Source organism: Lontra canadensis, unplaced genomic scaffold (assembly GCF_010015895.1).
Source record: "Lontra canadensis isolate GAN:19392208 unplaced genomic scaffold, GSC_riverotter_1.0 scaffold29, whole genome shotgun sequence".
NCBI lineage: Eukaryota > Metazoa > Chordata > Mammalia > Carnivora > Mustelidae > Lontra > Lontra canadensis.
In genome coordinates, this window is record NW_022631023.1 from 15,290,462 (window position 1) to 15,434,640 (window position 144,179).

General features: G+C 36.9%; 2 protein-coding genes across 5 annotated transcripts; one reads left to right on the plus strand and one right to left on the minus strand.

Annotated features, from left to right (window-relative positions):
* The first annotated feature begins 8,882 nt into the window (after positions 1–8,882).
* On the plus strand, positions 8,883–76,284 carry LTN1 (listerin E3 ubiquitin protein ligase 1). 2 transcript variants are annotated; one of them, XM_032865482.1, is made up of 30 exons: positions 8,883–9,073; positions 15,178–15,381; positions 15,852–15,950; positions 16,462–16,692; positions 18,550–18,602; positions 19,435–19,615; positions 27,438–27,611; positions 28,186–28,376; positions 29,324–29,459; positions 30,557–31,366; positions 31,960–32,001; positions 34,419–34,608; positions 35,096–35,335; positions 36,136–36,289; positions 37,297–37,441; positions 37,904–38,090; positions 39,629–39,788; positions 41,713–41,817; positions 45,536–45,678; positions 58,740–58,875; positions 59,079–59,223; positions 60,307–60,520; positions 60,964–61,201; positions 61,513–61,587; positions 63,670–63,856; positions 70,144–70,315; positions 71,383–71,603; positions 73,136–73,330; positions 74,203–74,370; positions 74,945–76,284. In XM_032865482.1, the coding sequence occupies exons 1-30, from the start codon at positions 9,032–9,034 to the stop codon at positions 75,005–75,007; spliced, it is 5,301 nt and encodes a 1,766-aa protein (XP_032721373.1). In that variant the 5' UTR covers positions 8,883–9,031; the 3' UTR covers positions 75,008–76,284. The 2 variants fall into 2 exon arrangements, with proteins under 2 accessions (XP_032721373.1, XP_032721372.1); XM_032865481.1 differs by having other exon boundaries at positions 8,931–9,073; positions 60,967–61,201.
* Positions 76,285–113,769: 37,485 nt separating this feature from the next.
* Positions 113,770–127,205, minus strand: N6AMT1 (N-6 adenine-specific DNA methyltransferase 1). 3 transcript variants are annotated; one of them, XM_032865483.1, is made up of 6 exons: positions 127,051–127,205; positions 124,992–125,078; positions 124,152–124,242; positions 119,041–119,124; positions 115,177–115,318; positions 113,770–114,118 (listed from the first exon to the last, which is right to left on the minus strand). In XM_032865483.1, the coding sequence occupies exons 1-6, from the start codon at positions 127,182–127,184 to the stop codon at positions 114,012–114,014; spliced, it is 645 nt and encodes a 214-aa protein (XP_032721374.1). In that variant the 5' UTR covers positions 127,185–127,205; the 3' UTR covers positions 113,770–114,011. The 3 variants fall into 3 exon arrangements, with proteins under 3 accessions (XP_032721374.1, XP_032721377.1, XP_032721376.1); XM_032865486.1 differs by lacking the exon at positions 127,051–127,205 and adding an exon at positions 126,840–126,881; XM_032865485.1 differs by lacking the exon at positions 119,041–119,124.
* Between the last annotated feature and the right edge of the window lie 16,974 nt (positions 127,206–144,179).

Consider the following 144,179-nt stretch of genomic DNA (forward strand, 5'->3'; position numbering starts at 1 on the left):
AGAGAGAGAGAGAGAGCATGAGAGAAAGTATATGAGCAGAGGGAGGGGCAGAGGGAGAAGTAGAAGCAGAGTCTGCTGAGCACCAATGCAGAACTTAAAACTCATCCACTTGGACACATGAAAAGACAGGTTGAAATGAGGGTTCAAATGAAAGTAAAGGCGAAAGTACTCATCAAGTTTGCGCTGCAATTCAGAGTCTTGATGAGAAGATTCAGCCCCACGTTGGCTGCCAGAATGATGTGGTTTGGAGTGGTGGAGTTCAGAGCCCATGGTCAAGAGAGATTTCTTGAGACAACTTTGTGCGAAATGGTGGCTTTGTTAAAACACAGAGATAGGACCCCTGGGCAGAAAGAGCGGCACTGGGGTTGTGAGGAGTGACTCATTATATAAGATTTTTCTGTCCTATGGAGAGGACGTTGATGTTAGGACTCCAGGAAATTGAGTCTATAGGTTTCTGGAGGTTGCTTTTTTTTTTTTTTTTTGTAAATCATTAAGACAGTTGCAAACTGATGGAGACTCATGTCCTACATGACTGTGATCTCTTTCAGTTAACCACTTGTTTTTTCCTTTCCTTTGTTCTTAGGCAGCCAGGAGCTCCTGAGGAACGTCACACATATGGCCACCCCCCTCCACCCCCCCGGGGGGGGGTTGCAATTTTTGTGCAGCAGTCGTGTGCTTTGCCTTTAGCTTGCCTTTTGCTCCCTAATCAATGAGATTATAACCTTTTTGGGTTTTGTTTCGTTCTGTTTTTGTTTTTGTTTTGCAATCAACAAAGCTACTATGAGCAACCTTTACATCTTCCTGTTTGATTTCCAAAAGTAGAAATTCACTCTTAAACGCTCTGGATGTCTCTTGTCAAATTGCACTTATGAAGGGTTAAGAAATGCAAATTGCAATTCTTCTGAATATTCCTTTTCTCTAGATTTTCATCATCATTATTATTATTTTGTCATTTTTTTAGATGAAAAATCTACATTTTATGTTATCTTCATTTGACTTTAATGTGGGTCAATCATACATCCTTTGTGGTAAATGCCTATTTATGCTTTACTTATTTTTACTTAAATGGGCAGCCTTAAAATATTTATTTGTAAGCATTTTTTTTAATAGCAAGCATATTAGCCCCTAGTTAATGTTGCAGACTTTCCTATTTGTTTTTCCTGAAATAGAGGGAAAAAAAAAAACATTTTAATTTAATGTATTTAGATCCATCAATAGTTTTCTTTATGGTTTTCCTTTTTTGGAGTATCACCTGGGAAGGCTTTCTGTTGGTTAAAAACCTTAGGAGTTTTCCCAGCTATAATCTGAGAGGCCACACCTCCCCCATCCGCTGGGAGGGCAGGGAGAGAAGGAAGAGGCATACCACTCCAGGGTACTAGGTGGCATATGGTTTTTGTTTGTTTTGTTTCATTTTACAGGAACATCACTGGGGGGCAAATAAAGATGTCTTTGAAATAAGATGTTTTTTAGCCTTAGCTTTAAGCTGTTTTCTCTTAGAGTTGAAATATCCCCAGAGTCCTTGTTATTCCGTAGAAGGAAAATAAGAAATCCTTTTCTCCTAACATCTTATAAAGGTTCTTCTGGTCAGTCCAGTTTGCCGACTTAAGTCACTTACCCATCCATGGACCAAGCGGACTTCCCAACTTCTGTGTTTTGGACTGATTGGATGCTGTGTCCTGGAACTAAAAATGGTTTTCTCTCTCCTAGAATTATGAGTATAGATGTATACTTAAACAATATTTGTCCACTGAGTGGCAAAACTGAAGGGAGTCATCTTTGGTGGAAATTTATTTATTGTGCAACTTAAGAATACTCTAATCTTTTTGACTATTTGCCTTTTGATCTCAAAACTTGGATTTTTGTTGCTTCAGGGAGGTAGTCATATTTCCTTGTTGCCTTTTTAAGCCATGTTATGGTAATTTGAAATACATTTTCAACAACTTTCTGTTAAAGAATGATAATATATTTTTGGTAGAATAATAGAAAAAATATTTTTTTAAGGAATTTTTTTATTTTTTTAAAGGAATAATCAAGTGAGTACAAAAATAGAAGATGCCTGGGTGCCTGGGGGACTCAGCCAGTTAGGCATCTGCCTTCTGCTTGGGTCATGATCTCAGGGTCCTGGAGTCAAGCCCAGCATCAGGCTCCTTGCCCAGCGGGAAACCTGATTCTCTCTGCCTGCTTCTCCCCTGATTGTGCTCTCTCTCTGTCAAATAAATACATAAAATATTTTTTTTAAATTTACTTAGTATGATTTTTACTCTGTGTGTTGGCCATGAAAATAATGCAATGAGAGTAAATCCACTATTTCAGAGTTACAAAACATAAAACCAAAGACCAATAATCAAGAAAGTCCCCTATCTAAAATTTATTAATTGTATAATCAGAATGTTTAATAACTCTTACCCAGGTAAACAAATAATTGGGATATACAATATCAAAGTATTATATTCTTAACTTTTTAATGGTTTTTTTAGGCTTAATTTAGATACACACTGAGGGTTTTATCATCTTTTTAGATTTTAATAATTTTTTTTTCAAATATTCATCCCAACCTGTGTTGAACCTTTGGTATTATAAACAGTTTTATTTATTTTTTTTTTTAAGATTTTATTTATTTATTTGGCAGACAGAGATAAGAAGTAGGCAGAGAGGCAGGCAGGGAGAGAGGAGGAAGCAGGCTCCCTGCCAAGCAGAGAGCCCGATACGGGGCTCGATCCCAAGACACCAGGATCATGAGCTGAGCCGAAGGCAGAGGCTTTAACCCACTGAGCCACCCAGGCGCCCCTTATAAACAGTTTTAGAAGAAATGGAGCTTTCTCCCATTAGCCCATCTTACTTCCACACCAGGTTTTGTGACACACTAATTACCTTAAAGCTTGAGGCATTGACCGCTGGTAGGCAGCGGTTCGATAAACAAAGGGAACACACATAGAAGGCTTCCTTGGGTGGCAACAAGATGAATGAATCCCCACACCAGCCCACCAAATCTTAAAAGTTTATAAAAAGAAGTTTTAACTAGGTTCAGTTACATATTTGTATGTAACATCACATCATTATGTCACGCCTGGGTCCTTGGATCAGTCTCTAGGAGCAAGAATGGTAAATGGAACCCACATTTCAAGTGGGGGCAGATGGGTGGTGAGGAGGCCCCCACCTCAGTGCCTGGGTCCAGCACATGGTTCAACCAGCAGTTGTTTTTTTCTCTCTTTTTTTTAAAAGATTTTCTTTATTTATGATAGAGAGAGATAGGGAGAGAGGTAAGACAAGCACAGGCGAGCTGGAGAGGGAGAAGCAGGTTCCCCACTGAGCAGGGAACCCTGTATGGGGCTCCATCCCAGGACCCTGGGATCATGACCCAAGCCAAAGGCAGATGCTTAATGACTGAGTCACCCAGGCTCTCCAAACAGCTGTTCTTTCTTTTCCATGACCTTCCCCAACACTTTCCCTACTCCAGGATAATTGTAAAACATACCTACTTACATAACCTTGTAATTTCATTTCTTTTAAAAATCTTGTGAAAAGAGTACCTGGCTGGCTCAGTCATTAGAACATCTGGCTTGATCTCGGGGTTGTGAATTCAAGCCCCATGTTGGTGCAGTGATTACTTTTTTAAAAAATCTTGTGAAAATGACATGCAACATTCATCCTATTTATCTATGAATATTTACTTTGTACAAAAGGCAAAAAGAAAAAAAATGCACAGTCATAGTCTTACAACTCTGTTTAAGAAATAAAACTTTACCAGTGTAGTTGAACTCTGCTTCAGTGCTTTTCTTATTACAACAATCCTTGGTAGATTAACTCCTACCCAGAAAGTATTTATCACTCCCATAAATTTCTTTGTACTTTTATGACATATGTGTCTATCTCTTTGCAACATCTTATGGCTTCATTTTTTTATTAACATATAATGTATTATTTGTTTCAGGGGCACAGGTCTGTGAATCATCAGTCTTACACAGTTAACAACATTCATCATATGTCCAATGTCCATAACCCAGTCACCCCATCCCTCCCACCCCACCCCCCTCCAGCAACCCTCAGTTTGTTTCCTGAGGTTAAGAGTCTCTTATGGTTTGTCTCCCTCTCTGGTTTCATCTTGTTTCATTTTTCCCTCTGTTCCCATATGATCCTCTGTCTTGTTTCTCAGATTCCTCATATCAGTGAGATCCTATGATAATTGTCTTTCTCTGATTGACTTATTTCACTTAGCATGATACCCACTAGTTGCATCCGCATTGTTGCAAATGCCAAGATTTTGGGGGTTTTGATGGCTGCATACTATTCCATTATATATATTGGGAAATATTATATATATTACATTACATATATATAATTACTATATATATAATATATGTTATATATTATTTATATATTTATATATTATATACGCTATCTATATTTTATATATTTATATTTTATTTATATTATATATTTATATATATGTAAAAATATAGAAAATATCTTATATATAAAATATCTTCTTTATCCATTCATCTGTTGATGGACATCTAGGCTCTTTCCATAGTTTGGCTATTGTGGACATTGCTGCTATAAACATTTGGGTGCACATGTCCCTTCAGATCACTACATTTGTATCTCTGGGGTAAATACCCAGTAGTGCAATTGCTGGGTCATAGGGTAGCTTTATTTTCAACTTTCTGCGGAACCTCCATGCTGTTGTCCAGAGTGGCTGCTCCAGCTTGCATTCCCACCAGCTGTGTAGGAGGGATTCCCTTTCTCTGCATCCTTGCCAACACTTGTCATTTCCTAACTTGTTAATTTTAGCCATTCTCTCTGGTGTGAGGGGGTATCTTAATGTGGTTTTGATTTGTATTTCCCTGATGCCGAGTGATGTGGAGCACTTTTTCATGTGTCTGTTGGCCATTTGGATGTCTTCTTTGCTGAAATGTCTGTTCATGTCTTCTGCCCATTTCTTGATTGGATTATTTGTTCTTTGGGTGTTGAGTTTGATAAGTTCTTTATAGATTTTGGATACTAGCCCTTTATCTGATATGTCATTTGCAAATATCTTCTCCGATTCTGTCAGTTGTCTTTTGGTTTTGTAGACTGTTTCCTTTGCTGTGCAAAAGCTTTTTATCTTGATGAAGTCCCAGTAGTTCATTTTGCCCTTGTTTCCCTTGTCTTTGGCAATGTTTCTAGGAAGAAGTTGCTATGGCTGAGGTTGAAGAGGTTGCTGCCAGTGTTCTCCTCAAGGATTTTGATGGATTCCTTTCCCACATTGAGGCATTTCATCAATTTGGAGTCTATTTTTGTGTATGGTGTAAGGAAATGGTCCAGTTTCATTCTTCTGCATGTGACTGTCCAATTTTCCATCACCATTTGTTGAATTTTTTTTTCCATGGGACATTCTTTCCTGCATTGTCAAAGATAGTTGGCCATAGAGTTGAGGGTCCATTTCTGGACTCTCTATTCTGTTCCATCGATCTATGTGTCTGTTTTTGTGCCAGTACCATACTGTCTTGATGATGACAGCTTTGTAATAGAGCTTGAAGTCAGGTATCGTGATGCCACCAATTTAGGCTTTCTTTTTCAACATTTCTTTGGCCATTCAGGGTTTTTTACAGTTCCATATAAATTTTAGGATTATTTTTTCCATTTCTTTGAAAAAAGTTGATGGTATTTTGATAGGGATTGCATTAAATGTGTAGTTCGCCCTAGGTACCATAGACATTTTCACAATATTTGTTCTTCCAATCCATGAGCATGGAACGTTTTTCCATTTCTTTGTGTCTTCCTCAATTTCTTTCATTAGTACTCTATTGTTTTCTGAGTACAGATTCTTTGTCTCTTTGGTTAGATTTATTCCTTGGTATCGTATGGTTTTGGGTGTAATTGTAAATGGTATGGACTCCCTAATTTCTCTTTTTTCTGTCTCGTTATTGGTGTATAGAAATGTAATTGGTTTCTGTGCATTGATTTTATATCCTGACACTTTACTGAATTCCTGTATGAGTTCTAGCAATTTTGGAGTGGAGTCTTTTGGGTCTTCCACATAAAATATCATATCATCTACAAAGAGTGATAGTTTGACTTCTTCTTTGCTGATTCAGATGCCTTTACTTCTTTTTGTTGTCTGATTGCTGAGGCTAGGGCTTCTAGTACTATGCTAAATAGCTGTGGTGATAGTGAACAGCCCTGCCGTGTTCCTGACCTTAGGGGAAAAGCTCTCAGTTTTTCCCCATTCGCTGTGGGTTTTTCATAGATGGCTTTGATGATATTGAGGTATGTACCCTCTATTACTACACTTTGAAGATTTTGATCAAGAAAGGTTGCTGTACTTTGTCGAATGCTTTTTCAACATCTACTGAGAGTATCATATGGCTCTTGTTCCTTCTTTTATTAATGTATTGTATCACATTGATTGATTTGCAGATGTTGAACCAACCTTGCAGCCCAGGAATAAATCCCACTTGGTAGTGGTGAATCATCCTTTTAATCTACTGTTGGATCCTATTGGCTTATGGTTTTCATTTTTAATGCTCAGTCATCAGCAATTCATTTTAGAGTGCTGCATGAAATAGGTATTTAAATTATTTTCTCAAAAAATAACCAGTTATTCCAATGATATTTGTTGGACAATCCATGTTCTTCAAATGTTTGAGATGCTACTCTTGCCAGAGCCTGAAGGTGGGCTTCTGGATGTGCCTTTCTGTTTCACTATTTATTCCTGAACAACGTGTTCTGGATGGTTATGGCAATATCTCCCATTTTAAAGTTTAAGATGAATCATTTTTTTCTGTTTGCTTTTCAAAATATTTGTAGCTATTCTTCATGTGTATCCTTTCAAGTGAGATTTTGAGATCCTTTTGTGATACTTAAAAACAAACTCTTGGGGCACGTGGGTGGCTCAGCCAGTTAAGCCTCTGTCTTTGGCTCAGGGCATGATCCTGGAGTCCCCAGATGGAGCCCCACATCCAGGGTCAGCCAGCTTCTCCCTCTTCCTCTGCCCCTCATGCTCTCTCACTTTCTCTCAGATAAATAAATAAAATCTTTAAAAACTCTTACTAGGAATTCGACTGGGAATACATTAGGTCTACATGCATAGTTTTCGAGATTGACACCTTTTAACTTTTGTCATTTTTTTTCATCAACTATTCATGACTCTGATTAAAGTTTTGTAGCTTTTAATCTCTTGGCATGCATTTATATACTATTAATTTTTTAAAGTATTTTGGATTTAATAATTATCTCCAATTAGATATTTTATTATTTTTTTAAAAAGGTTTTATTTATTTGACAAAGAGACATCGAGAGAGGGAACACAAGCAGGGAATGGGAGAGGGAGAAGCAGGTTTCCCTCAGAGTGGGAAGCCAGATGCAGGACTTGATCCCAGGACCCCAGGATCATGACCTGAGCCAAAGGCAGACACTTAACGACTGAGCCATCCAAGGGCCCCTGAAATAATTCCTTTTCATGTTACAAAGCCATCAACTTTATAGATTACAGGTGTATTTGTTTCATTTTGCTTTTCTTTTTTGAGGAGAGTCTTAAAATTTTTGATTTATTTTTATGGCTAAAATCATGTGAAATATTTACATGTTTCTGAATTCCAGTCTACACAATAAGCTATATTCAGAGAAGTCTAGAGCTCAGAAGAGGTGTCCCATGGAGCTAGGAATCAAACCTCTGAGGGGCCTGTTCCTACCTGGGTCCTCAGTTACTGGTATCCCTGAGGTGCACAGTAAGGGTGGTTGATTATTGGAAAAGAGATGCAGAGTGAAACCAACTGCCACGTAACCGAATTGATGCTGCCTGGGCAAAGCGCCACTGCTGGGATGACGCTAAGGGAATGGAGCAAGTGGCTTCTCCTTCTTGTCTCAGTCTCCTTCTAGTCCCCACTATGGATGGAACCTAACAGGGCCAGTTGAATAAAGGAGAAACAGTTGGCAGAGTCTCAGTATCACGGATTTGAGTATAAAGTGGTGAGTATGTGGACATGAGAGACAATAAGTAGCAATGTGTGCTTATGTTTCTCTAGTGTCATTGAGAATCAAAATCACTTAGTACAAAATCACTTAGATCTTTACATTTCAAATTATTAGACTTTTCTAAAAATCGCACTTAACAATTTTGATATGAAAAGGCGGGGATTTAGAGAATATCGCCTAGGGCACTACTTCTCAAATTTTAACACCACCTGGGAATCTTGTTAAAAATGCCGAATCTGGGGTGCCTGGGTGGCTCAGTCCGTTACGTTTTTGATTCTTGGTCTCAGCTACCCGCCCCCTCCAAGCAAGGAGCCCCCCCTTTTTTTTAGGGAGCCCACTTTTTAAAAATGCAGAATCTGATTCAATAGTCCTAAGGTGGACTTGACAGTCTGCATTTAAAAAAATATATATATATCTATTTGAGAGAGGGAGAGCGCGCACAAGGAGGAGAGGTTAAGGGGAAGGGTGAGAGAACATGAAGCCCACTCTTGCTGTGTGCACAGAGCACAGAGCCAGAGACGGGCTTCAATTCCAAGATGCCCAGATCAGAACCTGAGCTGAAATCAAGAGTATCTTAACCAACTGCGCCATCCAGGGGCCCCTCTGCATTTCTAATACACGCCCAGGTGATTAGAATGATTGCATTTTGCGTCAACCATTTCCCTGTTTTCCACAGCCACTACCGTGTCATTCTTCCGCTACCTTTACGTGAAAATGGCCATAGTACGGATCATCCTAATTTCCTACCCGCTAAGAGAGGAACAAATCCGGTCCCCTGAAAGCGGGAAAAGACAGGATTTGAAGCTTCAGGGCTCATGCTTGGCCTCTTATTGGGCACTGATGACGTAACTCATAAAGGCGGGGCTCCAGTTGTGACGTTTCCGGCGGCGGATGGTGAAGGACGCGGCGGGAGGCGGGAGCGGAAGTGGAGCGGTGGGAGGGCGGGGTGGGTGGCGGAAGGGGAGGGCGGGAAGTCGCTCTAGTCGGCCCTTTTCCGGCGACGGGGGCCGGAAGTTGTGGCCCGGCCGTGTCAACCAGGGGGCTGCGGGCTGAGAGTGCGGGTAAGACTGCGACCATGGGCGGGAAGAACAAGCAGCGGACCAAGGGAAACCTGAGGGTGAGTGCGGAGGGGCTCGGCGGACTGGGGAGTCCTCATTTCGCAGCGACTGTCTGTACCACGCGCGCGTCCAGAGGGCGTGTGGAGCGCGGCTGTAGGGAGGCGTGTGTTTGCGTGTCGAGTGTGACCTCTCTGTTGTGTGTTCGTCCCCACGAACGGGGTGAGTTGTCTGTGAGCAGATTGGGGATCTGTGAGAGAAAAAATGTTCCATACCAGACAGTTCCGTGGAGCTGTCTCCACCCGAGCACACATTCTACAATTTCCATTAAGGAATGGTTCAGTATCCGTTTCAATGGGAAGGTTACCTGGCCCGGCTAGCGGGGGTGGGGGTGGCTGGCACTGGGAACAAGGGAGTTGGGTAGAAAGCATTTAAAGTGAGCCTCGTGTGCAGGGCATTTCGGATCATGTCGCTCTGTTGCTCAAAAATCTGCTGGGGCTCCCCAGATTCCTCGGGGTAAAGGCCAGATCCCTAAACGATGGTAAACGTGGTACGTGGTCACCCTCTGGCCCCTTCCTTTCTCTGGCACCATCTTCAGCTTCCTCCTCGCTGGCTCCATCCAGCCACACTGACTTACTCACCGAGCCTTGACCTTGCCTGGCAGGCTCCCTAACGCTCTTTGTTAGACGGCTACAAATTTTGCCTGGGACACCCCGGTGAGGTCTGTCATGATCGCCGTATTTTAAAGTATAGCCCTCCTTCCACTCCCTGTGCTCCTTTCCTGCTTTATTTTACTCTTTTGTTCTTAGGACTTCTTACATACTGTGTAACTTACTAAGTCTGTCTTCATTTACTGTCTTGCTTCACTGGGATGTATTATGAAGGCAGGTGTTTTATGAAGGCTATTGTCCTAGGAGCCTAGAACAAGGATTAGTGTCTAGTAGAAGCTCACCAAATACTCTGTTTTTTAAAAGATTTTATTTACTTGTTTATTTGAGAGAGAGAGAGAGAGAGGCCACACGTAGGGAGAGGGAAATGCAGGCTCCCCACTGAGCAGGGAGCCCACCGTGGGGGGGGCACTCTGTCCCAGGACCCTGGTATCATGACCAGAGCTGAAGGTAGAGCCTTACCGACTGAGCCACCCCGGTGCCCCTAAATACTTGTTTAAAGAAGACCCAAAAGTAGATTAAACTTATGATTAGGGACATTATAATAATGTATTTTTACAGTATTAATCTTGTTTTGGCACAGTTCAATGTTATGAGAAAGCATTTTTCCTGTTTCTGATCAAATTCTAGTGATCTCAGTACAACATTTTGTTAGATCTGTCACTTAACCGGTTTTTGGCCTATAGTACTAACTGTAATAATAGTAACTTGCCTTGTGCCGGTACTGTGTTAAGCACTTTACTTGCATTCTCAGTTAAGTTTAATTTTCTTATTTAAACAATTTTTTAAAAAAATTTAAAATATTCCAAATATAAGGATAAGTTGCAAAAATATTAGACTGACAAGCCATATATATATTTTTAAAGATTTTATTTATTTATTTGACAGAGAGAGATCACGAGTAGGCAGAGAGGCAGGCAGAGAGAGAGGAGGAAGCCGGCTCCCCGTTGAGCAGAGAGTCCAATGTGGGGCTTGATCCCAGGACCCTGAGATCATGACCTGAGCTGAAGGCAGAGGCTTTAACCCATTGAGTCACCCAGGGGCCCCAGCCATGTTTTTTACCTAGATCCATCGATTGTTAAATATTTTGGTCACATTTGTTTTCTTTCTCTAAATATATGCATTTTGCTGAACCATATGAGAATTAATTGCATCTATCTTGACATTTAACTGCTGAGTCCTTCAACACATATATTTGAAACAAAGGCAATTCTTTTTCATAACCATGAGCAGTTACAACATGCATAAAATTTAACCTCATTGTACTGCTGTCTAATAATATGTAACATTGTATTCAGATTTCTGTAGTCATCTCAGCAATGTTCTGTATAACTTGTTTTTAGATAGAGCATTTTTAAAAACACCCAGGATACAATGAAGGATTGAGTGATTCCATTCATTTAACCATTTAGCTCTAGGTAGTTTTCCTTTGGGGTTTTTTTTTTTTTCTTTTCTTTTTCTTTTGAGGGCAGTTCTTTTATGATGGACAATTTGGAAAAGTCTAGGGCACTTTTGCTTAATTTAGAATTGTCTGATTGTTCCTTATGGGGAGATTCAGGGTAAACAGTTTTGGATAGGAATGCTTCATAGATGGTATATCATCATCAGTGCATCAGGGTGCACATGCTGCTTGTTTGTTTCCATTTTTGGTGTTGTTTAATCACTTGGTTAAGTTGATGTCCATCATAAAGGTATCTTTTTCTGTCGGCTATTAACAAATAACATGGGGAGTGGTATTTTGAGACTGGGAGTAATTTTTTTTCTCACAAACTTTACCTAATGGTTTTAGCATCCTTTGGCGATCCTTGCTGGAATCAGTTTTAATGGTTTAAACATTTACATTTAATTTTGACAATCCAAGTAATGACTTAGTTACTATTTTCTCATTTTAAAGTTGATGGTACTAGGGCACCTGGGTGGCTCAGTTGGTAGGCATCTGCCTTCGGCTCAGATCATGATCTCAGGATTCTGGGATCCAAGCCCCACTTCGGGCTCCCTGCTCCACAGAAAACCTATTCTCCTTCTCCTGACTGCCCCCGGCCTGTGTTCCCTCTCTGTGTGTCTCTCTCTGTCAAAAAATAAATAAATAAAATCTTAAAAAAAAAAAAAAGATGGTGGTACTAAGGCTTAGAGAAAGGGCGAGTTGCTAAGTTGAGATTTTAATTTAAGAATGGCATTCTTGGGTGGCTCAGTGGGTTAAGCCTCTGCCTTCAGCTCAGGTCATGGTCTCAGGGTCCTTGGATCAAGGCCCACATCAGGCTCTCTGCTCAGCAGGGAGCCTGCTTCCCCCTCTCCCTCTCCCCCCCCACCCCTGCCTCTCTGTCTACTTGTGACCTCTCTGTCAAATGAATAAATAAAATCTTAAAAAAAATTAAAAAGAATGGCATTCTTTCATTCAACAGAAGACTTTGAGTACTGAATGCCATGTACTCAAAGATCATAGATGTTTCTTATTTTTGATTTATTTGTTGATAGACATATAAGTAAGCAAATGATTATAATGTATTAAAGAATTATGATATATAGGTATGAGTAGAAAGAAGATGGGAGAACAGAAAAAGAATGGTAATTGACCTGAAAGAGGCAAGCAGTGAAAACAAGAGTGTGTTTTAAGGATGAGTAGGAGCTTGTCAGGCAGTGAAAAGGAAGAAAAGGTTTTCAGGTGGAGAGAAAAGATGACACAAAGATAAGATTGTGAAAGGCATAGCATATTCAGAAAACTGAATTGGGACTGGAGCACAAGTGGTGGTAGCAAAATTGGGAGAAGAGAGGGGGAACTGTGACAAGGGAAGAAGAGTGTCAGAAGATAAGCCTGGGGAAAGCTAAGGCCAGATGGGGAAAGACCTTGCAAGTCTTCCTGAGTTTGGCCTTTGAACTGTAGACTTAGGATTGCTACCTCTACTACTTCGAGAGGACAGGCACAAAAGAATGTAGGTGTAGTATAAGAAAATTAACTTCCAGAAATAGAATCAAGGTTCTTATTCTTGAACTGTGGGTATAAGCATTTAACATGCAGTAGAGGAAGTAACAAGAAACAGTAACTATATTTTATTTATTTATTTATTTTAAAAAGATTTTATTTATTTATTTGACAGACAGAGATCACAAGTAGGCAGAGAGGCAGGCAGAGAGAGGGGGGAAGCAGGCTCCCCGCTGAGCAGAGAGCCCGATGCGGGGCTCGATCCCAGGACCCTGGGATCATGACCTGAGCCAAAGGCAGAGGCTTTAACCCACTGAGCCACCCAAGCACCCCCAGTAACTGTATTTTAAACTCAAAGTAGACATTGAATTAAAGATACAATTAGTATATTTTTGAAATAATTTGTTACTTTAAAACTGGAAGTTGGAAATCTGATACCTTTTCTTCAGCTTGGATATTTCAGGTTAGTTCAGAATTCAGCCTTGACTCTTTTAGCTTTTTTTTTTTTTTTTTTTTTTTAAATACACTTCAGGCCCAGCATGGAGTCCAGTGCGGGGCTTGAACTCATGACCCTGAGATCAATACCTGAGCTGAGATCAAGAGTGGGATGCTTGACCAACTGAGCCACCCAGGCATCCCTTGACTCCTTTTTTTTTAGCATTAATTTTTATACTATTTCATTATTCTACTTTATAATGAAACTTTACAAATGATATAGATAAAATTCTGAAGTCCTGATGTTATCATATTTAGTTTTCTGAATTGTATTATAGTTCACTAACTTCCACTATAGCTGTTTATCCTTATACCAGTATGGAGAAAGGTGAACTGAATAATGTTAGTTCATTTTAAGAAAGTTCTAAAATAGATAACCTTTTTTGAAGTCAGTTTTAAATGCTACTGTTTTGAAAAAAAAATTAATTCAGGTTATCATTTTCATTTCTGGTTACTCATTTCAGTTTAGAAAATAGTCCAGATTATTTCTTGACAGATGAGTTTTCCAAACACAATTTTGCTAGATTTGAGCAAATTGAGTCACACGTTTAGGTAGCTCTTTCAACCATTCTTAGAAAGAAATCAGAAATAGGTGAATTAATTAATTGATTAAGTAATTAAAGGAAGAGGTGAATTTAAATAGATTGTAATGTCATCCTGGAGAATGAACTGAGGCATTTTCTTTCTTTCTTTTTTTAAAATATTTTATTTATTTATTTGACAGAGAGATCACAAGTGGGCAGTGAGGCAGGCAGAGAGAGAGGGGGAAAGCAGGCTCCCCGCTGAGCAGAGAGCCCCATGTGGTACTCAATTCCAGGACCCTGAGACCATGACCTGAGCCGAAGGCAGAGGTTTAACCCACTGAGCCACCCAGGCGCCCCTCCTTTTTTTTTTTTTAAGGTTTTATTTAAAATCTTAAAGAGAATGCATGTGAGCAGGGGGAAGGCTAGAGGGAGAGAGAGAGACTCTCAAGCTGACTCCACGCCAAACATAGAGTCCAATTCAGGACTCAGTCTCACAACACCTGAAATCATGACCTGAGCTGAAACCAAATAGTCGGAGGCTTAACCAACTGAGCCACCCAGGGCGTCCCAGAGGTATTTTTCTATTAGATGACAATGAATATGTTACATTCTTTCAGCAGTTTAAATGCATATATATATATTTTTGTTTGTTTGTTTGTTAAAACCAGCTCCTTAACTTTTTGTACTAGAAAGCTACTATATTGAGTATCCATCTAACAAAGTACTGACTATGGTTCAAAGGAGTGTATCTTATATGCTGACCATTGAATTGATTTTATGTCCATAGTAATGTAATTTGTATACATTATAGCTCAAAGAAGTTAGGGTAACTCTGTGTATGTGGAAATGAGTGTGCCTACCTTCAAGGAGCTCCTAATCTTAGAAACAGCCGTCATTAGACTTGTCCCATGGTAGTGGTTTAATAAATATTTGTTGAATGGATGAATGAAAAGATGTAAGTCACGTGTGAATTAATTTTATATCATTACATAGTACACATGTGTGTTTATATATTTAATTTGGAAATTAAAAATTTTATGAAATAGTATTTATTCTTACCAAATGTGATGCATTTTGTGTTTTAAAGTTTTATTCTATTTTTTTGGAAATGATACCGTGAGCCACTAATGAATTGTATCTAATTTAACCAACATTGTTCTGATGTTTAGCAGACCAGGAAATAGCACTAGGGTCATTATTGATAGGTTCTTGGTGATGGGAACATTGCAGTAGATGAAATCTTAGGCTAGGAAATAAGTTCTCAAGTAAGGGTGCCTACGTGGTTCAGTTGGTTAAGCATCTGCCTTTGGCTTAGGTCGTGATTGATTCCAGGGTCCTGGGATCCAGTCCCATGTCAGGCTTATTTGCTTCTCCCTCTTCCTCTCCCCACACTTGTGCTCTCACTCTCTCACTCTCTGAAACAAATAAATAAAATCTTTTTAAAAAAGTTATCAAAGAAAAGCTTGTTCCTCTCTGAGAATTGTCAAGGACAAGAACACAAAGTTAAATTTTGAATGCTTCCTGTACTCTGACTTTTTTTCTCCCAACTTTCTTATCAGCCTTCAAACAGTGGCCGAGCTGCAGAACTGCTTGCCAAAGAACAGGGGACGGTGCCTGGATTTATTGGTTTTGGAACATCTCAGAGTGACCTAGGCTATGTTCCTGCTATTCAAGGAGCTGAAGAAATTGACAGTCTTGTAGATTCTGATTTCCGAATGGTGCTGCGGAAACTTTCTAAGAAAGATGTCACGACAAAATTAAAAGCAAGTTTTATGTTTTTCATAAAAATGATCAAGAAAATCCTTTTGTTAAAACAAAATGTCATTGGTATACTTTATGTAAAGAAAAATGAGCAATCATTTATCACTAATAAGTTCTTTTACAGTTGTACTTTTTTCTGACACACAGACGTAAGCTTAGTTTTTACCTTTTACCTTTTTACCAGAATTCCATTTTGGAATTCTGGGTGTATGGTTTTCCCATCACAGAACGTAATTTTGACCGTATAATATTAAATGGAGTTTTTTATTTGTATACATTTTATTTTAAAAAAAAAAAAAGAAAAGTTTCTGTGCTGTGAAGGAACTCTTCAGATTAGTCCCATATGGCATAAACAGAAGCAGTGTATTCTCCTGTTGCATAAAATAGACTAAGCTTCTGGAACAGAATAAATATAATCAATAGCCAATATTGTGTCTGTTGGTCCTTAGTAATGTTGCTAATTTATTTTTAGGCTATGCAGGAATTTGGAACCATGTGTACAGAGAGAGACACAGAAATTGTGAAAGGAGTCCTTCCCTACTGGCCAAGAATTTTCTGCAAAATTTCACTTGTAAGTATTCAAAAACTAGGTTGGTTTGTTTGTTTTGTTATAGTTTTTGATTGAAGTCAGGGGGACTGTTAAATTTATATGATTCATTTTTGGTGAAAATTATAAAATGTTATGTCAGTATTATACAGATTGGATCATGTTAGTTGTATAAAGTATATTGGGAGTCTGATTTCAGAAATTAGGTAATTACTAGAGAATTACCTAGATACTTTCTAGTCATAGTAAAATTTGACAGTTTAATTTCTTTGCACGTTTGCTGCAAAAGAGTGAGTGTGACTTGCTCAGTATTCAATGCCTAATCTTGAGTCTATCTTGAATAGTTTTTATCTCATGCAGGAAGGGGATAAGGAAAAATTAATCAAATTTCCACAATTTTTAAACTTAATAATTTTAGTTTAGCACTGCCCGTAAGTGAATTCTTATTAATGGGTCATCATAGCATATCCAGAAATGTCTGTATTTGTATTTTTATGGGCTAGCGCTATTTTAAACTATATTGTATTTTCAATAGGACCATGATCGCCGGGTTCGAGAAGCCACACAGCAGGCTTTTGAAAAACTTATTCTTAAAGTGAAGAAACACTTGGCTCCTTACTTAAAAAGTTTAATGGGCTATTGGCTAATGGCTCAGTGTGATACTTACACACCAGCTGCATCTGCAGCAAAAGATGCCTTTGAAGCAGCTTTCCCTCCAAGCAAGCAACCTGAAGCCATAGCATTTTGTAAGGATGAAATTACTAGTGTAAGTTCTTAGAACTGTTCTCTATTTTTTTTTCCTCAGTTATTTAAGGGATATAAGGCATATTATAATGACAACTCTTTTATGTGGCCTTGTGAAGGAATAAGTAAGTGAAATATTCCTAATGGAAGAGGACCTTTTAAAAATGGTGTTTAACAAAATTGACCATTTTTTATTTTTAACATAAGTAACATTTTGGATTGAATCTTTATAAATTATTTAAATGTTTCATCTTTAATTTATAAATCTTAGTCGTAGTACTTTAAAGATTTTGGTTTATGCTTTATGTTACAAAATCTGAAGAAAGAACTTCTAAAAAATAAATCTAAGTTTATTTTTCCTCACATTTCTATATCAGTACATGTATACAGATCTACTTCATTCTTTTTTTTTGGCTTTCTGATATGGATGTACAATGGTTTATTTAATTCCTTTTATATTAATAAACATTTGAGGTTTTCCCTCAGTTTTTTATTATAACAAATACTGCTTCAGTGAACAATCCTTGAATAGATCTCTTCATACCATGTGGGAGTGATGGAATTTATAGTAACCATATGTTGGGTCAAAGGATAAGAACATGTAAAATTTTTGTAGATAGTGATAAATTGCCCTTCAGAAGACCATAAAAATAGCCTTAAATATCTTTCCACCTAACACCTCTCCTACATACACATGTGTGTTCTGTTTCCGTGTTTAAGTTCTTGGTTCTTCCATTCTTTATTTTTCAGGTTTACCAAGTTTGTTTTTCTAGGGACAGGGTTTGTAGCTTTAATCATATTCTCAAAGGGAGTTCTCTAACCCAAGAATCATTGGTTTATTTAAAATATCAAAGTGATAAATGTTGCGAGAGTGAAGTGTGATGAGTTGGAACACTAAGGGTTTTAAGAAAATGGATTTTGAGATAACTGATTTGGCTGTTCATAGTTTTTCATTTGGTGGATTTTTTGTTCTTGGTTTTATTATTATGGATGAATATGTGGATTATTTCCTCCATTATTCTCCCTTTACTTGGTTATGTATACAGATACTGAGTTTGAACTTTCCCAAGTTCAAAACCAATTTTGTCCAGAAGAGTTAGGCGAATGAAGACCAAAATGTCAGATTTATAGGTATTACATTATACTGTCCATAAGAACATAGGTTCTGAGTCATACCATTGGGTATGCACCATTAGTTTTGCATGTGACCTTGGGCAAGTTTCTGTGCCTTCATTTTTTCATCTAATAAAGTGGAAATTTTACCTTATTGTATAATTGTGAGGATTAATTTAATTAATGGATGAAATGTGTTCGAAGCAATACTGAACATGTGGAAAAGCTAACTAAATGTTACCTGTTGTTATTGCTGATAAAAGGGGTATTAGAACAGTAGGTTCCCTAGTCTGCACCCTGGAAGTAGGCAGACTTACCCACTTTGAGTGGAACCTTAGACTTTTCTCCCTGATGAAGCAGAGCACAACATGTGGTCTCCTCTATGAGCTGGGAGGCACTCAAAAAGGGGGGAGAAGAAAACAACCTATTTTCTCTCCCAAACTTGTTCATCGGGAATTCAACTGCTGTGTAGAAGAGGAATGGAGGAGCAAGAGACCAGGAATATTTAAGGGAAAATTCCTCTTGACAGGTACTGGAGATATTCAGGAGAAGTACCCTCTCCCTTTTACCCCCAAAGCAGTCAAACTTGGGGATTGATAGGGAAAGAAAAATAAGTAAAGTTCAAATCTTTTAGTTTTGCTCCTTAATTTGCTACTTTTTTGGGATGGGGTAAACGCTTTAAGGTCAGATAAGGTTTATGCTTGGACTCTTCACCATTGACAGTTCAATAAAATCTCAAGTCTATGGAATTTTCACCCCTCCATAGGTGCTGCAGGATCATCTTATAAAAGAAACACCTGATACACTCAGTGACCCACAGTAAGTTACGCTCTCTCTATGTAACTCATGTTAAGGATTTCTTTTGCTCATAAATAATAAGATGACCGTTTCAAGGTCACATTTTTTAAAAAAGGGTTTGTAAAAGTAGAGCTGGAAATACTCAATATAATGCTATATGTCAGGTGCTGTTTTAAGTGTTTTTATTTGCAAGTTGTCCTGTTATTTAATTGGAATTATCTGTTGTAAATTCACTCATTGTAGTAATTACTTCGGAGAGTCCTTCAGTGGATGGGGCTGTCCATTCACTGTGGCCAGGAATTCCAGTGGTGAAATCCTCATAGTTTTCCCGTTGTAAATTAATTGGAATTATCTGGAAGTTATGTGTCTTATTCTTTTACAAAGAAATATTTTTATATTTTTCCCACATTTACCTTTTGATAGTCCTAGCAGGAATCATTTTAAGGTCTGGTTAAAATAGTGAAGAACTATGGATAGTTCTGTTTAAAGAGTAGTAAAATGTCCCATTTACTTTTATGTATTAATAAACTCTTAGAAGTTCATAATGGGAAGTAATCTTAGATGCACTGATACCTGTTTCCTAGAATCATTTTGCTACTGAGAGCAGTATATTTGCAGTTTTTTTCAAGCCACAGCTTTTAATCTACTTTGACCTTGTATTAGTTGAAAATATGTGATTAAAATTGTTTATGTTTGTATTTTAAGGGAGGAAGGTTGGCACAGGGAGATAGAATGTAGAAATAAAGCAACTTCAATAGCTGTTTAATGATAAAACATTTTAAATAGAAGTGCCAAATATGTAGTATGGCTTATTCTCAATCCTTATATATATTTATTTTCTTTTCACATCAAGAACGGTTCCAGAGGAAGAAAGAGAAGCTAAATTCTATCGGGTTGTAACTTGTTCCTTATTGGCATTAAAAAAACTGCTTTGCCTGTTACCTGATAATGAGCTTGATTCTCTGGAGGAGAAATTTAAGTCTCTTTTATCACAGAATAAGTTTTGGAAGTATGGAAAACACAGTATACCTCAGGTATCTTAATCTTTTATTGTAAGCATTGCTGTGATACCTTTTTTCCACTTTGATATTGTTTATATTTTTGCTTTATGCATATTATTTGTGTTTAAAACTCTGAACACATCTTCGTGGTTGGACAGAATTCCTCTTTTACTGCAATATTATTGCATGTTCCCTTTTTTTTTTTTTTAATATTTTTTTTTTTAAGATTTTATTTGTCAGAGAGAGAGGGAGAGCGAGCGAGCACAGGCAGACAGAATGGCAGGCAGAGGCAGAGGGAGAAGCAGGCTCCCTGCCGAGCAAGGAGCCCGATGTGGGACTCGATCCCAGGACGCCGGGATCATGACCTGAGCCGAAGGCAGCTGCCCAACCAACTGAGCCACCCAGGCGTCCCTGCATGTTCACTTTTTTATTTAGTTATTTAGACCTCAAATTCTGAGTTATATTATACTCCTCTGTTCATGGCGCTTCAAAATTGTTTTGTGTGAGGCTCTTCTAACTTAATGCATTTTTTTCTCTTTTGTCTCTGCTTCCCTCTCCATCCTCCCCTTCTACCACCTAACCATTTTAAATGTGCATAGTGTATGTCCTTTTGTATATAAAGTTGGTGCTTGTTATTCATGGTAATTAGGTTATATGAAGAACCTACGAACATTGAATTTGTGAATACTGAAGCATTGCTCTTAGGGGAAATACAAGATTAGATGCCTGCGAGTCTTTGGTCTCATCGTTTTTCTCAGTTGGTCAACATATAACCTTGTTTAATGTATGTTTAAAAACATCTTAATATATATGGCTTACTCATTAACATTAAACTCATGTACGCTAGCACTAGAAGTCCCACGTGAATGAAGCTTATCTAACACGAATTTTATCTGTTAGGCGCATCACAGCCTTTTTGCTTGTATTTTTAATTCACATAAATGGTATTATATTTCATTCCATTTATTTTTTACTTAGTAGTTCTTTTTTTAAAGATTTTACTTATTTATTTGACAGAGAAGACAGCGAGAGAGGGAATGCAAGCAGGGGGAGTGGGAGAGGGAGAAGTAGTTGGGAACCCCGATGTGGGTCTCCATCCCAGAACCCTGGGATCACGACCTGAGCCGAAGGCAGACACTTAATGACTGGGCCACCCAGGCACCCCTTACTTAGTACTTCTTAAGTACTGGGTGGCTCAGTTGGTTAAGTGTCTTAACTGTTGATTTTGGCTCAGGTCATGATCTTAGGGTCATGAGATTGAACCTTTTGTTGGGCTCAACTCTAAGCATGGAGCTTGCTTAAGATTCTCTGTCTCTCCAAAAAAAAAAAAAAAAAAAAAAAAGGAAAGAGTACTAAAATACTTTAAATCTATCATGTTCTTATATGTATATTTGGTCTGTGCCTTCTAACTACTATGTAGTATTCAGAAATTTGCATCCCTTCCATTTTACGCGCACTGTATTCTCTCAGTGGTGGAGACCCTGATTGCCTCCAACTCCCTGCCCTCACAAACAGTGCAGCAGTGAACATCCTCATATACCTTCAGATCTGCAAGGATTTCTTTTTCTGAAATTCTCTTAACTTCTGAATTGCTGAATCAAAGGGTATATGCATACTTATTTTTTTAAGTGATGCCAGATTGTTCACCTGAATATTAGTCTCAACTGTCATTGCATGATGAGTCCTATATATTTCCTTATATTCTAGCCAGAACTGAGCATCATTCAGCCCCCAAATTTTTATCTCTCTAACAGGAGTTCAAATGATAGTTGTAATTACTCTGCTGACTGGTGACTTTTAGCATCTTTACATAAACTTTTAAAATTTTTGTGTTTCTTCTGTAAACTACTTGTGTATATCTTTCTCCTCTTTCTTTTGAAGTTTTCTTATTTTACAAGAGTTCTTTGTATATCCTAAATACTTCTGTCGTTTTTAGGCATTGCAAGTAATCTACCATTCTGTCACCTTTCTTAGGTCGTCTTTATTTATTATTTATTAATTTTAAAATATTTATTTTTTTATTTATTTGAGAGAGACAGCAAGCACAAGCAGGGGGAGAGGCTGAGGGAGAGGGAAAAGCAGACTTCCCACTGAATGGGGAGCCTGATACAGGGCTTGATCCTGGGGTCCTGGGATCATGATATGAGCCAAAGGTAGCCAATTAACTGACTGAGCCACCCAGGTTACCCTCCTATGTCCTCTTTAGAAAGAAATTGTGGTTTTCCTGTAATCAAAGTCACTGATTTTGGCATATAAAGGCCTTTTCCACTTTAAGCCATAAAAACTATTTTTAATACTTATATCTTTTATAGTACTTTTACTTCTCATATGAAGTCTTTAATCCATTAATAATCTACCTTTTTATACAGTGTTAAGTAGAGATCTAGTTAGTTACCTTTCTCCTCATGTATAATGAGCCAGTTTTCCCAACATTACCTAGTAAACTGTTCATTCTTTTCCAACAAATTTATGGTCCTGCCATTGTGGTACATTAAATTTCTACATGTTCATAGGTATATCTCTAGGAACATAACATACCTATATGTTCATAGGTATATCTCTAAGGACCTTATCTTCTGGTCCATTAGTTTTTGTTTTTGTTTTTTTTTTTTTTATGCCAGTACCAGAAGTTTGCATCCATTCCATTTTAATATGACATGTTAACATGACATTATGATATATCCTAATACTACGTGGTCAGGTGAATCACTTTTTTTTAATCCTTGTCTTCAGGATTGACCAAGTTGTTTTAGAACTTTATTCTTTTAGGGCACCTGGCTGGCTCAGTCAGTACAGCTTATGACTCTTGGTCTCAGGGTCACAAGTTCAAGTACCATGTTGAGGTTAGAGGTTGCTTAAAAAAGACAAAACAAAACAAAACCACTTCATTCTTCTATATAAATTTCAGTAAATTTATTGAATTCCTCACTGGAATATTGATTGGGCTTGTAGTGAATGATTTGGAGAGGCTTGCTCTCTGTTGCTCTCTTTATGATGAATCTGGTGTATCTCTCAAATTATTCATGGATTTAAAAAACATTCTAGAATATATTTATTTAAGATTTTATTTATGTATTTTAGAGAAAGAGCAAGCAAGGAGAGTTGGGGAGGAACAAAGGGAGAGGAAGACAGAGAATCTGAAGCTGAGCATGAAGCCCACACCGGGGCTCCATCTCATGACCCTTAGGTCATGACCTAAGCCAAAGTCCAACGCCACCCAGGCTCCCCTCCTAGAATAATTTTTAAACCAACTTTATTGTGGTATAGTTTAATCATAGTAAAATGGGGCTATTTTAGGCAGAGAGTTTGATAAGTTTTGACAAATGTATATACCCATCTACATGTACATATCCATATAAATGCTATAATCAAGATATAAAACATTAAAAAAAAAGATAAAATGTTGTGTCATCCTCCCCGTAACTCTAGGCAACCAATGATCTGCTTTCTGTTAGAACAGATTAGTCTTTGTGAGTTTTCATATAAGTGGAGCCAAACATTATTCTTTGGCTTCTTTTGCTCAGTATAATGCTTTAAGATTCATTCATTGTTGTTGCATGTATCAGTAGTCCATTCCTTTTTATTGCTTAGTTTCATGTAGTCTTTGTATGGACATGGGTTTTCATTTTTCTTGGGCAAGGAAAGAAATCAGTGGTTGATAAGGTACATATATGTTAAATTTGTAGGAAGTTTCCAAATTGTTGACCGAAGTGATTGTATACACTTTCATCAGTAGTGTGTGAGATCTTTAGTTGCTCCATTTCCTTATTGCAATATTGTCAGTTGTTTTAATTTAAGCCATCCTCATGGATGTGGGATCAGGGATTAGTAAACTGTATATATAGCTCATGTGTCAAAATCCTGCACATCTATTTTTGTAAATAGTACTCTGTATTGTCTTTGGCTGCTTTCATGCAAGTAGAGCAGAGTTAAGTAGCTGGGAGAGAGACTAGATGGTTTACAAAGCCTAACCTGTTTCCTGTCTGGCTTCTTTTCTTTTTTTTTTTTTTTTTTTTTTTTTTTGATTTTTTATTTATTTGACAGAGAGAGGGAACACAAGCAGGGGGAGTGGGAGAGAGAGAAGCAGGTCTCTCACCCAGCAGGGAGCAGATGTGGGCGTTGGTCCCAGGACTCTGGGATCATGACCCTAGCTGAAGGCTGAACTCAACAACTGAACCAGAACTGGTGCCCTTACTGTCTGGCTCTTTAAAGAAAATGTTTACTGACTCTGGGATAGAGATTTTTCATTGTGATTTTAATTTGTGTTTTACTGATGGCTGTTGATGTTGAACATCTTTTAATGTGTTTCTTGGCTATTTGTGTATCTTTTTTGAGGTGTTTGTTTCAACCTTTCTCTCACTTTTTAATTTTTTTATTTCTAAAGTTTCTATTGGCTATTTTTTTTTTTTTTTAAGAGAGTGCACATACAAGCAAGTAGTGGGGTGAGGGGCAGAAAGGGAGGGGGAGAGAGGGAATCCCAGTCTCTATGCCCAGCACGGAGCGGACATGGGGCTCCATCTCATGACCCTGAGATCATGACCTGAGCCAAAATCAAGAGTCAGACACTTAACTGACTGAGCCACCCAGGCACCCGATTTAAAAAAAAAAAAATTTATTTTAAAAATTTTAAAGTAAGCTTCACACCCAACATGGGGCTTGAACTCAAACCTGAGATCAAGAGTGCATGCTCTACCAACTGAGCCAGCCAGGCACTCCTCTTTTACCCGTGTTAAAACTGAGTTTTTGGTTTTTATTTTTGAGTTGTGAATGTGCTTTATGTGTTGTGGATGCAAACATTTTTTGTCAGATAAAGAATCATGAATGTTTTCTTCTAGTCTGTGGCTTAATTTCTCATTTTCTTGATTTTTTAGAGAGTAGGTTTTTAATTTTTATGAAGTCCAATTTATCATTTTTTTCTTTTATGATTCTTGCTTTTGATTTCTTATCTAAAATCTTTGCCTACCCCACGGTTGCAAAGATTTCTCTATTTTATTCTAGAAATTTTATAGTTTAGATTCATTTAGAATTAATTTTTGTGTGTCACATAATGGTGAGAATCAAATTAATTTTTTAAAAGATTTTATTTATTTGAGCGAGCGAGAGAGAGAGAGAGAGAGAGCATGAGGAGGCAAGAGAGGGAGAGGGAGAAACAGATTCCCCACTGAGGGAGCCTGATGTAGGGCTCAATCCCATGACCCTGGGATCATGATCGGAACCACCCACATCCCTATGTTAACTTTTTACATAGAATTATCCTGAAAGTTGAAAGACTGTCTTTTTTTTTTTTTTTTAAGATTTTATTTATTTATTTGACAGAGATCACAAGTAGGCAGCGAGGCCAGCAGAGAGAGAGAGGAAGAAGCAGGCTCCCCGCGGAGCAGAGAGCCCCATGTGGGGTCCGATCCCAGAACCCTGGGATCATGACCTGAGCCGAAGGCAGAGGCTTTAACCCACTAAGCCACCCAGGTGCCCCTGAAAGACTGTCTTATCCTTATTCTGGCACCTTTGTAAAAATTCAGTTGACCATATATCTTGGATCTTAATTTTAGACTATTCTGTTCCATTTACCTATATGTTTATCCTTACACCAATACCACACACTCTTGATTATTGTTATTTTGTAATACGTTTAGAAACCCTCCAACTTTTTTTTCTTTTTTTCAAAAATTTTTAGGCTATGTTAGGCCCTTTTCATCCTAAAATAATATTTTATAATGTGTTCTGTTCTGAACAAGTTTATAGTTTTTGGTGCTATTGTGAAATATGGGATGTTTTTATTACATTTTTATTACATTTTTGTATTTTGTTTGTACTGATATAGGTATTTTATACTTTTGTATGTTAATTTTATGTTCAGCAACTCTCTCACACTCTTGTTAGTTCTAATAGCCAGTGTTCAGATCTTTCTGAATATTTTTCATAGCCTGTTATTTTGCTATGACTGTAGTTACTTATTTGGGTTACTTTCCAATTCTTTTTTTTCCCTTGTCTCTTTGTATTAATTAGGTCCTCTAGTTGAATAGAAGTGATAGCTGGCATGCGTTTCTTGTTTCTAACTTTAATGAAATAGTTGTAGACTCTTAATATTTTGAGTATGATGCTTTCTCTAGATTTTATAAGGTTTAAAATGTCCTTTTTATTCTTAATTTGCTGAGTAGTTCTGTCATAAATTAATGATCAGATTTCCTTGATTGCTTTTTCTGATATGTTTAAATGATCATATAATTTTCTAGCCTAGCATTTAAGAGAGAAACTTAGTCATGCTGTATATTTATCTTTTTAAATACACTGCTAATATTGATTTGGTAATATTTTATATAAAATATGCAGAAATAAAAAAGTACTTTATGGGGTTAAGTATATATGTATGTGTATTTTTCTAATCCTGGAAAATATTATTATTATACTTTGAATCTTCATTTAGATTTACTACATATTTGTTGCTTTGTTTGCTCTTTATTCCTTTTTTCATCTCTTACCTTCCATCTGGGATCACCTGCCTTATATATAGAACATGTATGTAGAACACAAGAACATGTCTTGTGTTGGTCTCCCAATGATGAAATCATTTTCTTTCCTCTATCATATGTTTTTATTTTACTTTCATTCTTTTTTTTTTAAGGTTTTATTTTCTCAAGTAATCTCCACGAAATGTGGGGCTCAAACCTACAACCCCGAGATCAAGAGTCATGCTTTACCAACTGAACCAGCTATGTCCCTCTCACTGACATAAATTTTTACTGGGTACAGGATTAAATACAGGCAATTGTTTTTTGTTGAAGATATTCCACTGTATTCTGACTTAATATTGTTGCTATTGAAGTTAGATGTCAGTCTTACAGTCCTTCCTTTGAAGGTAGTTTGTCTTTTTCCTTTGGCCACTTTCAGGGTTTACTCTTTGTTTTGTTTTTGTTTTTGCTTTTGTTTTTTTGTAGTTGCACCATTATGTGTCTTGTGGCTTTTTTTTTTTTTTTTTTTTTTTTTAATGTATCCTGCTTGGGATTTTTTGGATTTCTTGAGTTGTAGATTGGTGTATTTCATTGGCTCTACAGAATGCTCAGCTATTAACCTCTTCAGATATTTCCGTTGCTTCATTCTCTCCTCTCGCTTTGGGATGCTGATTTAATATATATTAAACCTTCTTTATCCTCTGTTTCTTTTGTTGTCCTTGCTGTTTTTCATCTTTTTTCTCTTTCCATGCTACTTGGTGGATAATTTCTTTTGCTCTTTATTTCTCATTATCTGTTCTTAAACTGTGAATTGAGTTCTAATCTATCATTTATCTATATTTCTTTCTGCCTGTTTATTTCTAGTTTAGAAATTTTGCTTCATTCTTTTTCACATTTGCTGTGCTTTTTCTGAGATCCTTTTTCCTTTCAGATTTCTTTAAACCTTTGTTTCTTTAAATATAATAAAAATTGTTGATAAGGAATTTATAACTGATAATTCTAAGATTTAAAGTCTCAGATCTCTGTGTCATCTTTTGTTTCTATTGATAGGGGCTCATGGTTTCTTTTTGTTTGTTTGGATGTATTTAACTTTGTTCAGCCTCGTAGCCTTGTGCATCAATAAATAATATGAGGCCCCAGCTGAAGGCCTCAGTCACTGGAGAGGATCTGTGTTTGCTTCAGCCAAAGAAATAGAAGGTTGAATTCTTTCTGCCTTCCCTTTTATGTGGTAGTTTCTAATGTCTTTTCAGCCCCCATACTCTGTGGAAGACTTTAAAATGTTTTTTGTAGTTTAGTTTTATTAATGAGAGGGCTAGTATGAATAAACTATCAGCTATTAAGTAAAAAATTTCGTTGTAGGTCTGTTAGGCTTTGATTTAATCCAGCTTTTCATTTTTTTGTTTTAGATCCGCTCAGCTTATTTTGAGTTAGTTTCTGCTTTGTGCCAGCGTATTCCACAGTTGATGAAAGAGGAAGCATCTAAAGTGAGCCCATCTGTTCTACTTAGCATTGATGACAGTGACCCCATTGTGTGCCCAGCTCTCTGGGAAGCTGTACTTTATACACTTACAACTATTGAGGTATGTAACAGAGGTACATTTAATACATCGGGGAGTATTTGTTGTCTTAGAAGTTTGTATTTTAGAAGCCTTAGATATGTGTGAGAGAGAGCCTATCGAATTATACTATCTAAAACTTACTGGGAAAAAAATGCTTTCTTAGAAATAAAATACTTAATCCGAAACTTGGTATAAATCTTTAAACTGACTATAAAATGGCATTGAGTTTTTATTGTACTTTTTTGTTTAGCCAGTATCAATTATTCTTTAAACCTTATGTGGTCCAGTCAACTCAGTATATCTGAATCTTATATTTAAGATTGAATACTGCTGCCCGTTTTATAGAACAGCTTTTATAGAAGTCATTTAAGTTAATTATTTCTGATCAGTTATGTCCTGAGCATGTGGGATATATGATTTCTATATGTAATAAATTTATTAAAGTTTCTGAGTTTTAGTTTAAATTTAGTTTTAGTGTTGAGAGATTTTAGCCTAAGGAGAATACATGATTAATACTTCTGAGAGCCTGTATGTCTCCTAATTGGGAAAACTATTCTATGATCTCTAATTATTACTATAATCTTTCCTTTGTTAGGACTGTTGGCTTCATGTAAATGCAAAAAAAAGTGTGTTTCCGAAGCTGTCAGCTGTGGTCCGTGAGGGTGGTCGCGGTCTGGCTACTGTCATATATCCTTATCTTTTGCCATTTATCAGCAAACTTCCTCAAACCATTACAGATCCAAAGTTGGATTTCTTCAAAAATTTCCTCACCTCTGTTGTTGCAGGGTAAGAAGTTTAAATTTCTTGATCGTTAAAACAAGAGATTTTTCTTGTTTGCATACATGGATAGGATGACATACTCATTATTGTCTTATTTAAATTTTCTCCATATTGTTTTGCTCTTCATTAAACACTTTTATTAAAGTTTTCAGAGAATTACAATTGGAATGCTTTTCTTGGGTACTTTCAAGGCTTCAGTGGTAATACACAGTAGAAAGTGTAATGAATATTGTGAGACCTTAGATGGACATAGACCATTTTTAAAATGTCATTTTTTGGTATGTTGATAAATACAAATGCCCTAATGGAAAAAAATGAACCTCTGAAGAATTAGTAAGTTCCATAAACTTAAATATGATAGCTATTTAAAGTCATAATTAAAAAAAAAATTTCACGGGCGCCTGGGTGGCTCAGTGGGTTAAGCCGCTGCCTTCGGCTCAGGTCATGATCTCAGAGTCCTGGGATTGAGCCCCACATCGGGCTCTCTGCTCAGCCGGGAGCCTGCTTCCTCCTCTCTCTCTGCCTACCTCTCTGCCTGCTTGTGATCTCTCTCTGTCAAATAAATAAATAAAATCTTTAAAAAAAAAAAATTTCACTGTACTTGTTGAACTTAATAAAAGATACTCAGTTTTATCTAATAAAATATACTCAGTTTTTTTTAATGATTACAAAATTATTTTTTAAAACATTATTATCTTTAAGTCCTGTCTTTAAAATTTGGAGGTGGATTTGTTCCTGAATAGAAAATAGTTGTGTATTCTCTTTTGTTGATGTATTTGAAATTGTGCTTTTTTCACACTTCAAGTTCTTACTGTTCTTAGTTTTCATTTTAAAAATTTTACTGTAAAAAATTCTCTTCTTTTGGTATGATCCATGTCTTTATTTTGGTGTTTCTGAGTTGCTTATTTTCTTTCTTGTGAAAGAATGAGCCAAAGTTATTTATTATTTTTTAGGCTATCAACAGAAAGAATAAAAACCAGCTTTTCAGAATGCTCAGCAGTAATATCAGCTTTTTTTGAATGCTTACGTTTCATCATGCAGCAAAACTTAGGTGAAGAAGAAATTGAAGAGATGCTCGTCAATGACCAGGTACTTACAAATGTAAAAATCATCAGTGCCTTTGCACATTGACTTATAAAATTAAGCTCATTGTATCTTGTCATTTTATTAATTAGTCTTCATATAGATTTCATTTTTATAATTTACAAATTAAGTAATGTGTATTTCTGACCAGCTAAATAAAAATTCTATGTTGTTGGTTGCCAGAATAATACCATAATTTCTAAGTACTAATTAGTCTCTGGATGTGCAAACCCTGTTTTGTAGAGTTGTAACACAAAACATAATTACAAAGTTGTTATTTGTGGGCTTTTATATTATATGTAAATTATACAATGATTTGTTACTTCTAAAATATTTGACTTATTTTGTGAAAAATTGTGCTTGGCTTTTAGAACCAGTGATGAAAGCAAGTTCTGGAATATGGTTCCTTATGTTAGGAAATTAATGAAGTTATATAAGCATAGATCCTGGTTGATATCTCACTTAACTACTCTTTGTAATTTAAGAAAATTCTGAATTCTATTGGTCCTATATGTCTTTCATATTGATTTAGAAAAAAGTAAAAAACTTGAATAAGTTCAGAAAATGTGAAGAAAACTGTATTATTTGTTAATAACCAATAATTTTGGTTAATTATATCATAAAAAGAATAATTTAGGGGGAATGCAGTGAAATCTTTAACCTTTTTGTATGATATGAAAATGACCTTCAAGTTGACTCCTCAGAGTTTTGAGGGGGAAAAAAAATCAACATTTTTTGGTTATTAAATATGGAATTTTATAGTGTTTTACAAATACCTTGTTTTTTTTGTTTTTCATTTTTCTCCTTTCCTTTTTTTTTTTTTTTAATTTTGAGAGAGAGAGAGCAAGCAAGCAAGCAAACGAGAAGAGGGGCAGAGGGAAAGGTATAGAGAGGATCTTAAGCAGGTTTCATGCCCAGCTCAGCCTGACTCTGGACTTGATCTCAAGACCCTGAGATCATGACCTGTGCCAAAATCAAGAGTTGGAAGCTTAAGGACCTCCCCGCCCTTGTTTATTTCATTTCATTTATTTTTTTACAAATACCTTGTTTAAATTTTATTTCTCCTGAAAACGGAACTTTTCCATTTCTACCTTCTCTTTTAGTTGATTCCTTTTATTGATGCAGTTCTCAAAGACGCAAGATTGCAAGATGGGCAGCTGTTTAACCATTTAGCAGAAACGTTAAGTTCCTGGGAAGCCAAAGCAGATGTGGAAAAAGATGATAAAAAAGCTCACAGTTTGGACAAAGTGCTGCTAAATTTTTGGGAAAGACTATCAGAGATCTGTGTGGAGAAAATCAATGAGCCAGAAGCTGATGTGAAATCAGTGTCAGGTGTATCTAACCTGCTACAGGTCCTTCAGAAGCCAAAGAGCTCGCTGAAGTCGAATAAAAAAAAAGTTGGTAAGGTTAGATTTGCTGATGAGCTGCCTGAAAGTAATAAGGAGAATGAAAAATGTGTTTCCTCAGAAGGTGAGAACAGTGAAGGCTCTGAATTAATGACTGAACCTTCTCTCACTCATAATTGTTCAGAGCTTATATCGCCGCTAAGGAAGAAACCTTTGGAAGACTTGGTCTGTAAACTAGCAATGATGAGTTTTAATTATGTCAATGAGCAAAAGTCAGAGCAACATCTAAGGTTCCTTTCTATTCTGCTCAGCTCTTTCTCTTCAACCCAAGTATTTAAAATGCTGTTAGGTGATGAAAAACAGAGTACTGTCAAAGCCAAACCTCTTGAAATAGCCAGACTTGCACAAAAAAATCCTGCAGTGCAGTTTTTATACCAGAAACTGATTGGTTGGCTAAATGAAGATCCAAGGAAGGATGCTGGTTTCTTGGTGGACATTTTGTACAGTGCCCTCCATTGCTGTGACAATAATATGGAAAGAAAATATATCTTGGATGATCTCATTGAGGTATTATTGTTATCTATCTCTTTATTTTCTTTTTTTTTAAAGATTTTATTATTTGACAGACAGATCACAAGTAGGCAGAGAGGCAGGCAGAGAGAGAGAGGAGGAAGTAGGCTCCCTGCTGAGCAGAGAGGCCGATGCGGGGCTGGATCCCAGGACCCTGAGACCATGACCTGAGCCGAAGGCAGGGGCTTCAACCCACTGAGCCACCCAGGCGCCCCTGTCTATCTCTTTAAACTGTAATGGTTTATATTGCCACAGTAATTATAGATAAGTAGAATGAGACCCACATGGAGGTTATTCTTGGGTGGTTTCTTGGGTGTGAATATCTATTTAAAGAAGAGCAATTTATTCTTTCCGATTTTAGTATATGTGCTGCCAAAGCAAGCACAAGCAATGTATTCTTGATTGTGATGGGGAAGTGTGTGAGACCAGTATGTGTTCAGTAAGTATGGTAAGTTGATGAATGCTTGGTAATAAAAGGCAGAGGTTTTTAGTCTACTTTTTAAAGTTGAAGTTGCTAAAAAAAGTTTTTAATTTTGTAGTGATTACATGGTGACTTCATTCCTTCTAGCAGATTATTTCTCCTCTTTCAGGGGGATCTGAAGTGGAATTCTATTCTTCAGGTCATCGAAAAGGTATCTTAGGGATTTTTTTTTTCTCCTTTTTTTGTATTTATGGGTATAGAAAAATTAAAACCAGTCATATTCACATGCTGTTAGAGAACTTCCTTCTTATTGTACCTTTCTTCCCACTATTGGGAAAGCTTTTGTTTGTTGCCTTTCTGTAGTATTATTTTTCTGGTTAGGAGTATCCACAAAGAGGGACTAGACTCTGGAAAATCCAGTGTTTCTCCCCTAACAGATAACAAAGGGAGAGTTAAACATTTGATTACCTTTAAATTAAGACTATAGATTTTACCCTTAATCTAGTTAACGTTTTCTTCTATAGACATGGATTGAGTGGTTTTAGCTTTGGCTAGAATACCTCAGGAAATTGAGTTTGTCCCACTTTGGAATACTATACAGGTAAATTAAGATCTTGTAGGCTTTGTCTGATTTCCACTTGACTAAATAAGAAAATTAGTGATAAAAATAATGAAAAGAAATTAAGGAACCTAAGCAATTTAGAAGTTTTAGAAATGGCTTAAGTGTTTTATACTAATGAACATGTAATGACATAATACTTCCAACCATAGAAATGTTTAGACTAGTTAAATAAAATTTTTTATTTTAGCATTTTTTATTATTTTTAAATTTTATACAGATAACTTTTTAATTTACAGGTTTTTTTTCTCTATCTTTATTTTAATTATGGTAAAAGCCCCATAACAAAACTTGCCATCTTAACTATTTCTGAGTTTACAGTTCAGTGGTGTCAACTATATTCATAGTATTGTGAACCAGTCTCCAGAATCTATCTTGGAAAACTGAAACTCTGTGCCCACTAAATAGTGACTTTCTATTTCCCCCAGTAGTTTCTTTTTACAAAATAAGTACAGAATATTAATTTACTGCTTTTCAATGAGAGATATAACTTATCAGAGAGCATTTGCATTAGTTTATCCAGTACCTTCTCTCTCGAAAGGCAGGGTATATGAAAAGCCAAATTATCAGAAAACTACTTGGTAAGTCTAGAATCAGAGCAAAAGGAGTTGGTAATTTGATAAGAGAAGACCATTTCCAACCTACGAATGCACTTGGCAGGTAGTTCAAATACTCATATCCATTTGGAAGACTATCCCTGCCTGACTACCTGGTCTCTTCAGCCCTTAAAGCTGGTCAGTTTCTTTCTGTGGATTTGTTAAAACATTAAGTATTGTACTTCATGTCTTGCTAACTTGAGAGACATTTAGAAGTTTACTTCCTGGATTCTATAAAATAGATCAGTTTTATTTAGTAAACTGTTTTAGCAAAGCCAATGTTATAGCTCTCTAGACTCTAGTTTTTCTTTTTGTGCAACTTTATACTTTATGATCAGAGTTATAAAGTCAGCTTCTTTAAACACAAACCTGGATTTTATAACCGGAAAAGGACTTTAGAGATTTTCTAGGTTAATCTTCATTTCTAAAATGAGGAAAGAGGCCCAGATTGGTTAAGAGATTTGTTCAAGGTCATAAAGCCAGAATAGTGGTAAAGCTTGGGCTAAAATAAAAGTTCTGGTTACCTAAGTTTCTTAAATAAGAGGATTAACAGTTTTTTAGGCACTACCCAATCCGCACTTGGATTTTTTTTTTCCAGATTGCTTTGAAATGAGCCAAGTTGCAAATTCCTTTCTTGTCAGCCCTAAAGCAAAAGAAGCTCTGGAAACATGGATCAGCATGCTTTTGGGGGTGGATTTACAGTTTGTTTTTTTCTCTTGTTTCCCCACTCCATGAAAATAAACCAGTTGCTGTTAGATATCTGGCCTCAGTTACTATTGCAGAGAATAAGGGGAAATAAGAAGGCCCATTGTTCATAATGAAGTAGCTTACCACCATTAAATAATAGTTGTTCTTTAATTTTAGTAAAATTAATGAACAAAAATTTAAAATATAGAGCATTTTAAAACCTGTCTTTAAAGTTCATCCATTCATTATTCATTGAACATATCTGCAGTGTTGATAGCAGGTATCAAAGAAGTTTAAGACAGTCTCTACTCTCAAGGAACTTACAATCCCATTGGAAACAAGACATACACAGATGAAACATTATAAATAATAATACAATCCAGTAAGTGCTTTAGAAATTCCGAGAAAAGCAGTGATGAGCATGGACTAGAGTGGATGGGGGAGATTTCGTAAAGCAGGTGGGCTTTGTTACAATTCTGAGAGAATGGATGGGATTTTGATAAGTAGAGGGGAAATATTTGTGGTTGGGAAGATAGCATGAGTAAAGCATGAAAGTGTATGTAAGCAAGGCCTAGTGGGGAACAGGGACAATACCAGCTTTCTTAGAACTTGAGGAAGAGTGGGGGGCCATGATGATGAAGGGAGGTAATATAGTACAAGTAATATTTTAGGCAGATATATTTTTTGATCTTCCTTCTAATCTTTGCTTTGATTTTATGGTTTTAGGCATGTTCTAGTTCAGATAAACATGCTTTAGTAACTCCTTGGCTAAAAGGAGAAATCCTTGGAGAGAAGTTGACAACCTTGGCAGATCACCTTTGTAGTAAGGACTTGGAATCCTCAGGATCTTCTGACTCTTACTTCTCAGAAAGATGGGCTCTTCTAAGCTTGGTATTATCCCAACATGTTAAAAATGGTAGGCAAAAATATGGCTTTTGTTTTTTAGTAGGGAATAAATCTTTCACTTTTGGGGAGGGGTTCCATGTTGCCAAGTTTGCTTGTAATTGATTGAAAATAACAAGACTTCATTCAGATATGTTAATCTTATAAGCACCCTAAATGTTTATTAATCTTTCTAGCATGACTTGGAAGACATTGTAATACTTTCAGTTTTATATTCTAAAGGGTTTTGAATAGCAAAGCTGTTCAGTAATTTTGTAGAGCATTGCTTTTTTTCTTTTTACTTAATTAAAAATTTTTTTTTTTTTTACATGAGGGCTTTTATGTGTGAGAGATCAGATTGATTTGTTGGTATAATTTCTTTCGTCTACTACATTTTTTTTAATACACAGAAAGATTTAATATTTTTTAAATTTTTAAAATATTTTTAAATATTTTTATATTAATATTATAATTTAATATTTTTAAAAATTTTTTGTCTGTGTGAACTTTTTTTCCTCTAGATTACTTGATTGGAGAAGTATATGTGGAGAGAATTATTGTTAAACTTCATGAAACTTTATCCAAAGGAAAGGAATTGTCAGAAGCTGAAAATAATGACTTGTCAGTGTCATTTATATGTGATGTGGCCTATAACTATTTCAGCTCAGCAAAAGGATGCTTGCTAATGCCATCATCTGAAGACTTATTATTAACTCTCTTTCAGTTATGTGCTCAGAGCAAAGAAAAAACACATTTGCCAGGTAATAGCCTACTGCTCAAATGTTTTGTTGGGAATCTCCGGCTCTGACCTTCATAGTGTAAGTGCCCAGGCTTTATTAATTGAATCATAATGTACTTGAAAGTTGAAAGCATTTTGAGGAAAGGGGTACAAATCTTAAACACTTTCAGCTTCAGAAACCAAGTTAAAGATGAATGTAGACATTATGTCTAAATTCTTTCTTGATACCAAAGATACAGTTTTAGAAGGGGTCATGATAGATGAGTTAGAATCTTAGCCTCTTTACTGAGTGGCTGTGGTTTGGCAAGTTGCTTAATTTCTTGATGTCTCAAACTCCACACTCATTAAGGGGGAGGTATAAATATGTCTTTCTCTTCTTCACTGTTGGTAGATATCAAAAAGAAATTGAAATTGCCTTTTTAAGGACTATATTAGCTTATATATTAATTGAGACTTACTTATGAAAGGAATGTTAAAAAATACTACTATTGTTACCCCTCCTCCCACACCCTTTTATACTAACTTCTCTATTTGGAAAAGGTGTAATATTTTCACAGCTCCAAAAGAAGAGTGCTCTTGTAAATAAGTTCAGAGAGGAAGAAAGCTAACTTTAAATATCTTAACTTTTATTTACATGGCATGAGCTACCTTGTATTATTGCAGATTTATGACATAATTATTTTGTTTTGGCAAAATTTTATGTTTTCCTTTTTTAGCAGTATCTTTAAAATCTCAAGTCTGCACTGAGTTATTTCAGACATTTTGTACTGATGATAGTTGCTTCACAGGGATTACAAATTACTGTTGACATCTTGATTTTAGACTTTCTTGTCTGTAAACTGAAAAATACTTGGCTCTCTGGTGTGAATTTATTGATCCACCAAACTGGCAATATGCATAAACAGAGTACCTTCCTGTGTTTGTCTGCGCTGTGGCTGAAGAACCAAGTTCAGTCTTCATCTTTGGATATCAAAAGGTAATTAATGTCTTTTATGCTCAGTTGCTCATTTGCTCTCCCTTTAATGTCTGATCACTGTCTTGAAATAAGAGCCCATGATTAATATGAGTGAATATGAGAAACAATTTGCTATATAAGAAATCTATAGGACTTGGGGCGCCTGGGTGGCTCAGTCTGTTGAGCCTCTGCCTTCAGCTCAGGTCATGATCCCAGGGTCCTGGGATCGAGCCCCGCATCGGGCTCCCTGCTCAGCAGGAAGCCTGCTTCTCCCTCTCACACTCCCTTTGTTTGTGTTCCCTCTCTTCCTGTGTCTGTCAAATAAATAAATAAAATCTTAAAAAAAAAATCTGTAGGACTCTAAGAGAAGATCCAGACAAAAAGATTTTTCCAAAAGGAATTTGTTTTAATGATCATTCATTTAAACTCCCTTAGTTGAAGAGTGATTTGTTTTAGAATATCTGCTGGACTCCAGATTTATGCTCAGTGATGTGATGGTGGTGCCATCCTGTTTCTTGTGGGCTGGTGTGGATTGTAACAATGACCTCTCATGGCCACCACACATAGTGATTATTCTTCTTTATTTTGGGGGGCCTTGTAGCCACTGTTTTAAGGTGTTGAAGAGCAAATATATTTCACAACTTGTGCCTAAATCCGTATGTAAAAGTAAAAGACCAAGAGAATGCTTCCAGAGGCTGTTAGGGTTAGGTCATATATTTTTCTGAACATCATGGTTTTGTTCATATAGTAAGGTATCTGTATTTCAGAAATACCTGATCTGAAATAAGTCAAGGCCCCTTCATTCTGAGGTAGAAGCAACACTCAATTTCAAATCATAAATAATGGATTAAATCCACAGTTTTGCTGTGTGTATGTTGAATTTAGGGTAGAGGAGTTGCTTAGCTTCATTTTTTACTAGGCTTTCATTCAGGTAAGTTGTTAACCTGCCACAGGGTATTTAATGTACCAGGGTGTTCAAGTTAGTCATAGCATAACCATAATAGCTACGTTGTTTGCATTATTTTCAGTCTTCAAGTCCTCTTGTCTGCTGTTGATGACTTGCTAAATGCACTTTTAGAAAGTGAGGATACTAATCTTCTGGGAGTATATATTGGAAGTGTAATGCCAAGCAACAGTGAATGGGAAAAGATGAGACAGTCTCTTCCTATACAGGTATGTTTAAGATTGAACTGTGCTTGTCTTATTCTGAAGTTTGGACTTCGTGCAGGCTTGGACATTTTTATTTTGTTCTGGGGGAAAGAAAAAGTAAACAAACTGTCTTCTTTTGGGGGGAGGAGAAAAAAAGGTGAAATGAGTATATTGCTTTGCCTTTACATCTCTGAATGCTCATATATTGGATGTTTGTTTGTAAGACAGTGGCACTTGCTGTGGTACAGGTGAATTAAAGGAGTCTTAAATACACATGTTGATAATTTCCTAAAGTAAAACCCAAACTTGTAGACTTCTGTGATTTTGCTAATAAACTAGTAATAACTTCACTTTTGAAGTTACTCTAATAACATTTTGAAGATACTCTAATAATTTCATTTTTGTTCCCTGTCTTAATTGTATAGGTAGTAAATAATTTAGAATATCTAATGATTTTGTATATAATTTAATGTATTCTTTTTACAGTGGTTGCATAGACCTCTTTTAGAAGGAAGATTGAGTTTGAATTATGAGTGTTTCAAAACAGATTTTAAAGAACAAGATACAAAGAAACTTCCCAGCCATTTGTGTACTTCAGCATTATTGAGCAAAATGGTATTAGTTGCACTGAAAAAGGAAATAGTCCTAGAAAATAATGAGCTTGAGAAAATAAGTAAGTATATATGAGCATTCAGATATAATAGAAATGTTTTGAAATAATAATAATTTTGAAAGAATTTTGATTAACCTGCAATTTAGATAAGAATCTTCCATTCCTATTAGCTGTTTTAGTGATTAAAAACTTGAGGTTACTTGAGTGATGAGTGGTAAATCGCAAATTGGATGGAAACATACTGAAATCTTGCTATAATCTTGTTAGCTGTAGAGCAGAATTTGGTATAATATTAGTTACTGAAGCTGGTAAGACAGATAGATCCTATGGCATATATCCTTAAAGAAAGTGGTTAAGTGAGTCTAGTATTTCATCAAGGATTCTGAATTTTCAGTTTTTGAACCACTTTATCTTTGTGTTCATAGGGATATGTGTGTATCTATATACACACACACACACCACACACACACACACACACACACACACATTTTTTTTTCCCCTGGCAAATAGAGGTTCAAATGTTGAATTCCAAGGGGATTTTGGACTTCAAAAAATTCCCCCATTCCAGGAAATGGTGTAGAATTGTAGGAAGCAATGTGACCTATACAGAATGGTATTAAAGGTACAGAGGATTTGCATAATTTCTCAGTCTTGTTTGTAAGCCTTCAGCTATAGTGTAGTTACTAGTAGAAGAGAACATATGTCCTGGGGAAGAAAGCTGCTCCACAGGCAGTTAAGGGCAAGGAGTTTAGTACAGTTTCCATTGCCCACAGAGTGAATCTATACAAAATAGAACTGGAAATTGTAGTAATGATCTTTGTAATACTTGTTCTTGTTAACTGTGTTACTAATGACAAACTGACAACATTATGTATTTAATCTCCTTATCAACCCTATCAGATTTTATTACTGTTGTTTTTCTCACCTTGTTGTTTTCTTATCTTGAGTTGATTAAAGTTACTTAGCTTGTAAGGGAGAGGATTAGATTTTGAACCAGGTGTCAAGTCTTCTGACTCCAAAATCTATACGTGGCTTTATAAGAGAGAGTTGTGACTAATTATGTAATCTACTATGATATGCTAGGTTTTGTGATAGGTACTGGTCGTTGAATTCTCACAGCACTCCCTGTGGCAGATTTTCATACTCTAATTGATAACTATATGTACAGCTCATTTGAATCCAGACCAGTCAGTCTGTTGCGGAGATCCCCACCCTATTTACTATATCATGGTATTTCCCATTTCTTAACATTGGCTTGACCTTCTCATTTCAGGTGTTGGGTTCCTTAGTTGTTTTTTCCTGTAAGTAACTTGTTAACACTTGTGGCAAAAATAGTAGGAAGATTCTTCCAGTGTTTCTGGTAACTTAGGCTTGTCGCATTCTTAACTAATCAGAAGAGGGACCAAGTAAGATTTGGGAGGAGACTCATATTTTGTATCGCATATTCTCAGAATTCATTATCATAAAACATCTCAAAGCAGATTTAAAAATCAGTTTTTAGACTGATGGACATAGCAGTATTAGAAAATGGGACAGAGAGGTGAAAATGATCAAAGGCCTCTTCACAGAACACTCTTGATGTGTCGTCCCTTCTATAGTTGCAGAACTGCTCTATTCGCTGCAGTGGTATGAGGAATTAGACAATCCACCTGTTTTTCTAACTGGATTTTGTGAAATGCTTCAAAAGATGAATATTACATATGATAACTTATGTGGACTTGGTAATACTTCTGGCCTTTTACAGCTGTTATTTAACAGGTAAGAATTTCTTTTAACTTCCATTTTTATATGATTATTTTACTCATTTTTGGCTTTGTTTCTGTAAAATGTAAGCTCACCTCATGCTAATTGTTCAGTCAGAGGATTGATCTAAATTAAACTCAATTCTTTTTTTTTTTTTTTAAAGATTTTATTTATATATTTGAGGCAGAGAGAAAGCACAAGCAGGGGGAGGGACAGAAGGAGAGGGAGAAGCAGACTCCCTGCTGAGCAGAGAGCCTGACTCCGGGCTAGATCCTGGGGTCCCGGGATCATAACTTGAGCCAAACGAAGGCAGGCACTTTACCAACTAAAACACCCAGGTGCCCTACATTAAACCGAATTCTTTTTTTTTTTTTTAAAGATTTTGTTTATTTATTTGACAGACAGAGATCACAAGTAGGCAGAGAGGCAGGCAGAGAGAGAGAGAGAGAGAGAGAAGAGGAAGCAGGCTCCCTGTGGAGCCGACAGCCCGATGTGGGGCATGATCCCAGAACCCTGGGATCATGACCTGAGCCGAAGGCAGAGGCTTTAACCTATTGAGCCACCCAGGCGCCCCATTAAACCCAATTCTTAATGATAAATACTTTGTGGATTCAAGTTCTCGATTTACTCATTGAGATATTTGAACTTTGCCTGTGTCCTTAAATCCATAAATACATTCAAGTATGGGACAGATGACAATGAAGGAAACAGAAGCCTTGTAGAAGTTGTTTTGGTATCTGTGATCCATCCTTCCACTACTCTCAAATCTAAGCTTTTACTTTGCATGTTGTTACAGATGTGTCTTTTTTTTTTTTTCTAAGATTTTATTTATTTATTTGACAGAGATCACAAGTAGGCAGAGAGGCAGACAGAGGAGGGGAAGCAGGCTCCCTGCTGAGCAGAGAGCCTGATGCGGGGCTTGATCCCAGGAGCCACCCAGGTACCCCCCAGATGTGTCTTAAGATTATAACCACGGGGGCACCTGGGTGGCTTAGTGGGTTAAGCATCTGCCTTCAGCTCAGGTCATTACCCCAGGGTCCTGGGATCGAGCTTCATATCAAGCTTCCTTCTCAGCAGCGAGTCTGCTTCTCCCCTCCTTCCTGCCCATGCTCTCACTATCTGTTTCTCTCTTAAATAAACAAATAAAATATAAAAAAAAATTACAACCGCAAAACTTTCTCACCTAGTTGAGGAAGTAGGTATTACAGTAATCATATTGGTTCTAGTAGTTAGTATTTAGCCTGTTGAAATTACTGTGTTGAACTGCTTCTCTTTGTTTTTCACTAGCCAATAGTGTTTTGTTTTTTTTTTTTTAAAGATTTTATTTATTTATTTGACAGACAGAGATCACAAGTAGGCAGAGAGGTAGGCAGAGAGAGAGAGAGGAGGAAGCAGGCTCCCCGCGGAGCAGAGAGCCTGATGTGGGGCTCGATCCCAGGACTCTGGGATCATGACCTGAGCCGAAGGCAGAGGCTTTAACCCACTGAGCCACCCAGGCGCCCCGCCAATAGTGTTTTGAGTATGCTATAGTTTCAGGGGTCCCAGGCTGAGCACATCTTTCTCTGCAATCTCAATCCATGTACTTGACACTTAGAACTTTTGCCGGCTGATAGTAATACCTTGGTTCTTCAGCATTAACCAGCCTTGGTGTCCTGTGGAATATGTCCTTTTCCGAGCTGCAGACTCTGGTGCTCAAGCCTAATCTCCTCTATTGGGATTCGAAGGGCTTTGGGATGAGAGCTCAGTACCAGTTGTAAAGGAGTGTTGGAAGCCTAAGTCTCCTAGTCCATTCAGTAATGACCATTGTTTTGGGGCAAAAGCCCTATGTGAATTGATACCCTCACGAGATAATTTACTTAATTCTATAAAGGAATCAGGCAAACATTCTTTAAAAATCTTAAACACTATGAAAATGGATTTTTTCCTTTTTCTTTTTTAGATCCATGGAAAATGGCACCCTTTGGTCCCTCATTATTGCTAAGTTGATCCTTTCCCGAAGTGTTTCATCGGATGAAGTAAAACGGCATTACAGGAGAAAAGAAGGGTATTCTTACTTAAAATGTTTGTACTCTGTAGTTTGTTGTATTTGGTTACCTTCGCAACCCCAACTAATGAATAATCTCTAATCAATCAAGGAAACAAGGTTTAAGAAATGAAATTAAATGAAAGGAAATGAGAATTAGACTTTCTTAAAAGATTTTATTTGTTTATTTGAGGGGGGAGAGAGAGAGAGAGTGAGCGAGCATACACAGAGGGAGAGGGAGAAGCAGACTCTGTGCTCAGCAGGGGACCCGATGTGGAGCTTGATCCCAGGACCCTGGGATCATGACCTGAGCAGAAGGCAGAGGATTAACCAACTGAGCCACTCAGGTGGCCATCCCGTCGCCGCCCCCTGCTCCCTGCCACTACTGAGTCACCGAGGCACCCTGAGAATTAAAGACTTTAAAAGAATTTCAGTTTTAGGGTTGGGACACACTTTATTTTAAATATTTTTAACTTTATAGTATTTTGTTATGGAATTTTATACTTGGTTTAAAAAGCATTTTGTTAACTTCTTCTCTTTTCCCCAGAAATCTTTTTGGTAGAAATCTTTCTTTTTCCCCTCCCTAATATCCTTCTTCTATTACTTTATTTGCTATTTGGAAGTGATAAGAAAAATTACTTTCTCTTCTCTTAAATAAAGATCATCCTATTGAAAAAACACTATAGAAATGCAATAAATGTATTCTTAAAAAATAGATTATGGCATTGGACATACTAGAGATCTAGAGTTGGTCATATTAGAGAAGCTGAACACTCAAACACTTAGTTAAAATTTACCAAGAGGCATTTTGAATTTTCTGATTTACCAGGAATTCTGAAATGATATGTATATGTTCTGGTACAGTAGAATTATAAACTAAATTTATATTTTTTTGTATTTAAAAATGTTTTAAACTTATTATTTTGAAGTAGTTATGGATTTACATGCAGTTGAAAGAAATGATACAAAGAGATTCCATATACCGTTCATTCCGTTTCCGTCAGTGGTACCATTTTGCATAACTTTAATACAATTTTACAACCAGGAAGATGGCATCCATACAATCCATTGACTAAGTTTACATGTACTCATTTGTTTGTCTATGTGTTCTGTGTAATTCACATGCCTGACCACTACCACAGTCTTAGAGATAGAACAGCTTTATTATAAGGATCCCTTGTGTTACCCTTTGATAATCAGTGCCACCTCTCTTCCTCCCATTTTCATCTCCAGCAACAAGCAATCTGTTCTTCTCTTTATCATTTAGGAAAGTTACATAAATGAAATCACATAACATATGATCTTTTGATACTGGCTTTTTTATTTAGCATAATTTAATTTTTTCTGATTATAAAAGTAATAGGGAATTTACTAGAGAATTATTAGAACTAATGACTAATGATGGATTTATACTTGACAGAAAAATCCTAAACTATTCTATTCAATAGTAATTAAAAATGGCATAGGAAAAACGAGAGTCTATTCACAATGACAACAAAACTGTACCTAGAAATAAATTTACAAAAAAAATACAATATAAAACTTTAGTAAAGATTACAAAAGAAGGTGGGAAGATAAATTATAAAAATGGTTGTATCAATCTCTAATTGCAGTGCAATCTCAATAAAAATTCCAGCAATATTTTTTGAGAAACTTGACAAACTATCTTTGAAGAAAAAATGCTCAAGAATTGATAGGGGGAGAAAAAATGGTAGGAAATTTCTGAAAAAGTAAAAAGGACTTGCCCTACCAATAAAATAATTAAGTAGTATTAAATTAGTGAATAGATAAGTCATTAGATCAAGATAGAGAGTCCAGAAACTAATCCACACAGATATGAGGATTTAGTTTTTGATGCAGGTGGCCTTTCAAATTAGAGGTGTGAGTCAATAATACATGATGTTAGGAATACTGGATATGTTTGAAAAAAATAGCGAGGTGCCCCTCTCTTACGTTAAAACACAAAGATGAAGTCCAGGTGAGAGCTAAATGTAAAGAACAGATCTATATAAAAGTATCAAGGGAAAATAAGAGACTCTGTATAATCTTATGGGTAAGATCTTAAGCAAAGCACAAAAACCCAGAATCTGTAAAACAAGTGATAGATATTTTTGTAAAAATGAAAACTTCTAGCAACATAAGTACCCATCAACAGATGAATGGATAAACAAAAAATGGGGTACACACAAACAATGGAATATTATTCAGCCTTTAAAAGGAAGGAAATTCTGACACATCTTAAAACATGGATAAACCGTGAGGACATTTATGCTAAGTGGAGTAAACCAGGCCTAAATGACAAATATTATATGATTCCTTTTATGTGAGATACCTAGAGTAGTCAAATTCATAGAGACAGCAGGTGAAATTGTGGTTGCCAGGAACCGAGGAGAAGGAAAGTGGGGAGTTCTTGTTTAGTGAAAATTTAGTATAAAACTTAGCAGATACCAATTTTGTGAACTGAAAGGACTTCCAGAGATTGGTTGCACAGCATTGTTAATGTACCTAACACTACTGAGCTTACACTTAAAATAGTTAATTTGGTAAAAAATTTGGTAAATTAATGTGTATTTTACCCATAAGTAAAATTTTTTAGAAAAAGAAAACTTCTGTATGACAAAAGTGCAGTAAACAAAGGTTAAAGGACAAGTGACAAAATGGGAAAAAACATTTATAAATTAACAAAAACTTAATATCCATAATATACAAATAGCTTCTATTAGTCAGTAAAACCATCCAAATTAAAAAATGTATCAAAGACTTTAACAGGTAATTCATATATTAAATAGTCAAATAGTCAATGGTCATTTCATTGGTGAAATGTGAAATATGAAAGGATTTACGATAGTAATAATGATAGAAATATGAATTAAAAGAAGCACATTTTATCTGTCATCTTGCTAGAAATTAAGAAGATCCATTAAGTGTGCAGTCACACTTGTTTTGGTGACAGTATAAACTAATTATGCTTTTTAGGAAAGCAATTTGAAATTATCAAAATATAAGACATACATATCCTTTGCTCTTGTAATTTCTACTTCTAGGAATCTAGCCTAAATAGTATTTTGTTTGCGCATATGCAGAATAATACCTTGCTCACAGACATTTATTGCAACTTTATTTGTAAGGGCAAAATTTGGGAAAAAAAATCAATGTCCACTACTAGGGGCAATAGTTAAGTTACGATAGTATGGGATATTTTTCTTTTTGTTCTTAATTTAGTTACGTAGCTTTAAAATAGAAAGTAATTTATATTATATATTCTGATATAGAAAGTTCTAAAATGTAAGTGGCAAGTATATTTAGAGCTAACAGTATATTTAGAGTGATCTCATTATATGAATAAAATTCAAGTATATATATGCACATATATAAATATCAACTCCTAGAAAGGACACAACTGGTACTGTTTAAATGAATCTGTTGACTTTTAAGGAGAACATAATCACCATATATTGTTCTATAATTTAAAAAATTATACATGGGGGTGAAGTTATATATGCTTATGTTAAAAATTTAGAAGCCTGTAAAAAAGAGAAAAAAGCAGCAGAAAATATCCACAATTCCATCATCCAGAACCAACAGCTGTCAATCTCATCATTGTTTCCTTTTTTTCCCATAGACTTATTTTATATAGTGGCATTATTAGTCTTTTTGAATATTCTGAAGGAGAAGGAATTTTCTGAAACCACTGCATGTTTTGGATAAATATAACTCATATTTCCTTTTCTTTAAACAGTTTTTTCCCACTAACGGAAGGTAATATGCATACCATTCAAAGTCTCTGTCCATTTTTGTCAAAAGAAGACAAGAAAGAATTCATTGCTCAATGTATACCTCCCCTTTTGGCCTGGACTAAGGAAGATCTTTGCAGTACTAATGGTTAGTGCTTGATAATAAATATTTCTTTAATTACTGCTTGAGATAAAAGAAGTGTTTCTTAATATCTAAATCCAAATCTAGCAGAGATTAATTGAATTGCAGCTGATTTATTCCTAGTTCATACTTTTGCTACTTAACAAGTTGACAGTCAATAGGATGAGTGTCATTGTAGACTGTTAACCATTTTGTAGTACAGAAATGCTACAGACTTAAGGGAAGATTAAAACAGATATCCTTTCATTGTTTATTTATCCATAACATTTTTAGCTATGCTTAATTTCTCCCTTGTCAACCAATGATTGAACATCTAAAGGTAACAGAGAGATAGCTTTTGTTTTATTTTTAGCTTTTTTGGGCCCTCTGTACTCTTATTAGTTCATTTGTTTATTAATTTAATAAACACTTACTGAATATGGCTCTTTGGCAGTTCCTTTTGTAAAGAGGACAGATATTAGGTTATATCGTGATACCGATGTATCAGAAACACGTCCTGCTTTGTGTGTCAAAGCAGCAGAACAGGAGTTCCCCACTCTGCGTTGTGGCATCAATAGTGATTTCATAAAGAAGAATTTAACTGGGTGATGAAGGATGGTTTTCCATATGGATGTAGTTGGGAACAGGCATTTGAGGTACACAGAAACATGAAAGAGTGTATAGAGTTCAGTTTGGCTGGCATTTGAGGTAGAAAAGGTTGGGGACAAAGGGTGTAAGAAGCACAAGTATCTGGATTTTGGACTTTAAAGGGTAGGCAGTAAGGAGCTATTGGCTCAAATTAAGAGCCTACTAGGAGAGTAGTGGTACTGTCTCATTAGAAAGATTATTTTGATAACTGTGACAGGTGGATGTGAGGGAAGAGAGATTGCGGTAGAAGACAGGAAGCTATTAGAATGTCTTTATTTTTTTAATGTTTATTTTATTTATTTTTTAGAGGGGTGAGGGGCAGAGGGAGAGAGAGAATCTTAAGCAGGCTTCATGCCCTGCGTGGCAATACTCATCTCCAAACCCTGAGATCATGACCTGAGCTGAAATCAAAGAGTTAGAATGACTCTTAATTGACTGAGCCACCAGGTGCCCCTGGGATAATTTTAATGAGAGATAAACAGAACTTAAATCAAGGCATAGATGAAAGAGAGGGGCTGGAAATGAAAGAGATTAAGGAAATAGAATTGGTGGGGGTCTGTGATTCTATTTCTGAATTGGGTAGAAGGAAGTAGGGAAGGGGTAAACAGGGAGCCAGTGTTAAATTAAGCTGGCTGTGGAGTATTACTCAAAATGGAGATTGTCTGTCGACTAGATGGAAATAGTGTTTTCAAAGCCCAGGTCATATAGGTGGTAGCATAATCTGTAAATGAGGATGAGCTTGTCCAGGGAGAGTGAAGAGTGAGAAGAATATCAAAGGAACACCAGTACATAGATATATGGGTTATGTGGGTGAGGGGAGACGTGAGAATAAGGACTAAAGATAAAAGCAGAGGAGGAAGTTTTAGGTAGTATTCATCACCTGTGTTAAATGCCGCAGAAGGTCAAGGAAAATTCAGGACTGGAAAGTGTCCATTAACTTTGGGGTTATTGGAATGAAGAGTAGTGAGGAAGTGGAGGCAGATAGTTTGTTCTAAGTGTTCAGTGAAAATGGATGTAGAAAGAAGGTGAGAACTGGAAATGAATTGAAGGTCAGAGGGAAAATCAGTGTTGCAGGGAAGAAGGAGTAGAAGATAGAGAAACTGATGATAGCTCCCACTGAGATGAGAGGGATGGGATCTACTTAGAAGATACTAACCTTTTGTAGGTGGAGTGACTTTCTTCTAGGAGAAGTTAGGAGACATGTAGGATGGATGCAGATGTGAATAAAGAGAGGGTAGGGAACTCGATGTATTCCTTACTAATAAGCTTTGTGTCTCTTTGGGCTAGGTCATTTCATGAGTGAAAACTGGATTGCAGATTTTAAGAAGGATAGTGAAACTTTGAAAACTGGATTGCAGATTTTAAGAAGGATAGTGAAACGTAGTGGAAGAAGAACACGCCTATCAATAAACATTTGTCAAAAAGAATTACCCTATGGCGCCCAAAGCCAGCCGATGTAAAAAAAAAAAAAAAAAAAAAAAATTATTGTGGCATTAAGCTGTGTAGTTGTGTTCATTGACAGAGTAAGATTGTAGGATCAGGCAGGGATTTGTAGTTCTGGAATGGGGATGCAGTTGAGGTTGTGCACAGAGGACAGGAGACCTAATGGGAGTGCAGGTGGTTTCTCCAGCGCACGTTATAACTGATGGATGGCCAAGGGGAAAAAGGGGCAGAAGACAAGGCTGCAGTGTCATACAGCTGTTTGCAGTCACACAGACCGCAAGGTTCCTAGTTGTGTGGAGGCCCTATAGGAGGAGGAATGTCTTTGAGATTTGACAACTAATTTTGCTCTTTCAACCAAAACAATGCAGTAGAATTAGCTAACAAATAGTTTTAAACATATAGTTGTTAGAAAATCTGTTGTTTCTGATTACACTTGAGCTCAGCCTATTCTGTTTTGCTTTGTTTTGCTCAGTTTCGTTTTAAGAGGACTTAAAAAATTCTTCTGCCTTTAAAGGGAGGTTAAATATATCATACTTTTTTTTTTTTTTTCTTTATTCCTCAGTTCGTTTTTACCTACAGGATAAAAACCCAAGTCCTTGGTTTAGCCTGTTGGACATTTTACAATCTTATTGCGACTGATTTCCCCAGTTTTACTTCTTTTTGCTTCCATCCTGGATCCTGGCCATGTTAAATCTTCATGATTTTTGAACATTATATACTTTTTTTTGTTTTATTGAAAAATTATTGACATACATCACTATATAAGTTTCAGGTATACAGCATGATGGTTTGATTTACATATATTGTGAGGTGATTACCACAGTAGGTTCAGCTCACATCCATCTTCTCATATAGAAATAATAAGAGAGGAAAAAAAAAATTTCCTCCTGATGTCAACTCAAGATTAACTTTTAGCAGCTTTTCTATGTATTATATGGTAGTGTTAGCTGTAGTCATCATGTTGTACTTTATATCCCTAGTAATTATCATATAACTGGAAGCTTGTGGCTACAATCCTTCCTCCAAGCCCTGCCCTCCCTCATCCTCTCCCCCTGGTAACCACAGTCTAATCTCTTTTCTATGAGTTTGGGTTTGGTTTGGTATGGTTTGGTTTGATTCCACATATAAGTTAGATTATACAGTATTTGTCTTTGACTTATTTCACTTTAGCATAATGTCTTCAAGGTCCATCCATGTTGTCACAAATGGTAAGATATCCTTTCTTTTCTGGCTGTGAACAGTACTCCATTCTATATATATACCACAACTTCTTTTCCATTTCATTCATTGATGGAGCCTTGGGTTGTTTCCATGTCTTGGCTATTGTAAATAATATTGCTATGAACATGGGGGTGCAGGTATCTTTTGGAGTTAGTGTTTTTGTTTCCTTTGGATATACATTGACCTTTGGACAACATGGGTTTGAATTGTGTGGGTCCACTTATATGTAAATTTTTTTTCAATAAATACAGTATAGTATTATAAAAGTATTTTCTCTTATGATTTTCTTGGCATTTTCTTTTTTCTAGTTTACTTTATTAGAAGAATATAGTTAATATTTATGTGTTAATGTCAGTGTAATTGTTAAGGCTTCCAGTCAAGAGTAGGCTATTAGTAGTGAAGTTTTTGGGGAGTTAGAAGTTATATACAGATTTTCAAGTACATGGATGGGGGCTTGGTGCCCCCAACCCCTACATTATATGAGGTTTAACTGTATTCTCAGAAATGGAATTACTGCATCATATGGTAGTTCTATTTTTAATTTTTTGAGGACGTCCATACTGTTTTCTATAGTGGCTCTGCCATTTTACAGTCTCACCAACAGGGTATAAGGGTTCCATTTTCTTCACAGCCATATCAGCATTTGACATCTCTTATCTTTTTGATGATGTCCCTTCTGATAAGTGTGAGATAATATCTCATTGTAGTTTTAATTTGCATTTCCCTAATGACTAATGATGTTGAGCATCATTTTATATATCATTTGGCCTTAAGAATTTTTTTTGGAGAAATGTGTATTCAGGCCCCTTACCCTTTTTAAATTTGGGCTAATTGTTTATTTGCTGTTAAGTTCTTTGTGAATTCTTTATATATTTTGAATATTAATCCCTTATTGGATATATGGTTTGCAAATAATTTTTCCCATTCTGTAGGTTGTCTTTTTACTTTGTTGATGATTTATTTTGCTGTGCAGAAACTTTTTAGTCTGATGTAGTCCCACTTGTTTATTTTTTATTTTACTTGTGCTTTAGGAGTCATATCCAAAAATTAATTACCAAGGTGCATGTCAAGAGCTTTATTCCTGTTTTCTTCTGGGAATTTCATAGTTGTATATATTTAAATCTTTAATTGATTTTAGTTAATTTTTGCAAGTGATATAAGATATGGGGCCAGTTTTATTATTTTACATGTGAATAGCCAATTATCCCAGCACCATTTATTGAAGGGACTATCTTTCTCTATTTAGTATTCTTGGATCTCTTGTCAAATATTGTTTGATCATATTTTGGGCTCTCAGTTCTGTTTCATTTGTCATTTGTCTGTTTTTTTGCCCTATTATGCTGTCTTGATGACTATAATAGCTTTAGAGTATAGCATGACATCAGGAAGTGTGATACTTCCTGCTTTGTTCTTTCACAGGATTTCTTTGGCTATTCAGGGTCTTTCATGGTTCTGTATACATTTTAAGAGTGTTTTCTCTGCTTCTGTGAAAAATGCCAGTGGAATTTCACATAGGGATTTCAATGAATCTATGGATGGCTTTTGGTAGTATCGATGTTTTTAACAATATTAATTCTTGCAATCCATGACATGGAATACCTTTTTACTTATTTGTGTCTTTGATGTCTTTCATTAATGTCTTGTAGTTTTCAATGTAGAGATCTTTCATTTTCTTAAATTTATTCCTAAGGTTTTTTTTAATGCCATTGTAAATGGGATGGATTTCTTTCTTTCTTTCTTTCTTTCTTTCTTTCTTTTTTTTTTTTTTTCCAAAATATTTGTTGCTGTTGTATAGAAATGGTACTGATTTTTGTATGTTCATTTTGTGTCCTGCAACTTGACTGAATTCCCTGATCTAATACTTTTTTTGCTTGAGTCTTCAGGATTTTTCTTTATATTAGGTCATCTGAAAAGAGACAATTTTCTTTCCTCCTTTCCATTTCTGGTACATTTTATTTCTATTTCTTACCTGGTTGTTTTAGGTAGGACTTCTAGTACTGTGTTGAACAGGAATTATAAGAGCAGGCATTGTTGTCTTGTTCCTAATCTTAGAGGAAAAGCTTTCAGCCTCTCAGCGTTGAGTATGATGTTAGCTGTAGGCTTGTGATTTATGGACTTTGTTATAGTGTGATATGTTATTTCTATACCTAATCTGTTAAAATTTTTCATTATGAATGGATGTTGAATTTTGTCAGATGCTTTTCTCTGTGTGTACTGAGATGATCATATGATTCCTTTCTTTCATTTTATTAATGTGATGCATCACATTGATTTGCATTTATTGAACCATCTTTGCATTCCAGGGATAAATCCCCCTTGGTCATGGTGAATGATCCTTTTAATGTGCTGCTGTATTCAGTTTGCTAGTATCTTATTGAGTTTTTCATCTATATTCATTAGGGCATTTGCCTGTAGTTTTCTTTTCTAGTAGTCTCTTTTTCTAGTTTTGGTATCAGGATAATGCTGGCCTTGTTTGGGAGTATTCCCTCCCCTTCAATTTTTTGAAAGAGTTTAAGAAAGATTAATGTTGGTTCTTCTTTAAATATTTGGTGAAATTTACCAGTCAAGCCATCTGGCTCTGGGCTTTTCTTCATTAGATTTTTCACTGGTGATTCAGTTTCCTTATTAGTAATTGGTCTATTCAGATTTTGTTTCTTCCTGAGTCAATCTTGGCAAATTGTATGTTTCCAAGAGTTTTTCTGCTTCTCCGAGGTTGTCCAGTTTGTTGGCATATAGTTGTTCAACAGTAGCCTCTTACGATCTTTTGAATTACCAGGTGATACCAGTTTTAATTTCTCCTTTTTTCGTTTTTAGTTTTGTTGATAGGAGTCCTTTCTCTTTTTTTATTCCCCTGGTTAGTCTAGATAAGGATTTATCATTTTTGTTCAAAAACCAACTCTTTGTTTAATCTTTTTTTTTAATAATTTTTCTATTTCTTTCGTTCATTTCTGCTCTAATCTTTATTTTTTTCTTCTGCTGACTTTAGGCTCACTTTATTCTTTTGCTAGTTCCTTAAGGCATAGAGTTAGGTAGTATATTTGGAGATCTTTTTTGCTTCTTAGTATAGGCATTTATTACTATGAACTTCCCTGTTAGAACTGCATTTGCTGCATCCTGCAAGTTCTGGTATATTGTGTTTCCATTTTTGTTTATCTCAAAAATGTTTTGGTTCCCCTTTATTTTCTTCTTTGATCCATTGGTTGCTTAGGGGAGTGTAGTTTAATTTCCTTGTGAATTTTTAATTTTTCACTTGTTACTGATTTCTAGTTTCTTGCCATTATGGTCAGAGAAAGTACTTGATATGATTTCAGGTTTTTTGAATTTGCTGATTGTTTTGTTGTCTAGTCTATGGTTTATCTTAGGAAGTAGTCCTTGTGTGCTTGAGAGGAATCTGCATTCTGCTGTTGGATAGAATGGAAGCAAAAATGTTCTAAATATTATCAACATAGAAATAGATGAATTTTGTGATTAAGTAAGTACATATATATTAGTTAGGATATAGGAGTCTTTTCTTCTGTTTATGTCTGTTAGGTCCATTTGATCTATAGTATGTTTAAGTCCACTATTTACTTATGGATTCTTTGGATAATCTATCTTCATTGTTGAAAGTGCAGTATAAAATTTCCAACTATTACTGTATCATTATTTCTCCTTTTAACTCTGTTCACTTTTGCTTTACATATTTAGGTGCTCCTATGTTGAATGCATAAATATTTACAATTTAATATCTTTTCGATATATTGAACTTTCATCATATTATAACCATCTTTGTCGCTTTTTACCATTTTTAAAGTCTGTTTTGTCTAAGTAAAGGCACATCACATTTTATTGCCTTTTGCTTTATTATACTTTGCAGATATGGTGGTTTTTTCCTTTTTATATATTGGAAGTTTATGGCAACCCTGCATCAAGCAAGTTTGTCACCTCCATTTTTCCAACAGCACTTGTTTACTTAAGGTTTTTATATTTTGTAATTAAAATATTTCAGACTTTTTCATTATTACTGTATTTTTTCTGGTGATGTGTGAGCAGTGATCTTTGATATTACTGTTGTAATTGTTTTGGGGTGCCATAGGCTATGCCCATGTAAGATAGCTAACTTAATAAGTTGTGGTGTGTTCTGATTATTCTATCAACTGGCCATTCCCCTGTCTGTCTCCCTCTCCTTGGGCTTGCATAGTCCAGGCCAATTAATAACCCTATAGTGGCCTCTGTGTGTTCAAGTGAAAGGAACAGTCACATTCTCACATTTTAAATCAAAGGCTAGAAATGATTAAGCTTAGTGAGAAAGTCGTGTTGAAAGTGTTGAAAGTGAAGATAGTTTTGAAAGGTAGACCCGTCACGCCAAACAGCTAAGTTGTGAGTGCAAAGGAAAAGTTCTTGAAGGAAAGGAAAATTGTTCTCCATTGAACACATAAATGATAGGGAAGCAAAACAGCCATACTGCTGATGTGGACGTTTTAGTGGTTTCGATAGAAGGTTAAGCCAGCTACAACATTCCCTGTAGATCCTAACTTTCTTCAGTTCTAAGAAGGCTAAATGAGGTGAAGAAGCTTCAGAAAAGAAGTTTGAAGCTAGGAGAGGTGGATTCATGAGGTTTAAGGAAAGACGCCATCTCTGTAACATAACAGTGCAAGGTGAAGCAGTAAATCCTGACACATAAGCTGTAGCAAGTTATCCAGAAGAGCTAGCTAAGGTAATTAATGAAAGTGGCTACACTAATGACAGGTTTTCAATGTAAATGAAACAACCTTCTACTGAAGGATACCATTTAAGACTTTCATAGAAGAAAAAGTCAATGGCTGGCTTCAAAGAATAAGCTGATTCTCTTGTTAGGGGTTGATGCAGCTTATGACTTTAAATTGGAGTCATTCCTCATTTACCATTGTTGTTGCAGTTCACATTTTTAAAATATTGTATAATTAGTAGCAAATTTTTTAGTTACGGTTATTTTTGCTAATTTTTTAAAAGATTTTTAAATTTTATTTTAGAGTAAGATTACAAGTAGGGGGAAGACAAAGGGAGAGAATCCTGAGCAGACTCTTCGCTGAGCTTAGAGCTTGATGCAGGGCTCAGTCCCACTACCCATGAAACCATGACCCAAGTTGAAACCAAGAGTCAGATGCCCAACCAACTGAGTCACCCAGGAACCTCTATTTTTACTATATTAAGACAGTATATATTTTATTTATTTATTTTTGAAGAGAGAGAAAGTGCATGCACACATGCCCATGAGTGGCAGGGTGTGGGCAGAGGGAAAGCAGGAGAGAGAATCTTAAAGCAAGTTCCATGCTCAACACAGAACCTGATGTGGGGCTCATGACCCTGAGATCATGACCTGAGCCAAAATCAATAATCGGAGGTCTAACTGACTGAGCCTCCCAGGCACGCCTAATTTTACTATATTTTTTAAAAACTTTAAACTAGAGTTGTGAGTTATATACCACAGTTACCATATTGCAGAATCCAACTACGACTATATATTTACCATTACCAATGAGATTTATACCTTTTTATGTTTTTATGTAGCTAACTAGTATTCTTTTATTTCCACTCAAAAAACTCCCTTTAGCATTTTTTGTAAAGTAGGTCTGGTGGTAATGAACTACCTTAGCTTTTATTTTGCCCAGGAAAGTTTTTATCCCTCCTGCATTTCTGAAGGACAGCTTTGCCAGGTATAGAATTCTTTCATTATTTTAAATATGTCATCCCATTCTCTCCTGGTATGAAGAGTTTCTGTTGAGAAATTCGCTGATACTCTTATGGGGGTTCCCATGTATGTAAATTTTCGCTTGTGCTGCTCTTAAAATTCATCCTTTGTCTTTGACTTTTGACAATTTAATTATGACTTAGTGTAGCCCTGTTCACATTCAGTTTATTCCCAAGTGATTATCCTTATGGATCTAGATGTCCATTTCTCTATAGGATCAGAAAGTTTTCAACCATGATTGTTTTAAATATACTTTCCCTTTCTCTTCTCCTGGAATTACCATAATGTGAATTTTTTTTTCATTGCATCCCAAAATTCCCATAGGCTTTCTTTTTCTTTTTTCTTTTTGCCCCAGTGTCCTATCTGCAGTCTCTGATTCTTCTGCATGGTTGAGTCTACTTTTGAAATGTTTGAATTCAGTTCAGTTACTGTATTTTTCAACTCCCAAGATTTCCGTTTGTTTTTTTTTTTTTGATAGCTGCTGTTTCCTTATCAAACTTCTCAATTTGTTCATGCATTGTTCCTAATTTTGCTTAGTTTCTTTTCTTGTAGTTTGCCAAACTTCTTTAAGAGAATTATTCTAAATTCTTTGTCTGACAACTTATACATTTTCATGTCTTTAGGATCAATTATTAGAGTTTTACTATCCTTTGATGATGTCATATTTATCTGATTATTTGTGATCCTTTATTCCTTACTTTAGTATCTGCACGTTTGATTGTCCTTCTCTTCCAGACGTTAATAATTTATGGGTTTGTTTTGCAGAGAGAGTTCTTTACTGGTCAGCTCAGTTTGGGTTTTTAGGTGTGTGCTGGTAATGTTCTTGTGCAAGTAGGGCCTGTTATTACAGTCTGTTTTTTGGGCAAATGAGCTCTGAGGAAGTGGGGTGGAGTGGCGGGGGAAGGCTAACATTGGATAAGGCTGCTAGCTTGGTTCTGCAGTTCCCTGGGTTCTCTGGTTGGACTCACTAGATAGTTAGGACTGGGTACTATATTCATTGATGGATTGGTCTATGAATTAGCTTCCCTGCCCTGGCAGGGAAGCAGGATGGATTCCAGAATCTGTACAGCGCATTGTTTGGGGACTAGAATTGGCGAGAGCGTGCACAATTCCCTTGTCAGGCGATGCTCTGCAAATGGGGGAAGCCATGGGTTGTGCTCACTATTCAAGAGCCACTGGACACAGGGCTGTTGGTTGGACTGTGGAGCTTCCTGTGTGCTCTGGTTAGGTGCTCTGGTCAGGCAGACTACAGGTTGTATTTGGTGATGAGTGGGGCTACAAATTAGATTTCCTGCCTGGGCACAATGGCAGAAGGAGGTCTAACACCAGTAAAGCTCTTTGTTGTCTAAACTCAAGTAGAACTGCATCCCAAGTTCCTTGACTGAAGAGGGCCACTAGCTTTGGTCTGCAGTCTATCAGCTCTGCCCGCCCGCCTCTTGGTTGTAGTGCCGTTGTGCTGCAGAGCTTTCAGGAATTTTTTGCTAGCCCTTCTGGTCAGATGGCCTGGAAGACTCTCCACAATGTGTGGGGCTGTGTCTCAGCTCCCTTGCCTAGGTGGGAGGGCAGGGGCTGGGAGTGACCCTCTGCTTTGTCTGTGAATTAATCACTCTGCCCGTGTGAAGCAGGGGAAGCCCCAATGTGTGGTACTGACTTTGCTCTGGAGTGATTATAGCTGCTCAGCCGCCTCTTGGCTTGAGTGCTATGGGGTCACACAGCTTTCAGGAATTTTCTCCAGCCCTTCTGGTCTCACGGGGCGGGAGGATGCTCCACAGTGTGTGTGGATGGGGGAGTGGCTCAGCTCCTTACCTGGGAGTGGGTAAACTGGGCTTTAGGACTGTCAAACTCCTCCTGTAAGGATCAGAATCAGGAAGATCTGCACCGTGCTGTGTTCACTGGTCAGTAGTGTGCCCCAGTCTAGGTTCTCCAGATAAGCAAAGCCACTGGTTGAGATTATTACTGGGCACTGCAAGTATGAACTTGGTCTTCCAAGATCCGTGTGCTGATTATTAAAAGCACTTCATCCATTCTTTGTCAAAGTCAGATGCCCAGTGGCTGAGCCCTGCAAATTTCCCAGAAATCACAGTGATGTAAGATCAGAGTAGGAGCTCCCACAAAGTGACTCACAATAATGGGGGTGTATGCTGGTTTCCCACCTGGGTTCTCTTTTCCTACTGAAGGAACCAGAGTCTCAGAGGGGACTTCTCCACATGGTGCTGCCCTGTCCAGGGAAGGGACGGTGCAGTCAGTGTATAGCTGCTTCTCTTACCTTCCTATTGCATTCTGTCTTGGTCTAAATGATGATAGGGGGTGTTTCAGCCTCACCTGTATAGGAGTCTCAGTGATATCTTGTTCTTGAATAGTTGTTAGTTGTTTTTCTTGTGATGGGGAGCAAAGTTAAGAACAACTTATGTCGCCATCTTAGTGATGTCTCTCCTCTTCTATACTTTTTTACCACTTTGTGCTTTAGCTAGAGTACCCCTTTGCTACTCTTGCAGACTTGTTTATCTTTTGGTAAATCCTGGTTCAGACAGCAGGTTTGGGAAGCGCCTCCCATCTTCCCTCCCTTCCTTCCTTCCTTTTGTAAGATTTATTCATTTATTCGAGAGAGTGAGCAAGTTGGGGAAGGGGCAGAGGGATAGAATAGCCAAGCCGACTTCCACTGAATGTGGAGCCCAGCTCAGGGCTTGATCTCACAGGCGCTCTTCTGACTCAACCTAGATGAAGATAGTTGTTTTCTTTTCTGGGCTCCCATTCTTTGCCACATTATATTGTAATTTGTTTTTAAGTCTGCTAGTACTACTGGATGAGTCCCTTCAGGGACTTGATTTTGCTCATCTTTCCCCAGCATCTAGCAGTGCACCTGGTATTCATTATTTATTCATACTCATTTAGTCAGTCAAAATAAATGTCTGTATCTTAGAGATTGTACTAGGAGGAGGTATACGGTGATAAGTAAAACAAACAAGGTTCCTTCGTGGAGCTTACTTTCTCTTGAGGAGATGACAGTAAATAAGTGACAAACATTAGTGCTGTAAAGGCAACAGGCACAAGATAATTGAGACCAGAGAAATGCAGAGGGCTGTACTTCATGCATGTGGGGATTATGCAGAGTGGAGGCAATATTGAAGCTGAGCCTTGAAGCATAAGAAGGAACCAAGGATTCTTAAGAGCAGTGAGTCTATGAAAGCTTTCCAGACACAGTATGCCTATTGAGTGAATGTATGAATTATGGAACAATATATTGTTTTCCATCTTTATTTAACTTTATATTCTAGCTATGTTTTTTGTATGTTATATTTGTTTTTATTTGAGAGGTGGGTATACTGAATGAATCCTATACTAAAGAAACCAAGAATAAAAAACAAAACAAAAAAAACCCAGCACGGTTAGTTTAAAGCACAATTTCATTTACTCACCCCACCTGCACCTCCACCCCCACCCCCACTGCCACTCCCTTTTCTGTGTTAAGTGCTTGGTACAGAGACAGGGTCTCTGCCCTGTGGAGCTTACAGACTTATTTATTGACTCTTTCATGTAACCCCTTTTTAGAATTCTTAACCAGGACATTTTTGGAGAAGGTTTTTGATTTATTTCAAAATAGACTATTTTTTATAGTAGCTATTAGTTGTTTTTTTTTTTTTTTTTTTTTTTTGAGTTTTTTTTTTCATTTTTTTTTTTCTTTCCTTCTTTTCTTTTTTTTAGTCTGTTGCACACAATTTAACAATATGATATAAGAAATGAGTTGGTAGCTTACCATTCTATATAGTGATTGATTTTTCTTGAATTTTCCCATTTATAGTAATTATAATACTTAATGATTTGCACTAGAATTGGTTTTCCTCATTCAAATTTCATATCGAAAGAAAAGAATCCTTCTCTTTAACATTAGCATGGTCTAAGAGAATGATCATCCCTATTTTTTTTTTGTCAAAAACCTGTTGTATCAGAAACAAAGCAATAATTTCTGCATCTATAAGACGAGACTTTGGTTTAAAGGCAGTGTGTATAGATAGGTGTGGGTGTGTATATGTGTGCATTTTAATTTTCATTTTGAATTTTACTTTAGGAGGTTTTGGACATCTTGCCATTTTCAATTCTTGCCTGAAAACCAGAAGCATAGATGATGGGGAGCTACTACATGGTATATTAAAAATTCTGATATCCTGGAAGAAAGATCATGAAGATGTTTTTCTTTTCAGTTGGTAGGTGATATTTTATACTGGGTCTCCCCCTCCCCATTACAATGTATATCCAGATTGTGTACCTTATAGTCACAGTTTTGTACAGTAATAGGATAATAAACATTTAAGTCAGCCTTTTATAAGTGTATAAGATTTAAAATAAAATCATTTCTAATTGAATGTCCATATGATTCTTCCATGTTTTGTTTTTGTCCTTACCACAGTAATCTGTCAGAAGTAAGTCCAGAGATACTAGGTGTAAATATAGAAATAATCCGGTTCCTTTCCCTGTTTCTGAAATACTGCTCATCTCCTTTGGCAGAGAGTGAATGGGACTTCATCATGTGCTCCATGTTGGCATGGTTGGAGGTAAATTAACCCGATATATCATCACCTCTCTTAGGTCTTCAAGCATATCTGCATACTAGAACCAATTACTGATCTTACTTTTTAAGAAATTATTGTAATTAGCTCTTTGGCAAACATTGAAACACTTTATAGATGTATTCCTCACCAGTTACTATTTGATAGAACGGTGAAGTGATAGAGGTTTGATGTCTGCCAGTGTCATTCAGTGACCGAATCTTCTGCTATTAAAGTGTTTTCTCCACTAGCTCGTTTTAATATAATATTTTAGCACAGCCATCGGAGGGCTTATCTTTCATGATCAATTTTCTAATCTTTTTGGCTCTTAATTATTAAAATGTACTGTGTCGGGAATACATTGAAGACTAAACAAATTCAGAGGGAATCAGTGTTCTTTTTATGACACAAAGCAAGTATAATATTTGTGGGCTCTAATGGCAGCAGACCATTGGGATTGAATTGGTCTGAATCTCTGCTTTGTTTGCTGTTATCTGTGTGGGTTAGGGTGTTCAGATTGACCTACTTGAACCTCAGTGTCCTTATTTTATTTTTTATTTTTTTAAAAGATTTTATTTATCTTAGATAGAGAGAGTGTGAGCGGCGGAGAGGAGAAGAGGAGAGAATCTCAAGCAGACTCCCTGCCAAGCACAGAGCCTGACTCAAGGCTCAGTCTCATGACCCTGAAATCATGATCTGAGCCCAAGTTAAGAGTTGAACATTGAACTGTCTAAGCCATCCAAACACCACCAGTGTCCTTATTTTAAAATAACTTAATAATGCCCAATTAGTAGGGCTTCTGAGAAGATTATAAATAGGTTTTTCTATATTTCACTTGGTAAATGGTAATTGATATTTTCTTTCATAGTTTTAGAAATAGAATTTCAGAATAAATGGATTGATTCTAATTCTTAGTATTTAATTTTTTAAAAGTTATTTTAATGTAAAATGTATAAATGTCTCCTGAGATTCTACACTTCAACTGCTTTTTATTTTAAAATTTAGAGAACTGAGAGGGTTTTCTTTATTGCCTTGATTTGTGGTGTTCTGGCAGATGTCTGCTTACGTGTTTCATTTTTGTTTCTTCAGACAACAAGTGAAAATCAGGCATTGTATTCTGTTCCACTTGTACAACTGTTTGCCTGTGTCAGCTGTGATTTGGCCTGTGAGCTCAGTGCTTTTTTTGATTCTGCAACTCCGGATACCATTGGCAATCTCCCTGTAAATCTAATCAGTGAATGGAAAGAATTTTTTTCCCAAGGCATTCACAGTTTGCTTTTACCTCTTTTGGTGACTGCTACAGGCAAGTGAAGGGGGAATCGAAGTGGAATTCATTGCAGATGACTAGTTGAAAAATTCAAAACAAAAACTTCGGCTGCTTAAGTCAAACAGGACAGAACAGTAAAGTCAAAAACCTGAGAGGAAGCTTGGCATCTGAGAAGCATCATATATGCTTCTGACAAAAATTGAAAACTAGCAAAGTATCCAAAGACTTGCAAGTTAAAATGGTAGTAATTCAGATAACCTGAAGAGATTATTTATAACTCAGACTTCTCTCCTTTTTAAGGATGAGGTAATAGAAGTTATGACTACTGTTTAAGATTACATTAAACGGTTTCTAGCTAGGACTCTTATGTTTGTCAGTTTTTTATTTCATTTTCTTAAATGACATTTGACCGTGAATCAGTCAAGTTCTATTATTCACTTTGTTTTGGGATGTGCATGTTTCTTTCCTTTTTTTATCAGAAGAAAGTGAAGATAAATCTGAAACGTCCTTTCAGAATGCAATGCTGAAGCCCATGTGTGAAACATTAACATATATCCCAAAGGACCAGCTGTTGAGTCAAAAACTCCCTTCAAGATTGGTTGCTGGCCAAAAAACAAACTTACCAGAATATCTCCAGACTTTGTTAAATACATTGGCCCCATTACTCCTCTACAGAGCTCGGCCTGTGCAAATTGCTGTTTACCATATGCTATACAAGTAAGAATTCTTCCAATTGAATCAATGTTGTGATGGTTCAAAAAATATATATAGAATATATATTTAACTTGGTCATTAAAAAAAAAAGTAAACTTAACCATACATTTTAGTAACAGGGATGCCAAATTTTGGATCATTTAGGTCACTGTTCTCTATACACAGTTTACATTTAGATAGTCCTGGACACAGGTGATTATTTCAGGAAACAATCATTTAAAAATATACTGATTACAAAGTGAGTATTGGTCTTTCTGCTCTTAAGCATGTGAACAGTTTAATGTTATATAATATAACATTTATTCTGACTGCAGATTGATGCCTGAATTACCACAATATGATCAGGATAATCTAAAGTCATATGGAGATGAAGAAGAAGAACCAGCCTTGTAAGTTTTTTAAATAATTTGTTTTATTAAATTCTTATAATCTGGGCGCCTGGGTGGCTCAGTGGGTTTAAGCCTCTGCCTTCGGCTCAGGTCATGATCTCAGGGTCCTGGGATCGAGTCCCGCATCGGGCTCTCTGCTCAGCAGGGAGCCTGCTTCCCTCTCTCTCTCTGCCTGCCTCTCTGTCTACTTGTGATCTTTCTCTGTCAAATAAATAAATAAAATCTTAAAAAAAAAATTCTTATAATCTATCTCATTACAATAACTTCAGAAGATGGATAAACACAAAAGCTCTAAATTTAGAGTATATTTTCATTTAATAGGTCGTTTAAAGTCATCTGTAAGATAAAAATGAAAGTTAGAGTCCAGCCAAAAAGAAAGTTTCTCTCAATTGTTCCTAAATCATATTTTCAGTTTGCTACTATTTAGCAGAACTTTCATTGACCACACAGTAGCTGTGGAAAGAGTATGTCAATTCAGATATCTATTTGGCACCTACTTTGTGCAAAGTATTAAATGCTGAGGGAAGAATATGGTGTTTAGTAATTATTCTTACTCATAAGGAGCTTATCATCTACTATAGACAACATTACTCTGTAATAGAAGACAGTGTGTGGCAAGTGCTATGGAAAAGGATAGATAGCCTGCTCGGGGAACACAACTCCATGCACCGGAAGAGAAGACTTTTTTTCAGGAAGAGACATTTATGCTGCATCTGTCAAGTTAGGTAGCACTTCAGTAGGGCAGGGAAGACTATAAATTAAGGGACTACCATGTGTGAAGGCATGAATGTTGAGGATGTGACAGGAAATGTCAAGTAGTTGCCACTTAACATATTTTTTATTGTCTATATGTTCCTCCATGGGAATAGAAGCTCTGTAAAGTCAGGAATTTTTGTCTTTTGTTCTCGACTGTATTCATAGCATTCAGAATGGTCCCTGGCCTAATGCAGACTCATGAATACTGCTCATTTGTTTAATGAAAGGATGAATGAATGAATATGTATGAAGTAGGTGGGGAAGGTATAGTGAAAAATAAAGCTGGGTGGGTACGGAAGATAATGAAGGGCCTTAAAAATTAAATTTTCTGGGATTTGGGGCATTATTTGGTAGAAGATGGGAAAAGTGCCAGCTGATTCTGGCTATAGTATGAATCTTAAATTATAGAAGAATCACACAGAGGTGGAGACTGTTCTAGAAACAGTAACAGTGCATGAAGGGCAGCATGGAGATAGAGAGATACCTGAACTGGTATTTGTAAAATTCAATGACTGTTGGTATTTAATAGAGAAGGGGTGGTACTGGGATAGTGGTGTTGAGGGTAAAAATCCAAGGGCAGAAGCTTGAAGACCGGTGTTTATGGGCTGGAAAAAGGAAGCCACAAGAGAAGCCTTGCAGAGGTGAAAGGAAAGAACTGAGCTACAATGTCAGAGTTTGACAGGATATACACAAGTAGTTCACTTTTGGAGAATCTCTTAAATTCATCTGAATGTGTTAATGAGTAGAGTAGTTCAGTAAAGAAGAAAATCTATTTACATTGTCATAAGTTAATATGAATATTGAATTTACTTTCCTGAAAAGACATACAGTCATTATTATTATTTTTTTTTTTTTTTTTTACTTTTTATAGGGATCTGGTAGGACCCCATATCATTCGTCATTCTGCTGACTAGCTGAGGGTCTTGAGATTAATCATTAAGCCTCTCTGGGTGTGTGATGATTTTTCCATCCATAAAACAGAGGTTAAAATATGTTTTCTAAAAGCGTCTTTTCTTCAAGTGCTAACAGCTAGAGCTTAGGTTTTGTAGTATTTTTCACATATATTTTAAATGTATAACTGAAAAATATTTTACATATTTATGAATATGAAACTTGTTTTATGTTTACATATGTTAATGGATTTGTAATTAAATATATTTAATTTAGCAGAGTTAGCATTAAAACTAAATCTGTAAGTGGGGAGTTTTAAAATGATTTTTGGAAAATAGAAAGATTTTTCTAAAATGCTTAAAGTTTATACATGCTTTTAGTTTTTTAAGGAGTAAGTTATGAAGAAAATTGTGGTGTTTAATCATTGATTCATAGGTCACCACCGGCAGCGTTGATGTGTCTTCTTAGCACTCAGGAGGACTTGCTAGAAAATGTTTTGGGGTGTATTCCTGTTGGACAGATAGTTACTATTAAGCCACTGAGTGAAGACTTCTGCTATGTTCTGGGATACCTCCTCACCTGGAAATTAATACTTACTTTCTTCAAAGCTGCTTCATCTCAGGTAAATAAATATGTGATAACTTTTGATAGTTCTGTCCTCTGTGTGTTTCTGTTACTATTCTAAATCCTTTGTTTCCCCTCTTTTTGAAATAAAAAAAGGGAAATGCCTCTCATTTTAATCTAATCTTTTCTGGCTAACTTCAGACATTCTGCTATTTCTGTCCCTTAACTTCCTTATCCTCCCCTCCTTCCCCACACACACATGCGCAGACACAGGTTTTTGCAAAAGTAATCTCTGGAATGTGCTGGAGTTAATTTTTTTCTAACTGAATGTAGCTACCAAGTCCTTTTATTGCAGGAAACAAGATTTATATAATTTAATTTTGTATTACCATAGTAATAATTCCAAAGAACTTGGATCTTGCTGGTTTTTTTTTCCCCCCACTGTGGTCAACTTCTGACCCTGTGGAGATTTCAGTTAATACATCATTGGGGGGTGGGGGGGAGTGCCTGGGTGGCTCAGTGGGTTAAAGCCTCTGCCTTAAGCTCAGGTCATGATCCCGGGGTCCTGGGATCCAGCTCCACATTGGGCTCTCTGCTCAGCAGGGAGCCTGCTTCCTCCTCTCTCTGACTACCTCTCTGCCTACTTGTAATCTCTGTCTGTCAAATAAATAAATAAAATCTTAAAAAAATAATAATAATTATTATTTTGCCCAAATTATTCTAGCAGCCACTAGATGTCTCTGTTGTCTCATGTTTAGGAAGAAAGACCTCAATGTCTAGGAAGAAAGCGGGAACACTGGAAAAATTTCCAGGTTTTCTTTTCTTTTCTTTGTTTTTCTTTTTATTCTTTAGGCAGATCCCCACTTAGAAAGTTCCAATTAAATGTTGATTGAATCAGTTAAATAAACTGATGGTTTTTTTAATATAAACCGTGGCTTTTTTGACAGGTTAATGCAATAAAGGTTTATTACCTTACATTTAAGGTGTGATTAAATATGGCATTCATTTCCAATGTGATTTTTCAGAATTCCTAAGTTATAACTTATGTTGTTGCTAATAACTCAAACCTTGGTACAAATAAATGAACATGAATGCATCTTTGCATTCATATATCTAAAGGGAAGATGAAATTACAGAGGCAACGATGATCTAGGCCAGCCACTTATGTTTGTGACTTGAGCTTGTTTTATTTGTTGGTGATGTATTTCAAGTAATCCTTTTGGGGCTTTCATATTTGTTTCTTAAAATATTGTTGATCTCTAAAAAATTATAGCAAAGTGAGGCTTCCATGTGTAAGAGTTTCGTTTTTATCATCTTATATTCAGAAATTTAGAGAATGTCCATGCATCACTTTTTCCAGAATTAGGGTAAAGGAACAGTACAGCAGCATTTATTGAGTCTGGAACTTGTACTGAACTGTGACAGTTAAACCAGAATAACTCAGTTAATAGCCTAATTAGATAAATCCTAAAGCAAACAATTTTTTTTTAAGATTTTATTTTTTTATTTCTCAGAGAGAGAAAGAGCACAAGCAGAGGGAGAGGCAGGCATGCACTGAGCAGGGAGCCCAGTGCAGGACTCGATCCAAGGACCCTGGGATCATGTCCTGAGCCGATGCTCAACTGATTGAGGTGCCCAGGTGTCCTGCAAACAGAATTTTTTAAAAAGCACTGTAATTGGTCCTAAATTTGGGCCTTTTAAAAACCTTTTTCTTAGGAAAACAACTACTCCTACTAGTGAATCAGATTGAATTGGAACAAAGCCATGAGCTTCGTGTTTCATAGCTTTACTAATATGCTTTTCACATACTCTCAAATTTACTTATTTAAAGTCTACTGTTTGGCGTTTGTGCCATATTCACAGAATTGTGTAAATATCACTACTTTCTAATTTTAGAACATTTTCAACATCTGAAAAAAAAGAAACCTTTACCCATTTGCAGTCAGTTCCCATTTTCTTTCAGACCCTCCAGCCCCTGGTAGCCACTATTCTGTGTTCTGACTCTATGGATTTGCCTCTTGTGGACATTTCATATATGTGGTCTTTTGTGTCTGGCATATTTCACTTAGCATAATGGTTTCATATTCATGCATGTTATGGCATATATCCATACTACATTCCTTTTTATGGCTGGATAATATCCATCGTATGATGAGTGTACCGTTTTGTTTATTCATTTATCCATTGATGGACATTTAGGTTGTTTTGACTTTTTGGTTGTTGTGAATAAAGCTACTGTGAACATTGTGTATGGATTTTTGGGTGGACATATATTTTCAGTTCTCTTGTGTTGTATGCCTAGGGGATTTCTGGGTAATATACATGTGTTTTTAAAAGTCCGTTGATTTTATTTTCAAGTTTTTATTTAAATTCCAGTTAGTTAACTTACAGTGTAATAGTAGTTTCAGAAGTAGAGTAGAATTTAGTGATTCATCACTTAAATATAACACCCAGTGCTCTCACAAATGCCCTCCTTAATACCTATCATCCGTTTAGCCCATCACCCTACCCATCTCCGCTCTAGCAACCCTCAGTTTGTTCTTTATAGTTAAGAGTTTCTTGGGGTGCCTGGGTGACTCAGTCAGTTAAGCGTCTGCCTTCCGCTCAGGTCATGATCCTGGACTCCAGGGATTGAGCCCTGCGTTGGGCTCTCTCCTCACTCGGGAGTCTGTTCATCCATCTCCCTCTGCCCTGCTCATGAGCTCTCTCTCAAATAAATAAATAAATAAATAAATAATTTAAAAAGAAATAATAAAATAATTCTGTAGCTTCCCATTTAAAAAAAAAATTTCTCGGGGCGCCTGTGTGGCTCAGTCAGTTAAGCATCTGCTTTCAGCTAAGGTCTTGATCACGGGATCCTAGGATCGAGCCCCACATTCTCCCTTTCCCCTGTTCCTCCCCACTGCTCATGCTCTCTCTCTGTCAAAGAAAAAAAAAATCTTCTTATGGTTTGTCTCTCTTTCTTTTCCCCCTATGTTCATCAGTTTTGTTTCTTAAATTCCACATTTGAGTGAGATCATATGGTATTCGTCTTTCTCTGACTTACTTTGCTTAGCATTATACTCTCTAGCTTCATCTATGTTGCTGCAAATGGCAAGATTTCATTCTTCTTGATGACTGAGTAATATCCCATTGTATATATATGCCACATCTTCTTTATCCATTCATCAGTTGATGGACATTTGGGCTCCTTCCATAATTTGGCTATTGTTGATGGTACTGCTGTAAGCATCGGGGTACATGTACCCCTTCAAATCTGTATATTTGTATCTTTTGGGTAAGCACCAGTAGTGCTGGATCTTAGGGTAGTTTTACTTATTTATTTATTTTAATGGAATGCAACAGTACTTTAGTTATTTCAGTGCTGCAGTTCAGTTGATCTGTGCCACCCACAGCAGACCTATTTTTCTTTGAAGATTACCTGACGCTTTTTTGTTACTGTTTTTTAGTAGGCTCTACGCTCAACACGTGGCTTGAACTCACAACCCTTAGATCAGGGATTGTGTGTTCTAGTGACGGAACCAGCTAGTCATCCCAGGGTAGTTCTATATTATCTCTTTTGAGGAACCTCCATACTGTTTTCCAGAATGGCTGTACCAGTTTGCATTCCCACCAGCAGTAGAAGAGGGTTCCTTTTTATTGCACGTCTTTGCCAACACTTGTTTCTTGTGTTTTTGATTTTTGCCATTCTGACAGGTGTGAGATGGTATGTCATTGTAGTTTTGATTTGCATTTCCCTGATGATGAGTGATATTGATAATGTTTTTGTGTGTCTGTTGGCCATCTGTATGTCTTCTTTGGAAGAATGTCTATTCATGTCTTCTGCCCATTTTTCAACTGGATTATTTTTGTTTTTTGGGTGTTGAGTTTTATAAGTTCTTTGTATATTTTGGATACTAACCTTTATCAAAAAAATCCATTGCTATGTATCATTAGTTTTTAAAAATTCTACTTCCAACTTTTTTTCTTTTAAATTCAGACTTAGGAGGTGGGAGAATAATTCAATGATAAGTCATGTACCCTTTTCCTAGAGTCGCAGATACTTAATGTTACTACCTTTGAAGATTTACTTATTTACTTTTGGAGAGAGAGAGAGAGAGAGAGAGCACATAGTAGGGAGAGGGAGGGGAAGAGAGAATCTCATGCATACTGAGCAGGGAGCCTAACACGGGGCTTGATCTCATGACTCTGAGATCATGACTTGAGCTGAAACCAAATTGGACGCCCAACCCACTGAGCAACCAGGCATCCTAATGTTGGTACCTTTGTACATGTTTTCTCTGTATTTACTTTTTTCTGCTGATCTATTTGAAAGTTGCAGACTCATGATGCATTACAGAAAGTGTTTAAACATGTGTCTCCTAAGAACAAAGACATGTTTCTATAAAAATGCATTGGTATAGTTATTATGCACAAATTTAATTTTAATGCAATATCTAATTTGTATTCAGATATTTTTGGTTGTCCCTATAATGTCCTTTATGGTTTTGTTCCATCTCTATTGAGGATTTGATCAAGGATCATGTTTGTCATTTTTCTTTAACCCATAATTTCCCTATTTTTCTTTTCTTTATTGTCATTGAGGTTAGTTATTTTGTAGACTCTCTTAGGATGTGGATTTGTCTGATTGTTTCCTCATGATCAGTTTCTGGTTAATTTTCAGCAAGAGTACTTAACTGCATGGTGGTGATGTATCCTCAGTGTGTCACCTCAGGAAGCATAGAATGTCTGTGTCCTTTATTGGTAATAGTAAGTTCAGTTACTCACAAAGGTAGTGCCCTCCAGATCTCTCCATTGTTAGGTACTTTGAGCAACATATTTTAAAAATAAATTCTGTATCCTGTGACTTGATACTTGTATTTGAGCATTTGTAGTGTTTAGAAAATGGAGTCTTACACCAAGAGGAGATATATGCTTTAGTGGGAAGAATGATTTTAAAACCTGTAGATATACTAAAGAGTTGCAAAGTAAATGTGAACATATAAAAACTGGGTTATTGAGGAATGAGTTCTAAGGCACACAGATGCCTGTAGTGCACCTAGTGGTGCCAGACTTTCCTATGTCTTAAAATTGTATTTTTTTTTAAAGATTTTATTTATTTATTTGACAGAGAGATCACAAGTAGGCAGAGAGGCAGAGAGCGAGAGGGAAGCAGGCTCCCTGCGGAGCAGAGAGCCAGATGTGGGGCTCGATCCGAGGACCCTGGGAATTATGACCTGAGCCGAAGGCAGAGGCTTTAACTCACTGAGCCACCCAGGCACCCCTTAAAATTGTGTTTTAACCCCTGTACAGTTAACGTATAGTATTGTATTCGTTGTAGGTGTACAATATAGTGATCATTAAGTCTGTACATCACCCAGTGCTCGTCACAACAGGTGTGCTCCGTAATCCCCGTCACCTGTTTCACCCACCCCTCACCCACGTCCCCTCTGGTAACCATCAGTGTTTGTCTCTATAGTTGAGAGTCTGTTTTTGGTTTGTTCCTTTTTTTTTCCCCTTTATTTCTTAAATTCCACATATGACTGAAATCATATGGTATTTGTCTTTCTCTGACTTATTTTATAAGCTTTTCCTATTCTAAAAAAAAATAACCAGAAATCCATATACTTTTTTAAAGATTTATTTATTTCTTTTGAGAGAGAGAGTGTGTGTCTGCGCTTGTGGGAATGAGCGGAGGGCAAAGGGAGAGATTCTTCAGACTCCCCACTGAGTGGGAGCCTGATGCAGAACTCAGTCCCATGACCCGTGAGATCATGACTTGAGCCAAAGCCAAGAATTGGACACTTACCTGAGCTGCCTAGGCGCCCCAGAAATCCATATTTTTGAGTAAAATCCTCCTTTACAAAACAAGACCCCAAGACATTTTGGACTACTAGTTTGTGCTCTCTTTTCTAAAGGGATGCTGGAGTGTTTGATACAGGGTGAGGTCAGCCATAAAAGGATTAGTTTTAAGCAGGACTATTGTAAGATTAAGGACTATGGTGCAGAAGGGGTATGTGGAAAACTTGGGAAGAGAGGGAGCAAATCATCTGTGGGAGTAGATTTTCTTAGAGAAAGCAGAGGTGAACTTATTAACAAGGAGATAGTTTGAGAACGATGTTAGAATATGTCTGATAATGAGAGGATAGTGAAAACTGCTGTTTATGAAGAAAGGGAACAGTGCCATCAGATGACTTGTTCGGAAAGTAAGAATGTGGCATATATTTTGTAGTACTCTTCCATGTAATTCTAAGTCTTCAAATTAATACCTTTTTCATTGTGTTCTTGTATCTTGTACCATCTGTTGTACTTTGATTTGTTCTTCTCACTGACTTGGTTTATAACAAAAATTCTTTACTCCACCAGCTTCGGGCACTGTACTCAATGTACCTCCGAAAAACAAAAAGTTTGAATAAATTGCTCTATCACCTGTTCAGGCTTATGCCAGAAAATCCAACTTATGCGGAGACCGCTGTTGAGATCTCAAATAAGGATCCTAAAACATTCTTTACGGAAGAGCTCCAGTTGAGTATTAGAGGTCAGTAAGATGTGTGTTTGTGTTCTCTCTGGGAGACTAGGTCCAGATTAGGTTGTATTTATTATGCTGCACTCTTCAGAGTTTGGAGAATAACCCCAAGCGTGTCCTGGCTATGAGAAGGTTGAACTGCACGATTTTCCATATTTGTCTAAATAGGACATACAGCTAAATCTTGTGGTAAGGGTAAGAAATCTATACATTTTTGAAGCTTTGTTTGTTGAGACTGTTATCATTTGTTCTGTAAGCAAATATTTGTTAGGTGGTGATGTTTTGTAGGCCTGTAAATAAGTAGTCTTCAGTTGGGGAAACAAAGATGAGCAAAATTTATTTCCTTCACTCCTGGAGCTCAAATTTTAGCTCAGGGGATAAACATACACGCATCTAGTTGTACTCCAGTGTTTTAAGTGACTTCCTTAGAATTGAAATTTTTTAAATGTCTTGGAGATGTGAGGAGGGTACTATGTCTTGCGAGTATTGAGACAGATATTCTAGGATTTTTGTATAACACATCAGTGAGGTCTGGGGAAAGTATAGGGACCAAACTCCTTTTCATAATTTCTAAGAAGATAATCTTTAAATTTTTCCTTTTTTTTTTTTTTTTTAAGTTAATTTATTTATAATCTCCGTACCCAGTGTGGGACTCAAACTCATGACCTGGAGATTGTGAGTTGCATGCTTCACCGACTGAGCCAGACAGGCACCCCTAAATTTTTCTTCCTTTTTATTTAACTTTTTTTCCTACTCCCTGGGCGTAGGTGGTTGGGGTTGTCCTTTTTAAGATATGTATGTTCCCCTTTTTTGTGATCTAGCTTGTGAGATAGAGAGTGCTATGTCTAGGCAGATTTTTCAGTGTCCTTTGGGATCTTCTTTCTTTGCACTTCTTTTTGCCATTCCAGTGATTCATTTTGAATGTATGAGAGAAAGTAAATATTCTAGAGTTCTGGATTCTTCAGTATATTTGTTTTTTGATCTCTAGCTCTAGTGTTAAGGAATTAAAAATGATTTTCTGGTCTGTTATTCTATGTAAGAAATACATGTTACTAATTAAGAATTTGTTTTTTCCTCAGAAACATCAACTCTTCCCTACCATATCCCACACTTGGCTTGTTCAGTCTATCATATGACATTAAAAGACTTGCCTGCCATGGTTAGGCTGTGGTGGAATAGTAGTGAGAAGCGTGTTTTCAATATCGTAGATAGATTTACAAGCAAGTATGTCAGCAATGTTCTTTCCTTTCAAGAAATTTCTTCTGTGCAAACAAGTACACAACTATTTAATGGCATGACGGTTAGTATTGAATTTTTTCCAGAAAAGTTGTTTGAATACTGATTATGTCTGTCATTTGTAGTGAGTATCATCACAATATTAACCATTGGTTCAGAATTTACAGAAGTTGTCTACTTTATTTTCTGATTCTTGGGTATCAAGTCTTAGTGTATAGATTAAAACAATGTTCTAATTTCATTTATTCCCACCAAAGTTTTTGGACATTCATTAATTTGTTCAAAATATATATTGGAATACCTGTAGATTCCAGGCACTGTGTGTCAGTCACTTGGGAAATGAACAGTTTAGGGGTCAAATTCCTACTGTGTAATAAATATACATTCTAATAAAGGGAAAAGAGTGCTACCGGTATGTTTTTTGCATTGGAAACTGGAAAGTGGCTCATTAAGAGGAAGAGTGCTCTGCAGTCAGCGTCGGAAAGATTCATCTGACTGAGGGGGTTAGATGCACCTTTATGGAGGATGATTACTTTGAAGTGGGCAGGGTTGTGTTTTAGGGCCAGTGAGGAGAAAGGTATTGTATATAGAGAGAACAGTATGGCAAAAGCAAAAAGCTTGGAGATGAGAGTTTAATTTCTGCGATTGCCCTAAGAAATGATGAATAAGGCAGCATTCATACAGAGCAGGATTCCTGAAGGTAAATAGAGAATCAGTTGCTTCCATGATGAATTAGGGCCATGTTGGGAAAGGCCTCAAATGATTATCTAAAATATTTGGTCCTATTTGGCCACTGGTAATTTTCCTTTGAGGCAAGTGACGCTGTCAGTGTAGTAATTGGTAAAATTGCTCTGACTGCAATATATAGTATAGGCTGTTGGCGTGGAGCTTGGGTTCAAATACACAGTCAGGGGAGATGCACTGGTGTAGACATTGTGAATAACAAGGAGGGCCTGAGTGAGGCAGTATCAGTGGGAATGTTCCATAGAAGGAGAGGTATGTTAAAAATCTTGTGATGATTTATCCAAACTTGTAGCTAGTTAATATCTGGGAGGAGGAAGAAGGAAAAATTTAATATGATGCTATGGCTTTTAGCTTGGAAATAGGACAGTCAGAAGAGTGCATGGGTCAAGCATGAGAATTTGCGTTTTATGTTGTTTGCAGTGCTAGTATGAAAACTATAAATCTAACAGTTGATGGTTGACTTTAGAGCTCAAGGGAATTCTATGGCAGAGAAAGACTTAGGGGACTTCCAGATATAAATGATATTTGATACCACCCTGGGTATGGAAGAAAAGCAGAAATTAACTCATTCTGTCCTGGTCTGTTTCAAACTTACGCGACAAGCCTAATATCATAAAACATACTTTTTTATGAGCAGGATTTCTTTTGAAACTAACTTTGAATTTCATAAGAATCACAATAAAATGTCAGGTATATAATCCTGTGTATTAAATATCTCTTGTCCAGTAAACCAACGTGTTTACCTCTGTCTTTGAGTGAAGACTGACTGTTAGTTAATAGTCAAGCTATCAAGATGTGTTTTGAATGAAAGGAAAGAAATGTGCAAAAAGTATTACCTTTCCTGTGTTGCAGGTTAAAGCTCGAGCTACTACTAGAGAAGTGATGGCTACTTACACTATTGAGGACATAGTTATTGAACTTATAATACAGCTGCCTTCCAATTACCCCTTGGGTTCAATAACTGTGGAGAGTGGGAAAAGAGTAGGTGTGGCTGTTCAGCAGTGGCGCAACTGGATGCTGCAGTTAAGCACTTACCTCACCCATCAGGTAAGTTCCTGTGTGTACATTTGGCTTTCCAGATAGTCCTACCGACCTCCTCTTTGAAAGGGCATTAAGACTAGAAATACATCACTTCTGATTGAGGTTGGAAGAGATACTGTATTTGCTTGGGTCAACACAGATATATGCCTGAATGACCTGAACCTACCTACTGAGCTGTTTTCCTTTTTAAAGTTCTGCATTTTTTTTTCTTTTTGGTGTTTGAGAGGAGTTGACTTTACTCCACTGACATTGTGGATGACACAGAACTATACATGGTGTTAAAGACATTGTTTGAGAGGGAATGTTTTTGTAAGATACTGGATCAATGAATATCTTTGGAGCTACTTTTAGTCTAACATTTCAACTCTCCTTTTGTGATTAGAGAAATCCCAGTACTCTCAAAGATCTTTGACTTTTAAACATACTGTAGCTGTTTGCACGTTGAAACTATAAAACTTGATGTATTGGTGTAAAACCTTTCTTTCAGGTCTTTCTTTAGTGGACAAAATTCTATCTGGTTTCTAAAACTTGGCAGGTCATTTTAAAAACCAACATTCAGAAAACTTAGGAGATGTGAATATAGCCAGGCAGATTCTCTCTTTCTAAATTAAAATTTAGGGGTACCTGAGTGGCTCAGTTGGTTAAGTGTCTGCCTTCATCTCAAGTCATGATCTCAGGATCCTGGAATCGAGCCCCATGTCATTGGGCTCACTCTCTCTCTTGTGCTCACTCTTCCTCTCTCTATCTCAAATAAATAAATAAAATCTTTTAAAAATTAATTAGTTAATTAAAATTTAGCTTTAAAGTTTATGAAATTGAATAAAAATAACTTTGGTCTTCAGAGTCTATTTACTCTATTTTTTCCTTTTTGTTAACAGAATGGAAGTATTATGGAAGGCCTAGCTTTATGGAAAAATAATGTAGACAAACGTTTTGAGGGTGTTGAAGATTGCATGATATGTTTCTCAGTCATTCATGGTTTCAACTATTCTCTTCCCAAAAAAGCCTGTAGAACATGCAAGAAAAAGTTCCATTCAGCCTGCTTGGTAAGCCCAAAGAGAAATTAACTTATTTATATTTTATGTATATTTATATGTATGATATCTAGAAAAGAAAATAATGTTAAACTCGTAATTGTAGTTAATAAGAGGCATATTAAAATGATTTTTCAAAATCTATAAAAAATAATTATTAATTTATGGAGACTGGTAGCATCAAAGCACTTTAATAAATGGGTGTTTTTATTATAGCTCTCTCACACAGTAGATGGTCCTGTCAGATCTAGACCATAAAGGAGACTGAAAAAACTAGGGCCATCTGGCCTTAGAGCTCTTTACTCTTTTTTAAACATCATATTGAAAAGAAAGCTGCCCAGCTTCATAAGGAGGTCTTCCTGACATGTCTTAGTGGTTGGGTGGTGTGGGAGTCTAGGGGGAGAGAGAGTCGTACTGTAGCCTTTGGAAGTAATACTGAGTTGATTTGGGAGAGGAATGGGGGAAGCTAAAATTTTGGTATTCTCCCTTTTCCACTTAATCATTGTTAAGCTTACCTTGGATGTATATGTAAAATGACAGCTTTAAAAGGTTCTTTTAACATTTAAAAAAACATTTTTTTTCCCAGTACAAATGGTTTACGTCTAGCAACAAATCCACTTGTCCACTCTGTCGTGAGACCTTTTTCTGAAATTTTTTCCTTCCATTGGAAGTGATCCTGAAGAAAATCAAACAAGGACTGTGGATCTGGATCCATCTTAAAGTGTTGATGGGAGGAGGCCAGTGAGCGTTACTTTTAAATAGGACCTTCTCTGGAAGATTATTTTGGTTAATGTAATGATCCTAAAATCAGGTTTACTTATCTTTAGATTGATTTGTAAATGTTTGGAAACCTTTTCTTTTACATAAGAATATTACATATTTGAGAGAAAATATTTATATTAATAGTTTAATCTTTTTGTATATTTAAAAATAAATATGGAAATACCCTAAATTACAGAATTGGAATTTGTGAAAGCACTGTACAACTATATTATACTAAAAAGCCCACTAGGTTTGTTGACCTATGTTCTAGAAGAGTCCAAGTGAGGCAAATGAATTGAGAGGGTTGATTTATATCTACAGATATTTTAAGATTTATTTATTAGTTATTACAACAAAATTAATTAGTATTCTGATATTTGTAGATTATTTTAATGATAAAAATGAGGCTAAGCTATTAATATAGCTTATCATAAGCTATTTGAAGCATGCTCTGAAATCCTATATAAAAGAGTGAAACTGAAATTTAAGGTGTCTCCATTAATCAAGGGTTATGAAATTCAGAAAATTAAATTCATGGCACTGAACTTTTGCTGTGGAAAAATTTCCGTTTGTTAGTGAAATTTGAATTGCAGTCTTGTCAGTGAGCTTATTACTCCGTTTGAGTGAGTCTCTAGAGGGTATGAAGTTGAGAGAAACAGAATTAGATTATTTCATTCATGAAGCAGAGTGGTAGTTATCCCTCTATTGAGAGGGAAGAAATGAGTATTTCTGAAACTTAAGACTGGTGGAAAAAACAAAAATTTTAAAATGTTGTAGGAGGCTTTCAATTTTGTAAGCAAATTTTACTATTCTTACTGGCCAAAGTTACACTAAATTAGAGATTTGGGGGAGCTTATTTTTTCCAGCCTTTAGAAGTACAAGTTAATAATTTTAGTACTAAGTAAAATTCAGTATAATGGGCTGAAGTGGAATAGGGGAATACGTTCCGTTTGCCACAGCACTGTTACCCTTAAAAAATTGTGCCCAAGTTATAAAAGTATGGAAGTTTGGAACTTGGAATAATTTTATTTCAGTCTTCCATTACATGGGAAATATTAACATATCTGATAGCAAGTTTACTTGAAAGATCAGCTGATCATCTCTGTTGCAAATGTTTAATTGGCAAAAAGAAGTCATGTTAAATAAAATCACTGCTTACCGTCACCTGGGTAAAATGGTTATTATTGAAATAGGATGAATGTGGTCAGAGTATCATAGTCGAGAGTGAAATATTATGTGTGAATTATAGATCTCTTGAGTTCAATATGTAGATGCAGTGTCCTACCCAGTTTTGTCTGTCTCTTGGATTTTTCTCCCTGTTTATTATCTTATAGCCTTGAGACTCAAGGAGTCAGTGAGAACAGATAGCAAAATTCTACTACCTCTTCTTAACCCCTTTCTTAAAATATTCTCTATGTGTCTCTCTGACATAGTAATCCCAAAGGATTGTGTTACTCCTCTGTGAAAGTTGCACACTTTTCCTTTAAAAATGGTTTTATAATAAGACCTTGTTTATAACTTTTCCAGTATTGGTACTTCTTGGCTTCTGACCCAGACCTCAAGTAGAACAGAAAAGGGAATAATGGAGCATTGTTTTTCCATGTTAGCATCTAGGGCATCAGGTTGTTGGTGAAACACTATAATTCAGTGGAATACCTACTCTTCATACTTAGGACTCTTAACACTTTTCTTTGAGACTTGTACATAAAAGTGTAAAGCTTGTTACTGTTTATATGCTTAAGAAAAAGCTTTCCAGAATAAGACTGAAATTCAGAATATCATTGATTAAAGTTTTATTTATACAGCTTTAACAACTGCAGAGCATCCCTTAAAATTTTAGCATAAGGACATTAAAAATTGCATGAGATTCAAAGCCCATTAGCAAAATTATTAATTTAAAATCCTAATGTAAATTACAAATTTTAGAATTTATTTTTAACTCTTATTTATCACATGTTCTAATGTATGTACATAAGTTTCTGTGGCTTAAATAATGTTATTATTTGATAAGTTTTTGTGGTGTGGATGATTGTTATTATTTGATTGTTATACCATATGTGCCCATTAAGATTCTTTTTAATTATAAAATATTTCAAATATACAGAGTAATAATAACAATAATATAAATTCCCTTGTACTCCTCACAAACTATTTTGCCATATTTGCTTCTGATTTTTAAAGAAATAAAATCTTCCTCTTTTGTACTTCTCCCTGATGCCATCTCCTCTTTCCCTCCCTAGAGCCAACCTACTGTTCTGAAGTCGGTGTAACTCTTCCTTATTTAAGATTTTATATTTTATCATGTGTTTCTATCCATAAATAATATATAGCAGTTTAAAAAAATTTTATTTGCAATAGCCTATTGTATGTAATCTTCTGTGACTTTTTCAGTCAACATAACTGCTGTACAGTATATTAGTTTACTTGCCAGTTCATTTCAATTATTATTTTTTGTTATTTTGAGCAGTGTTGCAAGTGTACATCCTTGATAACATTTTCTCATGCAAATGTCCTAGATGTTTTGGACATTTGCCCCCAAATGGATTTTTGGGTAGTTGATATGTATAGTCTGTGATTTTAGACCTTGTCAAGTTGCTCTCCAAAGTGGTGTGCAAGTTTGTGCTGCCAACAGTAAGGTAAGAGAGTTCTGGTTTTCTTGCCTCATCACCAATATTTAGTCTTCTCAGATTTTTAAGTCTTTCTAATAAGAGCTGTGAGATAATGGCTTTTTTTTTTAATTCGTATATCCTTGGCTAAAAAGAACATTAGCTTTATTTCATATACTTACTGGTCATTGTGAATTTATTATCTATTTTTTATTATCTATTATCTACTTTTCTCTGTTACATGGCTGCTTTTAGTTTGTGGGTTGACTTTAACGTGGTTTGTGGCTGTCTTTAATTATACAGAATTTTGCAGTTAAATTTAGTCAAATTTATCATCATTTTCCTTTATGGTTGAGCCCTTTTTGTGTTAGGTTTTAAAAATTTATTACTTTCCTGGAGTCTGAAAAATTCTAGAAAAAAATTTTTTTCTAAAAAAATTTTCCTTCAAAAGGTGTAAATTTCAGAATATGCCTAATTCACCCCAAATCAAATTTTGTGATTATTTTAAGGTAGAAATCCTACCCCATATTGATAGCCAGTTCTCATAACATCTTTTATTAAACAATACTGCCCATTCCTCATTAACTTTATAGTGACTCCTCTCTCATATTACCAGATCTTACATGTGCAGTTTGGTTTCTGGACTCTGTATTCTGTTCCACTGGCTTACTTACCAGTGTCCATTCTACATAATTTTTTTTTAATTTAAAAAATAGCTTTATAATTAATTTGAAGAGGAGTTAAGTAGTCCTCTGCTCTTATTGTTCCAAAAATTTCCTTGGATAGCCATATCCTCTGCTATCCAAGTACTCCCCTTCCCTTGCTTGTTTATTATCATAGCTAGTTTGTCCTCAACTGTACTAAGTTGTTTTATGAAAGAAATTTGGTAAGTGCCCATGTTAAGTTTTATCTGGTGCAATAGGGTGGCTCTTTTGGCTTTGCCAGATCTTATCCTTATGGCCTTCCAACCCAATTATTCTCTTTTGTTTCAAAATTGGAAACAAAAATTTTGTATATTTGTGATGGAATGCTTGAACTTCTCCATGAATTTGTCTTTTTGTTTTATAAAATTCCTTGCAAAAACGACTTTGGGCTCAACAAGGTATTTAGCATGGGGGGTCTGCTAATCTAAGAAATTTGATATCTTTTTTTTTTAAACCTGGATTTCTTTTTAAGGATAGCAGCTTCTTTGGATGGCACCAAAGCATCAAGTAATTTGTATATTTCATATCCAGATTTTATTAGGAGGTTAAGGAACCTCTGTTTCTGTGGCATTCCAAATTGATACGTTATTTCAAAAATATACTGGCTATTTACTCTTTTTAGCAATATGATATGTCTTATAAAATACTCTTAAGAAGAAACCTGTAAAAGACTGCAAGTTTATCCACTTGAGCCTGTTTGGTTTGTTAGGTATGGTACTGGATTCTGAAAGACTCTGGTGTATTGTATGTCCAGGTAATAGTCTTCCTTTTCATTTTTTAAAGATAAAATCTAGGGGCACCTGGGTGGTTCAGTGGGTTAAAGCCTCTGCCTTGGGCTCAGGTCATAATCCCAGGGTCCTGGGAACGAGCCCCCTGCATCGGGCTTTCTGCTCAGTGGGGAGCCTGCTTCCTCCTCTCTCTGCCTGCCTCTCTGCCTACTTATGATCTCTGTTTGTCAAATAAATAAATAAAATCTTTAAGAAAAAATAAATAAAGATAAAATCCATTAATAAGCAGTATTTGTAAGAGTTTAGTAGTGCAGTGTTCAAAATGTCTGTTCTGGGCATAGGCACTTCTTGAACTGCAGAACCATAATCATGGGATTCTTCATCAGCTAAAGATAATAGAATTAATGAATTTGGGAAGGCTATACCAGTGGATGGTAAAATGAGAAAGAGAAAGTGATAATATAGTTTATGTGGTACCTCAGATTTAATATGCGTATTGATCTTGTACCTTCCAACCTTGCTGAACTAATTTATTCTGAGAGAGAGAGAGAGAGAGTGTGTGTGTGTGTGTGTGTGTGTGTGTAAATTCCTTAAGATTTTCTGTTATATACAAGAGCATGTCATTGGCAGATAAGGAGTTTTACTTATTTCCCAGTCTGGATTTGTTTTATTTCTTTATCTTTTTCTTTTTCTTTTTCTTTCCTACGTTCTTTGGCTAGAACCTCCAGTGTTGAGTAGAAGTGTTGAGAGTATATATCCTTGTCCTGTTCTTGATCTTAAGGGGTAAGCTTTCAGTCTTTCAGCATTGTGATATTAGCTGGAGTTGATAATATTCAGACTTAAAGGTGAACTTAGTACAAATGTGAAGATGCTTCAACTAAGTATAATTAGTCTAGCCTGAAGTTTCTCTGATGCAAGAGAAAATAAGCTATTGGAACAAAGGATAACCTAATAAGAGACAATGGATTTTTAATGTGTGCCATGCTGTTGAAAACAATTGGAGCTGAGTTTCTCAGCCTCAGTACTTTGGGCATTTTAAGGTGCATAATTCGTTGTTTAGGGAACTGCCCTATGTATTACAGGATGTTTAGCAATATTCCTATTAGAATACTGGATGTTAGATGCCGGTGCATCTAACAGTCTATTAGATGCCAGTGCAGCATCCCATTTTTGACAACCAAAAATTTCCAGACATTGCTAGATGTTGGCAAAATTGGCCCTAGAGAACCATTGCCTTAGAGCATGGACTAATTAAGCCCTACTGAATAAAAATATAATGTGAGCCACACGTTATTTTAAATTTTGCTAAGTAGCCACATTAAAAAAATGTAGGAAGGAATAGGTAAAATTAATTTTAGTAACATTTTAACTTGGTATCCAAAATACTATTTCAATACGTAATCAATATAAAAATTAGATATTTTACATTTTCTATATCCTCTTTGAGATCCAGTGTGTTATTATAACACACTGCAAATCAGATAGATTTTTATCAGAAATACTTGATCTGTATTTAGATTTCAGAAAATTTACATTTAAGAAAGTAAATTCACATACCTAAGTTTTCCAAACATACTTAAAAGTTTTCCAATAACTGGATTGCATGTCCATCTTTTTTTTTCTTTTAAGAATTTTTTTTAAAGATATTATTTATTTGACAGAGATCATAAGTAGGCAGAGGCAGGCAAAGAGAGAGGGAGGCGAGCTCCCCGCTGAGCAGAGAGCGGGATGCAGGGCTCAATCCCAGGACCCTGGGATCATGACCTGAGCCCAAGGCAGAGGCTTTAACCCACTGAACCACCCAGGCACCCCTGCATGTCCATTCTTTACGGCAGAGCTCCAGTTGAGTATTAGAGGTCAGTAAGGTGTGTTTGTGTTCTCTCTGGGAGACTAGGTCCAGATTAGGTTGTATTTATTATGCTGCACTCTTCAGAGTTTGGAGAATAACCCCAAGCGTGTCCTGGCTATGAGAAGGTTGAACTGCACGATTTTCCATATTTGTCTAAATAGGACACACAGCTAAATCTTGTGGTAAGGGTAAGAAATCTATACATTTTTGAAGCTTTGTTTGTTGAGACTGTTATCATTTGTTCTGTAAGCAAATATTTGTTAGGTGGTGATGTTTTGTAGGCCTGTAAATAAGTAGTCTTCAGTTGGGGAAACAAAGATGAGCAAAATTTATTTCCTTCACTCCAGGAGCTCAGTCACACTTGGCGTATTTCAAATGCTTATTAGCAACCTGTGGCTTGTGACTGTTGCATTGGACAGTTGGAGTCCAGGTCTAACTTTACATATATAAACCAAAAGAAAGGTTTATGATAATCTAGGAAGACTCAGTCTGGGCTGTTAAATTCAGCTCTAAATACTTCACCTATGTCTTGAGAGTCTTTTGCCTGTAAGAATTCTGGGATCATAGCTTATCATTTGATTACTTTTGTAATTGCATACACAGTATAGTTATATGTCCAAATCAGCTATACTTTAATTATATATAGAATTTTCCAGAGCTTTGAAAAAAAAAATCCTGCAGTGTTATCTGGAAGTTTCATTTATTAAGTAGGACATTACCTATTAAATATTTGTGTCATAAAGAAAGTAATATATCCTGATTGGTCCCAGAATAACAGTTAAAAGATTTAGACATTTCCATTATTTGAGTGGTTTTAGTATTCTGAGGGATCTGATGTTCTGTGGTAGTGGAATTATCAGTGGATAAAGTGACCCATATCTGTTGTTGTTTTTTTTTTTAAGATTTTTTATTTATTTATTTGACAGAGATCGCAAGTAGGCAGAGAGGCAGGCAGAGAGAGAGGAGGAAGCAGGCTCCCTGCTGAGCAGAGAGCCCAACGCGGGGCTCGATCCCAGGACCCTGGGACCACGACCCGAGCCGAAGGCAGAGGCTCTAACCCACTGAGCCACCCAGGTGCCCCGACCCATATCTGTTTTATGTTGTCCATCACTATTTATAAACCTGTTTCCCTAGTTTAGAAGGTGGTCAGGGAATTTTTAAGTATGCTAATGTCTCCTGGAGTGGTATTGGTAGAGAGACTTTACATAGTTGTCCTGTTTTTAGTTATTTACAGGACATTAATTTTTCCAAAGGCCCCTTCTGCTTTTGGTATCCTTGTCCAGAGCTGCCTAATTCTTAGAACACAGAACCTTTGGTCATATTTTTGATACCACTTGTTTTATCTTGAGGGTCAGAAATTTGTTTTGATTTCTAGCTTTTTGAAATGTTAAGCAACATCTTCTAAATTGGCATTTTTTTCAGTGACTTTTTTTTTTTAATTGGCATTTTTGAGTCCCATTTTCATCAAAAAAAAAAGAAAAGTCATGCCCATCTACCTTTACAAATTAGCTCTTGAGGATATTCCAGAATATTGTTTGAAATTTTTCCTAGGTCAGGTTTCCTGGGTTTTCAGTGTCTGCAACTTATTCCTCTTATTTTGTTTATAATTTTTAATTTTTGTCAAATCCATCCATGAAGGAAAAGCTTCTGGAATGGCCTTATATAGAACATTTCCTATTTGCTTCCCCTTTCAGGGTCATATCTTGAATTATGAAGAACTGGGTATTTAAACAATCTCCTAGTTTTTGGATCTTTGTTGTTAGTGATTTTGCTGCTTTTAACTATTTTGTTCCCATTTGAGGGGGTAAAAATTAAGTGAACTTGTTGGTACAGACTCCAGGACAATATCTTAACAACATTCTGAATTCTTCAGCAAATTTGTTTTCTGAAGGTTAAGAAAATCCTTGATTATAGTTCTCTACTTGACTCCAGACCAAGGTTAAAATACCAGGTTTCTTTAGACCTGCATTCTTCCGTAATAGTTTTGAAGGGATGTGATATGATGTAATTATTTTGTCCTAAGAAAACTTTGAGCAAAAAATCACCCTTTTGGAGGTAAAAGAAGGTGCAGAAAGATAGAAGGAATTTGATACAGATAAAGCTGGGTAGAGGGAAAGGTGTGATGAGGTGGATTTCAGAAGGTTTGAATGGCAGTGAGTTTTCAGTGTTTCAGTTTGTGGTCTCAGCATACCAATCAAAAGTTGACTGTAGGGGCACCTGGGTGGCTCAGTGAGTTAAGCCTCTGCCTTCGGCTCAGGTCATGATCTCAGGGTCCTGGGATCGAGCCCCACGTTGGGCTCTCTGCTTGGTGAGAAGCCTGCTTCCCCCCCTCTCTCTGCCTGCTTCTCTGCCTACTTTTGTGATCTCTCTCTGTGTCAAATAAATAAATAAAATCTTAATTAAAAAAAGTTGACTGTTGAATACTTTAGGCTTTTCCCCCATGATTTTTCTAGAGCTCTGTTGAATGTATTAATTTTGATATATCAGAAGTTCCTTAAAATTGTTATAAGTAATTCTGAGTCATTTTTTAGCAAATTTTTGCCACTTACCAAGTTAAACACAAGAGTTAGGATTGTAGTGAGAACTGTCAGGAGGAGGTTGTGGCTTTGACATAAACAATGACAAGAAAAAGGCACTGCATTTGTCCAAAGTGTGTTTGTTAATGGTAGACGAGGGTCCCCAACCAAGCAAAGGAGAGGAAGGAGCTTCTGAACAATGACCGCAACCACTGATGATCCTGAAATAAGCAGTAAACCAAGTGAACTTCTACAAATTGCCAGGCCTTTAGGAATACTCATGAAGATTTCATAGAGGTCCCAAAGCAAAATTTGACCATTCTAGCAGCCAGTTGTCATCACTGTAATGGGACATTAGTCTTTAGGGCCAGTTTATACTGACTTGGAGCCTTAGCCCGTTGCCTCTGTCTGTTCCCTATGAAGTAATTCCTTCTACATTTGATATGTGCAAGACAATAAGGGACAAAACAGGGATACCTAAAACAAGATTTTATATAAATAGATGACCAAAAATGTGAAAACACACTAAGCAGTGGGAAAATAGGATAATGGCAAATATTTTTACCTCATGGTTCACTTCTAAGTCAGAAGGTAGTGTTATCATATAGACAAGACAGAGTATAAAAAATACACTTATATGGAGATCTGTTTGGATGTCTCAGATAAAGTAGATTCAGCAATAAAGAACTCAGTGAAACTGGTCAAAGTTAAGATTGTTTTCGAGAAACTCATCTGGCAATAGGTCTGACACCTCCTGGAGTGTGGAGCTCAAGAAGCCACTGATCTTTCCTGTTGGTACAGGGATCTGCTGGAATACTGTCAAGTGATGTATTCTAAATCTTCTTGTGAGGATTGTCCAAGGAAGAGATGAAGATTACCGCTTGATAACTGAAACAAGAGCTGGGAAAGGGGAGTTATGCTGGTTAGGCCCATCATTTTGAGTAAATCCAACTGCTCATTTTATATAAGGTTTTTGAGTCGAGGGAGGGGATTGATGTCAGACTTAAAAACGTGGTTATTCTGGTAAGACCTAGGGCCAGCTGCTTTCAGCAGATTTACTGCTAAGTTTTTGTTGAATGGTTGGCCTTCGAAGTATGAGACTTTCACTGAATGATTGACTTCCAGAGGCAAGCTGTCATTGATCAGTTAAGATTAAACTGAGGTGGGGCACCTGGGTTGCTCAGTGGATTAAAGCCCCTGCCTTCGCTCAGGTCACAATCCCAGGGTCGTGGGATGGAGCCCCACATCAGGTTCTCTCCGCTCAGCAGGGAGCCTGCTTCCTCCTCTCTCTGCCTACCTCTCTGCCTACTTGTGTTCGCTGTCAAATAAACAAAATTTTTAAAAAAAGATTAAACTGAGGCAAGTTGTGATTGATCAATAGTTTTAAAATAGATTTAATTAAATAGGTTTAAAACAGTTTCAGATTCACTTGTTACTGGCTATAGAACAATCTTTTATTAGGACTTTTACTAGATTCTTTTATTCCTAATAAAACCTGTTCCTAATAAGTTTTCTGGTTCATAGTTTTTGCTAGATTTACTTTTTAAAAAATGAAGTGAAATTCACATAGCCATTTTTAAATGGAGAGCTGAGTGGCATTTAGTACATTTAATAGTTACTCCTTAATCTCCCACCCTACCCCTGATAATCACCAGTCTACTTTCTGTCTCTATGGATTTACCTATACAATATTCTGCTTTCTTTTACTGGGTGTGTTTTCAAGGCTTATCCACATTGTGGCATGTATCAGTACGTCATTCCTTTTTATGGCTGAGTAGTATTCCATGCATCTGTATACCATAATTCATTTAATTATTTCTTGATGGGCATTTGAATTGTTTCTTTTTGCTGCTGTGAACAATGCATCTATGAACATTCATGTACAAGTACATGTTTTCAGTTCTTTGGGGTATATACATAGGAGCAGAACTGCTCCAGTTCTGTTTTTAACTTTTTGAGGAAACCAAACTTTTTCCATAGCAGGTGCCACATTCTATATTCTCAGCAATGCACGAGGGTTCCAAAACCTTTCCATCCTCGCCAACACTTGCTACTTTGTTTTTTCCCAATTGTAGCCACCCTAGTGGTTGTGATATGGTTATCTCATTGTGGTTTTGTTTTGTTTTGCTTTTTTTTGTTGTTGTTGTTGTTTTTGTTTTGTTTTGTTTTGTTTTTAATTAACATGTATTATTAGCCCCAGGGGTGGAGGTCTGTGAATTGCCAAGTTTACGTACTTCACAGCACTCACCATAGCAAATACCTTCCCCAATGTCTGTAACCCAACCACCCTCTCTGTACCCCCCTACCCCTGGCAACCCTCAGTTTCTTTTGTGAGATTAAGAGTCTCTTATGGTTTGTCTCCCTCCCGGTCCCATCTTGTTTCATTTATTCCTTTCTTACCCCCCAAACTCCCCACGTTGCCTCTCAACTTCCTCATATCAGGGAGATCGTATAATTGTCTTTCTTTGATTGACTTATTTCGCTAAGCATAATACCCTCTAGTTCCATCCATGTCATTTCAAATGGCAAGATTTCATTTCTTTTGATGGCTGCATAGTATTCCATTGTATATATATACCACATCTTCTTTATCCATTCATCTGTTGTTGGACATCTAGGTTCTTGAAATGCACAGCTTTTAAGTGAAAATTCAGTGAGAATTCAATGTTTACATCTGTGTAAACTGCACCATACTCAATATATGAAACATTTCCATCATCTCAAAAGTACCGAGTCTCTTTGTACATCTTAGATGTCTATCTCCAAGATGCCCTTCAGCGGACAAATGGATAAGGAAGATGTGGTCCATATACACTATGGAGTGTTATGCCTCCATCAGAAAGGATGAATACCCAACTTTTGTAGCAACATGGACGGGACTGGAAGAGATTATGCTGAGTGAAATAAGTCAAGCAGAGAGAGTCAATTATCATATGGTTTCACTTATTTGTGGAGCATAACAAATAATATGGAGGACAAGGGGAGATGGAGAGGAGAAGGGAGATGGGGGAAATTGAAAGGGGAGGTGAACCATGAGAGACTATGGACTCTGAAAAACAATTTGAGGGGTTTGAAGCGGTGGGGGGTGGGAGGTTGGGGGAACCAGGTGGTGGGTATTGGAGAGGGCACGGATTGCATGGAGCACTGGGTGTGGTGCAAAAACAAGGAATACTGTTATACTGAAAATTTAAAAAAAAAAAAAAAGGAAAAGAAACATTAAAGAATGTTTCTTTAGATGAAGGAAAATGAGATAGTAAATTGAAAATTAGATCTAGAGGAAGGCATTTAATCCCTGGGCCAAAACCTAAAACATAACAAATAAAACTCTGAAGTAATAATTGAAAAAAAAAAAAAAAAACTAATACAGAACAGTACAAAGAATTATCATATTCCTATTCCTGAATCACACAGGTTCTCATATATTTAACAGCTCACATTAGTATGGTACATTTGTTATAATTAATGTTACTACCTTTGGATAATTTCAGCCATTATTACTTTAAATATTTCTTTCTGCCTCTTTCTTTCTTTCTTCTCCTTCTGGTATTCCAATTGCTAGTATGTTACATCTACTGTATTTGTCTTAGATATCTTGGATATTCTAGAGTGTTTTTGTTTTTCATTCTTTTTGCTCTTTGCATTTCAATTTGATAGATTCTATTGACATATCTTCATTCTCACTGATTCTTTCCTTGATTGTATCCAATCTGCTAATAAACCTGTCAAAGGCATCCTTCCTTTCTGTTATATTGTTTTGATTCCTAACATTTCCTTTTGAATTTTACTTGGAATTTTCCTATCTCTGTTTATATTATGCATCTGTTCTTCCATACTGTCTACCATTTCCATTACAGCCTTTAACATATTAATCATAGCTATTTTAAATTCTCTGATAATTTTAAAATGTGTCACATCTGAGTCTGATTTTGATGCTTGTTTTATTTCTTCTTACTGGATTTTTCTTACCTTGGAAATTTATTTGGTGGTAAATGAATTAATAGGAAGTTAGGCTTTCAGTGTGAGGATTTTATGTTAAATCTGATTAGGAGCTGAGCTCTGTTTAATGTCTGCATTTGGTATGAGGGTCAGAAGTCTCAGTTCCCTCTTACTTGTTTGTTTCTTTATTTTTTCTCCCTCTGTTGTTTTTGGTTTCCCTAAGAGCTCCTTCTTAAGTGGAATCTGTGTCTTACAGCTCTCTTGGTTATAATCCATTATTATAATGCTGGAGCCCTGTTGATGTGGTGGTAGTGTTGGGAAAGGGAAGCATTTTGTAATCTTATGATTGAATCTCAGCTTTTTAGTGAACTTAAGTCCCTGGACTGTGATCCTCAGAATTCATTAGCCTTTTCCTCCCTCTCCCTATCTGAGACAGGGAGGCTAGAGAAAGCTGTAGTTGTCTAATCCTCTTCCTTAATGTCAGATGAGAATCAGATGAAGTAGTTTCTTTTGGAAAGCAAGAATTTTCTATGGAGAACTCTCTGGGCATATTTAAAAAGAAAATTTTGCAGATTTATTGACATACAACATTCCTTAAGGATAAAATGTGCAATGTGATAATTTGATATACATATACATAGCAAAAGGATTATCCAGGTATATTTAAATTGGTTAATTTTCTTCTTTCCCTGCCTGAAACAGGAGGAAATGTTTTTTCTCTGATCTTTGCTTTGTTTTGTTTTTAAAGATTTTATTTATTCACTTGACAGAGAGATCACAAGTAGGCAGAGAGGCAGGCAGAATGAGGGGGAAGTGGGCTCCCCACTGAGCAGAGAGCCCGATATGGGGCCCGATCCCAGGGCCCTGAGATCATGACCCGAGCCAAAGGCAGAGGCTTAACCCATTGAGCCACACAGGCACCCCTCATTATGGTTTTGATTTGAATTTCTCTACTGATGTGCATTTTTTCATGTGTTCATTGATCATTTGTTTATCTTCTTTGGAGAAATAGCTATATAAATCCTTTGCTCATTTTAAAATTTGTTGTTGAGTTATAAGACTTTTATATATATATATATATATGTATATGTATGTGTGTGTGTGTGTGTGTGTGTATAAAATATGAATATATTTTGGGTTTTTACCAAGATCTGCTTTTTAAAGGGATGTTAATGCTCTTTAATTTGGGGGGGAGAGTTCTTGAGAATTCAGTATTAGTTAGATTTGGCTCTGAATGACAGAAAATCCAAAGCAAATTTCATAAACAAGAAATGGCTCTCCTTCATAAACGAAGTCCAGATGTAAGCAGTTCAGGGCTGTTAAAAAAGCTCCATAATACAACAGACCTAAGTTTTTTCTGCATGTCCACGGACCTAGGTTTCTTAGTGGTTGCTTCACTAGTCTCATATTGTGAGTTCACTTCGTGGTCCAAGTTGACGGCTCAAGCAAGCTCCAGCTGTTTTGTGCACTTCACTGTCAGCACAAAGGAGGAAAGAGCAACATGCTCGCTTGCTGTAAGGATGCTCTTCACAAGTCACATACAACATGCACTTCCATCCTTCATGAAGAATTTTTTCTCATGTCAATCCCTAGCTTCAAGAGTAGCTGGAAAATATCTTTATTCCTAGTAGCCATATGTCCAGCTCAAAGTCAGGAGTTCTGGTGCTGAGGAATGTGGGGAGAACAAATACGGAAGGACAGCTAACAGTATCTCTTACAACTGTTCTGATACTTGTCTGAGCACTGTTGTCTTTCCTGATATTAGTCAGTATTTGCAAACCTGGATGACCATAATTTTCTAGAGTTGTATATGCCTTTAAAATGTCAGTGCTCTCTATCCAGTCTAACAATCTTTGTTTTTTTAATAGTAATATTTCACTCATTTACATAATATAATCTTAGATAAGTTTTATAGTTTTCTAAATGTCTCATTGCTTTTGTATTCTTTTTTGTCTTCTTTTGGACTCATGAGGTTGTTTTCCAGGCACCTGTAGTGTTCATGAGTATTTTTTATCCTCCTATCCTTCTATTACCTTAACTTTACATTATAAATAAAATGTGTACAGCTTATTATTCAGGGTCATTGTACAGTTTATAACAATTCATACTTGACTTAATATCTCATATAAATTAATACTTTAACTACTTCCTGGACAATTCAAGGCCCTTAGAATAACTTCAATACTATTGGGTTTTTTGTACTATTGTTTTCAAGTATTTCTTTGTATTTTAAAACCCACAAGACATTACTGCTTTATTAGCCTGTATATTAGTTTGTATTTGTCATATGTACTCTTTGTATTGATTTTTACTGATCTTCACTCTTCTCTGCATCTTTGGAAGTTCTTGTCTTTCATCACAGGACAGTGTCTTGCATCTTCTGGTATTCCACTGTGTCTGTTGCAAAGAATCGGAGTTTTATTACCCTTCTAAGGAATGTATTCCTCTCCCCACCCTCCCCCAGCTGCTTCGATTTTCTCTTTGTTTTTGGTTTTAAACAGTTTTACTGTGGTGTCTCTAGGTGTGGATTTTTTTGTTTGTTTGGGATTGTAAAAGTACTTGAATCTGTGATTTGATGTCTTTAGTCATTCTTTGGAAAATTCTGAGGCATGAACTCTACAAATAGCACTTTGCTCCATTCCTTCTCTCCTGTTCTATTCAATTTTCACCATAAACCATATGTGTCTTAGATTTTCTGTGTTGTTCTTGTTTTATTCTTTTTTTCTCTTCATATTTTTATCATTTGTGTTCTAGAGGTAATTTAATAACTAGAAAAATGTATTTTTAATACCTATAGTCTGGTCACAGGAAGTTAAGTTTTTAAAATTTCAACTTATATTCATATTTTGTTACAGAACAGTATTATGGGGGTAAATTGTGGTATTTTAAGCATTAAAATATGCTATAATTCTGTGAGGAAAGTGAAATAAAAGTACTGACCCAATGAATGATGTTAAATGTCTGACTATTGAAGAGTTTGTTCTTACATTATTATATTGATGATGGTATCAGGAGATCAGTCACCCTGGGGGTGGTATGACCACAGATGGTATGATGATGGTGGTGGGAATCAAATTGCTATTGTATTTAGATCCTATTAGATACATTTAGAAGAAGGATATAACAGTTTTTAAAAATGTAAGTATAATATGCCACTGGAAATGATCTTAAATTTATTTATATTTATGATGGTAAATGTTAGTTATCAATTTAAAAATAATGTGAATACGTATTTTCCCAAAATGTGTTTAGAGGTATGCAAGCAAAGTTTGAAGATGCTGTTCTGGCAGATGCTAAGTATAAGGTGGTCTGTCAGGTTCCCATACCAGACCCACACAGATCTTTATTGATAGTTTTATAGAGATTTAAAAATATTTCTTGAGATTTGGTGCTAGAGTATCTGACATGAATAGCACGTCACGCTCTCTCTCTTCTAGGTGAGCTAGTCAAGTTATGGTGCTAGAAATAAAACTGTCTTACCTCTTGAGTCTAATCTTCCAAAGGCTCTGTGGTTAGGAGTCTAGCCATTGCTGGAAAAGAGAGAAATCAAACAGAAATCTGTGTTGTCAGAGCTTCATTCTGCCCTAGTAACAAAACTGACAACCTTTGGGAAGTGAAAGGTACATTTTCTATCAACAAAAGAATATAGATTTTGACATGTCCTACTAGAAATGGTTTTGTAGTTAATTGTCATGAGATTACAATTAATTACATTTTGGGGAAAGCACTTTCCTTAATTCAGCACCTCCTCATGCCTACATAACATGGAGCTTTGTCACGGTCGACTTGCCAGTAGTTCGGAGGACAGTGCCTATAGAATGTCACATCTTTTTTTCTCATCTTACTGTGCTGATAAGACCTCTTAGTAAACAGTCTTCCTTGTTTCTTGATTAGCTTTAAGATGGAATATTTTAAGTACTAAATGCAATACACATGTATAGTTTTTGGGTACATAATACTCTGTATTAGGAAGTATCTTTCTATTCTTTGCTTATATTTTAATGTCCTGAATCGATGATAAGTTTTATCAAATGCCTTTTCTAGCTCTCTTTAAATGACAAGTTGTTTTTCCTTCCTCTATCCTTTAGTTGGATTACATAAATAGATTTTCTAATGTTGAACCATTCTTGCATTCTTGGGATAAGCCCTACTTGGTCATGGCAGTGCTATTATTACTAGTAATATATTTGTGAGTTTTAAAAATACATTTTTTCAAATTTTGCGTCTTTTGTTTACAAATAAAATCTACCAATGATCTTTCTTATATTTATTTATATTCATAAGTGAGTTTAACCTGAATTTTCTTCTGTTATTTCCATTTGGTTTTGCCATTAATGATATATTGTTTGGTAAAACTCACCTGTAAAATCACCTGGTGCTTTTATTTTATGGGGTGAGGGTAGAATGGGCAGATACTCAACTAATTGGGTGGATTTAAATGTCATAGACTCTTTAAAGTGTTCTACTTTTCACAAGTTAGTAAGTTTTATTTTTTAAGGAAATTATCCATTTCATCTGTTTTCAAATTTAATGCTATAAAGTTATTCGTGGTATTTTCTTATGATTTCTTAAATATTTATACCCTATTTGCAAATACGATCTTTTCATCCATAATATTTATCTGTGCCTCATTTCTCTTTTTCTTGGTCTACTTTGTTAGATGTTTATCTTGTTAATTTTTCCAGAGAACATGTTTTTGTTTTTAACTCCTCAGATTCATTGTATTTTATTAATTTCTTTTCCCTTTTTTCCCCCTTGTCTTTTGGGATGCATTCCTTTGTCTTGTTACTTTCTTTTATTATTTTTAATACTTCCTGCTAGTTTATTCTTATCCTCTTTGTAACTTGTTGAGTTGAATGTTTCCTTATTTTTTTCTATTTTTTTTTTGTTTTGTTTTCTGATAGATGCATTTGAGGGGTGTATTTCTCTCTACATACTTGAACTGTGTTTCACAAGAATTGACATGTGCTTTTTCATCTCATGATTTTCAATATGATTAATTTGACCCAGTTACTTAAAAGGGAGCAGTTTTTTATTGCTTGTTAATATAGGAAGCATTTTGGCTATCCCTTTTATTCTCACTTTTTGAAATAAATTTCTACATAAGCTTCATTGTGGTTACGATTTCTGTTTCATCGTGGTTACTGTTTTTCCTCTGGCATGCGGTCATCCCTAGATGGGAATCACTAAGCCCACTTGGGGTGCGGAAATAGGATTCACCTTTTGAATATCAAAGAATTTGTAGACATAATTTTAAAATCCCCACAATGGAAATAATGCATATACAGATTTTGATGGGGCAGTTTGATGCCAAAAACAATGTTCTTTTTAATTTAGGAGAGCTATAAAAGAGAAATGAATTTCAAATTGGTTGAGGCAACTGTATAATTTCAGGTTATATCCAAACTGTGATATGCTATCAAAGAGCCTATGGTTGATTTATACACACACACAGTCTTTATACTAACTGAATGCTATAAACAAACACACAAGCTGATATTAAACAATATACTTCAGCAGAACAATGCATTCTCTTTCTCTTTGCTGCCTGTCATAAATTAGGATTTAGATACATGCTGTAATTCACTCTAAGTGTCCTACAACAGCATCAAAGCTTTTCAAAGTCCTTTAAATTTTGATGACATTTGTTTAAACTCAGAAAACTAATGAAAGTAAATGGCATTTACTCTACACCATAGGAGCCAGGGAGATACCAGCCACTTAGCAAATCCACTAAATAAGAGGCCCCATCTACTTCAAAAATGCCTAATTATTTTAGTAGGACTGCTCAAAGACCATTGTTTCAGCACATGCTACTGTGGAAAGCAAGTTTATTTATCACTTTGTGAAACATGACTTTTCATTTAAGTAATTCAAGTGATTATTCTAAAATAATTTCATTTTCCATTCCATTTTTTCTTATTTCACATGTGAGAGGCAAAGCTACAATTATTGCTGTGTTTCATTAGCAGAACTTTGGAGTTAATTGATGCCAGTTTTATATTAATGTAGTCAGATACATCAAAGGAAATTAAGTCAATGCCAAAATTGGCTCAAAACTTCCAAAATTCAGTACAAGGAAGTGAATAAAGGTTTCGGAAATTCATTCTGTTGAAGATTCAACGTCTGACAATATTGCGCATGTTATAAATGAAGTTGAAAAGCTCCACACTGAATACAAACCTGGTTGTTCTGACTGTTTTATGAGTTCTCTATTACTGTGTAACAAACCACCCCTCACACAGAAGCTTGAAACAACAGACATTACCTAACAGTTTCTGTAGGTCAAGAATTTGAGGATGGTGTATCTGGGCAGTTCTATCATGAAATTGAGGTCAGGAACTTTGGCTGTATCAGCAGTCATGATGTGAAGCCCTGACTGGGTTGGAGGATCCTCTTCCCAGAGTCAGTTCTCTGGCTTTTGTGTGAAATATTATGGTAAGATGCTTAGCTAGCACCAAGGCAAGGGATTTAATGGCCATTGGTTCAGGCTCTCATCTTTGGTCTAATGTAGGTATCCATGGGGCCAGTTCAGGGCTAGACCAATCCTCAACATAGTGTCCCCCTTTCCTTTACTCAGAGACAGGGGAGTTGCCCAGACTTCTACCTTCGTCACTGCTCCTGTGAAAGATACATGCATCCCTTCCCAAAGCCTGTATTCCTGAGGTTATCAGTGCCAGCTTCATATTAGAGTCATGCGGGGAGTTTTGAAAGCATACCAGTTGTCAGTTCTCATTCCCCAAGATACTTATTCAGTGGTCTATGATGGAGCCCCAGCATCACTGTAGTTTGAAATAGATTCAGGTATTTACAGTGTGCAGCAAGAGGTGAGAAGCATCGCTCTATTTTCTTCCTGAGTACCAAAAACAGGGGTTGGCAAACTTTGTGTAAAAGGTGAAACAGTAAATATTTTAGGCTTTCAGTCAACTATTCAACTCTGCCAGCATATCAAAAAAGCAAATGAGTGAGTGTGGCTGTGGTCCAGTAAAATCTCATTTATGAAAACGGGGTGGGCCAGATTTGGCTTGTGAGCTGTGATGTGCCAGCCCTTGAGCTAGATCAACAGAACATGAAGAGCACCCTGAAGCTACAAACGAAGGCTCTGGTAGGGCCACCAAGCTGCAGGAGTTTCACTGGTGTGTCCTGAGTTCTGGCAATGGTAGAAAGTTTAATTTCCCTAATCTCTACCCATTTGAACTAGCTGCTTGGTGGGGGCCCACTGGTGGTGTCATTTGTCTTGAAGAATAGGACTAGATGTAGCCTTCTACGAGAATCCATACCATTACAGTATTTTGGCAGGGTCAGGCAGGGGAGATAATCTCTGAGCCAGAAAGACTCTATCTCCAGGACAGCTGTGATACTCACTGCTCAGTCTCACCAGGCATGCACCGCCACTGCTCTGGGTCTCTGGCCTCCTTTCCCCCACTTGGCTGAAGATCCATATTGGAAGACAAGCCTTCATAGGTCTCTTGTAAACGTTTCTTCATGTCTAGCAAGCAAGGCACAAACTGCCCTTTGCTCTAGGTTATATAGTCAAGATTATGTGTCTGGTGAACATCCTTGGAAGATAGGGATAGTGTCTCCAAAGCAAAGAGAAGACACTTGCAGAGCAAAAAGCAGGCATTCTTACTCTTTAGTCTCATAAACATAGTGTCTCTCCATAGCAATGGGAAGGTACACTTAATGCCAATAAAAAATTAGGATTCCCTGAGTTCAGGGTTTCTCTCCAAGGATGCAACCCCCATGTGTGCTGGATTTTGTTGGGGTCCATCCATAGGACTCAGTATCCTATGGGACTCGGGGTCCTGTTGCTCCCATAGGACTCAGGGTCCAGGAGAAACAGATGAATGTATGCTGATACTCATATAAATCGCTATGCTGAGTAATAAAGTTCTTTGTCTCTGACCCAGCAGCTTTCTTCTGCCAAGCATGAAACTGTCAGACTGACCAGTTAGCTTCAAGTAGGGTAAAAACTCAGATCCTTTCCATTCTGCACGGTGCAGTGTCCTACACTTTTCCCTCCTTTGTGCTGGCTGGCCAGAGCCAGTGGGCCTTCATGTGATAGTCCATTCCCAGAACATTGTTCTGGCATTTTTTCACATGCACTCCCACAGTACCCACAGCAGCTGAGAAACAAGCAAGCCTCCTTGGTGACCACAGAGAGCTCTCACCTCTATCTCACTCCTACCCTAATCTTCATACATGAGGTTTTCTTGCCAATCCCACCACCCTGCCAGTGAGCTATGCCAGTGTCGGAGATTTCTGAAGAAGATGGTGAGGCTCAGTCCAAGTTGTTTTCACTGTGCCATCTCGAAGAAAAATCAAATTCGGGGCATGCTCAGAAAGCCACGGCCAGAAGATGAAGCTAAATGTATGACCATGAAATCCTTCTCTATGTCCTCAGAAGCGAAGGTGGTGGCTCAGGGCATGTTCTGTCGGAATAAAGGCCCTCTGAATATTTTAAGGATGCACCTCACAAACTCAAATAATCGGGCTTCCAGGAAGCTTAAGGGCATTCCCTCCAAGGCATCTCAGCACAAGACAAGGTAATGAAGAAGTTATCTTGAGATATGTGTGTCACATACTAATGGAATTAACTCCAAAAGATTGTTGGGAGACTTTATAACATTTTAAAGAGGCTTCTATCAGTATGAATAGTTTGGACTCTAAAGGACAGAACATACAAAATGAAAAAGAGGCTTTGGACCTCTACAGATCTATAAAGCAGGATCCAGCCAGAGAAAACTACCCAGATGCAATCACTTGCTACTTCAGTGATGAAAGAAGTCAGAGGACAAACCAAGGGCTTAGATGAGGGACCAGGAGACATGACGAGTGAGTTCTGGGCTTTAGTAGGACCAAGTCCAACATTTGCTTGGCTGAATTTCAGAATTGCTATGGACCAGTGACCCCTTTGCATCTCTCATTTTCTGTCCCTTTGAACAGTAATACCCATAGCATGCATTGTATGCTTGGTCCAACATTGTATGCTGGGTGTGGGGGAAGGGACAACATATCTCTCTAGCACATGGGTCAACAGATAAAGAGTTGCTGCATTTGCTGCAGTTAAGAACAACACCTGAGGGGTCTCATCCACTCCTAGACCTGAGCTTTTTTTTTTTTTTTTTTTTTTTTTTTAACTAAAATATAATGCATTATTTGTTTCAGGGGTACAGGTCTGTGATTCATCAGTCTTACACAATTCATAGCACTCACCATAGCACATACCCTCCCCAGTGTCCATTATCCAGCTACCCCATCCCTCCAACCTCCCTCACTCCAGCAACCCTCACTTTGTTTCCTGAGATTAAGAGTCTCTTACGGTTTTTCTCCCTCTTTGGTTTCATCTTATTTTGTTTTTTTCCTCTCTTCCCCTATGATCCTCTGTCTTGTTTCTCAAATTCCACATATCATTGAGATCACATGATAATTGTCTTTCTCTGATTGACATTTCATTTAACATAATACCCTCTAGTTCCATCCATGTTGTTGCAAATGGCAAGATTTCAGTTTTTGATGGCTACATAATGTTCCATTGTGTGTGAGTAATATATATATGTATATATGTACATACATATATATACATATATGTGTGTATATATGTATGCATATATGCATATTATATGTATGCATACATGCACATTATATGTATGCATACATGCATATTATATATATGCATATACACATAACGTGTGTGTGTGTGTGTGTATAACATCTTCTTTATCCATTCATCTGTTGGTGGACATCTTGGCTCTTTCCATAGTTTGTTACTGTGAACATTGCTGCTATAAGCATTGGGGTGCAGGTATCCCTTTGGATCACTACATTTGTGTCTTTGGGGTAAATACCCAGTAGTGCAATTGCTGGGTCATAGTGTAGTTCTATTTTCAGCTTTTTAAGGAGCCTCCATACTATTTTCCAGAGTGGCTGCACCAGCTTGCATTCCCACCAACTGTGTAGAAGGGTTTCCTTTTCTCTGCATCCTTGCCAACACCTGTCGTTTTCTGACTTGTTAATTTTAGCCATTCTGACCAATCTCTTTGAGATTTTGATTTGTGTTTCCCTGATGAGTGATGTTGAGCACTTTTTCATGTGTCTGTTGGCTATTTGGATGCCTTCTTTGCAGAAATGTCTGTTCATGTCTTCTGCCCATTTCTTGTTTGGATTGTTTGTTCTTTGGATGTTGAGTTTGAGAAGTTCTTTATAGATTTGGACACTAGCCCTTTATCTGATATGTCATTTGCAAATATCTTCTTCAATTCTGTCTGTTGTCTTTTGGTTTTGTTGACTGTTTCCTTTGCTATGCAAAAGCTTTTGATGTTGATGGAGTCCCAATAGTTCATTTTTGCCCTTACTTCCCTCACCTTTGGTGATGTTTCTAGGAAGAAGTTGCTGCAGCTGAGGTAGAAGATGTTGCTGCCTGTGTTCTCAAGGATTTTGTTGGATTCCTGTTTCACATTGAGGTCTTTCATCCATTTGAAGTCTATTTTTGTGTGTGGTGTAAAGAAATGGTCCAGTTTCATTTTTTTCTGCATGTGGCTGTCCCATTTTCCCAACACCATTTGTTGAAGAGGTTTTCTTTTTTCCATTGGACATTCTTTCCTGCTTTGTTAAAGATTAGTTGACCATAGAGTTGAAGGTCTATTTCTGGGCTCTCTATTCTGTTCCATTGATCTTTGTGTCTGTTTTTGTGCCAGTACCATACTTAGACCTGAGTTTTTAGCCCCACTCTACACTGGTGCCTTATTAATGTGCCAGTCACTACATCTTGGGTTCTCCACTTGAGCATATTTATGATGATTTGCACATCAGCTGTCTGCTACCTTACATAGACTAGGGCCATTTAGTAGGGTGTCTGGTTGACTCAGACCATGTAGCGTGTGACTCTTGATCTTGGAGCCATGAGTTCAAGCTTCATGTTGGGTGTGGAGGTTGCTTAAGAATAAAATCTTGAAAAAAAAAAAAAAGCAGAACCATTAGGTGCTGTAGGTTAGAAACAAGAAGATGAGTTCCAGATACTGAGCTGAATTTTTCTGAGAATTTGGGTGGCTTCACATGGCCCACAGACTGCAATAGAGGTGATGTTATGTTACTTCTGAGATCAAGTTATAGGAGATACCAGCTTCCATCTTGGTCTGGCTCTCAGATCCCGTCTCTGGGAGAATCCATGCTGTGAGCAGCCTTATGGAGAGGCCCAAATGCCAAAGAACTAAATTCTCCTAACAGCCATATGAGTGATCTTAGAAATGGATCATTAATCCCCATTTGAGTCTTGAGATAACTATGACCTTAGCTGACCACTTTATTGTAACCTCAGAGACCCTGAGCTTGAACCACCCAGATAACCTCCCAAATTCCTAACCGCCCAAAATAAAGGTTTGTTGTTTTATGTTGCCATTTGGGAGAGGTGGTGGTGGTACTTTGTTATGCAGGAATAGATAACTATAACAAAAACATGGACACTAATGTAGCTGTCAATCAGCTTAAAAAAAATAGCAATGTTTGAAGCCTCATACACCATGTGTGCATCTCTCTAATTCAATCCACTGGAGCAAGTTCTCTGCTCAAGGGTTCATGTGATTAGATTGGGTCCATCAGGATAACCTAAGACAGTCTCCCTATGTTAAGGTCCATATCTTCAATTACAGCTGTAATGTCCCCATGTAATGTAACATATCCACAGGCTCTAGGAAGTAGTGCATGGACATCATTCTGCCTACTGTAATGTGTGTGTACATCTCTAAGCAATATATAAATGAATTTTTAAACTATTAAATACCTTTTTATAAATATTCCAATATGAGTTTTCTGTTTAATATTTTGTGCAATTTATTTATGTTGATGAATAATTCACTCATATTCACTAGCACTACTAATTTATCCATTGAATGGTTGGTCAATGAATATTAGGTTGCTTCCAGCTTTTCCTATTATGGATAATGTTGCTGTAAAGCATTTTTGTATATGCCTGTTGGTGTTCTAGTATCAGTATCCAGAAGTGGAGTTTCTAGATGATATAGTATAATTATCTTTCACTTTATTTGATAATGCCAAATTGCTTCGCAGAAAGGTTGGGCCAGTTTGCTTAATTATTATTGTTGAATAATCCTTGACCACTGCGTAGTTGAAGCTCCTCATGCTCTTATTTGAGAGTATATTGGTAGTTCTTGTCATTTGTTCTAGATCTATGAAAAAAACCCTCCTGGGATTCTTTTTCTTAAGATTTTGTTTACTTGAGAGACAGAGAGAGGGAGAGAAAAGGAGCAGAGAGAGAGGGAGATGCAGACTCTGTGCTGGACAGGGAGCCCAATGTGGGGCTCTATTCTGGAACTCTGTGTTTATGACTGAGCTGAAGGCAGATGCTTAACTGAGTCACCCAGGCACCCCACCCTCTTGGGATTTTGACTGGAATAGTACTGTATCTACAGGAAGAATTGGTATCTTTAAGATACTGAGTCTTCCTATTCTTGGACATTCTTGAGTAACTCTCAGTTTGTTTAGGTCTTTAAAATGTCTTTTAATCAAATTTTAAAAATGTATGCATGCTAGTCTTGTGCAGATGTTAGATTCACTTCACAGTGACTAATTGTGTCTTCATTGTAAATGGTTTTATTAAAGCACAATTTTCTTCTTTTGGGGGCCAAATGCATAGAAATACAAGTGATTTTTGAATATTGGTCTTATAGGCAACCATTTTCTTAAGCTCTTTATTCTTGCTAATATTTTCTCTGTAGCTTCTTTGGAGTTTTCTTGGTAAATGATCTTATCATCTGCTAATAATTGCAATTTTGTTCAACCTTTCCTATCCTTTTTCATTTATTTTTCTTATTTTGCTGCCTAGAAACTCCAGTGGAAATATTGAATAGGAGTGGTGATAGGTGGCCTCTTTGTCTTGTTGTTGATTTTTAAAGGAGAAGGTAGATGTTTCCAGAGTTTTTCCTTAAGAATATTTGCCATAGTTTTTGGTATACAGGTGATACCAGGTCAAAGAAGTTCTTACTCATCCTAGTTTTCTGAGTTTATTAAATCTTAAAAATGGTTTTCCACATCTGCTGAGGTGATAATGTGGGTCCCCCCCCCATTTAATCTATGAGAATGATAAATGGAATTTATAGATTTTTCTATTAAACCATGCTTACACTCCTGGGATAAACTCAACTTGGTCATGGGGTATCATCTGTTTTATACATACTGCTACACTTAGTCTGTTGAAGTTTCATTATTTTTTCCCTCTACGTTGATGTGACTGGTGATAATTTTCCTTTTTTATACAATCCTTACCTGGTTTTGTTATTAAGGTTAAACTTGCCTCATAGAATTAGTTGGGGAAAGAATCATCTCTTTTTCTTGGGCATACAGTTCAACTATATTGGTAACATCTGACTGAAAATTGGCTAATGGAATGTGAAGTGACTTAAGCTATTTCCAGGACTGGTTCATAAAAATCTCCCATGCATAATCCACCATTCTTCTTTTCCCTAACCATGTTCACTTAAAAGCTGAACGTAATGGTGGTACAAAAATAGAAGAACCCCAAGTCTCTGAATAATTGAAGGAACAGAGAACACACTCCACCCTCTAGACAAACACATAAAGTGAACAGGCAACCAAAACTTCTATTGTGTGTCACTAATAAAGAACTTGGCACATTGAAGTGAACTGCAATTTTGATAAAATCCCAAGATATGTCATATTAGTTTAGTCATTTGCAGGGTAGGGAAAGGTGAAGGAACTGATAACCGAAACTGATTAGATGGTAGCCCATGTTCTATATTGGCAAAACAATTGGTAGAACTGTGATTGGCAATATTTAAGTACTCACTGAGCTTTAGGAGGAGAGGTTGCAAAACTGTGACTCTCTTATATGTTGATTGTCACTAACTACCTTTGGCAAAGTGTGATCGGGAAAAACAGACCTGTTTATAGGAAACAATGGAAGGTCACAGAGAGTCTAGAAATGCAAGGTACTGAATGATTGAAAACCTGACAGTCTCTAGATCCCAGATAGTAAGAATAGTAAGTTTTATTAAGAACAGATCAAGAATGCTATCTTCTCACCCAGTTCTGTCATTTAACTGAGATCAAGGCACAGGTGCAAAGTAAAGCTATAAAGCAGGTTTAAGAACTATGCCTAGGAACAACTAAGTTGGATGTAGTGATTGGCAAATGAGACTGTCAGCAAATGTATCAGAAACAGTACTATTAAGTTTTTGAAGAAATCTATTGTGAAAGAAACCTAGTGTTTACCCTCCCCCCGCCAAAAAAAGGCCCAAAAAACAAACAAACAATGCACCTTGTGACTCTTGAATGTGCCTTACTTAGAGCAGCCCTTGGTTGGGCAGGAAGCTGATGGTAAAATTTCTCACCCTCAAGATGTTGTAACTATTGGAATGTGAACAGAAGTCAAAGATGCTGCTTCCAAAACTGGCCCATAAAAATCCCCATGGGTGACCCTCCATTCTCTTTTCTTTCTTCGTGGTGACTTAGAGGTTGTGTGCCATATGTAGCAGTGCAGATAACACCTCTGTCAAATGTGGCCTCAGGGAAGAACAGACAAGGCAGAACTGAGTCACAGAGAACGATGACGGACAACTCTCCCCAGAGAGCAACAGCTGCTCATGCTCTGCCTCATCCTTTCATCTTCTCTCTTTCCTGAGATGGCTAAATTAATTTGGCAGACCTTGGAAATTAGGTTGGGGTCGTATGTCAGCATTCTGGCCAATGTAATTAGGAGAAAATGAAGAGGTCACTTATAAAACCAGCCCATTAAAACCTCCCATGGGTCATCCTCCAACTTTGGAAGTTTTTGTTGGAGATGTGGTGACACAGGCTGGGGAATTCTGGGTTCCTGCTTTAGTTGCCCGCAGTAGAGCTCTGCTGTCCTCTCCTCCCACAACAATTCTGGCCTGTGACCTGAGCAAGCAATTTTGTCTTGCTTATTTTCTTAAGCCATAGATTTGGAGATTGCTACAGCAGTCAGCTTACCCTCACTACTCCAGGAAGTAGGCTCTCTTTCTTGATTCTCTGGAAGAACTTGTATAAACCTGAAAAATCTGATCTTTGAAAATTTTGTATAGCTCACATTTGTAGAACCATCTGTACCTGAACTTTCAAACTTTTTCGAGGGGGAGTTCATTATAAGCATATAATTGTTCAGGCTTATTATTTCTCATTAGTTTTTTTAAAATTTATTTTATTTAAATTCAATTAATTAACATAAGTTTCAGAGGTAGAGTTCAGTGATTCAGCAGTTGCATGTAACACTCAGTGCTCGTTACATCCCATCATCCAGTTACCCCTTCCCTCCACCTACCTCCCTTCTAACAACCCTGTTTGTTTCCTATAAGTAAGAGTCTCTTATGGTTTGTCTCCCTCTCTGATTTTGTCTTATTTTATGTTTCCTTTCCTTCCCCTATGATCCTCTGTTTTGTTTCTTAAATTCCACATATGAGTGAAATCGTATGATAATTGTCTTTCTCTGACTTATTTTGCTTAGCATCATACCATCTAGTTCCATCCATGTCATTACAAATGGTAAGATTTCTTTTTTTGATGGTTGAGTAATATTCCATTGTATATATATAGTATATCATCTTTATCCATTCATCTGTGAATGGACATCTGGGCTCTTTCCATAGTTTGGCTATTGTGGACATTGGGATGTAGGTTCCTTTGGATCACTGTTTGTATCCTTTGGGTAAATACTTACTAGTGCAATTGCTGAGTCATAGGGTAGCTCTATTTTTAACGTCTTAAGGAAACTCCATACTCTTTTCCACAGTGGCTGCATCAGCTTGCATTCCCACCAGCAATGTAAGAAGGTGACCCTTTCTCTGCATCTTTGCCAACATCTATCATTTCCTGACTTGTTAATTTTAGCCACTTTGACTGGCATGAGGTGGTATCTCATTGTGGTTTTGATTTGTGTTTCCCTGATGCTGAGTGATGTTGAGCACTTTTTTCATGTGTCTGTTGGCCATGTGTATGTCTCCTTTGGAGAAATATCTGTTCATGTCTTCTGCCCATTTCCTGACTGGATTATTTGTTTTTTTGGTGAGTTTGATAAGTTCTTTATAAATTTTGGATACTAGCCCTTTATTTGACCACTGTTGTTCAACACAGTACTAGAAATCCTAGTTTCAGCAATTAGATAGCAAAAATAAATAAAAGGCATCCAAATAGGCAAAGAAGAAGTCAAACTTCCACTCTTCACAGATGACATGATACTCTTTGTAGAAAACCCAAAAGACTCCACCCAAAAATTGCTAGAACTCATACAGTAATTCAGCAAAATGGCAGGATATAAAATCAATGCACAGAAATCAGTTGCATTTCTATACACTGAGACAGAAGAAAGAGAAATTACAGAAGTGATCCTACTTACAATTGCACCAAAACCCATAAAATACCTAGGAATAAGCCTAACCAAAGAGGTAAAGGATCTATACTCAGAAAACTATAGAACACTTATGAATAAATTGAGGAAGACACAAAGAAATGGAAAAATATTCCAGGTTCATGGATTGGAAGATCACACATTGTTAAAATGTCTATGCTACCAAGAGCAATCTACACATTCAATGTAATCCCTATCAAAATACCATCAACATTTTGCACAGAGCTGGACCAAATAATCCCAAATTTTGTATGGAACCAGGAAAGACCCTGAATAGCCAGAGGAATATTGCAAAGGAAAACCAAAGCTGGTGGCATCACAATTCTAGACTTCAAGCTCTATTACAAAACTGTAATCATCAAGACAGTATGGTACTGGCAGAAAAATTAAGACACATAGATCAATGGAACAGAATAGAGAACTCAGAAATGGACCCTCAACTCTATGGTCAACCAATCTTCAACAAAGCAGGAAAGAATATCCAGTGGAGAAAAGACAACGTCTTCAACAAATGGTGTTGGGAAAATGGGACCACCATACGTAGAAGAATGAAACTGGACCATTTCTTTACACCATACCCCAAAATAGACTCAAAATGGATGAAAGACCTAAATGTGAGACAGGAATCCATCAAAATCCTTGAGGAGAACACAGGGAGCAACTTCTGTGACCTTGGCTGTGGCAACTTCTTATTAGATATGTCTCCAAAGGCAAGGGACACAAAGGCAAAAAAATGAACTGTTGGGATTTCATCAAGATAAAAGCTTCCGCACAGCAAAGGAAAGAGTCAACAAAACCAAAAGACAATGTGCGGAATGGGAGAAGATATTGGCAAATATCTTATCATTAGTTTCCATAAGCTTTTTTTCTCTGACACCAGCAGCATCAGTATCATTCGGTACATTAGTTTCTTATGGCTCCTGTAACAAATCATGGCAAATGTGGTGGCTTCCAACAATTGAAATATATTCTTTCACAGTTCTGGGGCCTAGGAATCTGAAATCAGTTTCACTGAGCCAAAGTCAAGGTGACAACATGGCCATGTTTCCTCCAGAGGCTTTAGGGGAGAATCTGTTCTCATCTCTTCGAGAGAAGGTGGCTGTTGGCATTCCCTGACTACAGCACTCCTGCCTCTGCCTCCATGGTCATGTCACCTTCTCCTCTTCTATGAAGGCATCTTCCTTTTCCTGTTGTCCATATAAGTGGATATACTTTTGATTGCGTTTAGAACCCACACAGATCATCCAGGATAGTTTTCCTTTCTGAAGATCCTTAACTACATCTTTTTCTTAAAAAGTAATAGTCACCCTTTGCCATATAGGTAGTATTTACAGGTTCCAGAGATTAGGATTAGATATATTTAGGGAAAATTATTTAAACCTGTCACTCCTGGGAACTTGTTAGAATGCAAATTCTCAAGTCCTGCTGAATAAGGAACACCAGGCGTGTCTTAACAGAAATCTTGTAGTTTAACAAGTCCCTCAGAGGATTCTGGGAGAATGCTGAAGCTTGAGTACCACTGCTCTAGGACATTATCCATTTCATCTGTTTAAAAATTACCGGCATCAAAGTGTTCATCTTCCCATTTGTATCATCATCTTCCCATTTGTGCCTTTTCTATTAAAATAAACATTTTTTTTTCAAATTTCACCCTTTGACATTGTCTCTTAAAATTGATTTTTGCTCTTATGTTTATTATAGCCCCTATTTCCTACTTGACCATATTCTAAACTTCTCAAATTGGACAATTAATATATTAATCCTGATCTCTTTTTTTTTTTCAATAAGCACTTAAGGGTGTAAATTTCATTCTCAGTTTTACTTCCACTGCATTCCCTAAATTCTGATACTGAAATTTTCTTGTCACTAAGTAATTTTAAAAATGCCAATTATTATTCTTTGAACTATGAATTATTCAGAAGCATGTTTTGAATTTTGAAAATGTATGAAGTTTTAAAATTTATCTTTTTCTTAGTGGCTTATAACCCAATTGCATTATAGTCAGAGAATACAAGCTTTATGATAGTGATTCTTTGAATTTTATAGGGACGTGCTCTTGGCCTAACATATAATTAGGTTTGTAAACATCTCATGTATACTTAAGTATTCTCTGTTGGTTCTAGAATTCTGTATTGTAAATCCCCCTTATATCTATTGTTCACATCTTCTTCCTCTATGGTTTTCATATATCCCCTTGATGCAGTAATAACTGAAAGGTGATGTGAAAGCTTCCTGTATGAAAGATTTGTCCATTTATACTTGTATCTCTATTTTTATTTTATGGAGTATGAGGCAAGTTTACAGGTGGCACTCAAGTTTAGAACTGTGAATATCTGTCTGGTGACATATAAATCTTTTATCTCTTTTTAGTGTTTATTCTAACCATGTTTGTAGACCAACGTCAGTGTATGAGCTTCTCAGAGCTGCTGTAACAAAGTGTCACAAGTAGGTAGCTTAAAGCAACAGAAATATGTTCTCTCAGGGTCCTGGCAGCCAGAAGTCTGAAGTCAAGGTGTCTGCAGGGCCACGCTCTCTATGAAGGCTCTAGGGAAGAATCCTTTTTTGCCTCTCCTAGCTTCTGCTAGTTGCTGGAAATCCTCGGCATTGCTAAGTCTGTGGACTCATCATTCTAATATCTGCCTCATCTTCACATGGCATTTTCTGTCTCTCTCTCTCTACATCCAAATTTCCCTCTTCTTACAAGGACACCAGTCATACTGGACTTAGGGCCCACTCTAACCCAGTAGGAGGTCATCTTTAACTTGATTACATCTGCAGAGACCCTCTTTCCAAATAAGGTCACAATGACAGGTTCTGGTTGGACACGAATCCAGAAGAGGCACTATTCAACCCAGTACAGTGAGCTATTAAGGGAGCTATCTCACCATGTTGATTTGTCTAACATATCTTCCTTCATCACTTTCTTTCCAGTCTTTTTCTTTTTTAAAGATTTATTTGAGAGAGAGAGAGAAAGTGAGCATGAGCAGGAGGGGCAGAGGGAGAGGGAGAGAGAATCTCAAGGAGACTGTTCACTGAGCGCAAAGCTGGACGCAGCCTCCACACCACGACCCCGAGATCATGACCTGAGTGGAAACCAAGATAATGCTGCTTAACCAACTCTACCACCCAGGCACCCCAAGGCCTTTTGTTTTTTAATTTGCTGTTTACCTCTCCTTGTTTCTACTATTTTCTAGTTACTCTTGAACTATGACTACACCGTATTACTTTCATAGGGCTGCTGGAACAAATTAAAACTTTAGAACAAGAGAAATGTATCCCCTCACAGTTCTGGAGGCCAGAATTCTGAAATGGGTTTCTTGGACCTGAGTCCTAGGTATCAGCAGAGCCTGAACACTCTCAGGAGGCTCTAGGGGAGAATCATTTCCTTACCTTCTTTAGCTTTTAGAGCTCATTCCTTGGCTCACGGTCCCTTGCTCCATCTTCAAAATCATAATTCCTTCTCCTCTTTTAATTTAAAATCTCCCTTTCTCTTATAAAACCCATGTGATCCTACTCACCTGGAGAATCTAAGATAATATCCCCATCTCAAAATCCTTAATCACATCTGTGAAGATCCTTTTGCCACACAGAGTAACATTTATAGGTTCTAGGGATTAGAACATAGATATCTTGGGAGGTTTATTATTTAGCCTACCACACACACATATTAAAATTAAGTCATTCCTTTGTCTCCTGAACAATACAAAGAATTTAGTAGAATACTTTTACCCTATTGGTTAAAATGCCTTACTTAATTTATATGCAACTCTTCAGGATTTTAGCTATGATTTTCAAGCCAGATAAATCACACACCAATTATTAGTAGTATTTTATATGTTTGCATTTATGTACATATTTTCCACTTTGTCATTTATCAGTATTTCTTTCATTTGAGACTTATTATTTTTTTAAAGATTTTATTATTTGAGAGAGAGTGAGAGAAAGATATAGAACGTGAGCTGAGTGAGAGGCGGTGGGAGAGGGAGAAGCACCCTGCTGAGCAGGGAGCCTGATGTGGGGCTCAACCCCAGCACTCTGGGCTCATGACCTGAGTTGAAGGCAGACTGAGTCACTGAGGCACTCCCCATTTGAGACTTCTGGGATGTTTTTCCTTTTCCCTGAAATACACCTTTTATTTTATTTATTTATTTGTTTGTTTGTTTATTTAAAGGTTTTATTTATTTATTTGATGAGATAGAGTGCAAAAGCACAGGCAGGGGAGGGACAGAGGAGAGAGAGAACCAGACTCCCTGCTGAGCAGAGAGCCCAATGTGGGGCTCAATTCCAGAACCCTGAGATCCTGACCTGAGCCAAAGGCAGAAGCTTAACTTACTGAGCCACCGAGGCTCCCCTGAAATACACCTTTTAGAACTTCGTTTATTGTTGATCTCTGGTTGGTAAACTCCCTCATTTTTATCTATTTCGAAAACCTTACTTGTCAGAGTTGTGTTGGAACACAACAGAGTGACCATTACTCCCAACACTTTGAGGATGTTCCTCCACTAGCTTCTGGCTTCCTTTGTTGTGAGCATATTGTTCCACGAGATTTTGGCTTCCTCTGTTGCTGTTTAAGAAATCTGTTGTTACTTTAATTATAGTTCCTTTGTAGCAGTGTTGGCAAACATATTAAAGGGATAAATGGTAAATATTTTGTGGTTTGTGGGCCACGTGGTTTCTGTGGTCTAAGCTCAACTAACTACTCAACTCTGCCTCTGTAGGCCAAAGCAGCCACACACAATACATGAATGAATGGCCAGGGCCATGCTCCAATATTTCAGTTACAAAAAATTTGCCAACCCCTGCTTAACAGTGAGTTGTTCCTTCCCTTTATCTTTTTAGATCTCTTTGCCTTTGATGTTTTCAATGTCACTACTATATCTAGGTGTGGATTTCCCTTTATTTTGTTTATGCTTCCAGAATCTATCTTCTTTTTTAAAAGTCAATTCTGGAAAAATATTAGCCATTATCTCTCCAAGTACTGCCTTTCTTACATTCTTTTTGGGATTTTTGTTAGTTTTAACCTTCATAATCCTTACTGTTCCTTCATATTTTCCTTTTATCCCTTTGGGCAACACTCAATGAATTTTTTTCAGTTCATTAATTCTCCTTCCATCTGTTTACCCTGTCCATTGTGGGTTTTGATTTTAAGAATTCTGTTTCTCATTTTTTTAAGGGACTTTTGGGAAACCTGTTTTTATTAAAGCTGAAGATAACTGGTAGGTATGTATTTATCACAAATGCATATATGTTTGCTGAAAGATACAAATGTGGTCACAGTGATACAAAACTAGAAGCAATCCAAATGTTCAACAGTTGAATGAATACATTTTGATATATTCATACAATGGAAATAATGAGAATATACAAAAGTGAAAATGAATAAGTCATTGCTGTACACAACTCCATGGAAGAACCTCATAAAAACACTACTGAATGAAAGAATCTAGACACCAGAATATATATCATATGATTCATTAATACAGGTTCAAAGTAGGAAGACCAGAGCTGTAGTATAAGGAATGTAGCAGAATTCTAAGATAGCTGGCAAGGTTCACTCCCACTGCTGTACATGCACTGTGTCACCCCCATCCTTTGACTATGGGTAGGACTTTGAATAACTTGATTTCTCTCTGTAATTAGGTTACATTAAATGGCAATGGTAAAGAAATTTTGCTGTTGTAATTAAGGTTCCTAATCAGTTGAGTTTGGATTAATTAATTAAAAGGAAGATTATACTGGGTGAACTTGACCTAATCAGATGAGCCCTTTCAAAAAGATTCTAGGCCCTCACTATTGATTTGAAGGTGGAGAAATCCTCCTGCTGGCCATAGAGAAGCAAGGGACCATTTTGTGAACTGTGGAGGTGATCATGGCACAACAATCCAAGAAAGGCCTGTAGAAGGTGAGAATTACCCCCAGCCGACAGCTAGAAAACAGTGACTTTAGTCCCATGACCATATGAAAAAGGATCCTGAGCCCCAGACGAGATCACAGTCATGACCAACACCTTTACTACAGTCTGGTGAGATTCTAGGCAGAGAATCCAGTTTACTATACCCACACTCCTGACCCAGAGACTATGAGACCACAAATTTGTGCTAATACCAATAAAGTTAGAGCCGTTAGCTACCCAGGAATAAAAAATTAATATGAACAGCCAGGCAGTAGTTTCCCTTGGTGAGTGAGAGGTGATGATTGGGAAGGAAATCTGATGGAGCTTCTGGAATGCTGGTAATGTTGTATTTCTTGATTTGGGTGTAGTCTAAATGGATGTTGACTTCATAAAAATCCATCAAGCTAGACACCTATGATATATACAGTCTATCAGGTATGTTCCACCTCAATACAAAGTTTACATAAAAAGAAAAATGAAAACAATGGATATAGGCATTGGTATGTATTTTATTATTTTATACACAAAGTCATTTTGGTGTATGAATCACATACTACATCTACACATAGAATGATGTAATCATAAGGGATCATGTAATCATAGGGGATCTTAGCATGGTTGTATTTCTCTTACTCTTTTCCTGAGTTTTTTCAGTCCTGTCAGAATTCTTCTCTTTTTTTCCCAGGCTTATTTTAATTTGTATTCCTTTTTCTTCCCAGTATGAGGGAAATAGAAAAAAAAAAAAAAGAAAAAAGAACTACAACTAAATTTTGGAATGGAATATACTATGTTTTAAAATACACTGTAGTTTTTTCGCTTGCTTCTTTTTTTTTTTTTCTTTTTGGTAAGCACAAATTAACACTAATGCATTTCCATGTCTCTATTTTTCATTTTTAAAAGTCCACTTCAATTTGTTCTTTCCAAACAGTATCTTTTTATGAGCTTTATGTTAATTCTTTAAACATATCAAACATTCCACAATCTGAATATAACAATTCCACTCTTTATATCCCTTAGGTATCTGTTTTTTTCTTTTTTTCTGCACTCATTGATTGTAGCTTCTCAGTGATCAATAGTTTAGATAATTTTAATGTTAATTTTTTCATGTTAATGTTGCTACCTCACACAGATAGGCTGAAATAAATCCTACAACAGAGGGTAGCACAATTTATAACAGTAACAGATTATTACTATTTTTCTTTTCATTCAAGGTATGATAGTTTTTTTGCTGTTTCCCTTGGGCCAAATGATGTGGTTTTACAGGTCCTCTTTCTTCCTGCATTTAATAGTTCTTTCTCACTACAAAGAGAGCTGGATCTGCACCTCTCCCCCCTGCAGGCTCCGGGCCACTGTTACTGCCCACCAGCACACCACATCCACTTTTCACCTAGTACTGCTTTCTCGTTTGCAGAATGCAGGTATTTCCCTGTCTTTAATTACTGTTATTAGTCTGCTAAGGCCACTATGACAAATACCACAGGTTGGGTGTCTTCAACAACGTGAATTTATTTTCTCACAATTCTGGAGGCTGAAGTCCAAGTGTGAAGAATCAGCAGGCTGGGTTTCTTCTGCAGTCTCTCCCCATGGCTTGTAGAGAGCTGCCTTCCCATAGCGGAAGGTGCAATTGACCCTCCTCTTCCCCCTTGCCACCTCATCCCCAAGGCCTCTCCCTCCTCCTCTCCTACTCATCCTTTATTTAGCACTTACGCCCTGTGAAGCCCTGTGCCAAGTGCTTTGTGAGGGTTCTCTCACTGACTGGTCTTAAGGCTTTCCCAGGTGAGTACTGTGAGGGGCTCCTTTTTAAGGAAACCTGGCCAGAGAGGGTGGGTCATTTTCTGACATCACACAGCCAATACAGGGTGCAGCTGGTATTTTAGCACTGGAGATGCATGAGCAGGCACAGCACACATCCACACGCCCACTGGCAGAAGGTAATGTAACATACAGCAGATATATACATCAAGGAAGGCTCCGATGCTAACTCCAAAATCACACACACAGGGAAGCAGGCCATGCAGAAACGCGTCTCATGTGGTTTCCTGCTGTGTGCAGACATCCCTGGTGTGTCCGTATGTTCTCATCTCTTCTTGTAAGGAGGCCAGACTGGATCAGGGCCCACCCTGATGATCTCCTTTAACCTTAATTACCTTCTTGAGGCTCATCTCCAAATACAACTCACCTTCTGAGGTTCTGGGGGTTAGCACCTCAACATATGAATTTGGGGGGGCCACAATTTAATCCATTAACAGCTATGCAAGTGAAGTCTGGGGGTCATTTATGTAGCATTTCTATGTTTTTTAATCTGTGTTGATAGAAGACTTCTATAGGAATTTTAAAGTGTTTCAAACATTATCTGAAAATACTCAGGACCCCATTCTCCAAAATTATAACTAAAACCCACAATAAAGTTCTAAGTTTTTTAACTTTTTTTTTTTTAATTGTAACATTTCAGATGACTATTTCTGGGAAGGGGTATATATTTACAGATATTAGACTCAAGTAAATACGAATTTAGACATCTTTACTGCTGAAAGCAGTATCAGCAAACTGAAAGAAAGCATCTGGGTATCAGATCTGTGGTTGAGGGCTGCCATGCTAGCTTAACCCTTTAACTACTGTGCTTCTTTGAACAAGGTATCTGAGCTTTCTGAACATCAAAGGAGAGTAATTCCACTCTTTCTGTGCATTGTCCTAAGCATTGAATAATAATGCAATTTCAAACGATAGTTCTAAAATTCAGCGCACTACTTAAGGCACACTGGGAAGCACATTTTAAAATATGCCATTTTTAGGTCTGTTCAGCAGAGGAGTCCACGGGTCTATGGTCAGGCTTAGGAATTTATAATTTTCAAAAGCTTCTCCAGTTGATTCTGTGGCCCAGTTATTATTGTTCTTTTTGTTTTCTTCTTTTTTTTAAGATTTTATTTATTTGACAGAGAGAGAGACAGCAAGAGAGGGAACACAAGCAGGGGTGGTGGGAGAGGGAGAAGCAGGCTGCCCACCCAGCAGAGAGCTCGATATAGGGGATTTGGGGCTAGATCCCAGAACCCTGGGATCATGACCCGAGCCCAAGGCAGACACTCAACAACTGAGCCACCCAGGCACTCCTAGCCCAGTTAAAAATAAATTCTAGAGGGGCACCTGGGTGGCTCAGTGGTTAAAGCCTCTGCCTTCAGCTCAGTTCATGATCTCAGGGTCCTGGGATTGAGTCCCACATCGGGCTCTCTGCTCAGCAGGGAGCCTGCCTCCTCCTCCTGTCTCTCTCTGCCTGCCTCTCTGCCTACTTGTGATCTGTCAAATTAAAAAAAAAAAAATTCTAGATTCTGCTCACTTTGACCCTACACATATAGGCAAGAAGAAAACAGAAATATATGATAAAGGATAAAAGCCAGGAAAAATATGACCAGGGAGAAACATGGAGGCAGAAGGCATTCTAAATAATAGAAATAGAATGGAGACAATGAGCAACTGAAAGTAAATTAATTTTTAAATGAAAACATTTTACAAATAAACAAGTCATATGTTATCATTGTGCAAATGCGACCATAAAAGAGCAAAGCCCCCTGTTCCCTCCCGCCATGTATCGTCTGAGATGTCCGTATGTTCACATACACACATACCCTCTCTGCTGGGTTTCAAAATTATACACACATGTATACAACAGTATTAAACTGTTCCGTAATTTTTTTTTTCACTTAATGGTATATTAAGAACACCTTCAGAACTGACTCATGTTCAGTGGCTGGATACATCACTCCTGTTCAGATTTTATATATAAAATGCAAATAATATATATCATACAGGCATTTACTAGCACTTATGCAACTATTTCCATAGGAGTGATTATTTACCTACCTATGCTGTGTTCTTCCCACCTTTTTCTTTCTTTTTTTTTTTTTAAAGGTTTTATTTATTTATTTGACACAGAGAGGTCACAAGGAGGCAGAGAGGCAGGCAGAGAGAGGGGGAAGCAGGCTCCCCGCTGAGTAGAGAGCCCGATGCGGGGCTTGATCCCAGGATCCTGAGATCATGATCTGAGCCAAAGGCAGAGGCTTAACCCACTGAGCCACCTAGGTGCCCCTCTTCCCACCTTTTTCTATATAACCTGACAATTTCACTTGTTAACCAAGAAATGACTTCAGTTTCAAAATATGCCAAATACATTCGGCTTCTCCCTCTCTATATATTCATATATATATATTCAATATAATAAATATTATCAATATATACATATCCAGCACAATACACAGCACACACTCTGAGTCAGGACTTGGTGAACTTCAGGACTGAGAGGAGTTCTTGGCCTGCTTGCCTGGAAAGTGCAATAGTTCCTCGTAGACCTCTTGTTGTCATTGCTTCCAAAATTTCTTCTAGAATAAAAATTAATACAAAAGGTAAAATCAAAATCATCTGGTGAAGAGTGTATAATCATTAAACAGTTCAGTAAGATTGTAAATGCAGACTATTTACAAATTCTACTCATCTGAGAAAATAATGTATACCAAGTAAATTTCTATTGAGACGGACTTTGGTCAAATGGAAGCACCTGCATTTTCAAGGTATCATGGAGAACTCTAATCAGACTGAACCGCCTTGCTTTGTAGCGGTGGCTACTCTGGATTCAAACGTTAATTACATTTGTCGTTAGAGCAAATAATTAGTTTAGTTGCTTCGCTCCCATCCTGGCCTTCCACACTTCATTTGGGATGAAAAAAGTCAATGAAAGTAGGGCAAACTGTACAGTGACACTAAACAAGTGCAAGTAAATGAAGTAGCTTATTTCTTTCAGGCATATTGAAAAAAGTAGCACCTTCCCTTTTGTAAGTAAGTCAGAGTAAAAAGGCTGAATTAAGAAAATGGAGTTACAAACAAAGGAACACTTAGTAATCATGATGTGATTTGAGAGGCTAAGGATATAAGGTATAAGATGAAAATCAAACTTCTGTAGTGAAAGAGAAGAAAGATTATGGTCAATTTAGTTATGGAGTCATCTGAAAATCAATTATCTAAAAATCCATCCCATGAGCCATATCCATGACAAAACCTCACACGAACTGAAGAGTCCATAGCAGAATTGTTAAGGGCATGAAGACTACAATATGGAGGGAGACGACCGCAATGTGGACAGAAAATTCATAATATTCAGGGTGAGGTGTTAAAAGATTTTACAGATAAAATATTACAGATTTTGTGTTTGAATTATGAGTTTGTTAGGGGAAAAACTGTCCTCCCCCCTTAAAAATATTGTACTTTCTAAAACAAGAAAAAACATCTTAAAAATCTCTCTCTTCTTTCAATATGAGTGTTAAGTTTGTGTGAGCTGTTGTCAGTGATTCTATTTATAGCATCTCAGGTTACTTTATAGTCTTTAACATTAACTTTTGCTTTCAGCAAAGTAAGTGGCTAAAGATAAACTGGTCTGGATTACCTGGATTGTTTTCTCTGATGGTAACTAGATAGAATAATCCTCTTGGTGACAGAAGATCTGCAGCCAGTGGTAAGAATCGGTCCATGACTTCCCGGCCGTTTCTGCCACCAGCCCAAGCTGCTTCTACTCCGTGACTTCCTACCTGTAACCATTTAGAAAAGACTGTTTTGTTTTGATTCAAGTTACATTTAGAATCACACACAGAATCTTTCTGACAAGTAACATTCACCAAACAAGTATATACTTTGTATTTTACTGCTGTCCAGGAGGCAGAAAAGTTGAATCTGAGCCCCACCATTTCCTAGCCCTGTGACCTTATGTAAGTTTGTCATTTTTGTGAATTAGTTTTCTCCCTTATCTGTAAAATCAGAAAAGCAATAGTTTCAACTGTAAAAGTAGAAAAATGATAACAAATTCATTTCTTCCATTGCTAGAATCATGGAGGAACTATATTTGAAGTTTGAAAACACTGCTCTGCACATATCAAGTGCTTAGTAAGAGTTGTTACTATTTATGCAGTGTTTATATTGATAGATGTAAGTGATTCTTATACTTACTACAGAAGAATCAGGAAGAAACTAAAAGGGAACTCTTACATTATAAGAGATTTACTTTGCAGGAAGTTAGTTTCAACATGTTCCGCTCAATCTGGCTCTCTTCTAGATTAAAGTATGAATTGTATAGACCTTTTTAAGGAACCATTTAATACATAAAGGCTCACCAAAGCATTTCTTCATGTAACAATCTAATTATATCATAGAAGCAAAACCCATGAGATTTCATGAGGTCTTAAAAATTTTTAGATTTTTATCATTGTATATTGTTTTCAAAACTAAAGAATATTTTGAAGAAACCATTCAAAAACTATTTTAACCCTAACAATTATTTTCTTTCTGTATCTTTCACTGGTTTTGTCTGTAGTTTAGTTTAAATTAATTGTATACAATCATGCTTACTGTTTTTATTCATTTAAATGGTATACATTTCTTCATTAATGTAAATTTCTTTATACCTATACTATTTTATAAATAAGAGAAATACATTCATTATACATGCTTTAAAAAAAACTGCACTTTCCCTTTTTTTTTTGTTTTGCTTGTCTGCTCCTTCCTGATCTCTCTCTCACACACACACACACACACACTTACACGCACACACAGTTTTTTCTTTTTTGTCCATGTCTTACAAAGACAGAATTATATTCTGTATTTTTATCCCATTATCTTGCTTTTCTCATTCAACAATACCTTCAGATGAGCTCTTCATATGATCAGGTATGGTTCTGATTTACTCTTTTAATGGCTGCCCAAGATTTTCTAATGTAAAAGTATCCTATCTTATGTAGCTATTGATGAGCACCTGATGCATTCATTTGCTAAACTTTTTTTGCATCTAAGTTTTTTAAAAGATTCATTTATTTGTTTTAGAGAGAGAGCAATGGAGCAGAGAAGGGGCAGAGGGAGATAATATCCAAGCAGCCTCCTGCTGAGGGCTGAGTCCCATGCGGGCTTGACTGCACCACCCATGACATCAGGACCTGAGCCGAAACCAAGAGTTGGACACTTAAGCAACTGAGCCATCCAGGTGCCCCTTTTCGTATATAATTTAAATTATTCCCATATCTATCATAAATGTCCTGATACAATTTTCCACAAATTATGTTAGGAAAGTTATCAGTTCCTCTGTTTTCTGTCAAGACTTTCCTCCTAGAGACTTCTTTTTCCTGGCATTCCTAGAATTACTTCTTTTTCTGGGGCTCTTGTCTTCCTTTTCCTTGGTTTACCCTTGTATTTTGGTGGAGCCCATTCTATGGATGTTTCATTAGGTAAAATGGTCTGTGGACAGACACACTGGATGGTGATAAGTCTGTCTCTCGTTATTCTCAACTAGGACCCCTCTGTGCGAGACCCTGTTTATATGCTTCCCCAGGGATGCTCGGCCAGGTTTATCTGCTTGCATTAGAAATGCCCCTACGGGAAGATCTCCTGGCACCAGGCACATTCTTACAGACCACAGAGGGAGTGTTTCCATCTTTCCAGGGAGGAGTCATGCTTGGTGGCCTGCTGCCCGCCTGCTGCCCGAGCCTTGCCGGGCCTGCTCCTGATCTTTCACGGCTCACGGGCACACACCGGGAGAACCTCAGCTCCTGTTTCTAGATATACCAGTAAGTACAGCCACAATCGTTTAGATGCACTAACTCCCATTATTTTTATATCATGTCTCCTGGATCTAAACTCTACGTCTCTTATCTTTTGCCTTCATGATTTCCTTTTTTTTATCTTTATGTGCCGTGCACTAAAATCTTTCATTTGGTTTCCAGAACACCAATTAGGTCTTGACAGAGACCAGATCCTCTTTTAATTCATTTCCTAATGTTTTATTTTGTAAAACATGTTTTTAAAGCTCAAGGAAATCTTCATTATCCTACACTTTGATTCTGCTGTCCAGCTAACTGCTCAGCTCATGGGAATTATGACACTCGCTCTCGCTGTTGGGACTGTGAAAGAGCAGAGGTCCTGCCTCCGCTCAATCATCAACATGTTCCAGCAGTTCAGGAGAAGCAAGTATGTAGCTTAGTAGTGGAAATGTGGGAGAAAGGAAGCCCATTCGTGTCCCCATGTTCCCAGAATCTCCTCTTCATTCACTCGTCTTGCCAGAAGTTTATAGATCTGATAGACCATGATTTACTTAACTGCATTTCCTCTGTTACATATATAGGTTCATATTATTTGCTATCATAAATAAACATGCAACAAGCATATTTTTGTGAACATCAACTTTTATTCTACTGTTGAATGATTTCTTTCTTTCTTTCTTTCTTTCTTTCTTTTTTTTTTTTAAGATTTACTTATTTATTTGTGAGAGAGAAAGACAGCAAGAGAGAGTGTACAAGCAGGCGGGGCGGGAGGCAGAGGGAGAAGCCACCAAGCAAGGAGTCCGGAGTCCGACACAAGACTCCATCCCAGTGTCCTGGGATCACAACCCAAGCCAAAGGCAGAGGCTCAAACGACTGAGCCACCGAGGCGTCCCTTGAATGATTTTAAATTATATCTCAAGGACTGAAATTATTGGACTGGAACATTTTTATCATTCTTGAGATTTATTCACACAGTCCCTTCCTAAAGAGTTGTACTAAGTTGCATTGGCCTCAACCTCCGTTAACCTTCTAACAATACTTTCCTTCTCATAGGCGTTCCTAGTCAGAGGAGCAAGAAGTTCTCAGTTGCTTAGCTGCCCTTAGTAGTGATAGCAGCTACACAGACTTTGCCATCTTGGCAGAGAACAATGTCATGTTTATCAGCCTTGCCATGATTCATTGATGAATAAAACAGGATCATGAAAAATTCAAGGAAAGCTGGCCTTAGTTCATTATTAAATTTTGTCAGCCTTGACCATTCTCTCTTTAAATTCAGATATGATTTACCTCTTCATTATTGAGATTTTCCAAATCATACATTTCAAGATGTTTCTTTTCCCTACCTGAAATAAGAATCAGCGCCCCCACACCTGTGAAAGGAGGAAATTGTTGACTTTCAGAGAGAATTCCTATAATGAATTTAAAGATGATTAAAAGTATTGTTTTGCAAATTTGCCATTCATGATAAAGGGGACACACACACTCAAATTTAAACATATGGCTTGATTTTGATAGGAATTTTAAGGATGAATATGGGTCACTGTATTTCCATTCGTTTGAGATTCCTTTCCTATGTCTACCAACATACCTGACTATTGACAATTATGAGTAATATCAGACCGGTTTGTATTCATCAGCAGCTGACTAATGTCCTATAATGAGTTCCTTTGATTTTATAAGGAAAATACCTGAAAATATTAATAATTAAATCTTGTTACCCATCTTACCTCTTCAGGTGGAGTCACTACATAGGGGGGATTAAACACCAGAAGATCAACTTTTTCCTTCAATCTTGGTAATAAGCCTTTGACCTAAATGTTTTAATAGTCAGAATTTTAAACTGGACTCAGAATTAAAATAGATAAATACATAAATCTTTAAAAATACTTTCTTCCCATGTTTTTAGAGAAAAATGTGTTAGAGGACTAAAATTATAGACAGAGATAAATATTTTTATATTTTCTTCAGATATAGGTTATATGCATTTACTTAAAAACAGGAAATTAAACTATTTATCAGAATGAACATAAAATGTACAAAAAGCCTCTGCTTTTCAACAGCTCATATGTTTACACTCTGGGTTCACTTTTGGAAGATTAAATAAGGAAGCAAGCTCTCCTATGTTCTATATAGATATACATATGCTTTTAACCTATTGCTCTAACTTAAACATTTATTTTCTGTTACCAAGAGAAATGTTTTATGAGATAACAAAAAAACATGAGAAAATGCATATGTATAAAAATAGATATACATATATGTGCATATATATATATATATTTGCTTTCTACTTTACTCATAAAATAAAGATATATAAATAAATGTATTGGCTGAAACAAGTAGATATCAAAGAGAGGACTGAAAAAAGTGGAAGAGACACTGAAAATCTCAGTTGTTGGGCATTTTGTAAATCTTTAAACCATTGGGTGCAATTTTCTGTGAACCCACAACAAAAATGTCTTTTTAAACAAAGTGCTTTCAGGACACAATGCCATTTAAAGTATTCCTTTGGTTCCTCGGATGACTGAATTATATACATACTCACAAAACCACGTCTCGTCATGCCACCCTGCACTGTCACAGGCACAGTAAAGTAAAAACACTGTATGTGGATGGGCTCTCACCCCTAAAGCCATTTCCTTTAATTGTCACTTTGTACAGACTCTCATCCATGAATTCTGAGGCTGTTTCTTTCTTTTTTTTTCTTTTTTAGATTTATTTATTTGAGAGAGAGAGAAAGCGTGCGCGCACGTGCACCCATGCCTGAACAGGGCAGAGGAAGAGGAAGCAGACTCCCCGCTGAGCACGGAGCCTGATGTGGAGCTCCATCCCAGAGACCCCGAGATCCTGACTTGAGTTGAAATTAAGAGTCGGTCACCTAGCAACTGCGCTTAACCAACTGCGCCAACCAGGCGTCCCCGAGGCTGTTTCTTGAGATGGAACAGCTGAAGTACTTCAGGCAGGGTCCGAAGGGTCAGGTATTTTATTAACATTCTTACAATTCTCCCATATAGGCACAGAGACCTACCATTATTCACTAAATATTTTTCTTTAAATGGACTTTTTTGTTGTTGTTGTTAAATAAATTTGCTCTAAAGGGAAATCAGTATTACTTCCTGGAAACAGAAATGACTACAAGGATAAATGGGATATAAATTTAAAAAATGTCATGGTTATAGTTACTGCTTCCAGTCTGAGTGTGACGCAGGCCTTCTGCCTCTTTGTTAGAAACATTTGGGGGGGCGCCTGGGTGGCTCAGTCAGTTAAGCATCTGCCTTCAGCTCAGGTCATGATCCCAGAGTCCTGGGACTGTGTCCCACGTGGAGTCCCACATGGAGCTCCACATGAAGCCCCCCCCCCCCCCCCTCCCCCCTGGGGGGCCCCCCCCCCCCCCGCGCTGCTCAGCAGGGAGCCTGCTTGTCCCTCTCCTCCTTCTGTCCTGCTTGTGCTCTCTCTCACAGTCTTTCACATAAATAATAAATAAATACATAAATATGTAAATATGAGACTGACACGCTACCTACTGCGCTAACGAGGCACCTCATAAATATGTAAATAAATAAAATCTTTGAGAGAGAGGGAAAAAAAGAGACATTTGCAAGTGTTTAAACTGAGAACTTCTCCCAGATGTAATCAAAATAGCTGAAGGAGGATTAGAGAGGAAAGAGCTTTTACATCATGTGATTCAAAGTTATTTAACACTCAGTCATACCGTCTCAGTACTGGGCACATCACTGGGCTATTTACACACAGTGTGAAACACTGCCTTACAACTTCCATTTTATCCCGGTTTCTAAAAGCATTTCTGTTTGTCGTCTTAATAGGACTGTTAACTATAAAGTTCAAAAAGAACACACGAATAGTATCTTTCAGGAGGTGTTACAGAGGTACCTCTTCTTTCTCTAGTCATTTAAAAAGTGAAAAGTAACATTTTTAAGGGACGTGATTCAGGAATACCTTTGTCTCCAAGTAGGAAGATGACTAGTTATCTGCTGTTCCTTTTGGTAGTGATACTGCAGCATGAGGAAATACATTTGAAATAACCAATTTTTAATTACATAAAGAAATTAAGTTTCTCACATTGTTAAAAAAAAAAAAAAAAAAAAAAGTCCAGAAGGTAATTTTCCAGAAATGTTGAGAAGGGAAACTAAAAAAGAATTTGCTTTGTAATTGTTTATAATGGCTCTGAGGTGGGGGCGCCTGGGTGGCTCAGTCATTAAGCGGCTGCCTTCAGCTCAGGTCATGATCCCAAGATCCTGGGAATGAACCCCACGTCGGGCTCCCTGCTCAGCGGAGAGCCTGCTTCTCCTTCTCCCTCTGTCTGCTGCTCTGCCTACTTGTGCTCTCTATCTCTCTGTCAAATAAATAAATAAAGTCTTAAAAAAAATGGTTCTGAGGTACTATATATTAATAATCATTGCAGTATGGATTTTAAATAAAGGAAAAAATTGCTACTAAAATACAGAAAATTATGTAGTTTAAAAAGGAAATGGATTTATTATTTTTGTTTAAGATTTTTTTTATTTAAGATCACAAGTAGGCAGAGAGGCAGGCAGAGAGAGAGAGGAGGAAGCGGGCTCCCTGCTGAGCAGAGCCCGACGCGGGGCTCCATCCCAGGACGCCGAGATCATGACCGGAGCCGAAGGCAGAGGCTCAACCCACTGAGCCACCCAGGCACCCCAAAGGAAATGGATTTAAATGAGAAAGTCACTGTAGACTGGATATAAGGTCTAATCACACACACCCCTCATCCATCCACATTCAGCTTTTGGGTGGTCTCAGAGCATTAGAACAGATCTAAAAATGGGGAAGTAAGCAAAAAAGGCCTCTGACAAGAAGTTTTAAATTCAAACAGCAAAATGTACTTTATTTATATGAGAGGGTCTTATTTAGAGCCCCTGAACTCTTAGCTTAAATACACGTTTAACTAAATCACTTATTTGGTATTCTAGCAAACAGCACATGGAAAGAGAGAGTGGAAATGCCACTAACAGGTAACAGTAAAATAAGACAACATAAAGCAAGAGAAAAGAGACAAAGAGGAGAGGAAATGAAAACTCAAAATCACTGCAGGCTCTAGCTACTCAGTGTAAGGAAGAAAGCCCTGAGTAATCCTCATCACAGCTAGCACAGAATAGTAACTAATGCTCATTTTAATGACCCTGAATCAATCAAAGATAAAGTTATGTTTAGTTTGTTTTAGGAATGTCAGGAAAGCCATATGACATATCTGAAAAAAGTCTTTTTTCTAAAACTAAAAAAGAAGCAAAATAAAAGTACTGCTGCTTTGTAAACAGGTAAGCTTAGTTATCTAAAACAATGATTTTGATCATGGCTGTGATAATCTATGCCTAGTGTTCTGAATATTAAACAAACACAGAGTTTTGTAAGTGGATCATAATCTATGCTAATGCCTCCTTCTTCCTTCTTTCTTTGTCAGCATTCAGGGTCACCATCACCTCGAACCACCGAGAGAGTTGACTGGCATGGACTACCATGAGCCATGTCCTGAAACAGCCGGGAGACTTCTAGATTTAGACTCAATGGTCTGGCCTTAAATTCTGTAATTATCACTCTCTTAGTTACAGGACTTTAAAAAATGAACCTCACCTCAGTTTCTACCTCGGTTAAAAATATATATATTCTGAATTTCTTATTTATCTAAAGTTTTATTATCATACCAAAACCATATATTTAACACTAATCATGGACATAATAAAGAAGTTAAAATTTTAAAGGGCAAAACCTTCACAGTGATCCCATGTAAATCACCTGAGTACCTTTCTTGATAATCTAGTTTTTAATAGCAGTAACAAGTTCTAATAGGTAAGAATTTCTTACATATTTGGCTTAATTCCTTCTAAACTGACAAATCACTTCTGAGTTTAAAAAAGCAGAAAAGCTAAATACTCTTAACACTAAGAATACATGTCAAGAAGCATGGAAAGCATTTTTATTTCTTATCCCTATCTGGTACATGGTGTTAAGATTTTTGCTTACAAAAAAGCACTTTTAACAACAACAAATATCCAAAATCATCCAAGTCTTACTAATTAAAATATTAAAGGAAAACTGTGACTGGGAAATATATGTGTAACTTAAAATGATGGCTCTGTTATTGTGATGTGTTTTTTTACCTGTCCAGGCCTCATTCCACTCTTCCTTCTGATTTCATCTCCTTCATCTCTAATGGGTAAATTCTCTATCCTCTCATTCTCAATCCATTTAGCTTGGGTTGGGCTTATCCCAATGCAGCTGTCGGGGTGGGACTATGACTCAGGCCTAAACCAGTCATCTGCATATTTCAATCCCCTTTGGCCACAGTGAGAGATTTTGAGATGGCATATGATCCAAGATGATCCAAGCAATACTCACTCTGGGGCTTGTAAGACAAACTAAATAGAAAGAGATTCTTTCCATGGAAGGATAAGGGAGGTGTTTGCTGAGAAGTGAGAAATAGACATTCAAGTATCTTCTTACCAAGAAGAAAAAGACTACCTAGAAATAGAGCCAACAGAGAAGTTCAGAGCTAAGAAAAAGATGCCTGTCATATCATTTGAGTTCCTGGAGCCAGCTGTGCCTGAAGCCACACACCTTACTTAAGCCAGTTTAAACTGGATTCTCTGTCACTTCTGATCCTTCCAAGACAGTAGAAATTTCCTTTGAATTCTGGACAAGATGAATTACATCAGTTAAGAATTTACTTTGTAAATTATGGGGTATACTATTTAGTGGATTAAAAGTTAATTAATTTATCACTCAAGTTTCTTTGACCTAATCATCTTAACCTTATTTGAAAAGGAAATTAACTATTATTGGACAAGGATGAATAGCTCACCAAATCTGTAATTACTGGATGAATGTGGACTTTGTTACAGTGTGCTGTCTCCAGAGTGCAAGCTGCTGCTTCAGGGTTGATATCAGTGCACCTAGAAACAGAAAGAAAGAAAACTGTATTTTACGACCATGAGGCAACCTATTACTGAAAAATTTTAAAGTGTTACACTGCTTTTTTACAAAGCAGATTTAGAAAAAAATGAAAATGCTTTAATAATGGTGAAGGAAAAAGAAGTAAGATGTTAAATTAATGAAAAAGATTGTTATATTGATATAATGTGCAAGAGCAGAAACTACACATATATGCATACACATCTGAAGGAATGAAATTATGAATCTAATGTATACTATGCCACCACAAAAATGAAATTTAAAAGGAATTTTTGAAAAATAGTCATGATACAATATTAAAAACATAGGAAATGGGAAAAAAAGAAAGAAATACACTTGGACCATGTGTGGTAGAATTGGAAGTGATTTTTATTTTCTTCTTTAAACTTTCCATATTCTTAAATCTTCTTAAAAAATTAAGTAATTTTCAATTTTTTCTGGCAATCATTGCCTAAAAAATTTCAAATTTAGAAATACCCAAAAAATTATTTTGTTGCTTCTATAACTATGTAGTATGATGGAACAGTTTTGGACATGCAGTTAAAATGTTTAGGGAAGAATAATTTATAATCTGAGTCCTTACTACACTTAAGTAGACCCTTTCAGATATATACCATTCATTTACAATATATATATATATACCATTAATTTACAAAAATGATTTCATTAGGGCAGTCATATCCCTAGTGAATTTCTTAGTGGAAGATGTGGATGAATTTGATATACTTACATGTACAAAGCTTGAGGACCTATCATAGAGGCTAGAAATGCAGATACCACTCCAGACCCTGATCCAACTTCAAGGCATATTTCCACTCTAAAAAAGCAAAATAAAATAAATGAGTAGAGCAGGATAAAAATATATATCACAAAAAATGATGCTCAATCTACTTTTAATGTGTATTTCTTCAGCATCACTCATCTGCAAATATATGGAAATACAAAAGAAATTCATAAACACACTAATTTCTGACAACCACTTTGTACTCATTTAATACTGTTTAACTCAGAATTGTTTGAGGTGTGTAATTAAAGTCCATAAAATAGATGGCTTCCAATTAATTACTACAAAACATTACATAAAACTATGGAATAAGGTTGAAGGTTGAAAATATTAATATGAAAAACATCAACCCTTCTCACAAGGGTTTAGTAGTTTAGTACTTTCCTAAAATGATAGGGTTAGTTATTATACTATGTATTTATGATGTTTTCCCTATCATTTAAAAGTACATAACATTCACAAATCCATTAGCATATCCTAGGCAGAAAAAAATTCCCCCTTTCTCTTAATAGATTTAGAGCAGGAAGGAAAGTGGTTATTTGTACAGCTGTACATTGAACTGAGAAAATCTCACAGAATCTGATCTTAGAATATTAATATAATTTTAAAATGCTTTTGAATAAATTCTTTATTACACTCTATTTTATCCTTCAATTAAATTTACTTCCGTGACTATAATCTACATATGCATCAAAAGCACTAATTTTCTCCATCACAGAAATGGGTTTAATGGGATTTAGGTCTTGCTGGCTACTAAGGCCTCAAACAACTATCCAAAAATAAACTCTAGCAGCTTCTAATTTTTGGAATCAATCCACATTACCTGACAAAACTTTATTATTCTGTGGGAAGGTCTGCTGAACCTTACCAGGAGGCTTTTATTTGAAAATAACTATCAGGCTTTCATAAACAGAATCCCAAGAACAGAAATAGATTAATCTGACTTTATAACAAAATCATCTCCTTTCACAGCATACTTTGCAATGCAATTTGTGCTTGTAAATCTTTCTGGGGTATCTTTAGACTACAAGACAAATTACAAAAAGAAATATACTGTTCTACATTCCAGTAAACCCCAAAGTTCCATCGTTTACAATGAAAAGCTGGTTTAATAAGCGTTGGGGCATTTTATATATGGAAAAATCTGACCAGGTTTAAGAGAGGTAAACACAATACAGACATACAGATCTATGAAGCCTGACTGCTGTTTCATCTTGAGATAACCAATTTCAAGTCTTGATCTTTAAAAATCTAATTACTCAAATTCCTTTCATTAAAAAAATAACAATGTAGGTATTCATTCTTTTAATGTCATTTAAAATTTATGGGGGGGCACTTCAACAAGTCAATTTTATTATTTACAAAGTGCTAGGAAAAATTCCATAGGCTGCTAACTCTGTAGCTATTTAAAATTTTAAGTTAAATGAAAAATTAACGCTCTGCAAGTCGCACTAGCCACGTCTCAAGGGTTCGGTAGCCACACATGGCGAAATGGCTAGTGGTTCAGGGCAGAATATGCTGTTCAGGGGGTTTCAAAATACTTATCCACGCCACGATCTCACAGCCTCACTTCATTTTTGTGCCCTTCCCTTCCTATAGGGTGCTTTTGTACAGTGAGTAAATTAAATGTCACCTAACTTTTAATATTGGCGAAAAAATTTTATATTAATAAGCCACGTTTTCGGAATATTTGGTTTTTAAACGTGTTATCACATCACTGCTCTCGGGGGCTCGTGGAAAAGATACACGCTGGCGTAGTAAGGAGCTGTGGAGCTCCTGGGACCAAAGCAACACCTTGGCAAAAGTAGAGAGATCCCTGGCCCGCTCATTACAGGAATCTAAAGCGAAATCGTCTGTAACGGCGTTCTGGTATCCATGTTCGCCAAGTCTAAGGACACCGCCTCCTCTCGGGGCACACAGCATCCCTTCTCTCCCGGGCTCTCCTTCGCCGCCGCCTCTCCAGGACGCCCGAGCCCTCTCCCGTGGACCCTCGTCCTCCTCGCACCCTGTCAGCTCGGCCGCTGCTGCCTCGAGCGCGTCCAGCAGCAGGAACGTATCCTCCGCGGGCTCGTACACATTGGTGAAGGCGCCGCGGCCCACGTGCCCATACAGCGGTGTGGGGAAGCTCGGAGCCGCCATGTTTCTTCCCTCGGTCCCACGCGCAGGCGCTGAAGCTCCGCGCGCGCAGGCCCGGCAGCGGGGGGCGGGGAAATGGGGGCGGAGCAGTGGGGGCGGGGCGCCGGAGACGGAGAGACGAATCCCGGCTTGTGAATGTTCTTGGAATTTCTAAGTAAACAGTTATGTAATCTGCAACTGCTGACATTTGCTTTCTTATTTAGAATATTTAAATTTATTTTATTTTATAGGTTAGCCCTTGATGCAGGGCATCCTCGATTGTTTTTGACTAAGGGGAGTATTTTTTCCTTTATATTCAAAAGTTTTCTTCTATTTCTTGTTTGCAAAGAATTGAAAAAATACATAATGGTTACTAAATTTTACTTTTTAAAATATCAATTGAACTTTAAGTTTTGAGCTTTAAGATTAAAATTTTCTCTCACTTAACTTTTTACTGTAGTATATTATAAAAATTACCTTCCTAATGTTGAATCATGAAGGCACTTTTTATAAGTCTCACTCAAGCTAGATGATTTTTCTTTTAATATCCTGCTGAATTTGGAATGCTAATAATCTAGCTCTGTTTTGATTATGCTGTCCTCACCGGATGAGTTAGGACATTGTTTCTGGAACATTTGGTAGAACTCACCCATGAAATTGGATGGATTTAGTGGTTTTTTGTTTTGTTTTGTTTTGTTTTTTTTAGTGGATGGGTCTCTGCTGTTTTGGGGCATCTTCTATAGATTGTTAGATTCTTCAGGCATTTGTACTCTTTTTCAGTCAATTTTTGCAATTTTCCAATAAAACATTTTTACATCTAGTTTTTTAAAAATTTGAGTAACAAAAAACACAGGTAAATACCTAGATACCATTTTTTAAAAACCTGAGTACCTATCACCCAGAACTGATAATTAATACTACTTTCTCATATTTCCTTAAGAGTATTTTATTTTTAAAATACATATTATACTATATATTACTATTTAATACGTGTGTTAAATGTAATATTTATTATAGCGAATTAGCTCACATTATCATGGAGACTCACAAACCCAAAATCTACAGAGCCAATTTCTTGTCCTTAAGAGTTTTTAAATATAAGAACTAACATAATACAGATGAAGTGGATGTTTTTTCTGTATTCATTCTCAGTTCCATTTTGTAAACCTCTCTCCAACCTGACTTCTCTCATGAATTTAGCATGTATCCCTCCAATCAATGTTTTTATGTTTTTACGTTCAGATATTCATGAGCAGTGAATGGTTAGTATGTTTTCAAATTTGTTTCTCTGGTAATAGGTTGGACAAACTGTTCTTCCCATTTCTTTTTCACTGAAAATTCTCACTCTGTGTTTTTATATATATAAAGTTAGTTTACTCTTTTTCATTGCCAGGTAGTATTATATGTAAATATAAAATATCCTATCTGGAATGGATAAATATCTATTGGTAAACATTTAATCCTCTCCAGATTTTCATTATTTTAAACAACACTGTGATTAACTTTCTCAAACAAGCTTTTTTCTGATCCTTTACAAAAGTTTCTTGGGATCCAAGCCAGAATGGATTAGCAGTGTTGTATACACATTTTCAATTTTACTAAACATTTTCAAATTTCTTTCCAAATTAATTGTGTTTAGTTGGTGGGAGACTTAATATTTGATTTATTATTATTAGATTTATTTTTTAAATTTATTTTAAACTGAATTGGCCTGGTTGTGATTGAGTTTAGGCATGTATTCTAAGTCCATGACCATGCAAGTCAACATACATAATATATAACATATATTGAATTTCTTCCTTTGTGAACTGTCTGTTCATTTTTGCCTATTTTTTTCCTTTTGAATTTTGTTTTTTATTTCCATTAAAGTTGATACATGCATAATTTAATAGGCCAAATAGTGCTACATGAGTTATTATGAAAAGCAGTCCAGTCTAGTACACCAAGATCTAATTTCTCATGTCTCATTCTCCAGAGATGACCATTTTCAACTTTTATCTGTTTCTTTGGCCATTTATCCATATGTCTATGTACCAAGCTTATAACGATATTAATTCATTTCTCAATTTTCACACTATCTATTGAGTTCTTATGATAGAAGGTAAAATTCACGTGACTTTGATTCTCCTGCTGCCAGGACCCCTCTCCTTCTATTCCCAATATGGGTATATTGCGATTGATGATTGATTGATTGATTGATTTTTACATTATTCTTTCTATAGAAATGGTATCTGGAACTGATTTCTGTATTATACCAGTTACTTCCTTGCACAACTTTTTGCTTTGCCTTAAAGTTAATAATCATCTGTTGTATTACTTTCCTAGGTCTGCCGTAATAAGTTATTTCAAACTAGATGGCTTAAAACAACAGAAATTTATCCTCTCTATTCTGGAAGTCTGAAATACAATATCCATGGTAGAAGGGCCATGGCTCCCTATGAAGGCTCTAGGGGAGAATCCTTCCTTGCATCTTCTACCCTTTGATGGTTGACAGTAATCTCTGGCCTTCCTTGCCTTCCATCAGCAGCATAACTCCTATTTCTGCCCTGGTCTTCATGTGGACTTCTTTCCAGTGTATCTTTTCTTCCTCCAAACCTCTTTCCTTATAAGGACACCAATCATGGGGTTTGGGGCCCACCTTAATCCAGTATGACCTCATTTTAACTTGATTACATTTGCAAAGACACTTTGCAAATAAAGACACATGTATATGTGTATGTGTACATACACATATACATTATATATATATATATATATATATATATATATATATAGGATTTTAGCATATCTTTTTGGGGAATGTGATTGAACCCACAACGTGTAGTAATAACTGCTCTTTCATTTGCATAGTTATCTACATATCACAGTTCAGCCTCAAAGTCTTTTCTAGTTGTTTACCCCCTGCCTGACTCTACCCCATCCCAGTACATTTAAAGACATCGAGCATCCTGGTTATTTCTGTCTAATCTATTTAGGCACCAGTATATGTCTCTGGGACTCATCCCCGGGTTCTGTTTCTTCAGCTCTATCCTCAGGCTAGCCCTCGCTCTGATGCCAGGATGGCTGCGTCTTACAGCTTCACTCCATAAATTCAGTGGCAGAGTCTTTTTCAGTCACTTGCACTCAAGTCCTGTCATTCACTCCCTCTTACTGGCCCCAAATGGGTCCTATGCTCATGCTTGAATTGATCCGGTGGCCAGATATATCATGAATTGATTTCCTCACACCTGCCCTGGGGCCTGGGTGGAGGCCTCATCACCACAAGATAGCCAGAATGGTACCCCAAGAGCAAAATCATAGTGCTGATATAAGTGCTGGGCAAAACCACAAAATACATACTACATTAAAGCGTCTCACAGATGGTTGGTGATTACTCTACTCTGGTTTGCTATTGCCTTTTTGTTTTGTTTATACTATCTCTTACTCTGCAGATATTTAAAAATAATTAAATCTGTTTTTTGGGGGGTTTCTGATTTATGTGTTGTGCTAAGAAAATGCTCTCTAAGAAAAGTTTATTTTCTGGTTTCAAAGTATAGACGTCGCTATATTAATTGGATCTACCTTATTAACTAGGTCGTTAGATTTTTTTTTTTTAAGAGACACAAGCTGGGGCAGCTGCAGGCAGAGGGAGAAGCAGGCTCCCCAATGAGCAAGGAGTCTGATGCCAGACCCCATCCCAGGACTCTTGGATCATGACCTGAGCCGAAGGCAGATGCTTAACTGACTGAGCCACCAAGGCAGCCCCATGCAAGTCAACATATATAATATATATTATGTACATAAATTTTACTTTTCATCTTGTTTTTCAATATGATCAGTATCTTTCTTTCATCAATTCTGGGAAATCTATTTATATGTTCTTTGTTTTTTCCTTCCCTTCCCTTTTGTTCTTGTCTGCTGGAATTCCAATCATATAGATGGAGACGCACTCGATGTCTTCAGGTCTTTTTGTTTTTATTCTTTCTATCTGCCTTAGATTGGGCTACCTGGAAATGGATGCTGAGATGGAGATCTGCAGATAGAAGGCTTATTGCTTAAGTTCTCTCAGAGACAATATCTGGGAGGGAAAGATAAGGAGGGTAGGGTAAAAGGAGAAGTTTAACTGTGATGCAGTTGTAAGAAAGGCCTCACCTGACTGTTCAGGGAGCTTTGGGGCTGGGATTACCCTTCAGATTGTCCTGAATCCAAGCAAGGGGGTCTGTGTGCCTTTGTGGAAAGGACATAGGGTAATTCCTGGAGAGAGACTTGGCTGTGAGCTGCCAGTAGCCAGCAGGTGGCAGAACATGTGGATCCCCGGCAGGGATCTGGGTGGTGGACCACAGCACCTATAACACCATCTCTGTCATTCTGAGCACAATTTCGGCTTCCAGCGAGCATGAATATATTCTGCCTTTTGGCTTACCTATTAAGATTTTTATTTGGTAAGCATTTTCTTTTTTCTAATCTGGGGTTCTTAAAAACAGTATTTTGTTTCATAGATACAGTATCCATTCTCATCTCTCTGTGGTTTTCAATTGTACTATTTTCAAAGTTTCCATTTGTTTGCTGCATAAATTCTCCCTTAGTGACCTTCATTAGCTTGTATGTTACTCTTTCATGGTGTTTGCTTACTTTAGAGTTTACTTTCTGCTTGCATGGCTGTCTTTGTAGTTCAGGTTGGGTCAGCCTGCCTGTGAAGGTATTATGTACACCAGAGTCAGCAACAGGGATTGTAGAAGAGGGGGTGTTTAGGTGCCAGACAGGGCATCCCAGTAAGCTTCTCTTAGGAAAGTAGAGCTCCCTCTTCCTCCTGAGCTTGGCCTCTGGCCCAACATTTACAGCCAATGCTCCAGCATATCCGTGTTTTCTACTCCAGATGGAAGGTGATGAAATCAGCCACTCTGGTGGTTGCTCCATGATTCTTTCCAATAAATTGTGTCCACAGCCTGGACACTCATTCTTCTAGAATTGCCCTGGATTTCCTTGAACAATTATATGCTTTCTACTCTCTTTTCAGGATGGTGGGATGGTGTATCACCTCACTGAGTATCCTTTCCATCTTTCTTCTAGAAGGCCTTCTTGAAATACTTAGGCTGGAACCCTCATAACTACATTTTTTAGACTCATTTGAAGCTCTAGTTTTGGATGTGATCCAGGTTCCACTGATCACTTACAACACGTGAGCTTTAGAAGGCACAAGTGGAGCACTCTGAAGCAGGGGCTGACTTCTCTTGTCTCTGTTACTTCGGTAGGCAAGCCGAGTTGTAGGGGAGCGTGATTTTCTGCAACAATTGTGGCGGGGGTCTCAGCATTAGGGCTCTAGCTTTGTAGGTGTTGAGAGGCAGGGCACATCTTTATTTTGCTGCTGTGGGTGGTGGCATAGGTGGTCTGGGTCTGGAGCCAGCAAGAGCAGCCAATTCCTTTTGGCAGGTCCAGAAGCGCAGTTCTGTAATGTGGCTTTACGATGTATTCCCGGAAGTCCAGCCCAGAGCTGATCTTCTCAGACCTCCCAACTGCTCTGATACCCATTAGCTATCCTGTAATGAATCCCCTTTAGCTTACCCAAACTAGAGTGAATTTTGTATGCAGTAAAACTGTCACTGATACATGGGGATTCCAGGCATTTTCTGGTATATTACAGTACTGCTTTCTTATTTCAGAGGTGTTTTAGATTTGTTATTTTAGGGGTAGTGCTAGTGGTTTTGGTGGTATGGTAGTAGGATCAAATGCTTAGACATTTTGATTTTATCTTCCTAGTGAGAATTAATTTTTCTCAGAGACAACAGAGTTTAATAGCACACTGTAACAAGAGATATATTTAATCTTAAAAAGGCTTTGGTCCAAGTCTCTTGCACTATAAAAGATAATATCCTTGCGCCTTTTTTTTTTTTTTTTGAAAGTTATTTTAATAGGCTCTTGTCCCATCTAAGCCTGGGTGCATTTTAACAGAAACCATAAGTCGCTGCTGGTGCTCTCCATGAATCCAAGACTGGCACCAATCTTGACTAGATTCCAATCTCCTCTTGATATAAGGGGACTCTTTGGTAGATTTCAGTTAATTCCACCATAGTTCAGTAGTCAGTGAGATAGCCCATAAACCTAACATAGTCCATTTTCAGTGCATCTTTAAAAATGAGTCTAAATTTTTATAACCAAAGAATTCTTTCTAAATGTTTTTTGTTTCCATAAAGCATCCATCCTTCAGGGTTGATCATTATACTTAAAATACTGTGACGCAAGCTGGTAGAGAGTATTTGCAAAAGACAAATCTGATAAAGGATTGTTACCCACCACATATAAAGAACTCTTAAAACTCAAAAAGAAGAAAACAAAACAGATTTAAATATTCGGCAAAAGTTCTGAACAGACATCTCACCAAAGAAATAATACAGATTGCAAATAAGTATACGAAAATACGCTCAACATTATATGTCATTAGGAAATCTCAAAACAATATGATACAATGGTTTACCTATTAGAGTGGCCCAAATCCAGAACACTGACAACACCAAATGTTGGTGAGCATGTAGACAATAGGAACCTCATAGACTGCTTTGGAAATGCAAAGTGGAATAGCCATTTTGGAAGACAGTTTGGTGGTTTCTTACAAAATTAAATATACTCTTACCATACAACCCAATAATTATGCTCCGTGGCATTTACTTAAATGAGTTGAAAAGTTATATCCATGTAAAAACCTGCACAAAGATGTTTGTAGCAGCTTTATTCATAATTGCCAAAACTTGGAAGCAACCAAGATTATTTGGTCCTTCAGTAGGTGAATGGATAAATAAAACAGTGACACATCCAGACAATAGAAGATTTTCTTTTAAAGATCTTATTAATTTATTTGAGAGAGAGAGAGAGAAAATGAGTGAGGGTAGGGGCAGAGGGAGAAGCAGACTCCCCACTGAGCAGGGAGCCCAATGTGGGGCTTGATCTCAGAACCCTGGGATTATGACCTGAGCCCAAGGCAGATGCTTTAACTGAGTCACACAGGTGTCCCCAGACAATAGAATATTTTTGAGCCCTAAAAAGAAATGAACTATCGGGGCTGCCTGGGTGGCTCAGTGGGTTAAGCCTCTGCCTTCAGCTCAGGTCATGATCTCAGGGTCCTGGGATCGAGTCCCACATCAGGCTCTCTGCTAGGCAGGGAGCCTGCTTCCTCCTCTCTCTCTCTCTACTTGTGATCTCTCTCTCTGTCAAATAAATAAAATCTTTAAAAAAAAAAGAAGAAGAAATGAACTATCAAGCCATGAAAAGATATGGAGGAAACTTACATATATATTATGAAGTGAAAGAAGCCAATCTGAAAAGGCTATGTATGTTATGATTCTAATTATATGACATTGTTGAAAATGCAAAACTATAGAGACAGGAAAAAGATCAGTAGCTACTGCCAGGGGTTAGTGAGAAGGAAGGGATGAATAAGTGAAGCACAGAAGATTTATAGGGCAGTGAAATTATCCCATGTAATACTGTTATGGTGGAGAATATGAATATATATATATATATTTTTTTTTTTTAAATAAAATCTTTAGAATGTACAACACCAAGTGTGAGCCTTAATGTAACCAATGGACTTCGGACTTAATGTAACCAATGATAATAATGTGTCACTTTAGGTTCACTGATAAGTAACAAATGTATGTCTTTGGTGTGTGCGTAATGTTGATAGTGGAAGAAGCTTGGTGTGTGTATGTGTGTGGGAGGTATATGAGAACTTTTCACTTTCCACTCAGTTTGCTGTAAATCAAAAACTCCTTCAAAAAATAAAGTCTATTTAAAAGAAACTTTATGTAGGGCACCTGGGTGGCTCAGTAGGTCATGTGTCTGCCTTTGGCTCAGGTCACAATCTCGGGGTCCTGGGATCAAGCCCCATATCTGGCTCCTTGCTCAGCAGGGAGCCTTCTTCTCCCTCTGCCCCTTATGACACATTAATAAAAAATATTTTTAGGGACACCTGGCTCATTCAGGAATGCATGCAACTATTGATCTTCGGGTTGTGAACTCAAGCCCCACATTGGGTATAGAGGTTACTTAAAAATAAAATTTTTAAAAATTATATAGTTTTATTTGTTTAGACTTAGAAGGTAATTTTAAGTACCTTTACTAAAGTAGAGTTAAAAGATAAGCATGTTTTAGTTAACAAAATGCCTCCTGTTATTATTGTCATAATCATTATTATTTGACTTCAAAAATCCTCAATAGGCTTTAGAAATTTAGTGATCAGTGATGTTCACATTGAGAAAAAACATATCTATACAATATTGCTTTTGTACTTCTGTTGTTGCTATTGCTTTTTTGTTTGTTTTTTAAGATGTTATTTATTTATTTGACAGAGAGAGTGAGCGAGCACAAGCAGGGCAGCAGAGGGAGAAGGAGAAGCAAACTCCCTGCTGAGCGAGGACCTCGATGTGGGACTTGATCCCGGGACTCTGAGATCATGACCTGAGCCAAAGGCAGATGCTGAACTGACTGTGCCACCCAGGCGCCCAATATGTTGCTATTGTTAACATTCTCATGCTATAATGATCTCAGTTAAAAACGTAGGAAAGATTCCCTCTACTACAGCATGGTCAGTACAGTAAGTGGGATGCTTCCTAACCAGACAGCTTTGCTTGCATCAGCCAGTTGAACTGTCAGGATGGTTACTCATCCCCTGGATGATTTCACAACCCTCTTCTCAAATTTGGTTGCTTTTGGACACATTTTATCCTGGAAACAAAATCTAGGCTCCATAATACATTCAGAAATAGGAGATTCCTGTCTTTTTTCCAGCTGGTACTGGTAGGGTTTACACATTTACTCCTGTACCATAGGAACAGCTGTTTGAAAAGCCGAGGGAGGGTGCGTTCAATTCCATTACTTTGGCACAATAGAAGGTCACGTAAAAGAGGGAGACTCTCCCAGATTGTCCATAGTTGGAAAATTAATTCTTTTAAGTGCTCTAAAAGAAATCTCTACAGGTGGTCAGATCTTATGAACTTAGGACCAGCAATGACCTCATCATCTTCAGCTGGTTTAAAAGTTATCTTTGGCTGCTGAGCACTTTATGAAATCTTGTTAATTATGATTGTTTTTCCTAGTTATAAGTCCTTCTGGATAAATTTTTACAAAACATTTATTTTTATTGCTTACATAACTACATAAAATATTTTCATTGGTGTCAAAATGTCATGTTATTGCCAAACAGATTCCATTTCAATTTCTAGAAATTATTGGAAAGTTAATATTCACATTTTAATGGCACCCTTGCTGTAGTATTAAATCATGCTTTACTGAAATTTACAACAGAAGGCATAATTACGTTGCATTTTATACAGAATAAAGCACAGAACAGACAACCTTTCCAGTTAATCGCTATGGTTAATAATTATATTCTCCTTTTAAGGATAAATCATGAATGAAATTCAGTGTCTTTTTGAAACTGAGTTTTCACAGAAATGATTTGCCTGGATACTCATCATTCACTTCTCTTTTCAACACAGTAGCGCTTTAGTTTAGAAATCATAAATTGAATTGTTCTTCAGGTTTGTGAAAATTTACCCTATCCATTTCTAAGTTAAGAAAAGTAAAAATACTTTAAAAAAGTAAGATTAGTTAAGAAAGTCATACTCCTACCTAGGCATTTGGTTTGTCCTTAGAGATGCCATTTCAGGAAAACTCACTGTCCATAGACATCATTTCAAGGATGTTAATTGTTTAAGAGCAAAGTTACACTTTGGGGTAGAAAACATCCTTCAGGGTTACACATGGCTGCTCATTTAGTGATCCTGAGAAATGAGCTTTAAGCAGTTACCACATTTACTCTTTGTTCCCAGCCTGGAAGAAGACCCAGGAGAGCTGGAGGATAAGGAAAGAGCTGACCTTAGTCAGGTCTCCCAGAACGTGTAGCATCACTCGGAGGCGCTCCTTTGTCTGAATCTTGCATTTCCCCTCCTATGGCCTGAATTGTGCAACCTCCTCACCCTCTTCCCTTTCTTTTGGAGGTGTGGCCTTTGGGAGACTAAGTAGATCTCTATTGTGTCAGGAGAGGGCAGGCATTCATGATGGGATTAGAGTCTTGTTAGAGGAGAAGTCAGAGAGCTGGCTGTCTCTCTCTCTCTCTCTCTGCCCTGTGAGCACACAGTGAGAAGCCAGTCATCTGCAAGCCGGGAAGAAAGCTCTCCACAAAACTCAATCCTGCTGGTACCCGGATCTTGGACTTCCAGCCTCCAGAACTGGGAGAAATAAACGTCTGTGGCTTAAACCACTCAGTTTCTGGTGTTTTGTTATGGAAGCAGCTGACTAATACAGCCCCTGAGAGACTTGGGGCCTGAGCACATGGGAAAGGTGCAGTGGGGAATTCAGATGGTGATCTAGGTGGTTCAGGAACAGAGTGTCATAAAATTTCATTCATTGGCTCAATCCTCTCTTTTAGCGTATAAATAGAACAGCAGAAGATGATTAAGTTGAAGAGATGGCATAAAAAAGACAGCATTCTGGCGGGTTCAGTTAAAAGTCTGTAAGTCAATTACCATTTTGTCTGGACTGATTTTTCAGTGAAGGGAAATTTAAAAAGTAGAGGTTAGGGGCGCCTGGGTGGCTCAGTGGGTTAAAGCCTCTGCCTTTGGCTCAGGTCATGGTCCCAATGTCCTGGGATCAAGCCCCACATCGGGCTCTAGGCTCAGCAGGGAACCTGCCTCCTCCTCTCTCTCTCTGCCCGCCTCTCTGCCTACTTGTGATCTCTATCTGTCAAATAAATAAATAAAATCTTTAAAAAAAATAAATAAAAATAAAAAGTAGAGGTTATTTTTAAGAAAGCTGAATTTATAGTTTGAGTGATTGAATATCCCACCATAATATTCTCATTAAATATTTGTTGATTTGACTTAAATATTTGTTGATTTGACTTAAATAGTTATTGATCTACTTTATAGCACAAATGTAGCAAAGCATAGGATTCCTATCAAAATGTTTACTACATTTTTTTGTGGGAAAGTATACCTTTATGCTCACTCATGCTAGATGTGACACTAATTACTTGGGAGTGAGAGTGAAGATTTGCCCCAGGAAATTTGGAAAAGCATCTTAAAAATAATTAATACAAACCTGGAGTCCCTTTCTCATGAGCCCCAACTCAGGCACCTGTTTATCTTGTGTTTCCCTAAGTCATCAGAGCATATCTTTAAATTGCTTCCATCCCCCCATCTTATTGAAATGTAATTGCCTTATAACCTTGCAGTGATCATCGCAGCAAGTTTTTAGTCAATGTCCATCTCCTCACATAGTCACAATTTTTTTTCTTGTGATAAGATCTTTTAAAATCTAGTCTTCTAGCAAATTCCAAATATACTCTTCAGTATTGTTAATTATACTCATTATGTTATATGTTATATTCCCAAAACATATTTATCTTGCAAGTAAAAGTTTGCTTCTTTTGACAAATTTGCACCTTTTGAATTGGGTGAAGGTGGTCAAAAGGTACAAACTTCCATCTTAAATTACTTCTAGGAACTGACAAATCCTACTTAATAAAAACAAATGGGGCGCTGGGGTGGCTCAGTGGGTTAAGCCTCTGCCTTCGGCTCAGGTCATGATCTCAGGGTCCTGGGATCAAGCCTTAGGATGGAGCCCCGCATCAGGCTCTCTGCTCAGTGGGGAGCCTGCTTCCTCCTCTCTCTCTGCCTGCCTCTATGCCTACTTGTGATCTCTCTATCTGTCAAATAAATAAAATCTTTAGGGGGAAAAAAAAGTCATGAGCCCTGATCCACAGGGTTACTATTTAAAAAAAAAAAACCATAAAAACAAAAAAACAAATGCATATGTTTATTATTTATTGTACTACATTTTTATTCTTATGAAATATTGCTTGAAATAAGCAGGGATTCATCTAAGACATAGCTAGTTTTTGGTCACATGTAGATCTCTGTCATAACTGTTACTAAATGTGACAATATTCTACCTGTAGACCTGAGTAGGACGTATTCCACTGTGATAGAATAATGGTCCCCAAAGATGTTCGCGTCCTAACCCCCAGAACCTGTGACTATGTTACCTTATCTTGCAAAAGGGACATTGCAAATATGATTAAATTAATGATTTTGATAGAGGAAGATTATCCTGGATCCTCCACAAGGTTCCTTCTAAGAAAGAGTAGGCAGAGTAAGGGTAGAAGATGTGATGAAAACAGAAGTCAGATTGAGAGGGACAGAGAGAGAAAGGGCTTGGGGAGAGAAACAGAGACAAAAGTATTGATGCTCTGTTGCTGGTTTTGAAACAGGAAAGAGGACAAGTCTAGGAATACAAGTGGCCTCTAAAAGCTGGAAAAGGCAAGGAAATGGATTCTTCCCTAGAGCCTTCAGAAGGAAGACAGCCCTGCTAACCCATTTTAGACATCGGACTTCCTGAATTATAAGAAAATAAATTTGTGGTTTCCTTCCTTCCTTCTTTCCTACTCTCCTTCCTTCCTTCCTTCCCTCCCTCCCTTCTTCCAGTAATCTTCACACACAACGTGGGGCTTGAACTCACCACCCCGAGATCAAGAGTCACATGCTCTATCGACTAAGCCAGCCAGGCACCCCTGTTTTGTTTCAAGCCACTAAGTTCATGGTAATTATAGCAGCAAAAGGGAAATAGCGCATCAATAGCCACTGATTTTATTTTCTTAACATGGTACACCTAGTATCAATTAAAAGCAATTTAAACTTTAGACTTTAGTTTTCAAATCTCTAAAGAAACAAGCATGGTGGGTATTAGACTGGTTAATTTACACTTCTGACATATACTGCAACTTCAAAAGCTGGGAGAGCTGGTAGTGAGCATCGTGTGCGCGTCCATTACTACTCAGCATGCCGGAGACTTGCATGGTTGACCCACCTGGGACCACTGAACACTGGAAATGGGGCTAATAAGAGGCATGCTGCAAGTGTAAAACATAACATGAATTTCATAAAGAAGAACGTAAAATAGCTCATTAATAATTTTTCAAAATTGATCACATTGTCAATGAAACATTACTATTTTGGAGAAATTGGGTTAAATAAAATTCGTTACTAAATTTCAATTTCTTTTTACGTTTTTAATGTGAAATGAAAAAATTTAAGTTACATTTGTGCATCATGTTATGTTTCTGTTGGATAGTGCTTCTCTAAACAAATAATTCTTTTTTTTTTTTTTTTTTAAGATTTTTATTTATTTACTTGACCGACAGAGATCACAGGTAGGCAGAGAGGCAGGCAGAGAGAGAGGAAAGCTCCCTGCTGAGCAGAAAGCCCGATGTGGGGCTTGATTCCGGGACCCTGGGATCATGACCTGAGCTGAAGGTGGAGGCTTTAACCCACTGAGCCACCCAGGTACCCCTAAACAGGTAATTCTATGTAACGATGTAATTAACATACTATAGATTTACGATGTTGATTAATATATTGTTGAGTAAGGAATATAGCAATGCAGCTAAGAGAGTGGATGGGTTTATTTTCATCCATTTTACACATTTTAAAAGTAATCCAGTTTTCATAGTCATAGCCCCCTGAGCACCACAATCTCCAATTAAATTGTGAGGTCAGTCAGACTTTATTTTTTAATTTTATTTTTTAAGGATTTTATTTATTTATTTATTCGAGAGAGAGAAGGACAGAGATAGTGATGGCAACAGAGAGCAGAGAGCCTGCAAAGAGAGAGAGAAGCAGACGCCCCGCTGAGCAGGGAGCCAGACCCAAGGCTGCATTCCAGGACCCTGAGGGCATGACCTGAACCGAAGGCAGACAGTTAACTGACAGAGGAACTCAGGGACCCCTCAATCAGACTTTTAAAAAAATCTAGAGGGAAAGCCCAAGGGATGTGGGAAATACTATTAGCAGCAGCTCAGAGGTAGCATTTTTGCATGAGGAAAGGTAGGGGTTTTCTGTGATGGATGAAAGTGATCTTAGCACACATTTTGTTGTTGTTTTCCAAGAAAGGAAAGGTAATCTGTGGACATGAAGATACTGTTACTAGAAAAGACTTAATTTTAGGCAATGTTTCATTGTAACATAAAAAAACATGTTTTTTCCTCTTATATAGGAGTACTCCCAGGAAAATTTAGAGATAGAAAGAAGACACAGCTTGTCTGGATAAAATAATCCGATTGAAGCCATTAGGAAAAATCTAAAACTTCTGGGCTCATGAACACAGACATTTCTGGATGAAAACAGAACATGCTATCAAATGAATGATTAGGTTAGAGACGCCTAGACCACTTGTGAGTTTCTGTATGGTTTACAAATATGGAGAGAGCTAGCATGACAGCTTCAACATTTGGAATACATATGCCCTTTTACCTGCAGAGAGAGTATTTTTGTCTTCTTCCAAAGACCTCATGGACATCACATCTTTCTCTTCTGGAAGAAATATAATTTCTTTTGAAATCCAGTTAATGTTTCATAAAGGCATCCAGCCAGTGTAATTTCCTGGATCAGATTAATGTTTGTAGGATCAAGAAATCTTAGGAAACTAAACAGAATCTGTAAACAATTATATTTTGGGTAATGATTACCTTAGAGTTCAGGGAGGAAAAAACTATATATGTATATTAGGAATATATATATGTATATATGGAATATACATATTTGTATATATAGAATATGTGTGTGCTTTAGGGTTAAATATACCTACATATCAATACAGGTAGGGGTGCCTGGGTGGCTCAGTCAGTGAAGCATGTGACTCTTGATTTCGGCTCAGGTCATAATCTCAGGGTTGTGAGATCGAACCCCATGTCAGGCTCTGCACTCAGCGGGGAATCTGCTTGCAATTCTCTCTCCCTCTCTCCCCACCCCATGCTCTATCTCTCTCTATCTAAAACAAACAAGCAAATAAATAAATAAGTAAATAAAACATATATGTTATGTATATATTTTATATGTGTATGTGTATATGTGTTTATAAAATATATAAATTATATATATATTCCTAATGTACACACACATACATTTATATGAATGCCAAAGCAAAGTGATGAATATTTGGTAAAAGACAAAGACAGACTTTGCCTCCTGGATCCTCCATGACATTTTGGGAATGCCAAATATCATATAGGATGTGAGGATCATGGTTCGACCTTCAGCATGAGCAAATCTATATATTAAGGAAATTATTCAAACTTCAGAATTTCAGTAAGTGAATAGACACTATAAACCATTCTCTGTGGGAGGATTTCTCTGTACTTTTCTGGATCATCCTCTCTCAACTCCAGTTCTCCACTTTATTTTGTATGGGTGGCCACACCCAGCATCTCTGTCTTGGTATCAACCATCTCAAGTGGCCTATAATGACACAGGAACCTTTCAAAAGGTTTTTCTATTTCCTGATAATGTCCCTGTGTATATATATGTCATTGTGACACATATACAGGGAATTTATCACGGAATAGGGAAAACTTTCCAAAGAGTACTTGCATTGAATGGAAGTCAGCTATCAGAAGTTAATATCCAACTGAACTTCCATTGGCAAATGTCCTCATTTTTTCCCAATGGGGAGTGGAGTGTAAATTTCTTGGCTTGCCAAGGATATGAAAACAGCCCATTCATTAAAATAACTTAGCTTTCATACTTCAAATAAATAATTTTTCTGATTTCTTAGATAAGATACCATCTAGATACAAATGCCCTGAGGCAGGATCTATTGCAAATTGTTATGCCAAATTCAGAGTTGTTTTTATGTTTGCAAAGCAGGCACTTCAAATCTGAGTACTCTGGGTTAAAACTATCAAGGCATGAGGCTGAGTGAGGACATACCAGTTTTACCTGCCTTGGGGCACTACTAAGACTGGTTGGCTCTCTCTGAGCCATAAAACTTTTTATTATTTTTCTGCATATATTATGCCATGGAACCATGTAGCCTTCTGGGACTTCTGCTGCTTGTAAAATGGCTCAACATTTTTGTTGGCAGGAGTGCAAGGTGAGAATTGCTCATCACCCTTGCAGAGCACCAGGAGACCTCTTTTGGGGTTCATTGGTTAACCTGCACTGGAACCAGTTAATAAGCCAATGAAGGAAATGTTAACATTAAATTAAAATATGTGAAGGTGGATTCTTATGAGCATCAGATAAGCTACATGCAGTAGACACACTGAAAATCAGAATTCAGGGGAAAAAAAAAACAAGTGCTTTGTTCTTTTCTGAGGCATGCAGAACTCATTATTGTTGATGGAAAGGAAATCCACAGGGCTGAGTGCCTCAAATAAGTCAAGGGTTGGAAACCCTTTGGCTCAACTTTATTGACCAAAGAGTCTCTAGAGAAGCTTGCTTACCCTGGTGTGAGAACATTCATTATAAATCATATATAAATAAATAATAGTTTATAAATATTATTGTAAATATTTCATAAATAATCATCATACATATCTCTATATATAGTTTCATCACATTTTTTAGAACTTAGCTTCTTACTGGTATAGAAGTTACGGATGGATTAAAATCAAATGCTTAAAATTCACTTCACAGACTATGGAATTGGTCTTACAAGAAAGTGATCTTTGGGCTGATAGGTAAGTCATGGTACTACATGTCTCCTCTTGGTAGGTCCTACTAAATTCTTAAGATTCTCAATGATTATAATTGAGCCAATTGGAGTAGCCAAAAGAGTAACAGAAAGCATATGTAGTCATGATAAATCAGACCTTGGAATTTGTAGATCAGGTGCAAAATCCTTATTATTTTCAGTCTTATTGACATAGTAGAATTTAGCAGTCTATAGTATAACAAAAGGATTGTGCAGAGTTTTATTTAGCTCTTTGTGTTGTAAAGACTAGAGTCACCTATTCCAAACAATTAAAGAAATGTTTAATATAGCAGTTTACATATATTGCTTGGGAAGCTAGTGTCTCAGAAACCCAAGAACAGGGTGAGAGTAGAACAATCCCTGTGGAAAATGGAACAGGAACTGGAAAATGCTTTGGGATCCAAGACAAGTCTGGGATCCTCAAAAGTAGGAGCCTATTAATTCCACTGGGTGTCCAACATTAAGGTGAAGACAATATGCATGTAGTGTCTGCTCTATGGCTACCAAATGGCCTGC

What these genes read in the sequence shown, in the direction of transcription:
- N6AMT1 (XM_032865483.1), bottom strand. Translation starts at nt 127,184, where the DNA reads ATGGCGGCTCCGAGCTTCCCCACACCGCTGTATGGGCACGTGGGCCGC. An exon ending in ATCCAGTAATTACAGATTTG is followed by an intron (nt 119,125 to 124,151) that starts GTGAGCTATTCA and finishes TAAAACATTTAG; the next exon opens with GTCAAAGGCTTATTACCAAG. An exon ending in CATCAGAGAAAACAATCCAG is followed by an intron (nt 114,119 to 115,176) that starts GTAATCCAGACC and finishes TTTTTATTCTAG; the next exon opens with AAGAAATTTTGGAAGCAATG.
- LTN1 (XM_032865482.1), top strand. Translation starts at nt 9,032, where the DNA reads ATGGGCGGGAAGAACAAGCAGCGGACCAAGGGAAACCTGAGG. An exon ending in TTCTTCAGGTCATCGAAAAG is followed by an intron (nt 32,002 to 34,418) that starts GTATCTTAGGGA and finishes TTATGGTTTTAG; the next exon opens with GCATGTTCTAGTTCAGATAA. An exon ending in CCATGTTGGCATGGTTGGAG is followed by an intron (nt 59,224 to 60,306) that starts GTAAATTAACCC and finishes TTGTTTCTTCAG; the next exon opens with ACAACAAGTGAAAATCAGGC.